The sequence below is a fragment of the Anas acuta genome, chromosome 2, assembly GCF_963932015.1.
Source record: "Anas acuta chromosome 2, bAnaAcu1.1, whole genome shotgun sequence".
Taxonomy (NCBI): domain Eukaryota; kingdom Metazoa; phylum Chordata; class Aves; order Anseriformes; family Anatidae; genus Anas; species Anas acuta.
Genome location: NC_088980.1, coordinates 34,277,581 through 34,399,476, shown reverse-complemented (window position 1 = coordinate 34,399,476; position 121,896 = coordinate 34,277,581). Strand labels below are relative to the sequence as shown.

The following is a 121,896-nucleotide window of genomic DNA, read 5'->3' as shown; positions in this document are numbered from 1 at the left end:
CACAGGATAAGGAGAAGGGCTGCAAGAAATGCAGCTTTTATAGTGGGCAGGAATCTTCTGTTCTGTGAAATCCAGCTGTTTTGATAGCATATTGGGCTTTTAACTTTAAAACTTATCATGATGTCATTGGGAATCACTTCATTACTGATTAATTTCAGAGATTTAATCTGCTCTAAGTGGTACCTGAAGCAGCTAACATTTAGTTCACTGGAAAAAAAAAAAAGCAGTTTACACAAGTAGTGAATATTTTTTTCATAACTGTAAAAGGGAGAGAAAGATGGCAAGGGATCCTTGATATTGGTGCCCTGGTCATGAACACCGAGGGCAATAGGAACTTTTCTCACAGAGAAATGGATATGGGGTGAATTTATCATGATTTACCCTGGAGCTAATATTATGCCAAGTTCCCACCTTGCAGTTAGTGCTAAGATAAAATATGCTCTCTACTCTATAGAAGTACAAGGTGAATGTGGCTCGTGCAGACCTTGCATCCAATTTGTGTTTAATCTCAGTTGTCTGTTCATTTACAGTAATCTCTATTTTAAAGTCAGTGCTTACTGCAAAATGATTCAAACCACCATAGCGTGAGGAAAAACATTGACAGCTGAGCAAAGCTTGCTCTGCTTAGTAACTGTCACATCTTGGCTTCTTCCTTTTTTCAGTGCCTCTGTTACATTTCTTTCATCTTGCAAGCAATGCTCTCCATGCTCAGATTGTTGATTTTTAGCTTAGATACCCCTTCTAGTGCAGCAGATGCATAACAAGTTGTAGGGTTAGTCTAGGTGTTTTTTGTTTGTTTGTTTGTTTGTTTTTTTAAGGGGCTAAAAGCTGTCCAGATATGAGTTTCTTCTCTCTACTTACAAATTTGTATATTTGCTTGCTTTATACCAAGGGATATATTTCAACTTGCTATATGTAAGCCCTCGTTTGAAGTAAATCAACATTGCTCTACTGAGCTGAGTTAACTGAGGCTAAAGTTAACTTAGAATTTGACTCAGTGGATTCATTGATGTAAGTTTTTATAGGCTCTTGGAACAATAATAAATTCCTGGAAGACGAGATGTTGTGTATGAATGCATGAGCTGAGGTTCCTGTCTCTAATTTCATAGACTTAGGAAATTACTTGGCTTTCTCTGTTAGGACACTATTTCTCTTTTAGGATTTTGTTTGAGCTATGTTTCAATTGCTATTTTAGCAAGACCAGATGTTAGATTGAAAATATAATTTTCTGCATAGTTAACATTGTTTTCCTTTATAAAGTATTTATTTAATAAAAACTTGACTTCCTAAATTACAGATTTCTTTTTTTTTTCTTTTCTTTACACATGTAAAAGAAAAGATGCCTTGATGAAGGCTGCAGTAAAACTACTTTGAATTATTGCAGTACAAACCTTGAGAAATCTTTTCCTTCTGAGGTTTTATGAGGGTATGTCTGCAATGCCTTGATTGCTGCCTAGAGCAAGGAAGATTATGTAGATTTATCAATAGATGAGAACCTGTCTAAAAACTGAGAGAGATTTACTGTTTTGTTTACTCTAATGTTTGCTATCATCTCAGCCACTGTCAAACTGAAGATGGAGTGAAGTCAAGAGATCATCCTACTTGTATCACTGTTTGCTACTTGCACTTCAGTCTGTGAAACAAATCTTGTGAAAACAACTAGAGCCATACAATAGCTAAACAGGTTAGGGGGATGGGAAAACCAATTTTCATAGGAAGTTCAAAAATAGTGCACCAAACTCTGAAGTCCTGTTGTAGGAGAAATATCTACTGAGAACTTTGCCTGAAAAAGAGCACTGACAGTAGGTTAGTTAGGATAAGCTTGACTTTTTTGGAGTTCTCTAGGTACTAAAAGTTGGTGAGCCTAGCCCATCCTTAACCTGTTCCCTTTCCTTGTTTTGGGGAGAATAATACTTCAGACAAAGTTGGTGGAGGGTAGAGAACTCAGTGATACTACATTCTTACCTTTTGTGGATACCAGAAACTGGAAAAGATATTCAGATGTGCTGCATCACAAAAAAAAAACTACAGTAGGAGCTCCACTGTATTTTATCTAGCCACAGAGCTTCCTAAACTGATGCTCATGTGAATGTTTTCTTCTCTAATGCTGGCTCCAATGCAGATAACAACAGGAATTGTTTTGTTTGAAATGATGGGGAGAAGGAATGAGAGGGAAGAGTACATACTGTTGAAATAAGCTTCTCGGTATTAAAGTTTGCAGTCATGAGGTCCTAGGGAAAAGAATGAGAGCAGCTCACATGTTGCCAGCACTGTTTGCTCATGGTTTCCTTTTGTACTCACACTTCCTTGCAGGATACAGCTGGTCTTCCTTCTCTCTTTCAAGTCGCATTGCTCACACTGTGGTATATTGGTGCTGGTGAGGCTGGAGAGTAACTCTGGAAGAACCAAGTAAAACCTAAGTGACTACAAACAATTTTGTAACAAGAAGAGCATTCCTGCCTCCCAGCTGCAAAGAGGAAGGCTCTGAGAATAAGAAAGTCATCCACCCCAGGTTACTTGCACCACCCCTTACAGATGCTATCACCGAAAGCGATGTGTCACTCAGACAAACAGGGGCAGCACAAGGAGCAAGGACAAAGGTCTCAGTCCCATGGCAGAGCACAAAAAAAAAAAATATTTTCAATTGTGAGAGAACAGGCCGGCACATTGTCTTGTAGGTGATTTTTTTTTCCAGCATAATGACTACCTGGTCTATACATGTAATTGTGATATAACAAATAGCATCAATATCCACACAACTAGCAGCCCACACATTTTGGAGCTGCTTGCCAGCCCTTGTTCCTTGTTTTGAAAAGAACTGTTTTCTTCTCGCCCTGCTTCATTTTAGAGCAGGAAAATGAGTATGTTCTTCGCCTACTGTCTGAATTATCATCCCTGTGCAAAACAGGGTGTGTTTTTTTTTTCCTTTGGTCCTCCCTTGCCATGTGCATTTCTACAGCAGATGATGCAGATGGTCCCTGGCAGCTCCTGCCCCAGATGATCTGGGGAGCATGGCCTCACAGCTCCTCTGGACATTCTGGTTTCTTTGCCATTTGCAGTCATCTCCTCAGTGCATCTGCTTCTTGTGCAAGCCATGGCCTGCTTCAGAGCTCTCAAAACCAATTTCTCTGTTTCCATCTCTGTAAGTACTGAAAAAAAATGCACTTACTTTATTCTTCTGGAAAGACTCCTTTCAATTTGCGCCGGAACAGGAATTCCAGTCATAGTTCAGTTCTGAAAGAGAGACTGAGCTGACAACACATAGTGAGAATGGAGGTCACAGAGCTGTAAAATAATTGGGAAATACAACAAAGGAACCTCAAAAACCAAAAGGGAGACACAAAAATTTGTTTTAAATCACAATGAAGCTATTGCTAGAAATGTTGCAGGAGATGAAAACACCCATCTGGTGTTATTCGATGAAATATTAATGTTAGCTTCGGAACATTTTGCAAGGTTTGACTACGGCTGTTCTCCAGTTCTGTATCAATGGAACACAAACACCAGCCGGCCTGCTGTCTTGGGAGGAACTGCAGTCCTCTGCGGGTTCTTTGGAAAACTGTGCAAATAATTTGCTCCCATAGTTGGATAACTGTGAAGGTGTTTGTGCACACACACATATCCTTTCAGAGCATGTAAGAGCACTCGTGTCAACCAGGAGAAAAGCTGGGAGTTGATCAAGGATATTTCCCTGTTACAGACAACTGCAGTCATAGACTCTTCCCTGTGGATTCCTTAGCTCCTCTTGGTTTGCCAATGTTGTCCTACACTGTCCGTGTTTCCTTTAGACATGCATTCCTTAGTTCCTCCACCCCCTGTAGCCTGTAGTTTGCCTGTAAGTAACAAAATCAATATGAACTGCATTAATTTTAGGATCATATTTTTATTGATCTGAAAATGTACCAGTAGGACAATGAGTTGAGATATAATTTATTAAATCAATTTTATATTATGCAATCACTTACAGTCAGCTGTACCTAGCTGCCATTCCTACTAGGTGCTGTGCAACTGTCCTTTAAATACTGCGATGTGCTGTACAGTTGCATGTCAAAGAACCCTGCCAAAGTGCTTACACTCTGCAAGGTCTATGTGCAGCGATAAAAAGATGTAGGGCTTCATGTTCTGTAGGCTCAATGACAGATGTCCTCTACTTGCAACATTTTTAAGAAGGAATCCTAATATTTCTTACTTTAATACAATCGGTCATTTAACTTTAAAGGTCCTTTTCCAACAGCTCAAAAGCCAAAGCTGTAAAAAAGGAAGAAAGTTAAGAAACAAAGAGATAATTTTAAGATTAATCAAATTAAAGAGCAATAAAATATTTTTAGATTTAATTTCTCATGTCTTTCTTAGACTTTTCTAGATTAATGTAGAATAATATGCTTTTAAAAGAACTGTGTTTACATAGGACTTACATAAAAGTTTGGGGCTTTTACACAACAGTTCAGTAGCCATTCCTTTTGGTTAGTTTATGATGAAGTTCTGCTGCTGAATAGCTTGAACAATACCACAGCCAGATGGTCTTCGATAAAACATTAATGAGGCCAGATGGTTCATAATAAACTATTATGGAAAAAGAATCCTGAGACACGCAAAAAAATGTTATCTATCCCTATGTCTTCATTTACCATTATCATAAAAGAAACAAAGTTCCATGGCTGCCATCTAATCTACATTTTAAAGTTAGGAGCATTTAGTTTGTGCAGCTTCATGCAAACTGCCTTCCATGTTATTGTTGGAGGCATCATTAGATGATTCCTTTGGTAACCACAATATGTTAGACGTGATCCTAGCCTAACTTTTCTAACCATTTCCTAAAATTATGGGAAAATCATCAGATGATCACAAGGTTTTCACTGGATGATCTTTGTACAGTTACAGCCACCCTAAAATACAGTCATAGCAGAGAAGGTTTTTTTTTCAGTGACAGAGGTGAGTCCTGTGCCAGATATTTTCTATGGAAAGGTAAACGTAGCACCATTTCTCTCTATGCTGATAATGCTCCAGACATCGAGAGCTGAGTTACACTGAACATGTCTGTCTGCCTGACTCTCTGTGTGTCTCTGTGTGGCACTCTCCAGTTGCTCCTTTCATGGCACTACAAGATCCACTACTGAACCCCTTTTTTCCTCATACTGTTCCATAAAAGCAGCAGAGATGCACACGACAATGAAATAGATCACCTCTAAATTGTGGCCAAACTCATCTCCTGGACAAAATCTTCAAATGTTTAAAGATGCTGCCTTCCCACTGCCTTCCTGAAGAACTTAATGGGCAGAAGCTCACATAAAGGGGTGGAGAAATGCAGCAGAAAGGCTTTCTGGCTACTCTGAGCTCTCATGGTCCCTTCTGGCTTTCTGTGCCCTCCCACAGGTCTCCACTAAGCAGGATTCAGTAACTTACTGTTAAGCCTGTCACTGAGTGCTGGTGCTTTGGAAGGTGCTGATGACAGCCGAACCAGTGGGACAGCGAGAAGGCTGATGTTTGCAGCAAGAAATGTCTCTCAGCACTGAATGTGAAATGTGAATGTGAATGAAGGTGAAAACTGGAGAACATCCCACCAAAACAGCAGATGAGTCATAATGTAAAATACAAATGAGGCTGGTTAGTTAATTTGAAACAAACAAACAAACCTGTTCAGATTTTTATTCCTGCAAAAGGAAATGAACAGGAAAAAAAAAGAGTTCATTCTTTTCATGGTGATTTGGCATATGATGCTGGACACCTTTAAAAAGATTTGCATCACCAAGTGTCCTTGTTTGTTTTTTTTTTTTTGTTGTAAATAATTTCACACTTCCTTTTCTGCATTTTCTCCACAGAACTGAAGCCAACAGGCCCTTCTGTAGCCAGTACGAGGGGTTAAATAAAGTCTGGCATGCAACAACAGAGAGCTCTGGACAACCTCCTGACATTTCAATAGGATGAATTTTAGTATGCAATCTCTTGCTGCTGCAGCCTAAAACGACTCCATGATGGCTACAAGGACCATTAGATGGACAATATACCATTAGTATGGCTCTTAATGCCAACCCTGTGAAAGCATTTTAAAAAGTTTTTAAGCTGAAGAGACAAAAACCAACTATTTAAGAAAATCCCCTTTGCAGACAATTTTAGACTTACACCCTATGCTAATGTCAATGACTGGAAAATATAAGAACCCATTATGCCATTACACACACACTGAAAAAAGTAAATCTAATAAATAGTGCTTAAAGGGTGCAGACTTCTGTAACTGGTAGGAATAACCATTTTGCAATGCTGACACCTGGTGGTGCTCAATGATTTCTTAGTCTCATGTCTGAGGAATTTCACAGAGATATTTAAAGAGCATGCAGCTATTCTGCTTTTTTCCTTTCAGCCTACTAGCTGCTGTGTCATACGGGTGGATGACTACTTACAGGTGTTATATATAGAGTGGTAATTCGTGTCGAGAAGATGGTTGATATTAGTAAAGAAGGGGGAGATGTGGGAGTGTGGCCATGGGGGTCAGAAAGCCCCGTGGTTGATGGTAACATCAGACTTAACGATGAGGCCATCAGGAATATAAAAGAGTTTAGAGGGAACAAAGAAGGGTGATTCAGGAGACTCCATGCAGTCTCGTGTTGCTTGTTCTCCAGTCGTTAAGGCATGGGAGTTTCTGGGTGTTTGCTGTTATTTGCAAAGTTGTCTGACCAATGAAAAGTTGTTTTGAAAAGAACTGCTGTGGGCAGAAGGGTATAAGAGGGGAGCCTGCCCTCAAGATAAAAAAAGGCAACACGATGAAGTTATGTCATCAATAAAGAAGCAGAAAGAAGGAATGAATAGGGACAGGCTAGCATAACAGAGACGAGGACGGGAGCATGCACTTTGATTGCCTCATGAAGATAGGTTCGGCCAAACTCAGCAAACTGCTCAGAGAAGCTCGCACAGAAAGTCGCTGGAAATGGGCGCACCGGAGCTGGGAAGAAGCTCGAGCTGAGAGAAGCGGAGCCGTGCATATAACTGCCCCTCGCTGGTAAGCAGCTGCGCGTTATGGGGAATCATACGTCCTTAGGAACAAAGACTGTCCTGGTAACCTTACAGCTTATTCTCCTTATTAACAATTGGACAGTTTATGAGCCTGAAATACGGGATCAAATTGAGGTCAAGGTGTGGGACCCTGCAACTAAAAACGACAAGGTTGCAGTGGGATTGCTCGGCACCTGGCGAGCAATCTCAGAGGCCTTAAAGAGCCCTGTCGGACCACAGAAACGTGTGGTTTGCCAGGCAGTGAGGGAGCTGCGGGCTCCTTTACTGATCCGACTGCTACGCCATCGGCCCCCCGAACGCTACAGCCATTGAAGGCATTTGCTGTTCCGCCCCCTGCTGACCTGGACGTGCCTTTTGACCCAGGCCCTATTGGCCTTGAAAAGGATACGGATATGTTTTTCTTCGATTCGGGAAGAACGGGATACATAAGGCCCAAAGACCGAGTTTCTTGACAACTTAAAGCGAGACATATTGTTCAAAAGGAATGGAAAATGGAGACTGTTAAGTCATGGAACTTACAGGATTGTTTGTTACCTTTTATGATGTATAGGCGTACTCGGGTTCAGTATGTAAAGCAATGTTTTGTATATTTAGGATGTTTGATGTTCGTGTGTGCGTGTTGGTGGAGCATAGACTTCCCGCACACCCAGAGTTGTTTACTTGCCTTTTATACCTTTTATAAATATTCTTTTATAAATATTACTAAATTCAGATTGAGTTGAGACTTCATTTATAACACAGGTGATGTGTATTATTCATTTTTTAAGTTATGGCTGTGAAGTTCTTGTGTAATTTTTCTGTCCCACTTTACTTACTTAACTAAGATAGCCAAATCTTGCCTGTTTCCAAAGGCAGTTTGTCACACAGGCAAAACTTTCTGGTTTTCTCCTGCATGTTCTACAAGAGGATCTTCTAAAGCAAAAGGACCTAATGCAGAAGTGATGCACTTCATGTTTTGGCTCCACAGATTCACATCTGTGTGGCAGACAGATCCCAGTGCAGACTATACTTCATGTATTTCTCTGATATTACATTCTCCCCGCTGACTTCCCAGTTAGTCATGAAACTACTGTGTGCTGCAAGTTTTGGCTGTGCAGTATACCTGAAGAGCATTTTCATGAAGCCTGAGGGTTCAAGGCATGTGTTCAATTCTAAATATGTCCCATTTGTAGCCAGTTTTGATATCAGCCTTTGAAACTTTTAGGTTAACTGCTGCCTGGCCCCAAAAGTGTATGTTAATGCCCAGATCAGGTTCTGTCTCTTCTAATTAATGTGAAGCATCTTAAAACTATCTTATGCTGGCTTGTGTCTATCTTGAAAAGATGGAAATTTCCTTGGTGCAGGCACCCCTTACTTGGTGCACACCAAACCACCAGTAACATCCTTAAACTGACTGGCAAGTTTCACTGTTTTCGTCTCCTCCCTCCCCAGAGAACATTTCCATGGCAATGTGGTTCAGTGCCACTTCCTGGCGTGATTTCTCAAAATCTGCTTTAGCAGGCAATTGCATTGGAAATGAATGACACATTGCCACTCCACGGGTAAGCACGTGATTACTGATGAAATGTGCTGCTACTAGCCACCGCAGGAGATTATGACTGGAGCTAGTGATCCTGCAACTTGGTGCTGATCCTAGAAAGAGATCTCCTGAGGACTTGAAGGTACTTTTTCTCATGATGAGGCTCTAAGAGTGGGTTTATTTTTATTTCTATTAGCCCATAGAAGCCTAAGAAGAAAAATCTATTTATCATTGATTTACTGAGGGTGTCACTTAGGAGAAACAGAAAGGGATGACAGACTAATATCTGCTAAAATTAACTGAAAATTTTGGATGATTTATGTAGTTATCAGAATGGATAACTACTTGTACAATATACATTAACTCTTACCTCTCGCTTAGGACTGTTAATTTAAGGGCATCCAGCTTTCAACTTTTCTTCCATAGGCCAGGCTTTACTCCATTAAGATATGGTGATTCAACATGTGTGACTATCCCCCCTAGTCACAAATGCTCTCTCTTTGACCTAAAAGCGAAGGACCTGGCTTGTGGCACGGTTCACTTGAAAAATATTTCCTTAATGCTCAGTAAATATCTTGAAGAACTACTCCTTATGTTTCCATCAATTTCTTCCTGGGCCAGTCCTATCATAAGCACCCAAGTTCTATTATTCTGGTGTTGCCTTGCTTTCAGAGAGGTGAGCTATAGTCACAGAGCTCACTGTATTACACTACACTTCATAAACCTGTCTACCACACTCCATTGACCGCATTTCTCATTTTGCAGTGCTGTTCAAGGCCTGAACCAGACTGAGAAGAAGAAAACTTGTCTTGGGAACTCCCATTTGGACTGGGGCTTTGACTGGACTCCAGCCATGCCTACAGCATTGACCTCAACGTTGCAAATCTGCAGCTGCACACGGCAGGGGCATTGCCTCCAGCAGATTTCATATAGAAGCTGCTGATCCTCTGACTGTCAGTGATCCCAGTCAGCTTTGAGAGGACATCTCAGGAATTTTGTATGTAATTATGTCATAAAATGCCATCATCTGGCAGTTCTCAGGGAAAAGCTGCCTTTGTTATGTGACTGGAAGTAACCCAGCAAAATGAACTGTCGCCTCCTGTGGCTGAGCTGACAGGAAAATCCAACCAAATCCACCTCAGCCCCTGTCAGGGCCATGCCACCACACGGGGGTCCCTGCTGCACGGACACCCCCAGCACCAGGGCTCAGCAGGCAGAGCCCACCATGACCAGCAGCCCAGACGCCAGCGCAGCTGCCCTTCAACCCCTGAGGAAGGTGAGGGGCACAGACATCCAGGAGGAAGGCGATGGAGCCAGGGACTCTGTGGAAGCCGCTTTGGGGCTTCACTGGCGAACAGCAGCCCCCTCAGGGTGCCAGACCCCGCAGCCGTGTGCTGGGCGGCGGCCGCTGAGCCATAAAATGGCGGCGGCGCTCGGTCCCGCCTCACCCCCGCGTCCCGGGGCGCGGGCACCCGGGCGGGGCTTTGCTCCCCCTCGCCTTGCCTCACCCCGCCGCGGTGCCGCCCGTGCTCGCCCTTGCTTGCGGTGCCTCAGAGCTGACCAGAAGCCCCTCTGCTCCCGGTGCTGCCCCAGGCTCCCCTCGGGGCATTGCCCTCTGCGCCTCGCATCGCATTGGGGCGCGGCGCGGTGCATCCCCAGGGTGCGGCGGCAGGGATCAGCGGGGCAGCTGTGAGTACCGGGGTGGGCCCAGGGAGGTGGAGGGGCCGGCGGTGCCAGCAGTGTCCCTACTGAGCCCCCTTCTCCCCCCCAGGGGGCTGGGGGAGTGGGGCTGTAGTGGGGTCCACAGCCTGCGTCCAAGCCCTGCTGCCCCATATGCACGGGGCTGCCCCTGTCAGCACCGCTGTGGCGGCCTTGGGGAGAAGCCAGGGTCTGGCTTCCCTTTCGTGCCTGCCTGTGTGCCACCCGACTGCTTTAAGGAAGGAAAAAAAACCCAAAGCCCAAACCGCAAACCCTAGAGGTTGAATCAGTGCAAATCATGCATGGTGCGTGAGCGTCGGAGGGGAAGCGCAGCCCTTGGGTGCCCGCTGCAGCTGCCTCAGTGCCAGGCTTGGTGAGGGCGGCACGTGGCTGTGTGCCCACACGAAGCGCCTCATCCCTCAGGGCCGGCATCCCCAGGTGTGCAGCTGTGGGGTGCTGTGAGATGGGACTCCCCAAAATGGGACCTCATGGGATGGTGGCATCTGTCCCTGGGGTGAGGGCACCATGGTCCTTGTGGCTGGACATGTTAAATCCAGGGTGGGTTGTGTGGCACCAAGTCATCATAGGCACGTGCTGGAAGATCTTCAAGGCTCGGAAGAGAGAGCTTGTGAGCTTTTGTGGCTTTTTGTTTAAATATAACTTGCCTAGAAAGCAGGCAAAAATAAGGCTTTGTAATAAAATACACGTACTACTTGTCATCTCTTGCTGACTTCAGGAGCCGTTCAGGACAAGCTCTGACTTGGTTAGAATTCAGAGGGTGACACATGGTAAAGTTAAAGTCTGGCAGCTCTTCTGACTGCATGCCTACTGCTTGGGCCTCTTCGGTCTGTGAGAGTTGTTCTTAGCATGCCTTTATGACAAAAGGTGACCTGTTTGGTAGTCCACTCGCTTCCCAGGTTGCCTGTGGACTGTGCCTGGTGTTCTGGGTAATCTTACATTGGATGGAAAACAGGTGTTGTTTTGGGGGTTTTATTGGTATGTTTTGTAAAGTGCATGTGTATACAGAATGTCAGAAATATTGGGCAGCTGTTCAGAACTTGCTCTTCTGTGCTGAGAAAGGTAAAATCTGATTATTCATTAAATGTGTTTTCAGATTTAATGATCTACTATATCGAGTTACGGAGCTGTGATAAATGAAAGAAGCAGGGTAAGGTTTGTTTCTTTAAATAATTGGTAAAGTTGCTATAAATATCATGTAAATATCTTTACATGATCTTATCCTGTTCATTGAATAATCTGCCCATAGCCCAGGTTCAGGCTAATTTAAAATTTTTTGGTAGGCGAGGAAGCTACTCCTCCATCCTTTTCTGCTTTCACACCTAACGATCAATCTGCAAGAGTGAATTCACTTTGACAGGCTTTTCCTACCAGCTTTGATACCATCCTTTGTAATTCTGACAAACCAAGCATGGTTCTAACAAAGCTTTTCAGAGCAAGAAACAGCAAAAGGAGAGTTTTCTTAATGCTGTGTCTGTAACCACTCTGTGAGCATTTGGTCAGGATGCCCTCGATCCTGGTAGTTGCATTAACTCCCAGTACTCTGTCTTTTTGTGAACAAGTGAAACAAGATACTTGGGTGCATTTTATAATGAACATTAAAAGCACAATACCCAAAGAGATGTAATTTGGATAGAATATTATTATGGTACTACTGCACCAGCAAATACATTCCCAATGCAATGAAGTGTAGGAGATGTTGATATTTTCATCCTGATTGTAAAGACAACACCAGGTATCCTACCTCGTAAGTTTCTACAGTTTTCATATGCACTCTGTGGTCTTTCTCAGATATTCTTTTTACCCATCAAAAGCCTGGTAACTGTTTGCAAAGTCAAACCACCATGAATCATAAAGGAGTTTTATAGAATGGTGTCATTGGTTCTTCTCATGAGATTTAGTGAGTGTGGAACAGAAAGACAAATCACAGCAACTTTTTTTTTTTTTTTTTTTTTTTTCCAATATCTCTTCTCATAAGCTCCTTAGAATTAGGGGGCCTTTTCCATTTAAGACAGTACACCCACGTGAGTCCATTGTGTAGAAATGGGATCAGAGTGAATGAGCAATCAATCATATAAAGCACAGAAATGCTTGAAGAAAGGGAACAGCAGCTAATGCAGGGCAAATTGTGATGATGGTCCCCTTCATTACAAATCAGTCATCTGGTTAGTTGTGAAATATAAAGTCATATAAAAGAAGTCCCCAAACCCTCAACCCTTGCTGTTTTCTTTATCTTTTTTTTTTTAATTTTATTTTTTCTCTGCTGCAGTAGAGCTACGTTGCTTAGTAAAACTACATTACACTGAGATTAAAATGGGGGAAATTTATGGAGAATAAATATAAAAATGCAAAAATCAAACTTGGTTTAGAGCCTAGGAAAAGGTAAGGGAAAAAGAAAGTCAGTGGAAATACTCCTAGTGTGTATAGCTGGGACTGTGCTGTGAGTTTGTTGCAGCCTCAGTTTATAATGAAAGCCACAGAAGACTTGAGTAAAATGTTAGGAGACTTTGACATTGTTCCAGTCCTTTCCCTCAAAATGTTATTGAGAAATGCCCTTTATTTGTTTATGTGGAGAACTAAGAGTGGGCAATGGGGATTTCATAGGAAACTTAACATGAATTGGTAAATACTGTGTGAAATATTATCTGAAATGGGATTTGGGGAAAGCTAAGCTTCCATCTGCAAAGGGGTTTTTTTCTTCTCTCCTCCAACTGATACTAAAACATGACGCCTGTATTCCAACTGCTAGTATATTGGTTTGCCATTTTCCCTCAGTTGTGAATGGTCACTGCAATATCTTTTTGGTTGTTTGAAATCTGTCTTAGCTAATTCTGGCCTGTGTTTGTAATGGACAAGTCTAATTAATCTCTTTGGAGCAGGACAGGTGATTAATTAATGAAAAACATGTGGGTAACCTATTTTAAAGAAACAAAATGGGCAGCTAGGACATCTTAGGCTCATAGTTGAACTTTACAGTGTCAGCTGGAGGATCCAAAGGAATGCTGCCAACTGGAAAAAATAAATAAATAAAAAGTAAAAATACCAAGTAAAATGGCTGGAAAAAAATCTGATTAGACTAAAAAAAGTTTTTTAGATTTGCATGTTTAGCACTTCTGAATGGTCATTTTTACCATTTTTTCTGTGAGTTAAGTCAACTTTCTTGTTAATACAGCAAAATGCAGTGCTTCGGGTAAGGGAAACGTTATGAAAGAAGAGATGCCAGTATTTTTAATTTTAAGACAAATTTAAGAGCTAGAATAAGTAGCTGTTTAGCAGATATGAATAACAGTTGCAAGCAACATTTCATTTAGCTGTAGTTACTCTAATGGGAACCAGAAAATTGGAAAACACTGGAGGTAAAAGGTTCAGAAGGGAAAGAAAGGAAACAGGACTTTCCAGGGGCAGAATCCAGAAAGAAAACTTAGTCACAAAGCTGCCAGTATAAAAAGCAATATTTGTTGCTTTTTATAAAGGAATTTTTACTATCCCTATATGTGTTAACACACTTAAAGCAATCAAGATAATCTGTATGAATAATATCCAATTACCTTCTATGGAATAAGACAATGTTATGTTAGGTAATAAACGAAGGAATCGGTGGAGAGGCAGGAATCCTCTGCCACTTCACCTGTGTTCTTCTGATCCTCAGAAGTCTCCTCAGGGTGTTCATTACTGGATACTTTTTCTTAGAACTTCAGGTAGGTTATGTAAGGGTTTTTTTGTTTGTTTGTTTTCCTCCGTAACAAATGAATTATCCATGGGTGTTCTTTGAAGGATTGTTCAGCTGTAGATTTTAATATTTCCTTTCTCATATATCTTGCTGTCTTCATTATCCATGTGCTCATGAATTTCATGATTATTGTAATGTTTAAGCCTTCCATATAATGTTTGCAGTGCATTGTTCTTATTCACTGTTGCTTATTTAAAATTAAAACTAAAATTGTTTCATCTGTTACTGTGAAAACTTTTTTACTTTGAGGGAAGTTGCTTGAAGTGTCATGATTCCCAGCTCAGAGTGGCAAAGATGGGGTGAAAACACTAGCTGTTCCTATATTAATACTGTGCAGAACTTCTTAAAGTGAAAATGTAAATATTTGTACTTTCCTGTTGTAGTTCTGAAAAATAAATTTATTCTTGCAGGCTCTAAACGATTCTCCAAGATGTTTGCAAAAGCAACAAAGAATTTTGTGAGAGAAACAGACAGTGGAGGTGACTTAATCCCTGTCTCTCACTTGAACGCCTCAGACAAGCTGCAGCTTCTCAGCTTGGTTACAAAGAGGAAGACATTCTGGTGCTGGCAGAAGCCCAAGTATCATTTCTTGACAGTCTCCTTGAGTGATGTTCTTACAGAAGACAAACCTATAAAACCAGGTAAAGCCCTACTCAGGCAGTACTGTTATTGTACACAAAAAGCGTGTGAAGCTGAATCTTCTTTTTGTTATTCTCAGTCACGTTACCAGGGGGCTCTTTTCAGAGGAATGCTCTGAAGTGTTTTCAATCCTTAGAAATGAGATGGCTGCATCTTTTTCTCACTTGACTGTTCATTTAGCTAGAATAATACTAGGAAACGTTTAAAAAAAATGTTTAGATGGACCACTGCAACTGAGTGCTGATAGCTGTCAAGCCACACAGTGCTGCTGTGCTGTGCTGTGTGCGGCCTCAGGAGCTCCACTAGAGGATTTTGGGGAGTTTTCAGTATGTGATAGTAGCTGAAACTGTGCAGTGCTCCAGGTAAAAAAGCACCGAACCAACTGTTCTGCTGGTGGTAGCAGACCAGGGAATGCTTGCAGGTGTTACCACGACTTCCTTTCTTCTTGCACAGACAGTTAAAAAATACTTATCCTTGTATTTATTTCTCCATCCAGTGCTAAACAGGTAATGGTCTGGAATCCTGTATTTCTGGGCATGACATAATTCTGAATATAGATAAACAGATAAGTACTTATGCATAGATTTTAATTGTAGCTAGCTCAGAAAATAAGCTGATTCTGAGTCTGTTCTCTCGTTTATTGACATAAGAGATTGAGAGTTTGATTTAAGCCAATTAGATGTTTCCACTGGTTTTCAGTGAGCTTTGGGACAGGGTTATGATGAGATATGTCAAGATAATGACAAAATATTAAACCTATTATAGGCAGATCTACTTCATAGTTCTCCCTTGTTGCTGAAGTAAATTTCTGTCATGCTTCTTAAGTCTTCCGTAGCATCTGAGCTCAGCATTTCACTCACCAGATGTTTTCCTAAAACGGCAAAATGTAGACGATAGCTGAGCAAAGGCGATAAAAATATGGAGGAAGCAAAAGTTGCAGAGCTGTGAACTTCCCTATTTACCTGTTAAGTACAGTTTTTGCCTTCATTAACATCAACTGTTTGTGTTTTCTGTTAGTTCTTGTTTTTCTAATGACTTCAGGGCTGTTTCAGCATTTGTCTTCATGGGTAGAAATTACTTTTATTCTTTTCCTAGTGATTGTGGAGTCTGACTTCGCAAAATACATGGGGAAATTTGAAGACTTTGTTCAAGGAAGTATTGAAACTTCATTTGGAAAGATCAGCCTGGGAGCTGGAGGGAAGGGCTACGTGGAAAGCCAGTCCTCCTTTGGAAACCTGAGGAAGCAGGAAATTGACTTGCAGCAGCTTATGAAAGATGTCAAGGACAGGTATGCTTCAAACGTGGGCGTTGCAATGGCCAAGAAAGATTTAGTCTGGAATAAATAAGTGAACCAGACCTGCAAAATCTATGTGCATCTAGTGTCAAAAAAAAATAACATCAGTCAAGGTTTACAATCTTGTTTCTAAGACCAGATAGGGTGCTACAGAAGAATATGCTAGAATAACTTCTATTTAGAACAATGAGCTTTCACTTGGTTTTCTGGAGTGTGACCTGTTCTGTTCAAATAAATAATCATCCTGTAGCAAATCAGATTTACCTCAACATATTTGGGGGTTATAATCCTGAATGCAACTGAATACTTACAATTATTTTCTACGCTCAGAAGAAGATTATCTAAGTATATATAACTGTAAATATGTTGCTTGCTGAAATACATTTTTCTGGTGTAAGGACCTGAAAGGTGCCGCTGAATTGCTCACATGCTAGACTAGGAAACAGGCTGAGATGCTGACATCTGATGAAGAAGATATTCATATACACAGTCCCACAGGACTGTTAAGTGGGTCTGGCAGTGATATAGTCCAGTTTAATGTGTGTGTGTGTGCTGTTATGCAAGGAGCTAGTTTTTGGTTCATGGAGTAGATGCTCAGAGCTTATTTAAAGCTTGTGACGCAAATGGTGTAATTGATAGAGAGTGAGTGGCTTTTGTTGGGTCACTGAAAGTGATGAGGCTAGCAGAATTTTAATTTTATTATTTTTTCTTCAGCATAATTCTGAGGCTTACTGGAAATTGTGGCAGTTCCTTACAAATAAAATGCTAGTTACTAATTCATAAATATTCTATGATTTGTGAGAGAAGTCATCCATGGGTTCTAGCTTTCGTCTCCTTCACAGAGCATCATGGAGAACTCAGACATTCAGCACACAGGAGCGTTGTTGCCTAGAAGTTAGTGATTTGGGATGCAAAGTGTTACGGTACTAAGAGGATGTTTACTGGTCAGTCCTTTTGGGATGAGGGTCAGCTAAGTGCTCTTGATTTCATCTAATTACATACGTTGCTTGTGCTTGTTATAGAAATAATAAAACCATAATTGCTCTAAATCAAATTGCAATTGAAAGTGTTCTTATACTGGGCTGTTAAATTAAAGTTAGAGATAAATAACAGAAAGCACACCCAAAAATGTCTAAGCTGATACATGTTGTGTACTGTCGTGTGAGTCTTCAGGGTTCAGGAAGCTGGAAGTGCTGAGTGGCAGCAAATTGGTTTCTTGTCAGTTCTCAGGTGAACCTTAAAAAGGATAATCCTGCTGATCCTTAATTAGATTCCAGATGCTGCATTGGCTCTCCTTTTCAGAAAAGGGACGACAGCTGAAGGATGTAGGATGAGATCCCTCCTGATTTGCAAAAGCAGTGTCACTTTGCATACAGAACACACTTATTAACATAATATGCAACAGAAAAATAAATGGTCCCTCTAGGTTTATGAGCTTCACATATTTTATGACACATTATTCTTGCTTTTTGTATTATTTTGTGCCTGCTAGTTCATAGTACTGAGAAATACTGATTTTAGGGCAGAGTCCTATGCTTTAAACTAGTGGTTTATCTAGTGAGTGGCATCCCTACCCACAGCAGGGGGCAGGAGTTCCATGATTTTTAAGGACCCTTCCAACCCGAGCCATTCTGTGGTTCCTGTTTTCAATGTCTTGGCCATTCTTCAAGTCTCACTCCGATGCAGATGTTTTATTTATTCTTTATAACAACTTAAGCTTTTATGAGTATGATGAGACAAACATTCATCATTTTTCTACCAAATGTGCCACGTGAGCAATACAAAGTCACAGCATGTTGGGAGACAGCATTAAGTAAAATCAATTGTGCGTCTGTGATTTAAAACATCAGGAGGATGCTGAATAGAAAATAGAGAAGCTGTCTGTCACTTGCACTCTCACAAGTCTTTGGTATTCTTGAGGAAGTTGTTCTATAAAGTAATTGCCAGGTTGTTCTGTGGGGAAAATTGTGAAATGCCATCAATAAGCTGACTGTAGCAGATACTTTGTTCTGGCACGACAGTAAAAAGTGGGTCAGAGAGGTTACATTTGAAACAGGTTAACAACAGAAGTGCTTCTTGTGCAGTGCCTGAGTGAGGGCTGATAAATTGTACTGTTTTAGAGGTCTTTATTTGAGAAGGGACAAAGCTGGGTAAAGGCCAATGCCATGCAATAAGCAGCGTTTGGCTGGGAGACATCAGCCTACTGTCGCATGTTACAAATGAAGTGGAGAAGACTGAACAAGCAGAGGATTTCTTGAAAAGCAGTTGAGAGATGTTTTGAAGGCGGGCTTGTGGATATTGGGGAAGGAGTTGTGTTTGGAGGTTTGAGAGCAGGCCACCCATGTCTGGGCAGCTGGGTGGGGAGGTGTGTTGAGCTGGCATGGCCCTGTGCAGGACAGAAAAGGTTCTTCACTCACATGGATAGCTTGGACTGGGAGGGTTTGAGCAGGCAGGCAACAGAGCTGACTGCACTGTGATGACAGCACCCACAGCTGAAACAGTTCCTGTAGGCAGCTGTAGTGAATCGGTCAGCGCGTTGCTGTGAGGGTTGTGGGACACGGTACTGAGAAGCCCGGGCAGGGTTTGTTGGCAGGACAGTCCTGGCCTCACTCTGCTGTGAATAGTCTGGCCAGAGACCTGCCCTGCAGGGAAGACCCTCAGTCTTGGCTGTGGGTTTTAGAAGAACGAGCATTAAGCGGTGACAGCCAGGTGTTGTCTGTACTTCTCTTGCCTTCCGTTGGTTTCTCCCTTTCTTCTTTTTTTCCTGCTTCTGATCTGCAGAAAATTGCCTTTGTGCCTGTTTCTTCTCCACTCCTTTCCTCATGCAAGAAGAAGAAGTTTGATCAATAGTGATGGAAGCCTTTGCATCGTAGGGTAGTGGAAGCGTTAAATCCAATCAGATGTAAAGAGTGAGAGGAGAACTCAGATTCTTTTCTGCTCGTGTTTGACCTGTGGAGCTTCCAGCATAGCAAATCATTGGCCACAGGAAGGTTGTTTAAGAAGAACAAGCTATCAAATGGAAAACCATCATTCTTATCTTTTAATTGATCTATATTTATCCAGTTTTATACTGTGTGCATTGATAATAGCAAACCAACATCTCATTTTACTTGATAGTGTTTTCTTCTGTGTACTTCAGCTTCTCAAGTGGGGAGAGAGTGTAGTAACAGCACAGATCACACCGGGCTGCTGAGCGCTCCTGCACAATAGATGGTGAAAGATGGGAAGAGTGAGGGTTGCAGAGCAGAAATAATAGCTTTGAAAAGTGACCTGCTTAAAGAAAATTTGCTTCCATGTGCCTGCATGCCTGTGTTCTCAGGGGTTTAACTCAGCCATCTCGCTCATCTTGCTGTGCTTGATACTGAGAGAGCTGTGGTGGCAGATGAGTTCAGTCCTTGCAGAAGTACACCCGTAGATTCAGCAGCCATTGCCCTGCAATATTTTAGGCTTAGCTTCGACTGTCAAAATTTAACCCTGTGGCATTTTGTCCTTGATGCCTCTTTTCAAGGATAATTTAGATAAGCCAGGTATTTGTTTTACCTCGTTTTGCCTCCTGTTTGAGTCACTCTCTTGTGCTTTCTGTCAAGAAGTGCAGAGCATTTTTTTCCGTCGGCTGTGCTGTGACACCCGTGATGTGCCCACGCACAAAACACCAGGGCCCAAGGCCCTTCAGGACAGAAAGCTCAGTGCCAGAAGTCTGGAGGAGAGCATTTAAAGAAAAGGCTAACTGTTCATAAGGGTGTGTGGCTTTAAACTCTCCATCCTGTACTCCCTAAACCCAGTGGGGAGAGGCATTTCTGCTGAACTTCAGAGCCAGGAGCATGAGGGGATCTGAGCCAGTCCCACCTCAGACAGAATGCTGTAGAAGGAAATGGAAGAGAAAGTCTCTGAATTATTGTGGTCATTCATTTGGATAGGATTAAATCAGGCTTTGATATCCCTCTTATGTTAATGTACATTCAGAAACCGCAAACCTGCTTAATCTGTGGCTTTCTGCCCTTGTTTTGTTTCTTTTGCTCTTACTCACAAGTTTGTCACCTTCTAAAGCAGGCAAAAAAATATGGCATAGGAAAGCAACTGACAAATTGCTTTTGTACTTCTTCATTATATTTCTTCACTTGTGGCTTCTTGGGTCGTATGTTAGAACTTCAAGTTGTCCGTGCCTTAATTTATATTTTTGGGGTGCTCAGCCCACCTCTTCAGAATCATAAATAAATACCGTGAAGGATATGATAGGCTTGGTGGTCTTCTATAAGATGCGCTGATAATTAATAGCTCCAGTTTGGCAGACACTTCTGAGAGCAGCAGTGTTTGTGATAGCCTGACATTTCTTCAATTTTTCTTAATCCAAAGATTCATTGCTTTCCAAGCATAAAGCATGGCTTTGCACCACACGAAAAGAAAAGTTGTATTAATAATCTCAGGAATGTTTGGGGGTGATTTTCTAGTGGCTGCTGCATTGCTTCAGAGGTATTTTCTTTCCCTTGTTTAAACAATCAACTTTAAGGTTTCCAGACAGTTCATTCCAACTGATTGAACTTTCATATAAGCATGTAACTCTCCAGAGATCAAAAATTGCCTGAGGATATTTTTAATTTAATAAAGAGCCAAGCTGACTTCAGACTTATACAGACTGCATAAATCCAAAACTCCAGAATCTAATAAATCTAAACCCTTTTAATTAAAAGTGGAGATATCTTGATTTAAATAAAGTAGAATCAGAACACGTCTTTCCATCGTATTTTTGGGGAATTGCCATTTAGCCCCATGAAAAGCCATTTACAGTAAAATAGAGAAGAAAAGACTTCAGCCAGGGATAGCAATCTTTTAATCTTCCAGATGTCTTGCAAGAGATACCCATTCTTAGGAAACACGACATCCAATGTGAGGACCTCTCCAGTGGGTATATTGCAAAAGTATAACATAATTGACACATTTTAATCAGTCAAATACAGTTAAGTTGCTGTAACTTATCAGAAAGGCTGTTAACACCACAGAAGACAGGGTAGTAAATTTTGTTTTCTGTTCTTAGAAAATAATTTTCTCTTATAGTTTCTGGGACATGTTTTCTTTCTTCTGCTTATTCTAAAAAATACCTTATTGGAGAACAACTTCAGCAACATTTACAGAAATGCTGAATTATGTTATGGAGCAGGGATGATTTTGTCCCTCCCAAAGTTATTTTTTTCTTTTGACTGTGACAGTCCTGGTCATTAATTTTAAATCATGAGGTCACGCAGTTAATTATCACAGGAGTTCATAGTGGGTGGTGTATTTTTAGGAATCTTTTTCAGTCCCCACATCTATGAAATCTTCTGTCTCCCACCTCTGAAGTATGTGGTCAATGCTGATCCTCTCAACCAGGTTAGGGTTTAAGTGAAGACCAGAACAGGCCTGTAGCAAACTGTGAGGGCTGGCTTCAAGCTGTCTCTCTCAGCCTTCATCCCTCAAGTTAAAACTGGTGACTCAGAATTTGGAGCAAGAATCTTCTTGTATGTTATGTGCTTGCATGTTTTTTTGTGTGTGTGTGGTAAGGATTTTGACTGATTTTTTTTTTTTTCTGAGTAAGAATTGCAGGTTAAAAGTGTTTTCAAACAGTTACGAATATGTCTTTTCTATGTCCTAGCAGTTTTGTTAATGGTGTCTCTTCTTGTTTCAGAATGATAAATATGAACAGTAGTTTACTGCAACAAGTAATAGAAAGAAAACGTGAAGTACTGTGCATCTTGAGAGAGAAGATAGTAACAACTCAAAAGTGCACGATAGCTGAACATATCCAGACAGAAGAAAAAATCAGTGGTCTGCTGGGATGCAGTACAAAAACCATAAAGGTAAAAGATACTAAAAGATCTGTACGGAATAGAATATTTGTATAGTTAAACCTGCAGTTTATCTGTGAAGAAACTCTGATTTCTCTGTGCCAAATAGACTTCAGAGTATTTTTCGTTTTTCCTTAACATGTTAAACTCTCAATTGTAAGAAATCACCATGTTACTTCATTGTGAAACTTCAGAAATACAAACTGCCTTTCCTGTTGCTGCACTGGCAAAAGGTGTCATCTTTTAGTGTGAGCCTGGAATGGGATTCAATATTGTAGCATTATGATTCAGTTCCTCTAGATTCCTGCCTACAGCAGACCATAAACCACCAATTCAGTGAAAGTTGAAGAGCAGAAAGCATTCGATGAAGCAAATTCAGTTGAAAAGCCAATCATTTATCAAAAATGTTTGCAGTGAGTTTTAATGCTTCTTGAGAAGCTGCTTGTTTTCTATCATGGGAGTAGAGATTAACTGCGTAGTGAGGACATCTGAAAAATTGCTAGTGAATTGAGAGGGAATTACCAAAGTCAAAACATGTGCTCATCCTGCATAATTTTTTTCAAAGCTTCAGATGAATCACTTTTGTGTACAGGGAGTCTCCAGTGGCAGACACCTGGAGTTCAACAATTGTCTCTGCAAGTGCCATCGTCCTGGTACCAGTCCCCAGTTGGGCAAAAAGGGTGTCAGGATAGAAGAGGGTAGGGCAGGATACTGAAGTGGGTGCCACTTTCGTAGCAACACAGTTTCTGATTCACATGCCAAAAGCTGCACCTGAGGGTCAACTTTGTATTTGAACAGGGTAGCTGAGAGTTTGGGAGCTGCTCTCGGCACTTCAGTGCTTTTACCTCACTGCTTGTTTTGTGCTTCTTTCAGATGTTAGATATTAGATGTGCTTTAGTTAGACATAATGGAGTAAAGTATGTTCTTTCTCGGTGTTTTTTTTCCCTTACTCAATTTTATGTTTAAGCTACACAACAGCTAAATCGAATAAACAGTGAATAAATGTCTCCTAGGTTTCAGTGAGTGACAGTGGAAGCACAGTGAAGGATTCTAGTGTGATCCTTGAGATTCCTCCTGCAACCACCATTGCCTATGGTGTGATTGAACTCTTCATAAAGTGCAATGGCCAGTTTGGTAAGTACAAAGCTCATTTTCTGTGACACACCATTCAGGTGTGAAAAGAATTGTTGTGCAATGGTTTTTCATTCCCCTCCATGAACGAAGGTGTTGATGTCGTATAGTCTCTATTGCCTTGATAGTTATTTGTGTTGTGAAATGTAGCACTTCTGAGGTAGTAATGCTTTTTCATCTGTGTGCATAAGTTATAGGCTCATAGAATAATTGAGGTTTCAGGAGATCACAAGAGGTCATCTGACCCCCGGCAGGGCCAATTTTCAAAGTCTGATCCAAGTTCAATGTTAGATCAACTTGTTTGCAATCCGTGTCTGTTCAAGTTTGGAATGCCTCCAGAGATGGAGATTCCATAACCCCTCTGGGTAGCCTGTTCTTATGTTTGACCACTATCACGATGATTTTTTTTTTCTCCTTAATCTTTAATGGGATTTTTCCTTTGTTTAAGTTCTCTTTTGCCTGTTCATCCTGTCATCGTACAGAATAGCCTGGCTCTTCCTGCTGCAGGTAGCCATAAGGTCCTCCCTTAGCTGTATTTTCTTGAGGCTGAACAAACCCAGCCTCTGAGCCTCTTCTCATACATGACATTCTCCATCCCGCAGCAGTCTTGGTGGCTCTTTGCCTTCTACTGGCCATTCTCCCAAATGCCAAAACGAAAAATGACTTTCGTCAATCTCCTAGCTATGTTCTTGCTAGTACAGCTCAGTACGCAACGAACCTCAAGCAGCAAGAGCACTCAGGTGATCCTCACGAATCTGTTGTCCAGGTCTTTTTCTGCAATTTTACTTCTACCTAGTGACCCTTGGCCTGTGCTGTTCTCTTCACTGTACGTATTAGCAGGGACAGTGAACTGGATCCAAATGTACAGTCAACTAGGGATGTTTTGGCAGCAGGTATGCTAAGAAAAGAATTACTCATAGAGCATAGGACTAGAATTTAAATCTTTTGTCTCATTTACACTTTCTTGTATAGATTTTTCTCTGAATGGTTGCAGAAATGTCCTTACTGTGTTTTCTGGTTGTGGCTTTGCTTTATTTCAGGTCAAATACTTTCAGATGTCAATTTTAAAAATACATTGAAATGGGCTTGGGGAGGAGAAAAGGTAGTAACTCTCCTCTGCAATATCACCTGTTTTTTCTTTCTTCCCTGTCCTCAGATAAACTCCCTAACTTAAAGAAGGTTTCAGGGGATGTTATGCAAGAATGCAGGGAAATCAGATGGGCTGCGTAGGGCTGGAAGTCAGAAAAGCGTGACATAGAAAGAAACAAGATACAATTGAAGTACATTTGGGATTTGAACCCAGGATGTGCTTGATTTGGCTAAGAAATACAGAAAACAATCTCCATCAATCTATGTCAATTGACTTCTGATATTAAGGAAGCATACAGGTTCAGGAAAATACATAAATACCACATAACCTGAAAAAAAATAAATCTAAAATGTGAACACACTTCACATGTACAGTGAACACAGAGATACACTAGAGGGCATTGACTTCTTGGTCATAACAGAGCTGTAATTCAGGGAAATCAGGTGCAATTAAAGCTATTTGACTGTGTAGGCGTGTAGCTGATAGCCTGCTTGCATGATTTCTAGATGGAAATTCCTATGTCTTGCTAGCTGATAATAAACACATGGTTGTTGTTAATGTTCTGTATTTTTCTGCTCTTTTTTCATTTGTTTCTTTTTCTACTTCTTTTCATATTTCGTGTTACATCTTTTAAGCTTCAGAAACAACATGACTTGTTTCATGTTTAGTCTCAAACAATGCATGTCTTGCCTCATTTTTTCAATTTATACTATCTTCCTTTAACTCAGTGCCATTGACAAGGTTAAGTGGAGGAAATAGCATCAAAGATAAGGACTTTCCAGCAAGAATAAGAACGGTGGAGCCTAGCTTTCAACTTCTTAATGTCTGAGCAATGGTAGATGTCTGTTTATGGAAGTAAAAATAGCCTTTTAAGTTAAAGCTGGAGACCAATGTAGTCCTTTCTCATAGGACTGACAGTGGCCAATAGCAGGTGTAACATAACAGGATTCTCGACACAGATAATTATGGAATAAGGTGCATGTACATTTTCTTGTTCCTTTTTCTTTGCTGCTGGCAGTCAGAGCTAGAGTTACTTGGTAAGGAAGAATGGTACGTAAACCTTCTCAAAAATGTCCTGGCTAATGTGACTGCACATTCTTGGACATAAAGTCGGATCTTACTCCAATTTCTTTACCACATTTTCCTATAATCATTCTGTGAGTATGTGATTTCTACAGGCTAATTTTCCACTACATGTAAAAGCTGTTCCCATTAAAGGCTTTGTAGTTTTACCTCTCTTCATTTCACTGCAAATCCCCTCCTTCCTTTATAAAACAGGATGCATATAGTAGCACTGGGCTGACCTGCTTTGTTCTGTTCACTGCATGTGTGACATGCTTCCTCCTAAACACCTATAAATTAAACAGCCCTCATCTTTACAGTGTCTCAGTGCAAAGGAATATCGTTGTCTCTGACCATTTCTGATTGTTTTTATTGATCATTTCTGTATTTCTTCCATTTTTGTTAATGTTTCTGAGTAACTGACAGGATCTGACTGCGCTAGTGGAGGTTTGTCATGGATGAATGTAAGAGAATTCAATAGAAAAAATACTACAGGAGTTTGTATGTTCTTTCATTCGTTTATTTTCCCTCCTAAGAGCCTGATAAAATTAATCTTACAAGAGATATTAACAGTCCTGTAAATGCAGAACTTTTCAGAGTCCTACATTTTCCTCTGAGCTGAGTCCTGTTACGAGCTTTCACAGCAGGGTCTGTATACTTCTCTCATGATGCTGTGTATTGATTTCCCTTATAATCATCACTCTGCCTTTGGAGGGCAGGTAGTTTATTAGCACTATCTTCCCCCTTCGGGATTCATGTGAAAGCCTTGTCATTATCCACGAAAGTTACGCGAGCATGGTGGCATAGTGGTGCCTTTGCTGCTGTCCTGAGTTGTGTTGCTTTAGGAAGTTCTTTAATTTGGGCTAATCGCTTTCTGCTCCTCTGTAGCTTGCTCTTCTCTCTGAAGGGTTATGCAGGCATAAAGGTCTCTTTCTTTCTCTGTGGCAGAGATTTCTTTGTCTGCTCTCCCTTTGAAAAAGCTTTTTGCTGATGGAGTGCTCTCCATGCTTTCTCATCTGCTTTGAATGTCCTTAATTTGGTGAGACAGACTGTAACAACTGCACGAAGGTTATATTTAGGTTTTGTGCCTGGTACATGTGAGTACTGTGCTTGATTAGTTATATTTTTTCCCCTTTGCTGTCAGGTATTACTTTAAAATTGGCTTTCTCTTGTTAGCCTGCCTGTGTTCTTCTGCTTGCAACTGCTGCAGAGTGCCAGAGATACAGTTTCAAGTCTTGTGTTTGAGTTGCTAACAGGTGATCCAAATAATGCAGAGGACTTTGATTATTTTGTGCCCCAAAAATGCAGAAAATCTGACACACGAGCACGGTAGTGGATGCTCCAGGTTTCTCAGCATAACTCTTAAGGCTTGCTGTGAGCCATATAGAGGTCCGATAGCCACATGAAGCTGGGGGAAGGGAGAACAAATCAGTGGCCGGACATAAGCAATTCTCTTGTGGTAAAGTAGACGAGGGCTTGTGGTTTAAACAGAACGTATTAAAGATGAACCAGAAGGGGCAATCCAGACACAGTGTGTTATTTTGGTTATTTTTCTGTTTGTGTAAAACTGAGAAACAACTTAGCACCAGGGAAGGTGGAAATTTCTGCTCTGAGCCTTTTTCTCAGTCGGGACAGGACACCTTTGTGGCTGCTCCCGTCCCCACCACTTCCCATTGCCAGGACAACTCCTCACCCCCAAATGACTTCTCACCCCCACGTCTCCCTCGGGGACCCGCCACCCGCAGCCGCTCCCCATCACGAGCAGACATCCCCAACCCAACTCATGGCGGGGGCAGCGGGAGAGGGCTGCGTTCAGCCCCCGCTGCCGAGCGATGCAGGAAGAAGTGCAGGCAGAGGCTTTGCAGGGTGGAAGCGTGATCATTTATTACTCCTGGGGTCATTGTGGCTGCCACCCCCAGCCCGGCCCCAGCTGAGGCCCGGCCGCCTGCTCAGGCGGGGGGCCCGGCCTGGCGGCCCGCGTGCTCCCCGGCCCCCGGCGCTTCCTGCCGCACCCTGTGCAGCCAGGACGTGTCCCCGACTTCGTCGTCCTGCGGGGAGCGTGGCAGTCTGCGCCCGACCTGCCCCGCGTGCCAGGAGAAGCTCCTCTCAAGTCTGCGCCCCGTGGAGGGGCTGCGCGCCCTGCGCCGGGGCGAGACGCTGCGGGAGCGGTAGTTGGAGGGGCTCCTCCCCCGCTGCCCCCGCTGCTGCTGCTGCTGCTGCTGCTGCCGCCCCAGCCACGCGTTGCGCTGGAATCTGCCGCGGGGTCTTCGGGCCAGGCGAACAACTGCAACGATGGGCCCACGGCACAGCGGGCAGGTGTCATTTTCCGCAGCCCAGAGCTGGATGCACTCCTGACAGAAGGAGTGCCTGCAGGGCTCGATGCGGGCTGCGCTGGACAGCGGGCCCAGGCAGATGGGGCACGGCTCGTCCCCGGGGTTCTCCTCGCGCTGCTCCTGCTCTGGCCGCCGGCTCATAGTGCCTGCGGCCGCCGCAACCTGGAGCCGGTCGTCCTCTGGGGGAGGCTGCCTTGGTGCTGGGCGCTCAGCAGCAGCCCGGGGGCTTCAGCACCTCGACGCCTCGGGGGTCGCCTGCAGCACCTCCCTCGCCTCGTGTGTCGCTGGATGGATCTCGACACCAGCAGGACGACTGCAGAAAGAACCAGAAAGAAAACCTTCTAGCAGCAAGAAGACATTGGCTCTCTGGGTTCAACCAATTGGCTGGGCTAATACAGCAGCAGCTGTTCCGTGGACGGGTTGCAAACATGGCCGTTAGAATGGCAAATCGGCCTGTGGTAGCTCCTTCTGGGCAGGGCCAGCTTAGGCCAGATGAGGCCCGTGCATGTCTGTAGGTGTGAGAGCATTACCCAAGGGCCTCGATGGCTCGCGTGCAACAAGAATGGCTTCGCGTGTGCCTCGCGCAACACCTCCGCCCGTCTCTCTCTCCTTCCAGCCGTAGCACCTCGAGCTCTCGAGCACCACCAGCTGGACTGGCCGCAGGCGCCCCGCGCAGGGCATTTGGAGGCAGCCGCCTTCTGTGATGCCAGAGCTGATATCAGCAGGCTCTGGGGGCGTCCCTGAGGGCAGCACTGACAGAGGGCATCTGACTGAAGCAAGTCAATGCCGTTGTGAGAATGGTGCCCAAAGTAGAGCTTAAAACAATTAAGTTGGCTGAGTTTGTAAAAGATCAAAAGTGCTGAACCAGTTAAACCATGATTGAGCACGTGCAAATGCAAAGAAGTACAAGATGACGAAAACTATGAGCCTTCTTCAGAAAGTCCCCAAAGTGTGACCACCAGAGGTTACTGCGCCTGCGAGAGCAGGAGGGACGATATGATAATTACATCTGAGAAACCAATAAGTCCCGTCCTGTGAACTGCAGGAACATGGATGTCACCGTACTGTAAATAAGTAGTCTTTGTCTTGCTTAGATGTCCATGTTGGGTGGAATTATCCTCCCTCTGCCCTGCGCTGTTAATAAAGAATTCCTGCTTTCTAATTCTCCCAAACGGGTCTTCTAAAGTTACACTGCTTTTTGCGTTCCACCATTCATAATGACACAACAAGAAGCTGAGGAACAACTTATCCCCTGGGAAGGTGGAAATTGGCCAGAGACAGTGGGAACGTGCATAAGCAACGTGGTGTTGTTTAGAGAAAATGAGGAACATCGCCACCTCTTGGCTGTCTCAGGATGACAGAAATGAGCAGCGCCACACTGGCTACTTGAAGTGGTGACGTCCTATGCCATCTTGTGTGTTAGTGGTCTAAAAAGGGCCTGTTTTTAACCCAGGAGGAAGCTCCCAGAGGGCTTGGGGATGGAAGGGACCTCTGGAGGTCATCTGCTCCAGCCCCCCTGCTCAGGCAGGTCCACCTAGAGCTGTATGGCTGCTGGGCACCGCTGACAAGAGCCTGGCTCCGTCTTCTTTGCATCCTCCCTCTGGAGATGTTCAGACACTGCTATGATCCCGCCGAGCCTTCTCTCCTCCAGGATGAATGCATGGTGACACACAGCGCAATCACTCGCTACCCACCGAGTGATGATGCCCGCAGACCCCGCGCGGTGGCAGCCACGCTGCGGACAACCCGCTCAGTCCCAGCCTTCAGCACGACCCCATAGGGTATGGGACATGGCTCTGGCCAGTTTGGGGAAGCTGTCCTGGCTGCATCCCCTCCCAGGTCCTGGTGCACCCGCAGCCTCCTCACTGGTTGTGCGATGTGGGCAGCCGGAACGTCCTTGACTGTGTGAGTGGTGCTCTGCAACAACTCAAAGATTGGTGTGCTATCAGCATCACTGTCTTCCGAAATCCAGAAGCCAGCTCCGTAGCAGCTGCTGCGAAGGCAATGAACTCTGTCTCAGCTGAAACCAGGACAGCCTCGTGCACCTCCCAGCATTCTTCTACCATCTCCTCAAAAGCATCCCCGAGTGCGCGTTTTACAGAATCCTGCTTCTGACAACAGTGATGTTCATGCCCTGCCCTTCCGAAGGGCTGAGCCCTGCAGGAACAGGCCTGGCCTGTGACTGCAGAGAGATGGCAAGTGGGAGTCGGTAGGACGCTGCAATACCCAAGGGCACGGAGGCTTTCTTTGCTGAAAAGTTCTCTTTATTACAGATGGCCACAACCCCCCACTAGGCAACATGCTGTGATTCAAGGCAGGCGTGGAGAGAGGTGTTGGGCTAATTTAGGAAAGCCATCTCAGAAGAGACCGAACCCAGGAGTGGGCCCCAAGGAATCAAAACCAAAGTGTCACTGCAAAGATGTGAGGCTCCCATCACAGAGTTCGGAGTCAGCCACGCACCCCCAGCAAAGGTTCAATGGGTTTCATGTCATGTCAGCAAGAACAATTTGTGCAGCACGGGAAGCTCTGAGGGAGAGAGGCGCTCCATTTCGGGTAGAAAAGGAGTCCTATTTCTATTGAGAGAGACAGAAGAGGGCATAGCACACCTCCTTAGAGCAGCCAAAAGCCGCTGCTAACTTCTGTGTTTCACCTGAGACAGCCGACAGACACCGCTGCTTCCTAGGCTCTGAGGATGGCACCCTTCCCAGAGCTGTTCCTCCTCCTGAGACAGCCCGGTGTTGTTGTAGTTCCCTGCCTTTGCCCTTGGTGGTGGTACCTGCAGGCAGCCTCTGCTTCTTAGGTACCCATAGGCTGCACTTGCAGGAGCCCAGCAGCGCCTTCCAGGGATGCTGCAGGATGCCAGGCATTGTTCCGCAGCTGGCAGGCCTTCTCTACTGGCAGGCTTTTCGAAGACCTTTGCTGTCAGCCCTTTTGCCAGTCAGGCCAGGTCACCTTTGTGGCTGCTCCCGTCCCCACCACTTCCCATTGCCAGTACGACTCCTCACCCCCACGTCTCCCTCGGGGACCCGCCACCCGCAGCCGCTCCCCATCACGAGCAGACATCCCCAACCCAACTCATGGCGGGGGCAGCGGGAGAGGGCTGCGTTCAGCCCCCGCTGCCGAGCGATGCAGGAAGAAGTGCAGGCAGAGGCTTTGCAGGGTGGAACAGTGATCATTTATTACTCCTGGGGTCATCGTGGCTGCCACCCCCAGCCCGGCCCCAGCTGAGGCCCGGCCGCCTGCTCAGGCGGGGGGCCCGGCCTGGTGGCCCGCGTGCTCCCCGGCCCCCGGCGCTTCCTGCCGCACCCTGTGCAGCCAGGACGTGTCCCCGACTTCGTCGTCCTGCGGGGAGCGTGGCAGTCTGCGCCCGACCTGCCCCGCGTGCCAGGAGAAGCTCCTCTCAAGTCTGCGCCCCGTGGAGGGGCTGCGCGCCCTGCGCCGGGGCGAGACGCTGCGGGAGCGGTAGTTGGAGGGGCTCCTCCCCCGCTGCCCCCGCTGCTGCTGCTGCTGCCGCCGCCCCAGCCGCGCGTTGCGCTGGACTCTGCCGCGGGGTCTTCGGGCCAGGCGAACAACTGCAACGATGGGCCCACGGCACAGCGGGCAGGTGTCATTTTCCGCAGCCCAGAGCTGGATGCACTCCTGACAGAAGGAGTGCCTGCAGGGCTCGATGCGGGCTGCGCTGGACAGCGGGCCCAGGCAGATGGGGCACGGCTCGTCCCCGGGGTTCTCCTCGCGCTGCTCCTGCTCTGGCCGCCGGCTCATAGTGCCTGCGGCCGCCGCAACCTGGAGCCGGTCGTCCTCTGGGGGAGGCTGCCTTGGTGCTGGGCGCTCAGCAGCAGCCCGGGGGCTTCAGCACCTCGACACCTCGGGGGTCGCCTGCAGCACCTCCCTCGCCTCGTGTGTCGCTGGATGGATCTCGACACCAGCAGGACGACTGCAGAAAGAACCAGAAAGAAAACCTTCTAGCAGCAAGAAGACATTGGCTCTCTGGGTTCAACCAAATGGCTGGGCTAATACAGCAGCAGCTGTTCTGGGGACGGGTTGCAAACATGGCCGTTAGAATGGCAAATCGGCCTGTGGTAGCTCCTTCTGGGCAGGGCCAGCTTAGGCCAGATGAGGCCCGTGCACGTCTCTAGGTGTGAGAGCATTACCCAAGGGCCTCGATGGCTCGCGTGCAACAAGAATGGCTTCGCGTGTGCCTTGCGCAACACCTCCGCCCGTCTCTCTCTCCTTCCAGCCGTAGCACCTCGAGCTCTCGAGCACCACCAGCTGGACTGGCCGCAGGCGCCCCGCGCAGGGCATTTGGAGGCAGCCGCCTTCTGTGATGCCAGAGCTGACATCAGCAGGGTCTGGGGGCGTCCCTACTGGACGCAGTGTTTTAGTGGGAGTCTCACGTATTGGAAGTGACAATTTAATCTTGCTAAATTAGGCCCCACTCTATGCCCACTGCTGGGTTTGGCCTCTTCTGAGATGGCTTTTATCAGTTTCCCTGATACCAGTCTCCATGCTTGGCTTCTGTCAGCGTGGAGCAGCCATCTTACAACATCTTACAGCCATCTTACAACAGCATGGACTTCCTTCGGTCAGGTGACCTCCCTCTGTCAGCTCTGCCCTCCCCAGAGCCTGCGGATGTCAGCTCTGGCGTCACAGAAGGCGGCTGCCTACAAATGCCCTGCGCGGGGCGCCTGCGGCCAGTCCAGCTGGTGGTGCTCGAGAGCTCGAGGTGCTACGGCTGGAAGGAGAGAGAGACGGGCGGAGGTGTTGCGCAAGGCACACGCGAAGCCATTCTTGTTGCACGCGAGCCATCGAGGCCCTTGGGTAATGCTCTCACACCTAGAGACGTGCACGGGCCTCATCTGGCCTAAGCTGGCCCTGCCCAGAAGGAGCTACCACAGGCCGATTTGCCATTCTAACGGCCATGTTTGCAACCCGTCCCCAGAACAGCTGCTGCTGTATTAGCCCAGCCATTTGGTTGAACCCAGAGAGCCAATGTCTTCTTGCTGCTAGAAGGTTTTCTTTCTGGTTCTTTCTGCAGTCGTCCTGCTGGTGTCGAGATCCATCCAGCGACACACGAGGCGAGGGAGGTGCTGCAGGCGACCCCCGAGGTGTCGAGGTGCTGAAGCCCCCGGGCTGCTGCTGAGCGCCCAGCACCAAGGCAGCCTCCCCCAGAGGACGACCGGCTCCAGGTTGCGGCGGCCGCAGGCACTATGAGCCGGCGGCCAGAGCAGGAGCAGCGCGAGGAGAACCCCGGGGACGAGCCGTGCCCCATCTGCCTGGGCCCGCTGTCCAGCGCAGCCCGCATCGAGCCCTGCAGGCACTCCTTCTGTCAGGAGTGCATCCAGCTCTGGGCTGCGGAAAATGACACCTGCCCGCTGTGCCGTGGGCCCATCGTTGCAGTTGTTCGCCTGGCCCGAAGACCCCGCGGCAGATTCCAGCGCAACGCGTGGCTGGGGCGGCAGCAGCAGCAGCAGCAGCAGCAGCGGGGGCAGCGGGGGAGGAGCCCCTCCAACTACCGCTCCCGCAGCGTCTCGCCCCGGCGCAGGGCGCGCAGCCCCTCCACGGGGCGCAGACTTGAGAGGAGCTTCTCCTGGCACGCGGGGCAGGTCGGGCGCAGACTGCCACGCTCCCCGCAGGACGACGAAGTCGGGGACACGTCCTGGCTGCACAGGGTGCGGCAGGAAGCGCCGGGGGCCGGGGAGCACGCGGGCCGCCAGGCCGGGCCCCCCGCCTGAGCAGGCGGCCGGGCCTCAGCTGGGGCCGGGCTGGGGGTGGCAGCCACAATGACCCCAGGAGTAATAAATGATCACTGTTCCACCCTGCAAAGCCTCTGCCTGCACTTCTTCCTGCATCGCTCGGCTGCGGGGGCTGAACGCAGCCCTCTCTGACTGCCCCCGCCATGAGTTGGGTTGGGGATGTCTGCTCCTGATGGGGAGTGGCTGCGGGTGGGGGGTCCCCAAGGGAGACGTGGGGGTGAGAAGTCATTTGGGGGTGAGGAGTCGTACTGGCAATGGGAAGTGGTGGGGACGGGAGCAGCCACAAAGTTTTATACTGCTCAATTGTTTTATCGGCGTCGTGTGATAAGGAGACTCTGCTCTATCTCCAAAATCCAGCGTGAAGAAGGAATACAGAGTCCAAAGTAGCGCTTAAAACAATTAAGTTGGCCGAATTTGCAAAAGATCAATAGTTCTGAAACAGTTAAATAATGACTGAGCACGTGCAAATGGAAAGAAGTACAAGATGATGAAAACTATGAGCCTTCTTCAGAAAGTCCCCAAAGTGTGACCACCAGAGGTTACTGCGCCTGCAATAGTAGGAGGGACAATACAATTATTAGGTCTGAGAAACCATTAGCATAAGTCCTGTCCTTTCCTGTGAACTGCAGGAACATGGATATCACCGTACCATACATAAGTAGTCTTTGTCTTGCTTAGGTGTCCATGTTGGGTGGAATTATCCTCCCTATGCCCTGCGCTGTTAATAAAACATTCCTGCTTTCTATTTATCCCATATGGGTCATGTAAAGTTACGTTGCTTTTTGCGTTGCACCATTGATAAGGACACAACAAGAAGCTGAGGAACAACTTACCTGGGAATTTCCACCTGGGAAGGTGGAAATTGGCCAGAGACAGTGCGAACATGCATGACAAACCTGGTGTTGTTTAGAAACAATCAGGAAGTCGTGCTGTGGATGGGCTGAGCTCCCTGCGGCTGGGCGAGACGCTGTGGGGCCAGTATCTGGCAGGGCACCTCTGCTCTTGCACAGCAACCCCAAGAAGAGCTACAGGCTGGGAGGGAAAAACCTGGGAGTATTGGTTGATAGTCAGCTGAATATGAGCCGGCAGTCCAAGAAGGCCAGCAACATCCTGGCTTGTATCAGAAACAGTGTGACCAGCAGGGCTAGGAAGGTGATCGTCCCCCTGTACTCGGCTTTGGTGAGGCCGCACCTCGAGTACTGTGTTCAGTTTTTGGCCCCTCGCTACAAGAAGGACATCGAGGTGCTTGAGTGGGTCCAGAGAAGGGCGACGAAGCTGGTGAAGGGTCTGGAGAACAAGTCCTGTGAGGGGCAGCTGAGGAGCTGAGCCTGGAGAAGAGGAGCCTCATGAGTGATCTTTTCACACTCTACAGGTGACTTAAAGGAGGCTGTAGCAAGATGGGGGTTGGCCTGTTCTCCCATGTGCCTGGTGACAGGACAAGGGGGAATGGGCTAAAGTTGCTCCAGGGGAGGTTTAGGTTGGATGTTAGGAAGAACTTCTTTACTGAAAGGGTTGTGAGGCATTGGAATGGGCTGCCAAGGGAAGTGGTTCAGTCACCATCTCCAGAAGTATTTAAAAGACGTTTAGATGCGGAGCTTAGTGATTTGGTTTAGTGGTGCACTTGTTAGTGTTAGGCCAGAGGTTGGACTAGACGGTCTTGGAGGTCTCTTCCAACCTAGATGATTCTGTGATTTTCTCTGTGAAGTCTTTGCAAAAAGGCCAGTATATAGAAAAGTCAGTGAACATGATTGGGTGCAGTCCCAATTGGGTAGAGATCCTGAAAAGCCCACTGTTGTTCACTCATCTGGAGAACTTGAGGATGGACTTGTGGCTTGAGTCAGAGAGAGGTTTCTGTCAATGCCATGACCAGAAGAAGCTCTGTGAGGGACGCTCAGGAGTTTTTATCAATCTCAGAAAGTGCTTTCATGTGTCTCCATTTTCAGTGGATTCTGCTGCTCCTGTTGCAGTGCACCTCCTAAGTGGTAGAAAATACAACAAAACAAAACAACAAACTCATGTCTGCATCTCCTGTACGCAGCATTCAGGTTTGCAGTGTCTGGGGGAAGTTTTCAGTTTTCGTGTTACTTGCTAGCTCTGTTAATTAAATTCATGGAAGCTGGTGGCACATTCTGTAGCTGGTAGCTGCAGCACAGACCTGTGTTGGTGCACACCGCATCAGACATGAAGGCTGCAGTAATAGCATACAGATAGCAACCACTGGTATTATCTTCATCTAGAAGAGATGAGGTAGGAAGAAATCACATGCGAGAACACTAGATAACGTAAGCTAGCATCTCATTCAGTAACTGCTTGCATATTTCATGATTTTTTTCAATTGTGTTTCTAATTACAGAGTTCTGTCTGCTGGATGAACAACAAGGAGGTTTTGAAAGAGAAAGCACAGAAGGCTCAACTTATCCCCACTCAGCACCGTTCAGAGATGCTTTGTTTCTGTATCAGCCAGATGCTGTTGATAATGGGATGTACTCTGGGGCTAGGAACCTCATTCCCAGTGATGCTTCTTTAAGTGTATTGAAACAAGGTATTACCAGAAATGCTTTATGTGATTACATTACAGAGAGTTAAGCAACAAGATAGAAGGAAATAATCTGGTGTGATAGTACATAAGAAATTGTTGGTTCATTTTCATAGCTCTTATCAGGAACTCCTGGGAGAATGCACTGAAAGAATAGAAAGATTTACTTCTGCAATGGGTACATGCAGAGGACTGTTCCCTAGGAACATACTGAATCCCTTTGCCATTAATATGATCTTAAAATATAACAGAACTGACATAAAAACCTATTACTCTGGGTAAGCTGTGTAAAATTAGTGATGATTTATGCATTCATACAGAAAGGGTCACTGAATGTTCTCGGTAAAGCTCCTTAGTTAAAGGTTATTTTAAGTCTCAAAAGCTACAGAGGCATACCCCACTCCTCTTCCACTTACCCTCATTATTCTCTGAGAAGCTTGAGAGAGATGCTTGGTAGCAGCTAAGGCTGATGAAATTAAAATATGACTTAAGCGGAAGTTTGCAAATTGGTATAGTGGGCCAGGCACAACTTGCTTTTTATAGGGATGAAGGAGGGGCAGGATTATCACAAGAGAAATGAGAAAGGGGAAAACAAATCATGGCCTCGGAACACACTTTACTTTTCATCAGTTCTGGGTAGGGTTCTTACAGCTGTTTCTGGTGATGAACATTACTTTTGTTACCTCTAAATTTCACCCCTTTTTCATGGCTGTTCAGTAGACTAACTGTGACCGAAACAGATATCTGTTGTCCTGAAATAAGTTCTCTGATTATCTAATGTAGTCATGTCTGAGAGGAATGACTATCTCTGTGTGTAGTTTTAAAAAGCAAAACAAAACTTTTTTTTTTTTTGTGAAAGAATAAGCCACTGTATCAGTTTTTGGTTTAGCTTGACATATCTTTGTGCCTTTTTTGCTTAAAAGACTTTTAATTAAAGGTTTTCTTTAATTAAAGGTTCCATTTAATTAACGTGCACTTGCTTAGAGAAAAAAATAAAGGATTTTTTTCTCCTAAAGCAATTTAAAGTAGGTTTCCTGTTCTGTTATTTGGACAGTCATACCATTGCATCAGATACCCTCAAAAAAATCTGCCTGTGGGTGAGCTTTTTTTTTTGTAAAGTAACTTGTAGATACAAAAGGCATCTTTAAAAGAGAATATATCACTGGAGTGACATAAAGGGAAGTGTCTTTGCTCCTCTTAAAACAAGGTTAAGAAAGTTTTAATTCCCCTTATTTTTTGAAATGTGGAAAAATACGTTCCAACCTTCCAGTTGACATCACTGACTTGAAAACTTACTTTCTTTTACATAAATGGCAGTTTGATGTCATAAAATTCTTTATTGTAGTGTCATAACCGAATTGTGGAAAAAAATGCAGTGATCTCTCATTTGCTTCTGTTATCTATGCTGTAATGAATTCGGTGTTTGAATCAAGAAAATCTATTTGTCATGAAGTGCAGTAGATATTTTTAGGTTAGGGCTGAAAGGGTGTAATTCTTGGATCTGTTTGATAAAATATGAGGACCTTGACAATTTATCGTCACAACAGGACCTTCTGATTGTGTGTGTACTCACACCAATGCCTTGGTAATTCGTATTAACCCTCAGATTTAAAAAATTGGGTTATGAGCAGAACACTTAATTCTGCCTTATAAATGAACGTCCTCTGGAGATGACCATCCAGGCAAGCCACTTAGCATATGGTTAATTCAGCAAACATTAAAATACCGACTTCTAAATACTAAAAATACTGAATGCTGAACATTGATCCTTAGTGGCGGTATTTTTGTATTTCAGTATTTTCACTGATGTTTCAGTGATCCATTAGGGAAATGCATTCGGATGTGTTCCAGCCTTTCATAATGACTCACGCTGATGGAAATGGGGATGTCAAGATGCAGCGATACACCAGCTTATGAAATGCACAGCAAAAATGCTAACTGTTCTTACTGGCATTTGTGTAGCACTGCTTACTTTTACTTTTTACTGCTTTCTTGGAAAAGATCTATCATGGTTGAAGGCTCAGTTCCAGCCCTTTGCAAAGCTCCCAGAAGAAAAGCAAAGAGCTTTATATAAAAGCCTGTGTGAACTCCTGCTCCGTGAAGAAATGGTAACTGCCCTGGAGGATGTGGTAAGATAAAGAAACTTCTGCTTGCTTCCTAAAAGTAATTTCTGAGTAGAGCTAGCACTAGATTTTGCTCAAACTTCTGTGTTTTCAAGAAGTTTTACTTTTTCTTTTGCTTCCAGTTAGATGATATCTGCACAGGAGACAAGCCAGATCTGAAGGAGCTAAAACCTGCACAACAGCAAGACCTGGTTGACTTCTTGCAGCTCTTAGGGTGCAGTAATGAGGTATTGTTGCAGAATTGTCAGCTTCAGGATGAGGAATTGGTCTCAGCTGCTCACCTCCTCATCAGTGCTCTCTCTGGTATGTTGTGCATGAAGAGAAAAGCCTTTTATTATGATTTTTTTCCCCTTTTAAATGCTCCCTCAGTGTAAAACATTTATGGCTCTTTTTGTTGAGCAGTTGGTGAGTTTACTGAGTGTAATATGTTGTGTTCCTTTTCCTGCGATTTGTATACTCTGCTAGCCATTCCTGGCTATGAACTAAACTCAGCCCTTGATCTCTGACAGATTTTGCTTGTAAATACACTTTCCCCCAAGATAGCTCTACTCCAATTTCTGCTGAATGTGGCCATTTCCAGTTTGACAAGCTAATTTCTGTTCTTGATGCTTGCCAGAGTTCTTCTTGCCTAAATGCTGAGAATTACAAATTGGGTGTTGTCTTCTCTGGAGCAGCATATATTGTTGAGGTCCAAACTATATTTAGCAAAAATGAATTTAACGTAGAGACACTGCAATTAGAGGGTTGTTTTGCTGCTACTGAAAAAGCAGATAAAACACAAATGTCAAACAAATGCCATCCTCACAATCTAGTTGGCCCCACAGTGTTAATTAAAAGTCACCTGCAAAATCCGAGATAGAGGAGAAAAAGCCAGGAAAGAATCTATCTCATACATAAAGTTTCCTGACATTAAGATAACGAAGGGAAGGCAGGTGTGGTATTAGGGAGACATGGCATTGTGCAGCAAATGTCACTGTGCATCCACGTGTGAGCAGTACCCAGGTAGGGAAGCTTAACTCATTTGCAGACACACAAAAGAAATGGAAAACAGAGGCCCGCTGATGTGATAATACTTGTCAGATGCTATTAACAGCGGGGTGCAGTTAATTGAGTGTGTTGCATTATCACCTGGCTTCAGACATGATGGCTACTGCTAACGTCCAGGCCGAACTGTAGCTGGATCGAGAATCAAAAGCTGTTTCCTGCCTGTTGCTTCTATTAGAAATTACAGCCTTGGAGTTACAGAGTTTAAGGGCAGGGCAGGGATCATTTATTCCCTCTCCCTGCCCCACAGCAGAGCCAGCTCTGTCTTTCCTCTCAAATTGAGGTTTTGCTGAAGTCAGCATCTCATACAGATTTTGAGAACGGCAGATCTTGTTTTGTTCAAGGCCTAAATCATTCAGCCAGCCTGCAGGCTCAGGCTGAAACAGTGGGGAGGTGCCTGGGGAGGAGAAGAGAACATTGGGGAGGAGATCCCCTTTCCTACAAGCTGCCTTTCTGTCAAGGGCAGGGATAGTCAGCGTGGGGTTTGCTTGTACCCATTGCCCATTCCACTTTATTCTGCGGTCTGGGAAGCAGACGAAGGGCTGGATCAGCCCCTTCCAAATGCCCAGAAGAGCACTTGTCACAGCTGCCCACGCTGTAGAATCACTTTGGTCTGCAGCGTCCATTTCCACAAAGTTCTGTACCTGCGGGTGGCCTCACAAATGCAGCTCGCCCATCGCTGCTCAGCAGGAGAGCCCCACAGCAGAGCTCACTGTTAAGAACGTCCCATCTCCAGCAGCCAGCCTTGCGCTGCATTCACTGGAAACAATCTTTCCCTGTTAATGTCTCCTTCACAGAGCTGTCTGATTACACTCTTGTCCTGCTGCGTGCCTGCTGTGATCTACAGGTTGTTCCGGCATTGTGTTGCTTGGTGAGTAATCAGAAAGTGGCGCGTGGGCACCAGCAGCAGCAGTGGCCCAGCTCTGCCTCCTTGTGCTTCTCACCCAGTAAAGGTGTCAGGCTCTGGGGCAGATCTCAGCTGTGGGCACTGCTCAGGCAAGCTCAGAGCCTGATGGTGGCAAACAAAGCAGGGAATTGTTTGCAGGTGGGTACCTGGCCTCTGAAGTGCTTCTGCATGTAGGAGATTCCGTGAGCAACAGGAAATTGTAATTTTAGCTTGAATTTTAATTTGCTAACGGTATCCCTAACCCATTCTTAAATCTCAGTAACAACACTCACCTGCCCTTGGGAAGCAGAAATTCCCTTTGATAGCAGCAGTGCTTGGGCCTTGGCAGATTTGGAGTGGCAAATCTATGAGGCCATTCATTAAAAACAGCTGAAGGGATGGGGCAGGGCTGGCATTTGCTCTGAATTTCTTAAGCCCAATGACAAAAATTGCAGTAAAAACCTTCAGATGTGTAGGGACAAGGTGATGCTGCCGTTGGCTCAGAATGAGAGTGAGGTAAGTGTAATCTGCAGCAAGAGAGGTTGGACTGGGGAAAAAGCAGAGGGAGAGATGTTTCTCCTTAAAGGGTGCTGCAGAGCAGGTCTGAGGGCTGGGTGTGAGGGCAGTACTCACGCTGGGTGTGAGAGAAGCAGCGCTCCCTGCTCCTCTTTCCAGCTGCCAGCGCAGTGGCTGTCATGACGGAGCACTGTGAAACATGGCTGTGGGGAGGTGAGCTTTGATGAGTACAGTGGTGCTCATCCAGCTCCAAAGGTAGAGGGAATCTTGCCCTTCTACCACTGCCGTGTAATTCTCCGGTGGTTTTGTGAGAAAGATCCGAGCTCTGTGATGCGAACAGTGCTGCTTGAAAAGCCTTTCTAATGCCTCTGTTTCTGTCTCTTTCTCTCTCGTAAATACAGCCTAATATCGCTTCAGCTGACGGCACCTTGGCACTGAGCAGTCCGTTGGTGGCTACTCTGACTGACAGAGGAAGATTCAATGTCGTGCAAAGGCTTTTTGCCTCATCAAGCATTAATTTAGAAATGACAGAGTCTTCTGTGAAAGTTGTCACTGCGAGAGAACCTCGCTTCTTCCCCCTCCTCCTTTATGTTGCACTGTACGGACTTCATAGCTTAGGTGGGACTGCGTAGGAGCTTTGCTGTATAGGAGCACTGTCCCAGCCTGTTTTTCTCTAGCTGTGCAGTAGCCCTGATGTGTGTGAGCTGGCAATAGAGCAGCTGAATACTGGGGGTCTGCGGGGGCGAGGCAGGTGGCAGTGAGCCCTCTGCTGCTGTAGGAAGGTGAGCTGCTGCTCTGCAATTTCACTAAGGTAACATCTGCAGTGGGAAATACATAAATAAGTAAATAAGGAATGCAGGGGAGGAAGGGGGAGAAAAAAAAAACACACAAGCCTGGAACAGAAATTGAACGTAGCTGTTCTGATAGTTGTCAGATCTGCAGAGCGGTAGAAACCTGATTGCTCGCATTAATATGCGTGGGAGAAAACTGCAAAGTACAAACTGCTTTTTGTAAGCAGGCTGTGGAAATCCAGGGTTCTGCAGCACAGTGTATGTTTTGCTCATTTGAGACCTGAGGTGCAGAATGCCTTCAGTCTGGAGGAGGCGAAGTGGAGGGCTCTGGAAGAGGTACTTAATTAGGTGTTCATTTATTAAGTGTAGTTTGGCATCAAGCCATGTGAACTGCAAGCTGCAGGAAATAATAAACTCTTTTTTTTTTTTTTTCAAAAAACTAAGACCACCTTAGGGATTTATGCTTCTGTTTTCAACCAAGTTTTTGCTAAGCGTAGCAAGTTTCAGCTGTTCAAATTACATTTTGAACTTTCTCTTTGAGGTATTGTGATGCCTTCTGGTACACGCGTACGAAATGTCCCTGCAGCACTCCACCACAGCAATGGTTTCATCCATGTGACATTTTCAGCACGGGTGTTTTGCTTATGTCTTTGACTAATGGTAGGGAGTTAGCAAAGCACTTTGTGCTTTGAGCTGTTTTGTCTTTTTTTTTTTATCATATTTTTCTGTGATTGTGTGAATGGGACAGAAGCACAGCGGAGCTCACTGTAAATATGGGCTGGAGAAGATGATGTTCCAGATAAGTGGAATATCTGTGCTTTCAGGTAAGACTGAGATGGCTGACAAGGAAGCAAGCAGGCATCTGTAGGGAGGGCTGGTTAGTGCACAGGCCCTGCAACTTACAGATTGGGTAGGAATTCTGGCTTCAGTTTTCTTCTCTGTTCCTAGATGGTCTTGAGCCCAAGAGGTCTTCAAAAGCTCATGTCAGTTAAGCTTTCCCTGAGAAAATTGACTTTGCAAAAAAAGCACCTTGGTACCTTTCCATACCTGAGAGCGCAAGATACGTTTGCAGACTGAAGTGTTGGTGTTTCTGTGTAAAAGGAAGCACACGGTGTTGCCCAAACGTCGCACTGGTGGATATGGAAATGTCCTTTTGGGGGGTGGAAGCTCCTGCTTGTGGGAATTGTGTGTTTGTAAGTGGGAAGATTTTTCTCCTGCCAACCACTGCTCAAAAGTTGCCTCTGTAACTAATTTATCAAAAATATGTATTAAATGTCATAGCAAAACAATAGAATGACTTAAAACTTAATGTATGTGATTTCTGCTTATCCTTTTTTGATTCCTGTCATTCCCTTGGCTTTGAAAGTTGGTGCACACAGGCGGTAGGAGGCTATGTGTGAATCCATGTAGTGCTGCCCTTCGTGTGTCCTGGGCTTCAGAGTCTTGATGGAAGCCTTATGCGTGCTGTGTTGTGTAACTGCTTTCAGGATGGGTGGGCTGTCCTGGATATGTAGGAGACTCTATTTTGGTTAAAAAGGCCCCAAGGGGTTCTGCCCCTTCTGCCTCCACTTGCTAGTCTTTTTTTGCTCAGGTCTGTTGGCTCCTCACCACATCTGCCTGCCCTGCTTTTAGCACTGATCTCCTTCCCTGCAGAGGCCAGTGGTTGCCACCAGCCTTGGCTCTGTCCTTTACGTGTTTCCTTTCCTCTGGGATCACAGAAGCACCTCTAGACCAACAGATAGCCTGGAGCGCTTTTTGGAAAACAGAGTAGCACAGGTGGGTAAGAACGAGCTGCTAAGGCAATTTATATGTTCATGTCTCCAGTTCTTTCTTGCACACTCCTGAAAGCAGGATCTTGTGCATATAAATATTCAAAATAACATGGGCTGGGGTTGTGAAGACCCAAGGCAGCAGCTGAGGCAACGTGTCTGTCTGTGTACTTTTTGTCCTGCCTTTCCCTAAGCTGGATGAGGATAACCTCTGCATGCACCCAGCCTAAGCTGCACTGATCCAAATGAGTTCAGAATCTGCTCGCTGCATCCTTGATGAAGCTGATTCCTTGTGACAGGCTGGCCTCACGCAGGAACTGCTTCCTCGAGGTTAGGTGGGGTTTCCCTAGAAAACAGAGGTGGTAAAAGGGCACTGCAGAGCAGGCTGGCGCTTGCCTCATAAAAGGCTTTGTTGCACTCCCAGCCTGCCCTCCCCAAAACCTTGCTTCCCTCTGATACAATTTTGGTTCCACACCAGGAACGGGGAAGAAGCCTCACCTTTGTGATTTGGGATCAGATCAGCCTGAGGGAAGCTGAGGTCAGTGGCCGCTTTTTAAAGTATGTGCTGTCTCCTGCAGCCTGCAGGCTCAGCCTTGTTTCAGTAACCAGCACTAGGACAGGCTGCAGGCCTGAGCCGCTTGGGCTTTCGTGCATGCCTTAATTACAAGAGATGGATGCCCGTAATGCTGGAGTACTTAGGAAATAAGGAAGAAACCCAGCTTCAGCAAAGGCATTTGTAGGATGGCTGGAGAGGCCCAAGGGGCTCCACACTGAATGGGGAAAGGGTTCTGGTGCATTCAAAATCTTAAGAAATAAAACTACTTTTTTTTTTAACTGGCAAACATGCATGTGGAATGCCTCACTGCTGCAGCTGAGGTGCAGCCAGGAGCAGAATCTGAGCCAGGCAAGGAGAGTTGGAGTAGAAAGCTGGGTGCTTACACCCATCTCAGGCAGGAACAAACCCTAAGGTGGCAGGGTGGCACCTCGAAGCAGAGCTGCCGCGTGGGCTCCAGGGTCTGTTTGTTGCCTTTGTGGCAGCTGCCGTGGTGTGGTTCAGAGCCTGTGCTGAGACATGTGTTTTCAAGGGATTTCAGACAGCCCCTTTCTTGGCAGGAAATTACATGATTTCAGAGCAAAGGACACAATATGGAAAAATGAAAAAGCTTTTTAGTTTTCCTTCCTTGGCCTGCTGTCTCAAGAGATGACCCTAAGCACACAGTAAGTGCAAAGTCAAGATTTTTGTCATGTTTTAAAGAACGCAAGAATTTCTTCCAAGCGTACAGAATTTAGCCTCCCCAGCCTCACTGCAAAGACCAACCTTTGCAGGTGAGCTGGTCAGTGGAGGGTTTGGTACTAGCACCCTAACAGCACTGTAGCAGGAAATACTTGATGTCGAACCGGTTCACAGCAGTGAAAGATAAAAGGCAGATGTGCTCAGATTGCCCGTTGAGAGCATCTTGAGCATCTTTACTTAGCTAGAATTCACTGTATGACAAAAAAAAAAAAAAAAAAAGAAAAAGAAAAAGAGAAGTTAATTGCAGTTTTTCAATATTAAATCTTTATTATATACAAAAATATTTTGTTGGGAATTAACAGAATTTCACAATTTTGTACATTAATATTTTATGCTTGGCTGTGTTTATTGTGAAAATATTAGCTGTGAAAAAGACAATGGGGGCTTTAAAAAAACAAGTTACAATTTAAAAATGTCCTACGTATTAGCTGACTTTTTAACATCAAGTCAGAATGCTAACAAGTCCCATCTAGGCCTGCTCTATAGCATTGTATTCAAACAATTAGGTACTAAATCATCTTCAGCTTCACATTAGAAATAGTTAAGATTTTCTTTTGCATGATGTTTTCAGCTAGTAAAAAGTATTATTTTTTTTTTTACAGGAGAGCAGTTCTTAAAGTTTTAAAAGTGTCAAATCCAGTTTAGTATTCTGTAGAAGGAAAAAAAAACCAACATGCAAAGCTTCCAATAGGGAAAAAATAAAACAAAACACTTTTGTGAGAACAAGCAAGGTAAAGAAATGCACAGTGACAGACTTCCAATACACATTTAAAGCAATACACTTACTTAAACAAGACTTTATAGTTCTTAGCCCAGTTTGGGGTGAGAAGGAGGCAAACTTTCTGTATTTTAAAACCTAAGGAGGAGGTTCCCCCTTCTATCAGAATACTCAAGTGTTACAAACAGGTAATGTGTAATGCAGGACTTGGGGGGAAGGAAAGCTCAACATGCATTTTTAAAGGGGGAGAAATCCTTTCCAGCAGTTCTCTCTGTACATGTGTGTACAAGACCTAAACCAACAAAAATCAGCCAAAAAAAAAAATAGCCTAATTTTGGCAGCTGACCGTTTTGCTGCCACTCCCGGAACTGCACAAAGCACTATCATTAGATTTGCTCTATACTATATTTTGTATAAGACATCAAATATTTGAGAATTTATTTGGGTTTTTGGAAGAGATTTCACTATATTCTAGGTAAAGGTTAGCTACTTACAGAGCGATGACTTGGATCAGCTGTGAAGACAGCCAGACTTGCATGGACAAGCATTAGTGTGGAGCTGATGACATCAAAAGGAAAAGAGTAAGTGGGAGAAAGTGTCTCCAAGCCTACTTTAACCATCTTAGCCTTGCAGCTTGGTCATATTCCACATCCAACCACTGCATTAGCAGCAAAAGCAAATCTATACCCAACTAGCAGGAGAAAAAGTTAAAAAATATTGAAAACAAAATTCACATTTACTTTAAATGCAATGTATCCTATAAACTATAAATATTACTGAAGCTCTCCTTAAAGGAAAAAAAAGTTTGGATGTGAAACTGCTTAACAGCCTTCACCAAGCTGGAATTTTTGCTTGTTAGTCTGTGCAGGTAAATTCCAGCTTCAGTACCAGTAAATGAACTAAGAATTCAACAGTTCAACAAGTGACAGTCTGTGGAATAGTATCCCACTGTGGTCCAAAATGAAGAGTTCAAGTAAATTAGCAGACAGTTTTGAATTTCTTGCAGTATATTAACCCTAATTTATCTATCTACATAGCTCTACTTGTGTGTGAGTGCACTTTGAAACTATTTAGAAGCCAAAGCTGCCTCTTAATACTCGTTACAAGTGTTCTCAATGTATTAGATTGTTTCTTTAGTATTGGGACTGCAAACACCATTCTTAAATACTGGTGTCTGTATTGAATGCTATTACCTCTACAAGATAAGCTGGAATCCCGAACAATTCACATCAGTAAGGTTCTTTAAAATGTGAAAACTGAAGGGTGGGGTTGGGTGTTGTTTGGGGAAAGGGGCCAGGACTTCATTTCACCACCTTTGCTAATGACAGTCTGCCAGAGAAAGCAAATGAAAGTACCTTAACTAAAGAAATCCCAAGATTACTGACAGCTAGAGAGAGATTTAAGGCAAGAAGTCTAGCAGACTAAAAGTCTTCACATCAACTAACCACTACTTAAACAGGGATAAATTGATCCCTAACACTGTTGCAGAAGTAGTATCATTAAGTTTGGCAATAACGACACAGTGCTTTAGCGCTTCAGAACTTGGGTGAGGCAAGAAACCCTGTGTGAAGTAAATAATCCTTCTCCGTTTGCATGGTAGATGTGACAGACTTCCACCTGTAACTGGTCTCACAGCTGTACCTGCAGGCACAACGAGCGGCTGGGAAGCTGTCGCAGTAGGCACTATAGATGCTTTGAGAAGTGGCATCTGCCTCGGCCTTCAATTGGAACGAAAACGATAGATGAAGACTGGATGGAAAACCAAGGGAACAGGTAAAGGAAGTTTGAATTTGTTCTTGTACACAGTAGCAGTTTGTGTAAAAACAGCAATAACCCAGATCTCCCAATTTCTGGAGTTGTGATCTACTTGGTCACTCTATACTGGTCCTTACTTAAGCACAGCAGAGAGGCAAACTTGGCTCCATAGGGTCCCTAGCTAGCAATTTTTTGTGTTTAAGAGAAAAAAAGTTTCCTATTTATTATCTGAATCACCCTTTAAAACCAACAAACCAACCACAGACAACTTCCTTAACACTGAGCTGCAGTCAACTCGTACAGCAAACCACTTAGGTATGATTTTAGAAGATGCAATGAATTAGAGGATCAGCAAAATAAAATTGTTCCATTTTGAGCCTGTCACAGATGTGACAGTTTGTGTAAACACAAATTCCAGAGTTCAGAGATGATCTGCTGTCCAGCTCCAGAAAGCTTTTTTGTATGACCAAGTGCACAGAGCTGCCCTGACCTGAGGACTGTGCACAAATGAGGAACACTGCACTGGGTAAAAATTTATTTCCCATGCCTGGGTCAGTACGTGATTTTACCTTCATTGGATATCTGCAGGTCATTTGTAAAGCCCTTGGTAAGTCCATGCAAGGTGACATTGTCGAACTGAACTTAATTGCCTACAGCTTGCACATGATGTGGAACCTCAAGTAGGCCTGCCAGTGTAACCTAAGAGACAGCAAGGTAATCAATCACTTGGGTATACACACACCAAAGTATTTACAGTAAAGTTGAGGTTGGTGTATACTTACAGGAATTTTTGGTGCGCTCAAGGAAATAACTTAGGGGTCTTGGTGTACTGGCTGTATTTTTATGTATAACTTTTCATACACAGGGCAACTACAGTGTTTCTTTTATAAGTCTCTCTATATGTACAGAATTTTACAGCACCTCATGCACTGTTTAAAACATAGAAATTACAGATAAATATAGAATTTTTAGATTGAAATATCTGTATATTTAGAAAAATATACATTAGTAAACACAATAAACCAGGTAGAGAAGTGTACCAGTTCTAAAGTCTCACATGCAGGTACATTTCTGGATTAAGTCATGGTAGATAGTAATGTGGTAGCAGACATGAGCATTTGTTGTTTTACCATCCACATACATACATATACACAGACAACTATTTGATAATTCACTTTTCTAAACTACTTAAATAATTATCTTGTGATACATACCACATATCTTAAACATTTAGCAGCATCTTCACCTTGCTCAGACACGCCTATTGTTATTAACAGTCAATGTAAAAACTTTTCCTGTCAACATCTGGAAAATGAATGTTTCATACAGAATGATACGTGAAATCCTCGTTATTTGAAATCCCCCAGGAATACTTCACACAGCTGCAATATGAAAAGTTTTCACTTGCTCAAAACCAGCCTTTCAAAGCATCTTTCCCCTAATTGCACAATGTGCAGGTCCCTATCTAACTTCTGATCTCCTGTAAAGAACAGGTAGAGTCTATCCCCACTGTGTATATGACTGCAATGGCACCTTTGTTCTGAGAACCTACCAAATGTATCATTTTGTTTTAATAAAAGTAACTGTTATTCTAGAAATCCTACCAGGTAGTGACAAACTAAACAGAGTATCTGATGAAAATCTTATTTCACTTTAAAAAAAATCCAAAATGTTATAAACCTGCCAATCTGGACTCCCAATTTGCATGATTTAACAAACAGATGCAAGGAATGTTTCTTTTTTCTTTTTTTTAAACACTTGCACGTGACCATCCAATTAAAACCTGCAGTCACTTTGATAATGATCCTTGACTGCAGCCTAAGCAACCGATCTCTTACTGCTTCAGAATCGTACTTCTCATTAGCATCGACATGAACAGCACCGGGTCAGCTGCTAGGCTCTGCTGTGCTAACTTAAATGTGCTAGATTTTAAAACACTATGTGGAGCTTAAGCACAAGCTGAAGTTTTAGCCTTTAGCAAATGCATGGCTACTTGGAGACTGCTCACTAGGTAGGCATTCTGACAGTGTGATCTCTGAGATGGAAATAGAAGGAGCACGGTTTTCCTTACTAAACCTTGGTGCCCACGTTTCATGTGATTCATTTGGCTAAGTGTATGAAAAAAAAACAGATGAAAACGAGTGATATTTGCAATAGAAACAATATCGGAATTGAAGAATCTTCTCATTCCGTTATTTGAGGAAGAGTGAGCTCAGCCCACTTTTGGCATCACAAATAGAGCATTTTCTAACTTACAATGAAAAGGCATCGTATCTGTCCAGTTAGCACGTCTTATTTACAGCATATGTAGGTCTTCTATTACACAGCATACAAACACAGTTCAGTCACGTTCAGCTTGTAGTGCCAAGAGTAAGTCATCAAAATAGTCAAGCAATGGCTCTGCTATCTTTTCTGCTACATAAAACATTTGATCCATTTCTCAAAGCAGCCTCTGAGCGACAGGATCACAGAACATGTCTCCTGGGAAAGGCAAATAAAGGTCTTGTGCTGCTGCCATGCTTAAAAGCTCTGCCAAACTTAAACAAAACCAGAGCAAACACATCCTGAAAACTGTAACAATAAAGCAAAGTAGTGGTACAAATTTTCTTAGAAAATTTCAGATTCCCTCTAAAAGACTGAAATCTCAGTGTTAACAGCTGCACCGACGACCTGTGCTTACACACATTTTTGACTCATATTTTCCAAATACACTGGGATCTCACATTGCTCCCCACCTTCCCCGTTCACCAAACAACCAACTTTATAGGTGTTTTAAATATCATCTGTAGTATACAGGTGGGGTGTTTTTGATTTTGTTTTGTTTCAGATTTACACTTTTCCTATAGTACAAATCAACAGTTTCCCTCGTGCACATAGCAGTATTTAAGAGCCCCGAAAACAACACTGATTTCCAGTGTAGAAGCTTCTTTTCCTTCAGAAACAGTTCTGAGGACGTTGCCTTTTTGACAGCATTCTGTGTCACGCTTTGGTGTTGAAAAAGAATTCAGAAGCCAGGTGCCTGTCACCAGGTGGAAGCGCAATTAAGCAAATAGATGACTTGTGTTTAGACACCTAACCTGATAATTGATGGTGTATGTTACTATATACAACAGCTAAGATGGTAATATAAAATGTGAGCACAAAAAGAGCTAGTCTTAGTGACAAGCTATATTTTCATTTTGTTCTTGTCAAGCAGAAATTTACATTAGCATAAGTTTTGATGAATGAACTTAAAGCTAATATGAGCTGCACTAATGAGCCTACTAAGGGGAGAATTGTCACTAAACCTAAACGAAAATGTTGTAAAACAAAAACAGTATAAACAACATCGCTTTTTAGCAGTAAGCTTCCAATTCACAAGCTATTGGATGAAAAAATCAATTAAAAACACAATGCAACAAAGAGCACAGAAATTCCATTATACCACACTCAAAAATACAACAGTTTATCACACAAATATCCCAAAAGATAATAGAGAACTCAGCTAAATATCACAGGAAATTAAGCCACAGATCACTATATAAATATCAAACAATGTCCTAAGAAAAGAAAATACTGTTTTTTTTCCTTTTTTTTTTTTTAAGCAATGTGTTTTCACAAATGTGAAAAAACAGTGCTAAACATTAAGCTTCACTCTACAAGGCTCCACTTTATCAGGTTCTCTCTAGGCTACTTCACCATCGTACTGAAATACCTTGCATTCAGGCTTTCTAACGTAGGTACTTCACCCATAACAGGCTAACAGGTTAGCTCCCAAGAACTAACCAAGCTTGCAAGGTATTGCTTTATGTTATTTTAAGAGACACGTATAAGGGAACCTACAGAACAGTACAGTTGTCTAAATTAAGAGACATCAGGAAGTTGTGAAACATCAAGAATGCATCAACATTAAGCAGAAAGAAGCTGGAGCAATGGAGTTGTGTGTTGGTTGTTGCTTTTAGTATTTAGAGTTTTGCTCCCATTACATTATTACTTTTTAAGGAAAAAAACAAGAAAAGAAATTAGTGTTCTTTCCTAATAAAAGCTACAGACTCTTGACCAGTTAAACACTGACATTAACAAATTTTACAAAAATTGTTTCAAGTATCCTCTTTTTAATCACAGTGAAAATGTAAGACCAAGATGTAAATGTTAAAGTGAATGACTGAAAGTTTCTCAGATGAAAAAGGCAAAGGTACTAAATCAAAACATACAAAATGCTTAAACGCATTTCCTTCATGTGATATGAATAGAAAGGTTATCTGTAAAAAGTTAGAAAAATTAAAATAAATTACATATTTAAGTACACTTTCCCTTCAACATTTTTTTTATAAAAAGTCAGAATAGTGTACTTCTGAATATACACAGAGTAAAAACGCACAGGTGCCGCAGGTTATCGTTGGTATCTACACAACATCTTGTCACATTAGTTTATTTGCTGCAGTTGATTTTATTTGTTACTTATGCTCATCTTCAGCAAGCTCAATAGACCCAGCTAATTGGGACCCACTGTGGTTCCAGCCTCAGTTTCTCTATAGCAGTCTGTAGCTTCTCAAAGGCTTTGTCTAGGTTGTCATTTACAATGGTCAGATCAAAATAGTGGTTGTACGCTCGCTGGATCCGGGCACTTTCATCCACTGTTTTTTTCAAATCAGTGTCCTGTTGAAGGCATTTTAGAAATTACTTAGAGCACAAGACTTGGCAAATCCTTATAAATGAAGTACATTTCATGACGCAGTACAACTGACTGTTTAAAGCTCTGTATTGTATATATTGAAAAAATAAGAAAAGGTCTCATTTATAGCAAATCCACACAAAATTCAAGTTAAAATGCAGTGACTGGGCTGAAAATGTTGTACAGTGCTAACAGTGTTGATTATGGCAACCAAATGTTGCAAATGTTGTGATTTTTAAGAAAGCCAATAAAAGCACATGAACTGGGGCCTGTATGCACAACAGGCAGCTAACCATCTCGTGTGTGCAACTGACAATTCAATTAAAACTAAATGAATGCTTTAGGAATAATTGGGTCAATCAGTTATGTAAATATATTTATACCTCCTCTCCCCAAAAAAAGGCACCAAAACGTCAAAGAAATATTACCACCATTAAATGAAAGACAATGAAAGTCGCATTTCTAGAAAGATCCTCTGGAATACCCTATTAGTTTTAGAGACTACATTTCAGGTTTCCTACTCACACGACATCATTTCTTCATTCCTAAACTGCTGCATTGTTTTATTTCTGACATCAGTTGCAAAATGTTCAGGAAATTTTTATTCCTACACTATGAAGCCTTATTGAAGTACTGCCAATCAGCATTTTTTCATGTTTCATTAGTCCTGCATTCTTAGAAGATTCCTCTCCACTTTTACACAAACACAATTTTCTGTAAGCAGTTATGAGATTTGTTACCCTGCCAATATTCATTTGAATGTTTTGAGGTCCCAATGCAATTGTAAATACAAAAGTCAAAATTAAAACTTTGAAAATAGCCTTTCCTTCAGAGTAAACGAAGGAGGCAAGCAAACAAACATACCATCACAAGCCTCAAAATTTTTTGCTCTGGCCTAGGAAGCTACAAATAATTTTGACAGACCCACTAGACAGCAGGACATATGCAATAATTCAAAGGTACATTGCTTTTTCATTTGTTCAGGAAGTACAAGATGAAGCAATGAGAAGTCATGCTCTATATACATGTCCACAGATTTGATGTAGAATCTGTACAGATACATAAAAGGATGTCCCTTAGGGAATCATATATTAGGAAGTGCAGGAAATTATTCTTATACTTGTCTAGACAGTTTTAATGTTGCCTTCTTGTATATGCAAGGCAGAAGTCAGTGTTTGTTTGGGGGAGGGAGGAAACACAAGAGCACACCCAGAGGTACCGGAATCCCTAACAACCAGAGACCACAACTGTGACTGGACAGTCTGTCCTGCGGTTAGCAGAAAGGAATCTCACAGGTTTAAAAAAAAAAAAAAATCAGTGTAAATTGATTCACTGCCCATTTTATTGCTCTGAATGCCCCATCAGCATCATACAAGATATCACTACTATCTAAACTATAGCACTACAGTTGTAAGCTGTCAGCATGCCATGGCTTTTCTTGGATGGGAAAGATGTACTGCTGAGCACAGAGAATGATTTCGTTAACTGTTCAATCTGGCTTTTTTTTTTTTTTTTACTTTGGTCCTGCAGCTGGGAAAGCCCATGTCCATACAGAACAGTTATAATTTGCTGTGTTGAAGGACACATGTCTCATTTGCTTCTGCTGTGTCTCAGAAAAGGAGACAGGATCTAATGAATAAAATGTGCCACATCACTTTACATGACAAATCCAAGGAACTTCAGGGGAGGAAAACCTATTCAACACTTCTTTCTCTGACAGTCCCCAGCCATTTTCAGTGCAGCATGTGCTGCTGCAGCAGTGGAAATGAAGCCTAGTCGGATTCAGGTTGGGCTGTTTTTGTTGTTTTGTTTTGTTGTTTTGTTTTTGCCTTTTAAGACAGTCTGCAGTATCTTTCCTAAAGATTACAGATTCCATTTTTAAAGCACACCTATACTATTAGAAGAACCTGAACAAAACTTTTGGGGGGAGAGATGGGGAAGTGAAGGAAAGGCACTTACATAAAAGAATAACTCCTACCGTCAAGTATCTACAATTTGCTGCAAATAATCAAAGGTAGCACTTCCCAAAGAATACATTACAAGTAATTCTTGTAATCAACACTTATCTGTAAGAGGTCTATTTTTAAGAAAGAAGCAATCTGCCTTATACATAGTATTTGATTAACTTCTTAAGTAATCAGCAAAAATCTTGCCTAACTTTTCTTGAAGACTTTAATTTCGGAAAAAAAAAATCCATCTAAAATGAAAGTTAAAAAAAGTCTAAACATCCTGTTCAAAGCAAACTAAATATAAAACAATCTGCTTACAGTGAGAAGTTTGGTTGTAATTCCAGCATCTACCACAGCCTTATGCATAGCACGCAAAGTCTCCAGCTCCGGAGCAGCAATAAACACTACATAGGGCATGAATTCTGAAGTCCTCAGTATTTTCAGGGCCTAGAAGCAATGAAAATGAAAATGAAAAAAAAGTATGAGAATAAATCACAAGTTCCCATTACCTAAGGGGCACTGCAAAACTAGTCTGCTACAATGAGCAGAAGTACATGATAGGTGAAGATTCTTCTATTTCAGAAATTCCTGCATTGCCTTTTGAAATGCTCAACATCATTTATTTCCTTGCCTAAAAAGATCTACTGCTGCTCTGCAAGGCTCTCATTTCCACGCAGAATCATTTTTTTCCCCAGTCTTTCTAAGTTATTCCAACTAAGTGCCATAAATGCAGAAATCCAGTTGGCAATTCAATCTTTAAACCAGGTAAGAAGCCTTCAGATTTAAAAGCATAGCTCTTCTACATTATACTCCTACTTTTTGAGTGTCACATAAATGATATACCTGTGGATTCACATCCAAGATGCAGGTCCTTCCTGTCTGAACAACTTCAAGGATAGAATCAATTTTAGTGCCATAAAGATTTCCTTCATATTCTCCATGCTCTAGGTATCTGCCAGCTTTAATATCCATCTCCATTTCAGCTCGTGACACAAATCTGTATGCTTGCCCATCCTTTTCATCATCCCTTGGCTTTCGTGAAGTAACTGAACAAAAAATATAAAATATAAGCTGAATTATCTTTTTGTACTTGGAATACATGCAAATGACTGGACTGCTATTAAATCAGGGAAATTATAATACGGAATAATATGTAATTATAATTGTTCCATATACAGATTCATCAGTTATTCTAGTTTACATTCCAGAACTAAGCACAGCCTTTCCCATTCTCTTTATTCTTTCCTATATGTTGTTTATCTCCAATTCTTTATTTCCTTTGCATTACTCCTTCAGACCATATACAATATTCATTCATGCCATTTTTTTAATTATTCACTGAAAATAATTCTTTAAGTAACTTTGAAATCAAATGGAACTTTAACTCTCAAAAGCCAAATTTACTTCCGAAAAATCAACTGTGTACCCTTCAGTATACTCCTCTCGCCAAAAACACCATCACATCCTTCATTCACTCTTCAGGGCAGAATTACCTGAACTAGCTATAAAGAAAAGTTAGTTCATATACCAGAAGAAGCCCAGCCACAGTGGCAAGAAACATAGTAGAGGCCAGCTGATGCTACTTTCCAGGACAACCTATCCTTTAAAGTGAAGAAAATTCATTGCAGAGAAATTGAAGCCCACACTTAAATATAACATTAGCAGCTAGCTTGGATGTTGGCATGCAGTGTGCAGCACAGATATTATTTAAGTAAGAAAGTGAAAATTAAATTATATAATAAAGTATCAGATTATTACCTACTTTGCTGCCCTATCATTGTATTACTTGCCCACTATCTGCATTTAATTAGATTTCACTTCAGAATACGGATCCCTTTGGCAATACTGTGATACAAGTAGGAAACATTCTCCCATCTCCAGGAATTCCTATCCACTTCATCATTATAGAAAACTCAAGCCCCAAAAGCAACGATCTTCTGAAACTGTTAATAATAAAAGTTTTACTAGAACACCTAATCTTAGACAAGATGCTACAGATTGGCTGGAAGTATAATGATTAATATAATACTTAAAAAAAAATCAGCTTGAAATATACTTTAGAGAATAAGCTATAACAGCTGACAGCCAGATGACCTGACAGTTCAGCTATGCACCCTGTAGAAAAAAAACACAGCCACATTTGCTGGATCAGAACTCAACACCAAGGCCACACATGCAGGTATCTCAGGCATTTTCCAACAAACACATGTAAGAAAACATCTTTTGTGAATAACCAGAAGTTTTCCTAATCAAAGAAACTGAGGCCAATTAAAATCACTTATTAACCTACTTAAAATCTTAGTATCATGTACAGAGATGCCATATACAACAAACTATGCACTTCATGACGTGCATGATGAGACTGTCGGATGGCTGGCTTGAGAAAGTTAATTCATATGACTTTATGACTTTAAAGGGCATTCAAAAGCTCTAAATACAAGCATTTTAACATTGTGTTACATTACTTATTTGCAGCCATAGCCTTGTAGAGAAATCAGTGATTCTAAGGGCTTTTTAAATGGGAACAAAAAGTTTAAAAAGTAACATACAGTTTCTTGCTACTTTGGCAATAAAAATAATGGGATTCCCAAGGAAAGGTTTCCTTTAAAGAAATAACACTGCAAAATCAACCTTGTTATTAGTCACAAATTTCAGCTCTTAGCACACTGGCCAGTTTTAATGTTTAGAAACTGAGCAAATTAGGAAGGGAAACAAACAGAAGGGAACAGATTGTTTTTGAAATTCTGAAGGGCACCTGGCAGAAGGAGAACTGTAATGTAGCTAGGGTTGTCTGGTCAGAGGTCAAACAGAAGGGGGATGGTTTAGGAAAATAAGATCTAAGTGAGCAAAAGCAACTATGTGACTGGAATGAAGGCAAGAAAACAACTGAATATTTCAGTTAAGTGAGAAGGTTCTTTTTCTGAAGTAGAAAAAGTTCTTTTTCTTTTTAGAAAAAAAAGATGATCGGCTTGGGTCTAGATAGAAAAAACTTCAGATTATCATACAGACCTTAAAGATCACAAATGCTTCTATTTTATTGGAAGTTTACTTGTTTCCTTTCCCTAAATTTCTAATGCTGAAGTAACAATGTATAATGCCCAAGGTGCTTCTACAGATGGAAAACTAAACAGCAGACCTGAGAAGCTCCACTGGCTGTTGATCACAGAGACTTCTAGCAACTTCCAAAATCCCCTCAAGTGTGACTGAGTGGTGACTGACACTGAGTGAACCTAGCAGATGGGCAGATACTTAATGACTGGCAGATGCACACACAAAAATTGGTTTTCTGCAGCCTCAGTAATGGTTAATTGGGAGTTGCAAATATTTTCACTGTAGTCATATGATAGTCCAGTTGTATGAGAAGATGAAGAATGTTTTGTCCTTTTGTTTCCCCACTCCCTGTTTTTATACACCGAGAAAATTACTTCTACCATGAATCAATGGGATAAACTTTAGGCATTTACCAGATAATAAGAAACTTAACACATGACATTACAATAGGATTGCTGACAACTCACATGGCACCGTAGTTCCAAACCTAGTAGGATTCAGTACTATAAACCTGTTCTTCAAGCTTCTTCGCCCCACTCCTTGGGCGCCAATTAAGACCAGTGTTTTCCTCTGAAAAGGAGGCATTTTGGCTACTTCCTCATATATCTGGATTTCATGACGATCGAATTCTACATTGAGAAGCATACAAAAAATAGTTAACAGTCAGAACTTTAAGAAAGAAAAAAAAACAATAAGGACTTCTGCTATATCTGAACAGACCTTTTGTGAATATAAATAGGAGTCAAAGGGCTTTAAGTCTGATATAAGCTTTCTTGCTTTAAATTGGTATGGAGATAGAACTTATTCATGGAAAACGTAAGGTCAGATTATTGTCTTTACTACCAGGGAGAAATTTCTAAATGGACCAGAATGGGAAAACTGTGATTAACAATTCAAGAGATGCCAAGGAATTTCAGATTGGTTGAGGTTGGAAGGGACCTCTGGAGGTCACCTCGTCCAATGTCCCTGCTCAGGCAGGACCACTTACAGCCACTTACCCTGTCCAGATGGCTTTTGAATCTCCCTTTCCAAGGAGGGAGATTCAACAACCACTCTGAGCATTCTCTCTTGACCTAGGCAGCCCAGAACTGGACGCAGGACTCCAGGTGCAGCTTCACCCATGCTTAGCAGAGGGGAAGGATCACTTCCCTCAGCCTGCTGTCAACAAAGCTTTATTTTTTTTTCTCTTTGTTAAAAGTTCTTCTCTGACTTCTACCTACTGCAATCTGTATTTAGCACCATCATACCTTCACTGGTTACAACTACTTTTAAACCAAAAAACCTACCTGACTTACTGAATGTATAATCAAATATTTTACTGCAAATCTTTCTGCTTTGGATACACCAGGCCATCTGCAAGTTTAGAAGCATACAGAACTTCAATTCATACATAATATTAAGAGATACCTGCATTTCTTGTAGTGAGATACATCATCTTTTTCTTTTTTTTGCTGCTTATTGTTCCACAGAAAGGCCCTAAAAATAAGAATTGAGACAAACTCACCATTTTTATTATTTTTTTTTTCTAGACATTTACATTTCTGATTTACATGAACTTGTGCAAGCTTAGATTAATTATGCTTACAAGGACTATTTTCAAGAAAATACCTTTCTTTTTTAAACCTCTATATATTCTAGGGAAGGAGTTTACAGCTATTTTCATACACATTACACAGTGTAGTAAGAACGGAACAGAGGAAAAAAGTAGTTTTCCAGGGAAATTTTCTAAAAAAACACTAGAAAAATACTTCAAAAACATTGAATTTATTAACTTTCAGTGTATACTGTAAGAACATATCTGGAAAAAAGTGCTAATTCTTATCACTTTCCCATCTCATTTAGCTTTTCATCAGCAGGTGGTAAAACTGATTTATGTATCTAGGAAGATGCATATACTCTAGACTTTGTCCTTTAGTCAAAGCCCAAACCATACATATATAACAATCAGCATTTAGCATTATTTTAAGTATTCTCATACAGCAGTTTTCTGCTATCTGTGAATGTAGGAAAACCATAACAAATGGAGTCAGAGCAAAACATATTCCTGAAATTCCTTAAATCTCACCTGAGTTGTCCCAGTCCCTCCTAACAAAAGCCTTTCTCTTCTCTTCCAGGAACTGGCTAGGAATAAGCCCCGCGCTTCCTCCTTCTTTGACATGACTAGCCTGGAAAAGAATAAAATCAAGGGTAACTTGTGAGAAGCATTTTTCTCATGTCATGTTAATGACCGATTTTCACACTGCCAGAGTTTCTTAGTGGTGAGTACTGATACATTTATTACTGTGACACACAAAATCAAAGTCAGACATGGATGTTAAAGATCTGTCTTACAGTAACAGTGGTTTGTCACTGAAGTATTAAAACCTTAGGAAACAAATCAGATACAAGTTTTCCCATTCTATTAGTCTGCTTTTAGCCTGCATTAGTCAGCCATAAACTTTTGGCATAAAAATCCTATGTAGAATTCAATAGCTCCAGCTCTCAAGTGATAAACCCCAAGACTTTGTAGTACACAGTACACTTATTTTGTATTCTTGATCTGCTCCAAACATCTTCAAGTGCAGCTTATTAACTGTCACTTTATATACTGGGAATGCCATGAACACACATCTAATCATGCCTTTTGTAATACTTAGCTACATATTTAAATGAGCATTCTTCAGTATTCTTAGTAACAGAAGTTTGGCTAAGATTCTCTGTAAACTCATTTCAAGGCAGGCCAAATTCTCAGCAAGCTTAATGCATACAAACACACCGTTATGAAACGTTACACTTTTCTTCCCCATAACCAGTCAGCCTTGTCACTTGCTTACAGGAGCTGTTTGCTTTTCAAGTTGTACACTTCTACTTATTAGTGACTAATTGATTTTTCACAGCTAGTGAATTCCCAGTAAGATTCTTGGGCACTCTAGCGTTTCCAGAATGCCCAAGGAAAAAAGAAGTTTTTCCCCAGCAGCATAATCTGCACAGTATTACCTGCAACACATTATATTGCCTTAATGCATTTAATTTTTGCCATTCATCGAGGGCATTTATGAGCATTTCTAATTTATTTCTCCTGGATTCCCACAAGTGGCAAGCTGAAGAAATTTGAAAAATAATATAGAAGACAGCATGTAAGCTAAATGTCAAACTACTCTAGAGTTTTAGCGTTGAACTTCTGAAACAAATTAACTTGGCAGTAATAATTTTTCTGCGCTTCCTCACATTTTTATTCTCTTTTTTTTTCTGTTATTACCATCACTGACAAGCAACAGAATTCAGCAACAGTTGTTGATGTATATTCAAAACTTTTTGTCGCTCATAATGAGATGTATATATATTGCTCTCAAGTGACATTTGGCTCACTATTGCTTGTTATCTAGCAAAGGGTTTGAATTTTAGGGGTGGAAAGGGAAATTAGTAATGCTAAAATCTTAAGCCTAGCTTGCCACTGCCACTTGCAAAGTTGAGTATCTTGGCTGAGAAAAGTGTCTTAAAGGTTCACTTGTATTTTCAAGGGCACTGATCATGTTCAGCTGTGCAGATAGTATCTTGAAAAAATAAAGATAGCACAAGCATCCGATTTTGCTTCTACTGAAGGAATGAATGCAGAAACGCAATCTGAACAGTTAATATTTGAAACAGTGACATTTAGATTATAACATGCATGTTATAGCTTACAGACAGTGACCACTGTGAAAATAAAAGGTACATTTTCTCCAGAACAAATATTCTCACCCCTCCTCAGATCCATAAGGTTAATTTCCCTCTCTCCCCTCAACTCTGGGCTCATAAGGGGTCCACTTCTTCCCCAGTCACTGCCAGGGAGGGCTTACCACAATTTACATCGTCAATCTAAGACTTTATGCTAGAAATTACCCACTTATAACTGATTTTGGAAGATCTTATGACTTATGACACATGAACAAAGACATATAAATAGTAGTATCAGCAAAAACACAGTATTACACATAATTTATATATGATTTTTAATATTTTGACTTAAGATACTAATAGCTTGAAATTGGATTACACTAAATATTTGTTCTTGTATCTACTGTTAAAAAGAAGCAATTCATTTAAAGAGTTTATATTTGAAGTGTTTATTATTAAGGCCGTTAGTGAAGCTCTTTTTTTTTTTTCTTTTTAACTTATTTATTTACCAACCTGCCACCAATTTGGATCTTCACGGTTTACGATCTGAAGAATTTCTCCTTTAGAAAATTTCAAACCTGCTTCTTTGCATGGGATGAGGTTGTCATTATACGGATTATAATCAAAATGACACTTCACAAAAACCTGAAATGTAAAAAAATTTACAATACTTACATGTTACAAAATACATTCTTACTAATTTACCTGTCAAAGCTAAAAAGTGTCTTTATTTACAACATAAAAATTTTGACATGATCAGATTTTCATTTCACAAGTAAAATGCAAGCTATAGGAAAGAAAACTAGCAAAGTACAAGAGCTGAGAAAGGAGAAATAATCTGCAGTACAAACCTTGGCTGAAAGAGCTTCATGACAAAAATAAAAAGCCAACTGCTCAATTTGGGCAATGTATTCATGTTTGCACTTCAATGTGTCCAACTTTAGCATTCTGACTGTAAGTTACTTAAAAATATATACATTAGTCAGGGTGTGAGCACTGTCGTCAAGGTTTGTAGAATCCTAATAATTAATTTTGCCATGAACTCAGTATTTGAAGAGAAACAAAATACGTGACTACTTAAGACTCAGATTTGATGCAGGTGAAGGAACAGTGAGCTGCATTAGTAGATTGGAAACATCTTTGACTTTTTTCTGTCAGCTAGGAGAGCAAAGGAAGCAGCATACCTGCCTCAAATACAGCACAGCAGATAGCGTTTGCTCAGTGCAAGCATAGTCTATTATAATCATGGGCATTAAGACTGTCTGAAGGAGTCCCACAAGATGTTTCAAATGCACTAATTAAAAGCAATAAATCACTCCTGCAGTGGAGAAACTGACAGTCTACAGCAACAACAAAATAGTAAGTAATAGCCACCATACAAGTTCCTTCCTAAAAAGTCACAGAATTCAAGCTCCTCTGTTGAATTCAGTGTGTTTCTGAATTCCACAAAACATTACCTGGACGTTGGTCATGTTATAAGCACATGCACTTCAGTGCAGTTTAGTGTGGTTGTGGCTAGGTCATCAGAGGTCACTGGATGTCACAGAAACATGCTTGGAAGCATACAGACACTTAATCTTAGATACTAACAATTTTTTAAGCAGACTGATGTGAGGTGTCAACTTATTCAGAAAACTTATTCAGAAAATACCAAATAGAAGTTCTTTTGACATAATTGTTAGAAATGTGCTACTGACCTGTTGAGGAATAACAGTGTCTCTGTAGCTGGGGAGAATCTTCAGAGTGACACTGCCACTAATATTTTTCAGCAGTTCCTGCAGTTCCTTTGGATTGTTTCCAACTTCATGGCCATTCACCTCTTTAATAATATCACCTACGTGCAGAAGACCTTGTCGATCTATCATTCCACCATGGAGAATTCGTGCTATTACCAGATCATTGTTCTCAACTCTGAACGTAACACCCTGAAAGAGGTACGTGACACATAGTTTACCATTGTTTGTATTTCAATTTCATTTTACCTTCACCTCACGCAAAATTACATAGCTTTGGGATACTCTTATCTCCCCCAGTGATAGCAGACAATAATAGTTACTATGATATAACAGTTTATAATACATAGGTAAGTATCAAGTGACGCAAAAGTGCCTTCAGACAAGGTTTTCATATGACTGAACAATGACTGTATTGTTCTTGATTGCACACAGTCCTGTCATTTTGTATCAAGACCAAACAGATGTTGTGTTAGTCAGTTATGCTAGCAAGTAATTCTACCTAATGACTGCCTGTTCACTAAGGCATAACTTTTTTGAGAGAACAGGATGGAGAGCACACAAATACCTTCCTGTTTCAACCTCTCAATACCCATCCAATCTCCCATTAAAGTACACAACATAATAAGGGTAAGAATGAAAACTTAATGCAAGAAATTAAGCACACACAAATACTTTCACTCACATTTTAAATTAAAGACATCTTCAGTTACTTACCAGTGGTTCTCCTGCTCTTTTGTGAATTCCAAGAATACGAATAGCATCTACTGGAACAATTTGGTTGTTCACTGAAGAATTATTGACTTCTGGGCTAGAAGGGGGGGAATCGTAACATTTTGAAGCCACAATATCATGTGCTTCCAAGAGTGACTGCAAGGGAAAAGAAAAAGCCTTTTTTAAAAATCATGAAATAACCATTTGTAAAAGGGCTTAGTGCTGGAAAACCACTGAAACTATCCTTTGAGATCAGATCCTGAAACTATTATTTCATAAGGAATACAGCAAAAATCAATTTTCACATTTGTATGAAATATAAGTAACTCACATGACCTGCTAACCCTACTGGCTTGGCAAATCTGCTCTCTTTTTGTAAATGTAAGTGCTTCTTCTTAAGAAAGCGTAAGAGAAATGTAGTGAATTTGGGAGGAATGTGTGAACTTTAGGGAAGAAGATGGAAAGAGGATGTGTCTACAACAGTGGAGGATGTACCTACAACAGTGTTTCACCTAATGCAACAGTATCCAAGCAAATGTTTAAGTAAGCAAACATCCCACTGCAAAAAGATGAAGATAACTCATCATTAGGTACTTGTGTTTAATGTAATAAAGTTTTCCTCCACAGTAATTTGGAAGTAACTCTAAATTAAAGATAATTACAGGTATGTAAGGATTTCTAGCAATCTGCAGAATGAGTGCTTTCTGCTTGCATAAAACCAAGGCAGAATTCTAGCACCAAATGAATCCAAGTTGAAAGAATTCACATTTAGAAAGCAAGAGTTCAGACTTTATACTTATAGTTAATAGTGTTGTTACCAGTGCATGTATGTAAATACAGACCAAACGGAGGAGATCCAAATAAATATCATCATCTCTGGAAGACAAGGAAATTTAGACTTGATTTTCTGGTAAAAAAGGAACTCGAAGATTTAAAGAAAAGATCTCTAAGGTAATATGCACAGGTAGAACAACATAAAACTTGTAAATTAGAGAGCAGAAGCTTTCAGTCCTAAGGAGGAAAAGGGACACCCTACAGCCACCACATATAAATGCTCAAGATAAAGCGCCTGTGACGCACAGTCTCTCTGACAGAGAGAGGAAGAGGAAAACAAGCAAGTAGGAGAGATGTCTGTTAGGCCCATCTTACCTCAAATAACATAGATGGCTTTGTTTCAAACACTGACCTGAGGAGGTATGGTCATGTTCGATTACTGACTGGTGTCAAATAAACAGCTAAAGAGAAGTCACATAGAACAGGACGTCATAGGGCCTATAATGACATGCTCATGCCAAAGGAAAGCAGGAAACAGTACTAGAAAATGGAGTAGGTGGACAGGCCTATGAATTTAACAATTTTGCTGCACGGTCTGCTCCATCCTTCTGTAAGTCACCTCTAACCTCACAGTTGTGCGACCACGTTAGCATAGTGCTAAGCTCAACACGCAAACCTCCAAGTGTCATTTCTGAACAGTCATTTTAGACTGCCTACCACGTAATGACCCTACTGATACTTCAACTTGAGATTAGAAGGAGCTACTAATTCATGGATTCTGCTCCTGCCATTAAGACTGTAAAGACAGCTGCTTATTGTGGCTGCTCTGATACTGTGGACATAAACCAAATCAAATGGAATAGGAAAAACAATCATTTATTTAAATCAAGCAGCTGTCAGATGGTAGCAATTTCTAATTCTTCATCATACAAGGCACATGCAATCCAGAAAACACAGATACTCATTTGCCAATGTTTTCAAGCATCATTTTTGGATCTTTCTACATTTCCAAAATGAAGCCAACTAGTATTAACTATGTTTTCTGACACATTACCACAGTCAGAACAAGTAGATGTACCTGTACGACACTTTGTTTTCTCTTTTGGTCACGCGCTAGTAAAAAACTGTTCCCAAAACTCCTGACCACAAACTACTTAATTTCTTGTGTAGCCTCACACATGAGCATACTTCCACAGCTTGCTGCCCTTAACTGTTATATAATTTATGGATTATAATCTGATTCACAGCCAAAAAAAGTACTAAGCAAACAGTCTGTGCCATCCTCTTCAAATTAACATGCTCCATAACACTTTTCAGTTCTTAAAAGCCTCATCCCATCACTCGCATTCTATTTATTCACTCAGTTTCATGGATAAGCATGAATTCATTCAACTGCTGCTTAACCATCTCTTGATCACAAAATCTTTTTCCTGCTATTTCCATGATGGCTGAGTCACAAGGGGACTATCAGGGACTGTAAACTGCTGCCCATAATTATAAAATTATTTCTTTGAGACGAGCAATACCATTAATTTGGAAAACATAGAATCAGCCTGTAAAACAGCTACGCAGTAGTAACCATGAAATTTTAAGAGATCTAAGTTCTTCATGGTGGCTTGCTGTACGCCTTTCCTGAAGTGGAGACAGGAGGCAAATTACATTTTGTGTAATTACAAGTCACACGGAATTTTTTCTTTCTTCCTTACAGATCCCTTCTTGCAGAATTTGGAACATGTCTCCCTGGAACAAATGAGGCAGAAAGGATAGCAATTCTGTAGTAATTAGTTATTTTTCTATTTCCTCATTAGAGAGGGAGACATAGAGTCTCCCCAAGACTCAAGAAGAGAATTGTATCCACATCCTGGACTGCAAATTTTCTTAGAAGTTCTTCTAGAGTGGTCTTTATTATGATATCAGTTAAATAAAAACCCTTGAAATTATGCAACTTTGTCCTTAATTGGTCTTAATGCCTGCCTCCAGATGGGGAACAGCAACACAAAATTAGGGGCCAAAAAGTACACTCTAATTTTAGGCTTCCAAACTGAGTTACATCAGATCTATTTTTACAAAATTAGTAGCTAGCTGCTTTTTGGCTGTATGCAGCAGCCCAAACCGCTCATTGTTTCTGCAAATGAGACTAAATGTCTCATAACAAGCACTTGGAAAATAAAAAATACAAGATTAAGCAGCTTCAGACTTATTTTTAAGTGAACTCAGTAATTCTAACAGAGTGAAGGGTAGTTTAATTCTCAAAGGCAGCATTTACCTGTCTTAGCCATTAAGTAGACTTTTTTCTTTAGCTTCCTACCTGACTCTTTGTGTACTATCCAGGTGTTGCAACAAATGAAGTAGGGAGCCCTAGAAATAGCTTATTTCTCTTACATACCCATGACTCACCCGATGGTACAGTGAAAGGAGCTGGCAACCTTGTTGAGAGTATGTAATAAACATGACATGAATTTTTAAAATAGGTTCCAAAAGAGAATCAAAGAGCGTAACAGTAAGTCTGATATTGATACTAAACTAATTAGAAGATCATGTAAACAAACACACAGAGAATGACCAAAGTATTTTTGCATTGTTATTACCAGTTCCTCCAAACTCATCCTCTCCCTGTCCAGTCCCAATTTCTACTAAGGGGATCTGCGTGAGATCGAAGACTGATTTGAAGGTTCATTCAACAGTAAGTCTCCAAATCATAGTCTTAGTCATGATGCCATTTTGGACAAATAAGAATGCAAGGGAGGCCAACATACTGTTCTCCAGAGCAGGCAGAGGAACTACCACCAATCACAACAGCTACTACATTAAAGGCTGAGGTGTTAAAGCGTTCCCTATTTCCATCATGCCTGTGTTAAATGGAAATGCACCTATAACATAAAATTGAAAACTTCAAAAAAAAAAAAAAAAGCCATATTTTTTTAACTTGTAACACCCAAAAATGTTTTTATGACTCTATACATGTCCGCCAAAAGAAGCACATTTATACTTTGACAAAAGGTTTGCTTATGTTCTTATATAGGAAAGAGGTGATACCAAAGACTAAAACAATGCTCATGCTTAACCTCATGACTAGTTCTTTACCATGCATTCAGAGTAAAATCCTACATTAAAATTGGCTACAGGTCAGTTTAATTATTAAACTTAGATTTGTATGTGTACAGTGATAGAGTGGGTAATATAAACAGGTGGCACCTGAAAATGAGGCTCCTTCAGTATTCCAACCAATTCTGCAATGTTCTCATCTTTATTTATTAAGGGACTGATGTCTTCAAGAATTTCATTCACCAGCTCCAGATTGTTGTCACTGACAGCCTCAAGTTTAGAATCTTCTAGTCGCTCATGAGCCTGTAAGATAAAATAAATATGCACCCTTCAACAGGAAAGCAGCAACAGTTATATATAGCCCAATAAATACATTTTGTTTTTATAAATGCTGAAGGATTTTACATCCTTAACTACTGGACACAACAAAAATTACAAACAGCACCTGTCAGATATGCTTGCCTGTCCATACTTACTATAACCTCCATGCTATCTACATACATCAAACAGTCCTCTCTGAACAGTAGCATGCCTCACATCTTTTCTGCTTCAGAACCTAGTACTTGTGTACCTTCTAGAAGGACAAAAAAGAAATACAGGATCTGCTAAAAAAATATAGTCTGCATTTGAGAAACATTTATCTGAACCTCCTCCTACTCAGACACATTTGAATGACAAATTTGACAGGAAAACCTGCATAACTAAGGGAATTCTGAACAAGGTCTGCAGCAAAGAAGAATAACAGTATGTTGGGCTGGAAGGGTAAGAGCGTTGGCTGCATGCTGAGGAAGGTGATCCTTCCCCTTTGCTCAGCACTGGTGAGGCTGTACCTGGAGTCCAGTGTCTGTTTCTGGGCCACCCAGGTCAAGAGAGACATGGGCATGCTGGAGAGAGTCCAGTGAAGGGCCACTATAATGACAAAGAGACTGAAGCATCTCTCCTGTGAAGAAAGGCCGAGAGAGCTGGGAATGTTTAGCCTGGAGAAGGGAAGGAGCCTCACACATGTGCAGAAATACCTGAAGGGTGGGTGCAAAGAAGACAGAGACAGGCTCTTTCCATTGGTGCTCACTGGTAGAACGAGGCAAGAGGGACAAACTGACACACAGGAGGATTTGAGTATCAGGAAATACTTTTTTTTAATGTGAGGTTTACTGAGCACTGGCACGGGCTGTTCAGAATGGTGGTGGAGTCTCCTGCCTTGGAGATACCTGAAAGACGTCAGGACACGATCCTGGACAAGCAGCTCTAGGTGGTCCTGTTAGGGTTAGGGTTAGCAGGGGCATTAGACAAGACGGTCTCCAGAGGTCCCTTCCAACCTCAAGCGTTCTGTGATTCTGGGACTACTTTTTCATCTTTCTAGAGCTATTGCTGCAGATACAACCCTTTCCTAAACATTGCAGGCACTTAAATTCAAGAAAAGGTAGGAGATTTGAGCTGCAAGAGAAAACACCTCATAAATTGAAATGCTTTGCTTATTTATTATAGGCAGCACTTTATCAAAAATTAGGGACTAAGAGGAGGCCAAAAATAGCTAAGACTCTCAACACGTTCTGAATTAAGAGTTATTTACAACACTGTAGAAACAAGAAGTTAACAATTGCTGTGGCAGGTAAAAGCACAAAAAAATATCAGACCAATTTAAGACTCCTCCATATATACTTCTATATATTTGTAATTTGTATGTGCATGCATCTACTTGCTTATCAGTGCTTTAAAACAGATGTTAACATAAAATTTTGCTAAATCCAATAAGCTTTGTTCCCTGAAATCAACTGGGTATTGAATTTTACTTCGCATCTATAAAATGCCATTTCTGGAGAAACAATGGTCACTGGAAAGGCTAACTTAACACACAGAAAGGCATTTCAGACATTCCCAAACACCCTCAAACCAAATGACCATGATTACAACATTCATACAGCTTGGCACCTACACACATCCTCCTTAGTAAAGGAATGCTATTTTGTACATAACATGTACAGTAAACAGTATTGTCTTTTAGAAGTTCCCTTCTTTTACAGCAAGTAGACACCCAAATCTATTGACTTTTAAACGCACTCCAACTTTTACAGAATTAGAGAATTTGGGTTACCTCCTTTGCTATTTTTCTTTAAAATGTTACCACTAACAAGATGCTTAATATAAATACAAATATCCTCACCCTTCACCCCAAAGTCAAGGCCATCAATATACAGCAGAACAGAAAGTTTGTTTGTCAACAACCTCTTACCCTGTACTATGCTGGGGAGTAGCAGAATATGGAATGGTATGAATATTTAAAATAAAAAGGAATAGCAAACTTAGAGACTATATTTTAGTTCAGTTCATAATTTCAGCAATGCTAAATCAAGTATTTAAATTCATTAAATGTTCAGGTAATAAGGATTTTGCCTTTAACAATCTGAAATCCTAAATACTGGACACCATCTGTTTATAGATTAGATTAGATATACATTACATGAAAATGCATTTTACAGTGATTTCACTTACTTTCCCTTTCCCCTCAAAAGCCCCTTGAAATATATTTACTTAGGGACATGGTTTAGTGGACATGGTTTAGTGGTTAATATTGGTGGCACGGGCATGGCTGGACCAGATGATTTTGGAGTTTTTTTCCAACCTTAATGATTCTACGGTTTTATTCTATATGTCAACTGGAAAAAAGTTAATAGGTAAACACAAACTTCAACACAAAAAAAACTACCAACCGCTGAAGAATGGAAAGATACAGTAAGTGAACCCTCTCCCAAAAAAAAGAACTCTAATATCCACCTTAATACCTTCATTCTAGACAGGAGAAGAGTGAAATTACCTTAATGCAACTTGAAAGGATTAGCCAAACTTGGCATTGCAAAATATTATAAGCATATACTACCCTTATTAATTGCCTTAATATTTTAAGGACTGAAAAGAAAAAGGTTTTGTTTTTTTGTTTGGTTGTTTTTGTCCTATTTGACTACAATATAATGATTGATCTTAATAGCAGACTAACAAGGTGTAAGTTTTAAACTAAAAAGGGTAGGTTTAAATTAGGTATTTGGAAGAAATATGGTGGTGGGGCACGGGAACAAGCTGCACAGAGAGGCTGTGGATGCCCCATCCCTGGAACTGTGGAAGGCCAGGCTGGATGGGGCTTTGGGCAGCCTGGTCATAGTGGCAGGTGTCCCTGCCCATGGCAGGGGGTTGGAATTACGTCTTTAAGGTTCCCTCCAGTCCCAACCATTCTGTGATGCTATCATTCTAATCAAGAAAACTGAAAAGTCTTTTATATTTCTCTCCCTGTCTGAAATGAACGTGCACAACTGATCTGACCATCTCAGGGTCAGGCCAGAATTCACTATTCTGATAAAACTAGCTCTTCTAATAGAAAAACAAGGTTGATACATTTTCAGAGTCAAACGTGTATGTACAAACCACATACACTTCATGAAATACGTTATCGTTTTCATTCTTGTCCTTATTTAGCTCTGCTGGTTAGGAGTGGGGTTTAGGGTTCAATTCCGAAATAATTACAAAAGAAAAAAATGAGTGTGGTCATGCCATATGGACACAGTTAAATCTTTCAGCGTTCTAGATAAAGCAGGTTTATAGCTAAGATCTTGTCTGTTTCCTTTACAAGCACTTTTTTTTTTTTTAAACATCTGCTAGTCGTTAAATTCCCCATAATTGCAATTGGCGATTAATGTACAAATTCTTTGTAAGAATAAATGCTTTGCAATGAAAATTTTCTTCATGATAAAATTTAAAGATGAAGTATATAGCAGACACTGAAGCTGGAAACAACCATAAGCAAGAAAGTGTTTTAACTTACTCCAGTAAATTTAGTACACAAATTTTCCCCTCTGCAGTCATCTCACCAGCAGATGAGACACTTCCAGTATTTGTAAGTTTATTGCTATGCAACTTTTTCCACTTGTAACCCATGGTTTTGAACAGTTAAAGAGAAATGAATTCTTCTATGAATTCTTATGAGATGTTTTCTTTTCCAGATATTTTACTGAGCAAAATCCATGCACAACAATTCTTTAGCTTTACAGAGTATTTCATGGGAGCCTAGAGGGCATCCCTTCAGATGTCTGTTCATATTAAAGTGATAGCTATATTTAAGTTAACTGTTTTTTCTCATGTAAGGAACTTATTTTTATGAAAAATAAGAAAGAATGTAAGGGCTGTATAATACTAACTGCATCTCCTTATGATAAGCTACATTTTAATTTCAGAAACCGAATATTTTTTGTAAACATTATCTTACGTAATTAGTAACACTACCATCTAAGAATAAAATATTTGCTTAATTCAAGACCACAACTAAGAATAGTCCACATCTGAGCGCTGCTAATCAAAGGTCCCAGTATTACTCTGAGATCTAGGAAAGGGCCTGGAGAGAATACTCACTGGGTTGACCAGAAAGCCATTTTGAGCCAAAGACAGGACCTGTTTACGCCACGGGGGAAAGAAGGTTATTGCTCTCGCTTTTCATCGTTAGCAAAAATGCTAGAAGAGGGAAGGCATATGGGTTTTGCACACAACGGTGGTCACAAGACTATATTAATACCAACTACTTCTAATTCCAAACATTTTGATGTTTTCTTCATAAATAATTTTAACACATTATTTCTGGAGTCTCTGAATTTTTCTTTTTCCTCTAGATCTTCCATGTAAAGATCTTACTCTTCCAATAAATCACTGTATGCAGCAGTTAGATTATACCAAATACGCTACATCTGCTTTCAAGAACTCTTTCAAGTCCTTTAACAACACATACCAAACATAAAAGCCACTGCTGATACCTCAGATCCATACTCAATGTTCACACAGTAGTAACAATTGTAATATTCCCAGATTCTACTCAGAGCAGCGATTTGAAATACCTTAGCAAGTGATCTTACAATAGGGTTTTCCATAATTCCTTTGAGAAAAATCAGGTCTATTTCTTCAGCGCCTGTTGAAGTCGGCAGATCAGTAAGGTTATCCAGTACCTGCTGCATGGCTGCTGGTAAGAGGGAAAAAGAAAAAAATTAAGTAAGTAACAACCAAAATAGCCTTGGATAAATAGCAAAAACTCTGAAAAATACCACAATATTAAAATTAGAAATTTTAAGTAGCCAACTGCATACTGAGAGCAGTGGAAAGAATGGAAAACTACTTTCTTATTATAATTAGAAAGATGGAGGGGAGGTATCTATCCAAATCCTTATCACAAGCAACTTAAATCCAGAAGCAGCACATTCCTTTTAACGTTCACTACTACTTAAAGGCTGAGGAAAAATCATCAAGTATAAACTATGTATATGATATGCATAATATTGCAAATACAATAAAAGCAACTCATTCATGTCTGGTTTTGTCTAATCTCACTTTCAGATAAAGTTTTCAGCCCTTATGCACACCAAACACCTACAAGTTTTAAAATGCTTCGTCTTTTCCAACCTAAATGATTCTTGTTTCTATCCCCAACAGTCACAACCTCCAGTTCTGACTTCCTGCACTCTGTGTAAGTGGTGCAGATGCTAACACCAACCAGGCACCACTGCATGCTGCATTGGGAAATATATCCTAGAACTTGAAATATATTTTACCTGCTCAGTGGAGGATTTCCTGGCTATCTACAAACTCACAGAGAGAACTACAGCAACTTGGGTTGACGGTGAGCAACGGTGCCAACGGAAAAGCCAGTAAACCCTACCATCCCAGCTGTCTTGTCCCACAACGTATTTATGATGTGAATGATGAGAATTTATTGTATAACTGTGTCCTTCAACCCTTTTATTTAAGATGAAGTCAAATAAAATAGATGTTTTTATGTTAGGCAGCAGGTCCAATATGTCCAAGTACTGCAGAATTCTTGTGCGTTTGGGCACGTAGCCCTTAGCCATTTGTGCAGTAGCCCTTAGCAGGAACTTCCCAGGCTAGTTCCAAGATTACAGAGATGAGCATGTGTAAGCTTTGGCTATGCACAAAAGGAGGCAGCACTGAAGAAAGTTATGATGTCCTTCACAAGGCAAACGGACATTTTTTCCATCTTTTCCAACATACAATTAAACATTCTCTTCTTGTTAGTATTATCTTAGTAGTGAATAACCTATACTCTTCTTGTTTTTAACAGTATTCTTTCAAACTCCCGCAGAGTTATGTTGCATGCTCAGACAGACACATACACAGGCCCACTAAAAATTTTCTGCCAAGATCTTCAAGAAGCTAAAAGTATTAGAAAAACCACTGTGTACTGCAGTGCTCCACATGCTGCACAGCAGTATACATCAAGACAATCAGAAAGCCTATATGCCCCTTCTCCCACACAAGAATTTACCCTTAACTTTCCTCGTGGCTTTATAATGAAAGCTATTATGAAACACAGCAAAGTAAGAGCACAAACAGCATTTCTCAACACCTACTTTCTAATTTGAATGCTTCCTAGAAAATTCCATTTCAAGGAAATATTTTCTGGCTGTGCTTGTTCCCAAGTGGAACTGACTTTTCAGCAATCAAATAATCTTATATACCACATTTTAACCACAGCACTGAATGTCAGAAGACTTCATTTTTTAATAATTTTAACCATACTTCTCGCTTCCAGAAAGCGAGTCCTCTGTGAAACCATGAGTAGGAAGGAAAATGACACTTACATTATGCTTTCAGACTTTGAGGCAATACTGTTTCTACTTTTTTAATAGACAAAGTGCTGTTAGCGATCACACATTGCATAAAGTCACCAAACCAAACAGCTGAATAAAATATAATACCACTAAGTATCTTTTTTTTTTTTTTTTGTTAAACCAGCTTTAAGGTAAAGCTATCACTTGCTGTGTGAGAAAAATTTTAAGAAGCTTCAAAAGAGATTATGCAGCTGTTACCTGGTACAGTAACAGAACAATGTTTATATGGTTAACTTCACTGCTTTATATTCACGTGGAAAAAAAATATATTTTTTTTTTATTATTAAAAAAATCTGACCACAACCAAATTTTGTTTTGCCAAAAGTCATCAAAAAGCATCTTCGAACAGGAATTGTGTTATTTTTTATTTTTTTTTTTAAAAAAAAGAAAAGAAAAGGCAATAACACATGGAGAAGCAGACAAGCTTTTTGTGATGGACTAGACTAAGCACTTTAATCTCACTTTTGAATTTACTATGCAAGTCATGGACCAACTTCAAATGCAGTTTCCAGTCAATGTGAAATGCTAATATTTGCTCACATGTAAAAATAGCTTTGAAAGTTTAAGCAATATATTTACCTACATATGCCTTTGATCTTCATACATGTATTTTCAAGCAATTTGATTTCCCCACAGACAGTTTAACCGGGGAAAGGAGAGGAAAGGGAAATACACTTTGATAAACGTGATAGATCCAACAGTCCCTTGTTTATTCATTTCTAGGAAAAAGTCTTCCTAAACTACCACCAGCAGGAGATGCATTGTCTCCAGGTTTAATTATAAAGCTCTTTCAGAGCAATGTAAATATACACAGAATTTCAAGTAGCGGTATTAACTGATACTTGAGTTCTTTCAGAAAAGTATCCTCTCTTTGGAGCAGCAGGGATGAAAGCTGAAGATGTAAATACTCACAAAGGGAAGTTTCACTTAAAAGATCAGGTCCCACTCAGAAAGAAATGGAACTAAGGAGTTTAGAGATCATCATACCTAAGTATCCTCTCAAACACTGCCTTTTGAGCCTCCCATCTCTTCTCATCTGGTAAATCTGCCCTTGAAATGTTGCTAGAGGTTTCTTGCTGGCGGAGGCAGAGGGAAAAAGATGAGCAGAACTTAAATGTAAGTCAGGCATGTGAGAACTAAGAACTACAGCGAACAAACACATAGCCTGGTAAACCACCAAATTGCATAAGCCTGGTTCTTGGGAGTGCTTTGGTGCCCAACAGAAAGGAATTGTCTGCTTTTCCTTCAGGGGAATTACCCACTGGGTGTCTCGCCTCTCTCATCCCAGCTTTTAGAAGAAAACTGGTGAGAACAGCCTAACTTTGAGAGCTCTACAATTTACCACATTCTCCCTCCAAAGACGAGCTTTTATCTATATCTGTATCTATTCCAAGATATATCTATATATATTCCTAGACCCATCTGGGTAAAACTTCAAATTCTCATCACAACAAAGGATTTGTTTTTGCAAGGACAACAGGTACTAAGTATGGTTAACAAAACCAACTAGGAATACAGACATTACAAGAAACACACCTTGACAACAGCCTCCAGACAGAGCAGTCAGAACTGAGCAGCAGAAACGGGCTTTCAGCTGAGACAAGGTGGTGAAATAAAGGGACTCTTAGGGAAAAGTGACAACAGAACCGATTTTGAGATAGGACTCCTATGAGGAAATGAGATTACACTCTCCTCTCCAAGCCCCTGGCTTGGTAACAGGGAACACACCCACGCATACAACTGATTTCCACAGTCAATTTTCACAGAGCATCTTCATAACCATAGAAGGATGAAAGCCCCGAGCAAGACTCAGCAGGAAAGTACTACTCTGCTGTGTACACGCGCTGAACGATTTAATCCTGCTACACATTCGACTCCACACTCAGAGCAGCCAGGTTGCCATTTGAACCCCGTATCAGAAAGGGAAAGGCAGATGTGGGGGGAAGGCATGCTAATTGATCTTCGGAGCAATCACTGGGCATCCTGAGGCGTAACACTACAAAAATCCCACTTAGGAATGTGAAATTTACTAACCAGAATTAACTCCTCCTAAATTCACATATAGCTCTTCAGATAGCAAAGAATTCTGCTGCAAAGGTTTAATCTATATACTTTACCTTACAGTGGTGAATTCAGATCAAACAGAGGTAAAATATGCTATGACAGACTCTTCCCTTCCAGTGCTTGGAGGAAAGGCAGGTTTTCAACAAGCTCTCAACTATGATTCTTCCATCAAATTTGATATTTTTTTCAGCGCCTAATTCTTGTCTAGATTAATTCTATGTAGAGGGAAGACGAAGCATACATTTAAATAAATTTTCCAGATTTGCAGACAGAAGACAAACGTCTCACTCACGGAGGAAAATGAAAGCTTTCTAGAGTGAATATTTTGCACATATTTTTTAGCTCAATTGCATTTTATTATTCTCCAAGCTTACAAACCAACAGGGAACTAAAAGCAAATTATGTATAATATACTGAAATAAATGTATGCATATTTATTTTCACAACCTACTGGTTCTTGCAGGGAGGTATGGTGAATACCTCCAGGACCATTTGTGAGGCTGCTGCTTCACACAAAATCTAGAAAGCTAGATTGAAGTCTTGTCTCATACACAAACTTTGGGACCGAGTATCTTATGTGAGTGAAAGCCTTTTTGAGATGGAAATATCCAAAAGAAAAGTTTCACAAGACACCCAACATGCACAGACAAAAGAAAAATTGATTTGGCTAGCCTTTGGTTAAAGGCTCATACAGCCTTTAACCAGTGACAGCTGTTTCCATTTCTTCTGTTGGTACTCGTGGTTTTAAAGAAATGGATTTCTGCTTTAACACACTGAAGAAGAAAAAAAACAAAAAAGTTATTTCGAATTGGCCACTTCTCACCCCAGTTACAAATCCAAACATTTTTTGCAGCCTACGCTTGAGAAAAGGAATACCTATGAACAAATTACCATTTGGATCTAGTACAAACAAGTTCATTCACTACCAGACTACTCACTAAGAATACATGAAACACTGACAAAGCTCTCCATTTCCAGATAAAGTTTCAGAAGCCAGGATAAAGTAAAAATCTCTGGGAAAGCACTGTGTAGTAAGCACATACAGCATTGTGGTTGCATTGCCACAGCCAGCTGAGTTCACCAAGCAGAGGCCACATTTACAAGTGCCTCCAGACGAGCTACACAAATGCTGTAGGACTGCAGTTTGGTTCTTCTGCCATGCCCAGATCAGTTGCATAATCCCACACAAAGTATGTCTGTGTTGCTTGCTGGAGTCAGGTACAGTGATCCTTGAGCTCTCGAGCACCCATGAACCGTGCACCTGCATCACCAGGAGGCTCCGTCCAGGCTTGCTGACAGAAAACTGCCAAGCAGGGAGCGCTGGGCTGGGGCAGCTACAGTCCTATTAAAAACCAGCTGAAGTATTTCTGGGCTGCACTCACTCCACTGCAACATCCTGGAGGCACCTTTTCTAAACAGGACCCTGTTCTCATTCAGAAACTAGAGTGGGTCTACTCTAGAAACACAGTCAGGTCGCTTCATGAAGGAAGCTGCTGGCTGCAGCGTGCGTACCTCATCCCTCACTGCCACATCAGAGAAATGAAGAGCATGCATGGCTGTGAATTAGGAAAGAAAGAACAGTCTAAACTGCGAAGACCCAATGCTCCTCTGGAAATTCAAATTCTGCTCACTGAATTTTTGCATGTTGAAAAGAAATGACAAATTATTAAAATGATTTTTCTTTACTTCATTTTCTCCACATCTTCTGACAAGCTGAGATCGAGCTATTTTAGCATAACTATAAATAGACACTCAAGCAGCCCATACCCTTATCAAACCCAGCCCAAGTACATCTTACTTGCTCATTTTTTTGTCATGACTCTTAAGGTCACCAATCTTACCAGGGAAAAGCAAACACTTCCCCATCCTAAATACTACAGCCCTACTTCTTTCAGGTTATTCGGTTTATCTACAAAATCAAGAAGTGCACATTTTGTGATGAACAGATGGACCTCACAGCTGCATCTTTTGGATAGAAAAGGACTGTTTAAAAAAATTTATTTCAGTAAAGATAAAAAGGGAACAAAGAATCACACTTCCAAAAAGAGCTGAATTAAAATATTATTTTTTATTTGCAGAGAAATAACATGACCAACAAGAAGACCTTGCCAACAGATACACAGAAATCCAGTATTGAGGAAACTATCAGAAAATGTAAAGAAACAATCTCAATAGTAAAGTACAAAGGCAAATGGCTTAACCTGAAGCTCACTAAGGTTGACGTTTAGATGACAAGCCCGTACAGGTGTTTAAAATGAGCAAACTTTGGTAATATTTGTTAGAGAAAGGCTGTTGCAAGCTTCAGGCACAGATGAACTTGGGTTAGATAATTTGGGTTAGAAACTGGCTGGATAGCCGGGCCCAAAGAGTTGTGGTGAATGGAGTCAAATTCAGCTGGAGGCCAGTCACTAGTGGCGTTCCCCAGGGTTCAGTACTGGGGCCAGTCCCCTTTAATATCTTTATTGATGATCTGGGTGAGGGGATCGAGTGCACCCTCAGTAAGTTTGCAGATGACACCAAGTTAGGTGCGTGTGTCGATCTGCTCGAGGGTAGGAAGGCTCTGCAGGAGGATCTGGATAGGCTGCACCGATGGGCTGAGGTCAACTGCATGAAGTTCAACAAGGCCAAGTGCCGGGTCCTGCACCTGGGGCACAATAACCCCAAGCAGAGCTACAGGCTGGGAGAGGAGTGGTTGGAGAGCTGCCAGACAGAGAATCACCTGGGAGTATTGGTGGACAGTCGGCTGAATATGAGCCAGCAGTGTGCTCAGGTGGCCAAGAAGGCCAACGGCATCCTGACTTGCATAAGAAGCAGTGTGGCCAGCAGGGCTAGGGAGGTGATCGTCCCCCTGTACTCGGCTCTGGTGAGGCCGCACCTCGAGTACTGTGTTCAGTTTTGGGCCCCTCGCTACAAGAAGGACATTGAGGTGCTCGAGCGAGTCCAGAGAAGGGCAACAAAGCTGGTGAGGGGACTGGAGAACAAGTCCTACGAGGAGCGGCTGAGGGAGCTGGGCTTGTCCAGCCTGGAGAAAAGGAGGCTCAGGGGTGACCTTATCGCTCTCTACAGGTACCTTAAAGGAGGCTGTAGAGAGGTGGGGGTTGGCCTGTTCTCCCACGTGCCTGGTGACAGGACGAGGGCAAACAGGCTAAAGTTGCACCAGGGGAGTTTTAGGCTGGATATTAGGAAGAACTTCTTTACTGAACGGGTTGTTAGACACTGGAACAGGCTGCCCAGGGAGGTGGTGGAGTCACTATCCCTGGAGGTCTTTAAAAGACGTTTAGATGCAGAGCTTAGTGATATGGTTTAGTGGAGGACTTGTTAGTGTTAGGTCAGAGGTTGGACTCGATGATCTTGAGGTCTCTTCCAATCTAGAAATTCTGTGATTCTGTGATGATGAGGGACTGGGGAGGCACATACGCGTACATACACACATACATGCTGAGTAAGTCCTTCCTGACAGATAAAAGCATCTCATACAGTGGTTTGTATCGTACAGGTGTAACCCTACAGCTGAAGGTCCTCTGCAGCAAATAAACACTAGGAAGTCAGAAACCCACATGGTGATTCCTTTATTATCAGCTGAGCCAGCTAATGACTGTGCTGCTTCATGATGGCATGTGTGCCACACTGGAAGAGGCAGGAGGGCTTAGGATGCATTCTGAAAGGTGCAGGAGATCCAATTATATAAAAGGAGAATTCACTTTTCCATTTTTCTGCTTAAGTAGCTTTCAAGCTCCACTACAAGAAGCAGTATTTTCTAGTGAATCACAGCATACACAACTGGTTGAGAATAATCAGTTAATGATAACTAAAAAGCAAATTAACCAATTAACCACTGCCTTCTAAGACAAATGCCTAACCAGCTCTTTTCCCACCTGGCTGTCCATACAGACTACAATATCTGTATGTATACATGAGGATTTTGTGAAGGCTGTCTTGAAAGCCTTGCTAAAATCAAGATAAATGTTTGCCCCTTGTCCACAAATCCAGTTGTTTTATGTTGTAAGTTGCTATAGAACAATTAACTAGATCATAATGCCCAGCTTTTATTTTCCAGTGCAAATTTACTATTTGGCAGCAGGAATTGTGATAAAAGTAACAAGCAAAGCTGCATGCTACCATCAAGCAAAATACAACTCATTCTTATCAATCCAGAAACCATACATCATCTGCTGCACATATTACACACAGTAGCACGAATTCTTATCGGAGACAAATCACGTGGGTCGTACCCCAGAGATCAATTTACCGTCTTCATTAAGGACTGGGATGTTGGGGCAGAGTGCATCCTCAGCAAGTTCGCAGATGACACAAAACTAGAACGAGTGGTTGATGTACCAAAGCGTTGTGCTGACATTCAGACGGACCTCAGCAGGGTGGAGAAATGGGCTGAGGGAAACCTCGTGAAGATCAACAAGGGGAAATGCAAAGCCCTGCACCTGAAGAAGGAGGAGCCCCAGACCCTGGTACACTTCAGAGCTGCACAGCTGGAAAGCAGCTCTGCCAAGAAGGACCTGTGGATGCATGCAGGTGGGACAGCACAACGAAGATGTGCCAGCAAAGTGTCATTGCAGCAAAGAAGATTAACAGTATTCAGGGCTGCATTAGTGAGGGTGTTGCCAGCAGGCTGAGGGAGGTGATCCTTCCCCTTGGCTCAGCAGTGGTGAGGCCACACCTGGAGTGCTATGTCCAGTTCTGGGCTGCCCTGTACAAGAAGGGCATGGGCACACTGGAGAGAGTCCAGTGAAGGGCCATGAAGGTGATGAAGGGGCTGGAGCATCTCTCCTGTGACAAAAGACTAAGCTGGGACTCTTCAGCCTAAAGAGAAGGCTCAGGGGGAATCTTAATCCAGCTGGATTCAGTCCTGGACAGCTGCTGGAGCAGGGGGTTAGACCAGGCCCTCCCAGCTTCAACAGTTCCCTAATTTTGTAATTACTTTCTGTTATTCTTCACCCAGATGGAAAGCTATGCCACGTAAATATTACCTTTAAATAAATACTGGTAGCCCTTATTGTTAACTATACTGAAATGGAAATCTCTGCTCTTTCTGCGATACGCAAAGGCCCAAGTTTAAACCCACGAACACAGCTCATTTACAGATGCCTGCGTTTCTCGAGGGCATCTCAGGTGACACTGAAAAAGCTATGCTGTCACCGGCGGGTTTACGCTGAATATAAGAATTTTCACAACATTAAAGTAAACAACAAAATAAAAAAACAGACCTATGCCACCACGTGACTAATTAATGAAATACTAAATTGCTAATATGCTATTTCACAGCTTCTAAATACTGTAAATAAATTACTTCTTTTCTGAGAATTTCTGAGAAGGTTATATGTTGCTATGAATATATAAAGCTTTTGCTGTAGCTGAATATTCATGACTATTTGTGTTAATCTTCCCATGGGGTACTACTAAGAAAGTAGGCAAGTTTTGAAATTGCTTCCATTTCCCCTCTAAATTTTATATTATATTCTACAACTACAAGAAGGCATAGTTTAAAGGAAACCACTAAAAAAAAGTAATCCAGAAATCTAAATGTGTTTGAGGCAGTGGAGGAACAGGAGCTATTCCATACCTCTGAAAGCCTCTACCTATAGTCCAGACAAGTAGGACAACATATATAAAAGCTTCCACTGCAGGAAAAAAATTAAGCATTCCAGTATGCCAGAAGCTAAAACCTCTGTCTTGTGCCTCAAATTATAGTTGTATTTGAAATAAAATGCAGAAAAAAATGAATGCAAAAGCTTCAGTCACCATACAGCACAATCTACAGTGGGTAAAAGCAAGTCAACTGAAAGTTTTAACATAAAAAATGAAATAATTTATTTCAGCCTTTTAAGTGTTCTTACTTGGCAGCTGCAGATTTTAGGAAGGTATGTATTGATGTCACACGAGCCTAGTGTGATCTAAATGAAAACTAGCATATGTCCAAGAACAGAGTTTGGTTTTGGTGATCAAAGAATGTATTCCCTTCATGCTTTAACTACTTTAGTACCTCAGATGGTAAGGAATATTTTTAGCTGATATTTTTAAAGGAAGACAAAAAGGTGGATATGCAGTCTAAGATACAACCTTGTACCCAAAGCTCCAGTACAAATTCAACAAATTCCAGACAGGCATCCTGCACTCCACTCTTAGCTGATACAACAAGCTGAACATATTCCACCACACCAATCATCGTCCCTGGTATTTTGCAAGAAGCAGCTGGATGAAGAAATGTGTATTCTCTGCAGTCACATCCACAGGCAGCTAATGCCAGTATTTATAGTTCAAAATGCCAGCATACCAGATGCAGCAAAATAGCACATCTTTTGCAGTATGCTTTTCTTTTGTATTTTAACTTTTCAGCTCTAACACGTACCCTTTCTGAATCAAAGCTTCCTGCCTCTGTATTTCTGTCACAGAACTGACTGACAGAATACTAACACCACAAGTACACCACAAGTAAAAGCTAGTCATATACCCAGGAGCAGGTTATGCGTAACAAAAAATAAACGATTCAGTTTATTGTGCTATTTTTCTCAGTGGAAAAGTTAAGCTGAAGACACGCAGAACCATCTATCACGTTGACATCCTAGCTTTATCCCAATTCTGACTGGGAATTGGGAATCAGTGAAGAGACCTTCCTAAATCAGATTCCTTCTTCATGCAAATATTAAATTTAGTCCTGAAGAAAAACAGTGAATGGTCTTCCAAAGGGAAAGGAGAACTCCACTTTGGATGTGTTACACACCCTTAACCTTGACTGGAGACCAGTCAGCACTGTCACAGTGGGTGAAGGTGAGCTGTGAGCTGCAAGTTCTGCCCCACTTCTAAGAGCAGACAGACCAGCAACAACAGAACAGGCAGCTCAAGTTTTGTTATGAACACACATAAGAAGCATTTACATTTTCATCTAGGCACACTATGTAGGCATATTTCTAAAGGAGGAAGCTAAAACTCACACGGACTGTAAGGTGCTCTATTGACGATGTGAATGTCGAGGCTTAGAACAATACCTATGGCATGTGCTAGTTTGTAGCACGCTTTGGGTGGTTCTGCAAACAAGACAAGGTATCTTCTAGAATATAAAATTAGGTACTCTATTCACAGCAAAGTAACAGCCTTGTGTACAACTAGCAGCACTCTTCCACTCCCAGCACCTCCAGAGGATCCCATGAGGAACCCAATCACTGGAGATCCCACTGGCTTCCCTGGAGGCTGCATCTCAGGGGTCCTTGGGTGCTTCTGCCTGAAGGCACCTGAGCACTCCCATCACCTAACAGGGCATTTCCTTAATCTTGGTCAATATGAAATTTAGCTTAAACTGTTCTGCTTCCTATTCTTAAGGTTTTTTATAGCTAGGAAATAATGCTTCAGCTTTCATTCCCCTAACATAAATAAGGAATTTTCTCCTCTTCTGTGTCATAAGGAAAGAAGCAAGCCTTGCATAATTCCTCTGTACCCGTTCCAGCCTGCACCTTCTTCCAACATAGACAGTCCAAATTGTGCAAAGTACACCAGACAGGAGTCTCAGGATTGCCTTGCACAACACCATTAGTATTTCCTTCCCTAGTGATACAGATTGATGATGTGATCTATGGTTTTACTTACAGTTACCTTATGCTGTCAGCTCAATCCACTGGTCTGACACACAATAACACAAAAGATCTCTTTGAATCTCTGTCTCCTCCAAACCTTAATTTGTAGCTGAACTGCCCTTTTCCTTAAGTGCAAAACACTGTATATCTGTCCCACTACTATTACTCTAGGCTTCAAATCAGTTTATTCACACTTTTTTTTGGATCTTCTCTTGCTCCAGTGCCAGCTCTAAGACAAGGAACTCCACCAGAAACCGTCTTTCATCCAGACACTGCTGCTGCTTTTAACGCTGCCAGCTGCTACAGGTTGAAGCTGAAGCAGGACACACTAAGGCAAGCTAATGATCAAGAATTTTATGGCAAAAGGCTTTGATATTCAGTGACATAAAACTGTATTAACACATTCTCAGACTTATTTCATAGCAACAGCAGAATGTTATTGAATGTAAAAATACAGCACTTCCAAAAACTGATTGTCCCATCACAATGCAGCCACTCCAAAATCTACCCCATGCCCTTTCAATACATCACACCCATATATTGACACTTCATGCATGCCCTTGCTGCAGCTTTATATTGTTGTGAAGCATTAGTTGAATTATCACTTCTAACCTAAAACACATTTTATGTTCTATTGCAGATGCTGGTAAAGCATTTGGAAATTGCTCAGATTAAAAAAAAAAAAAAAAAAAAAAAAAAAGAATACAGTCAGGAACAAGCATAAAATAAAGGCCCTTTAGAAAGGAGTCGGACCATCTCAGTACATTTTTTTTGATCAAAAAATGAAGTGACTCGAATTTGAAATAGAGAATATATTTGGTTATTATATGCTTCCTACTCCCTTTTTCTAGAAGGAATAAAGACCCATCATGCAAGATTGTTTATGGAGGAGTTCACAGTTAATTCAGAGGGCCATGAGGATGATTAAAAAGCTGGAGCACCTCTGCTATGAAGACAGGCTGAGGGAGTTGGGGTTGTTCAGCCTGGAGAAGAGAAGGCTCCAAGGAGACCTTATAGCAGCCTCCCAGTACCAAAAGGGGGCTACAGGAAAGCTGGGGAGGGACTCTGTCATGGGATGCAGGGATAGGACAAGGGGTAATGGCTTTAAACTAAGAGGGGACATTTAGATTAGATATTCTGAAGAAATTCTTTACTCTGAGGGTGGAACAGGTTGCCCAGAGAAGCTGTGGGTGCCCCGCCCCTGGAGGTGTTCAAGGCCAGGCTGGATGGGGCTTTGGGCAACCTGGTCTGGTGGGAAGTGTCCCTGCCCATGGCAGGGGGTTGGAACTGGGTGGTCTTTAAGGTCCCTTCCAACCCAAACCATTATGTAATTCTATAAGCCCACTTAATTTCACTTCAAGTTTCTGCCTGTAAAGCAATGTGTGAGTGAAAAAAATAAGACAGGAGTGAAACTGTAAAAACTAAAATTTACATAGTCTCTGGACCAGGATCTCAGTTTTAGAGCACCACCTTGTACGTTTTCCAGAAGTTTCATCTGCAGTTCATTCCTAGCTTCTAACACTTCTGCTAAAATAACCCCTCTACGCAAGCATTTGCCATCTCTGCTCAAACAAACTTGTTAAGAAGCTGCAAAAGCAAGTGGCTAAATTAACAGTTTTATAGTTCGGGATGACTTGCAACAGAAAAATAAATGTTTTATTTACTACCCTTGTTATATGGCGACAGTTCCTGTTTACCCTAGGTAAAGCCTTACCTACAAACACTAACAAACGCACAGAAGTTTCCAGAACATACTTCTAAAGAGTTCTAAAAATATTAGTGATGTTTTGAATAGAAAATGGCTTTTCCAAATCTGTTTGCAGAACAACATTGCTGACATTTTTTTTTTTAAATGGTGAAAAACACCATGTAAAACCTTTTGCACCTTAATACAGAAATGGCAAAACACGATGGCATGCTAAATGCTTACTGGACCTGCATTAGTGCCCGTAACACACCCGTCATTTGAAAAACACACTTCCTCAGTAAGCCTGTGCAAAACTTTTCTTTTAATTAAATGCAGTCATGACTTGCACAATTACCTATTCATTATTCTCAACAGTTATCTTCCTTCAGTCCTATGAAGTGTGTGTTCAAGAACCCTGCAGAAGGAATAAAAAGATCACCTTGACACTCAGGGAACTGAATAATTCCATGGATTAAGTCACACTGCATTTAGTTCTGTGTTTCATCTCCCAGACTACTTCCCCACAGTACACTGCCAGAATTTATTTAGGATCACAAATGCTTAATTAAAAGGGTGAAATTCAATTTCCATTTCAGAATATCTGTGTGCCACAATGAGGGAAAAGGTTATTTTTAGTGGTCTGTGGACAGCTTACATTAAGAACCACGTTTTTAAGAAAGTTACTACTTTGAATGTTCACCACCTTCACTTTTAAGTCATTTTGTAACTTACTGCTGTGAGCACTGAAAGGCAATTTTCTGTATGTTACAGGGTAGATGCAGACACAGGAGCTGCAAAAGGTACCTTCAAAACAGCGTTACACACTTGTACCTGTGATGCATACTGACAAGTATGAGATTTTCCACTCTATTTCCTCAGAATACTAAGTTTGGTTTCATCAAGTTTTGCACATGAACTTCTGGATTTTCAGCCATGTACTTGGTCATCCTAACTGATGCAAAAAAGAGAAAACTTTTAAGCGAAGGCTTACAGTGAATAACTTGTGATTGAATAGTTTGCAGTTTTCTAATTACACAATGAGTTTTAAATGCCTTTCCATGCACCTCTTCCTTTCGAAATGGGGATACTAGATGACAGAAGCTTGAGGACATAACTGACGCGTCAGAGTAGTAGAAGGGTTGCAGTAAATGACAGGGAAATAAAGTATATTTCATGCTCAGAAACATAATAATCAGCTTTCTATATAAACAAAACTCTTGCTTCCAGCAACTATTGATGGCTTCATTCTCAATGCCCAAAGAATGTACTTAAATTAAGTATGAAGTACTTACTTTCAGCTTACTTTCAAGTTTACTACCAGAAGATTGAGAAGTTAGAAGCACGTTATATGCCCAGATGTAATCTGCTGCTATCGTACCAAGCCCACATCATTTGACATGAAAGTATACAGAGCCTAATAAGTCCTGCAGTGGAAGGCAGTCACCTCACTTCAGTTTCTTCCTCTTCTTTGATAGCAGTAACCATTCAAGTACTTGCTTCCAGCCACCCACATTACAGAAATCACTCCCTCAATTACTGTAGCACGAGCCAAGTGCTGCACATCTTCAGTTCATTTACTTTCCTCTTTCAAAGTAAGTTCTGGCAAATGAAGTGAGAGCTGAACTTTCCTTCTTGGACAGTTCACACCACTGCAAAACTTAATCAAAGAGCAGTCTATTTAAGGTACTTTCCTAGATGGGTAAATAACTAATACCTGAAAGTAGAAATGTTTAAAACTACAGCTTTTACTTATATCTCTTTTTGTAACATGCATTTTGTAAAAATGAGGCCACGATCAAAGTTGTTTTTCTGAGTTTATGTGAAACATAAGAAAGCCTACAGAGGGGAAAAATAATAAAAAAGGAACTTTAGGATCATTTATTTCTAGACTCCAAGCTGCAGTTGTCGTTTCTTATAAGCAGTTCATACATATCCTCCTTGCATGCTAACTCTCTTCAATCCCATTCACAGTGAACTAGTAAAAGCCACAGACTCTTGGCTGTGACCCAAGTCCTTTGTTCACTTCTTCCCATTTCTTAGGGGTCTCACAGAAGGAGGGTAGAAAGAGAGACGAGAGGAAGATGTTGGTGCGAGCAGTACCTCACTGAGGGATGAACCTCACTCATTTTTTGACACTGGAATCTCTCAGATTTGCCCAAGTTTCTAGGCCCAGTGACTTGGGTATCAGCAGTCAAAATTACTTCAAATATAACTCCACCAACAGAAAAGTGGAGAGGACTCTCAAAATAGCCTATTAAAGTCCTCCCAAGTAAAATCAGCAACAGCAGGTTAGGAACTGTGATTCTTCTGCATCCCCAACCTTGGAATCCCACTGCAACAGATAAATAATTTCATGTTTGGGCTTTTCCACAAGAAGGTTTTATGAAGTCAGGGTCTTGACCTGGAAAAGAGTAATTGCTTTGCCAGTGTCTTCAGCACAGCAGTTAAGAGGACTGTCTCATCACACTAAATGACTTCTCAGGGCAGTCAGTCCCATCCACAGTAGTTGCTGCTTATTATACTCCCCATTAAATTCCTCTTTACCAGAAGTGTATTGGGCCTGAGAGATATATAAAAAGAGAGCGATGTACCCTCCTATGGATAAATTGGTTCCTTGGACAGAACTGGCTTTAAGACTGTGGAATAATTTAACATGAAGTTATCCTCAAGTTCCCGAATGAACTTAAAAGGGCAATGATATCTTCTTCCATAATGCTAAGATACCCAACATTTTCTGGGTGTTACAAGGTCAAGAAAACACTCATAACTTTCATAGCTACTGGCAACAGAGAAAATAAATACTATATCAGCCATCAGGTCACACGGCACATACAAGGTAGTAAGAATCAAATAGATGAAGTACTCATCGGCTCGTGCAAGCTCAGCATTGAAGCTAAACACCCACGTTCTTTCCCATCATTTTGAAAGGTCTAAAATAAAACCTAGCCTGAGATAATCCATTTTCAGAAAATGAAATTTCCTATTTGGTTGCTTTTGTTTGTTGTTTGTTTTTTTTTTTGGACATCTTCCCCTAGCCCCAAGTAATCAGCTATATTTCTTTGATTTTTCACTACATAAGGTCCTGGACACAAACCCAGAATCCAAATGGTTCTGCTTTGACTTTTAGGGTGCCCTGTCTTGTTAGCATCCCCCCCAGCATACCTGCACCCATATCACTGCCCACGCAGTGCAGGAACAAGGCTCACATTCAGGACAGCAACTGGTTGGCTGCCCCTCCTCAAAAAGCAGCCTGAGCTTGCTCTTCTCTTAACTACCAGGTCGGGATAGCTCAGCTACGAGCATATTACACAGCAGCTACGTGCACGTGCAAAGCTCTAAGGAAGCACGCTGGACCTTAGCTTGCTTTTTGGCCCAGCTGCGAGGGGGAAAATAGCTTGAGGAAACAGATGTAAAATAACCTACGTGCAGATGGACTGCCAGAACACCTGTCCCTGGACAGATCCAATGGTGAAGTCACAAAAGCACAAGCCCAGGCACCCATTCATGCCTGGAACCACTCACTGGACTTACTGGTCCACGTAGCCGCACCAGTCTGCACAGAGGGATCCATCAGAAGTGTCGGATCATCATGCTGAAACTCCTTTTGGAATATTCAGTTTAGAGGAATATCTAGCAGTAATTTAGCACAGTACACTGCTTGGGATTTTTTTTCCATTAATATTATTTTCATAAAGCAAGCTTACTGATGGCATCAAGGATTTCTCCAGAGAAACTAGCCATTGTAGTAAAAAGCATCGACACTTGATTCCACAAGAAGGAATCTGTGTTCAATGACTAAAGCAGCTGAAACATGAAAGAAGCTTTCTCAACTGCAGAAATGCTGGCAGAGTGTCTGTATTTCTAAACGTGCTGTCAGGATTTAAACACCACATCACTTCTCTGCGTAAGTTTTCAGGCCCAGAGAAGCCAACTTTCACGCAGAAGAATCAACATTTTCCTTTTAACAGTACAGAGACTGGTCTGAAAAGACCTCCCGTCAGCAGTTGTCCAAAAATAAGCCAAGTCTCTGTATTTAAAACTTAATTTCTCAAATTCATTAGTAGCTTCCTGTCCAGCACAATGGACATCAAAGGCTATGAAGGAAAAAGATACAATCAAGCATGCATCACATCAGCTAGACACAGGATTAAATTATGGCTGAAAGGGCTGAGAATTAAAAAGTCTAGAGGATATTTTTAACAGATTGTAATTACTTGTAACTTACAAATTCAATTACTTAAATTTCACATATGCTCAGAATTGTGATTTTTTTTGTGCGCACGCTAAATAGAATCACGGAATCATACATAAAGGTTGGAAAAGACCTCCAAGATCATCTGGTCCAACCATTCATTGCATACTGAACAAGTTGAAGCAGAGTACACCAAGGTGCACTGTAATTCCCTGCATCATGTGCCTGTTACACCATTTTTGCTGTGACAGTACCAGTAAACGCATACTGGGGCTCCATATAACTGCTCTTGACCTATGTTACACACATACGCTGGACTACAAGAATAGAAAGAAGTGTAAGAAGCAAATGGACATGCAGACATCCAAAGGTAAGACTGGGCACTTCAAATTTTCAGATTTTCACTCTAAGCGATAAATGGAGTTTGATACCAATGGATTTTGCACCTCATTAAACACATGAGGTGTCAGTCTTCTCTGATCCTACAGGTAGCGAGTTCAAGTAAAATTAAGCATTATCGAATCCACTGACTGCCTCAGGACAAACAACATCCCTGAATTACCTACGGTTGAATCTAGAATGCTAACAGCAAAACTAACGCAGCACAGTGTCCTATAATCTTTGAGGAAGGGAAACAGATTCCAGGGAAGACACATACTAAAATAAAAGCACCCAAATCAAATTTTAGAGATCCATTACTTCTGACACCTAGTACAAAGATGCTTCTAACAGAAAGGCTGGCTGAATTTCATCTTTTGAAGGTTTTGTTGGATAATACTTTGGGGAGGGGTGGGAAACACATCAATTCAGGATCATCTTAGTGTCATTTCTGTACGCAGCCTAGGACTGAAAGAGTGCTTCCAATGTGCTGGAAGGGGCGGTGCTCAGATGGGACTGCTGCCTGCTCCACCTGTCACGTATACAGCCTGGCACTTCGGTCTGAAAGATGACATTATGCTGGCTGCTCAGGTCCCCAAGAGCTGAGCAGGTTCAACTTGCCACTCATTGTACTGTCATTTCACACTACTGCCTCAAAAAGTTCTTTCTTTTTGTAGATAAAAAGTAGACAGTATTACAGGGAAGTGGGATTCACGTCGGAGGCATGTATTCTTGCTGAAGTATTACTGAAAAGATTGTACATTCAGCTGCAAGCAAGTCAACAGTCCCAACGACTTCAAAATTAAGGTATCCACTAAAGTTGTTTTGGGGAATTACTGCAGAGAAAAAGAGCAAAAAGGAAGGAAGTGACATACTTGAATGAAAGATTCATTCTGAGGCTTATAATCAGATACCCTGCAAAGTAGCTGACAAGAGGTATTTGCATATGTTTAACTACAAAGCGTGAAATGTCACATAGTATAACTCTTGACTAACCCTCTGTGAACAAAGGTCATTCTTTCTCATAACATGCCCAATAAAATGTTTTCAACTATCCTTCCATTCACTGCCTTTTTCTGTTCACCCAAGAAAACACTGCTCCTGTTTTCTAAGTATACCCAAATGTTTAAAAAAAAGAGTGGAAACTAAAATCAAAATGGCTTCTTAGCTGCATTAAAAGGATGAGTAGTTTGATTCAAACAATCTGTGCTATAGACATTTAGAGATCGGCCCAACACGTTTAAATTCTGCTTTAAAAGATGGCCAGAGTCTACAGTCCTGATGACTCTTCACTTCTGTTGCCTCTCTTCACCCAGTTAACTCACTCAGAAGCTGCCAATGAACTCTAAAAACTGTGCAATAAAAGCTTTAGCAGAACTCTTAATTTTGATCAGAGATAACCAAGTATAGTAACTCCAGATTATACAACCTGAATTTTATTATGCATTCAACATCTTCAAATGCATGAGAGTGGTTTTGGGCATCATTTGAAGAGACAGTATTCAATCTACAGCTAGCAAGAATTTTTACTACTTCCCCTGCCCCATTTCTATACAAGTACATGCACGCTACACTTTATCTCAATTTTCTTCCCAGAGATTTGCTACTTCACCAAGAGAAAAAGACACCTCTAGTCAGTCCTTACTTTCAAGATAACAGAAGATCAAACTATAGCTATTTTTGAGAATGGAAGTTAGATGTAACATTGTCACTTCTGTCAGCAAAAAATAGCAATAGTTAGGGGAAGACCTGCCCTCCTGGTGCAACTTGGGATAAAAAAAAAAAAAGTTGCCCTACTTTTTTCTGAGCTCAGCTGTTGCATTACTTCTAAAACAAAACAAAAAAAAGACTATTTGCTTTTCCCAACACAATCAAAATCCCAAAGAGAATCTCAAGAAGCCTAACAAGTTCTTGATAATGTAACTACTCCTACATTTATACACTCATCAACTTATGTCAAGGCTGAGAACTTGTACGTTCCACTTATCCCAAACCAGGGGTTTGCCAGTGACTATACTTCTTGTTCAAAGTTAATAAAGTCACCTTGAAAAAAAAATTAATATTTTTAATCATTTATTGGGGCACTGCTTCTTTATTGCCCCTCGAACTGACTGATGAAGGGATCAAACACAAGAACCTTGACTTCTGCCAACAAGTGTGGAAAGATGAAACACTGAAAAGCAAAGAGGAAAAAGCCCTTTACATCTCCCTGGATCACTGTCATCACATTTCCCACAGGTAGCACAAACTATTTCTACAGCACTGCGCCTCTGTTCTGTGCAGCAACCACTGCTTGAGTTCCAAGATCTTGTATCAAGCTGACCTCACGGACCAAAATACACTTCCTACTCGCCTTTAACACAAGATAGTCTAAAGACCCAACTCCATCCTTCTCATCTGCATCGGAGGGCTAAACCAAGAACCTAGCAATAATGTATTTCCTGGTATTTTAAGAGTCACTCTGTATTACCATAAACATGGATGTGTTTTCCAAATAATAGTGATTATAGAAAACTCGAGGAATGACTGAAGTGAGTGAAAGATGAGCCAGTTGCTACAGTTTGCTGCTAGTTCTGATTCTAGATACTAGACGATGTAAAGAAGGAAAAATGATTTTAATTTAAAACTTAGCACTGTTTCCTTATAATCTCCACATTTCAACAGATTGGTTGAAAATCCGTTTCCAAGCACAGTACTGTCAGTCTGACTTGAAGGAGTATTTCTGTTGCTAATCTAGCAGTCTCCCTTCAGCTTCAGATGTCCACCCATTATTAGCACAGTGGCTCACAGGATTCTCTGATCAACCAACCCCAAACCCAAACTATTAAAATGTTCATTTAACCCCATCCCATCACATTGCATCGTTTGTGTCTACTAGAACCCCACACTGATGGCACAGGAGAGCCTTTAAAGCCACACCGAGATGTTAGCCAGGGCTAGGTCACCTTACACAGGATGCCTGTGTGGAAGATGGGATCAGAAGAAAGATGTCCCACAGCAACAGACAAATTTCTGGAGAGCAGGTAAGTATGCAAACAGGCACGTAGTCTCCAGCACTTGAAGGCTAAACTTCTTTCTCCTCTTCCATCTGGACACACCGTTAGGCAGAATGCAGCAATGGACAACAAAAATAAGTAAATAAATCTGTGAAGCATCCTGGTTAGTCTGACACGTTTCCTAAACTACGCATATGGGTAATCATTAATCTGCAAACTCACCTCTAGCTCTACTGTCAAAACAGGAGCCAGCACTGGCTCAATCCTCATAGCAGGCTACAAAGATACACGTATCACATCTCACTTATCAAGCACTCCAGAGAAAATCCATATCAATTATTTAAACAAACTAAAGAGTAATCCAGTCCAAGGATAAGAGTTTCTCATGTTTAGTCAAACAGATCTCCAGTGCACAAAGGCAGTTTACATGTGTATATCAGTCCGTGAAGTTGAGACTAGTTTTGAAATGGAAGCATCACGTAAAAGTACACAACATGAATCACATGAACAATCCATAAACTTCATCTAGTTCAGAAGGGTTTCAATTTAAACATTATCTGGACTCTAGGAGATTACTTGGGGAAAATATCATATATGCTTACTTTGTTTTTTCATTCTCCTAGACAGCTAACGGATGCGAGGCTTTTTGTTTATACACAAACATTCTGTTTTTATACACACATACGTGTATACACACATTCTTAACATATAAATACTAGACTTCATAAAAAAATCCCTCCGTATATGCACACAGAGTTTTATATGTACATAGGCACACACACACAAATCAAAAATACACATTTTTAAAGAGCATTAATGGACTGTCTGCCTGTCCAACCTGTTAAATAGCACAGCCCCCTTCAGTTCAGAGGGGTAACATCTCAACATTGAGCAGCATCACATTAAACAGGAGAAAGGTCTCAGGGTTTCTCAGGGTCTGTCTTGAGTGTAATAATAAGGATTAGGAATCTTTTTCTCACAGGCAGCCATACCCACAGCTGCTTACCCGTGGGTGGTATTTTCAGTCATCCTCTTGCCTTTACACTTGCTACTCAGTAACTTAAGAAAACATACAGAAAGAATGAATGGCAAAATGTGATTTCTTTTTTGTCCACTAGGTGGACTTTCTCCCTGGAAACTTTCAGTCTTGTGCCTTTAGGATTATCAGTCTTTCTGCTTTCTTAGTTTTCAATCCCCTCCATGAAACAATCAGATTTGAAAGCTGTTCATGTGCAGGTCCAGGACAATTACAAAAGATGTTATCTGAGTTGTGAACCATGATATGCTTCTTTATCTGGAAGCTGAATTTCAGGCTATCCAGACACCACATGCTCTGGTCCCAGCTCCTTCTTATCAAGAGATATGGACATCCAGAATAAATGTGCTGTGGCTTCTCTTCTATCTTCTTGAAAATCTACTCAGAAATAATGTTAGTATGAGCTCCTGGTAGACTCTGAATGCTTTCAGAGGTTGCACTGCATATTGGAAATAGGATATGGAGACCTTTTGACCTGATCCAGTGAAAGCTCTTATCACTTGAAAACCTTACCTTATTAAGGGAGTACCCAAATACTTTCAGGTTTGTAACAGAATCAAGTGTTACATAGCTTGGCTGCAAGACTTCATTGACAGAGCACACATAACCAGTTTTATCCATTGATGTTGCGTTTAACAATTTTTTTTTTGCATTAGCATTTAATGCTCCTGCGCTGTGAGACCAGATGCCAGCTACAGAATTAAGACAAACTGCCTCTGCATCTATTCAACAGACAGGAAGTCACGTCCTTAGACCTGAGGACACCAAAGATTTCCTCCTCCCCATTTCAAAACAGCGCTGTATTCTCAAACAAGGAGGTTCGCTTACATATTCATTTTTGTAGATTTCTCTGATCTAGTGGTTAAGTGCATAGCTACTTTTGAAACCAATTAAAATCCAATAGAAATGGGCCATTTACGTAAAAGCATTGGACTTCAGAATCAGTGTCCCATCACGGTTCACAATCATCTATCCAGAGAATTGCCCTCCTTGCTGAAGTTCATGAAGAAATATGGGAAAAACGTTTTCTTGACTGTAGTATTTCCTAAGACTTACTCTGTTTATTAAGTAAATGTTTCCAGTATTTGCAAATTAAGAAACACTACTGCTGAGTCTGAATATAACACAAGCTCCAGAAGCAGTCAAAATATCTAAAGGGGGGAAAAGTTACAGGTTAAAAAACAAACAAACAAACAAAAAAACAAATGTAAACGTAGCCTTTAAAATGCAAGTATCCTTAGTTATACCACTCTAGTAATAAGAAACAGTGGAAAGCATCAAAAGTGATCTGAATTTTGAAGTAATTACAGAAAAATAAAACTCAATGTATTAACTCACCCTGAAGGAAAAAAAAAAAAAAAAAAAAGTAATCTAATTCAAACTAGTCTATGGCTGTCCAGAGAGATTACCTTCTGGAAGTACAGTAATTACATTTGTAAAGTAAAATCACTTACGCCTGGGGTGGGGAGGCCCAAGGGATTTTTTTTAAATTTGAAATGTCTGAAAGTTTCATAATGATTTGAAGACTGAGAGAATAATTTTGTATACGAGAGTACACATTCTGAGTAATGGCCCCTTTTGGTGGTGGTAATCAGATCTGTGTAACTGGCAAGGCTGCAGAAAACCAGATGTCAAGTAGCAATGGCCACACAGTCCCACTTACCCACAGAGTCACTGGGCATTCTAAGCTAAGGAGCAGTGTTTAGGGAACTTCTCACAAAAGCACTTCTTGCCAAATTTGTAATTAGACTAATCCTTACAATTCCAAAGAAAACCTCCTACTGGTTTCACTGAAAGTTTCTCTACAGGGTTTTGTCAGTACCTTACAAATGAGATTACTTTAAAACAAATAAAAGCAGTATATTCTTATGAGCTCTAGCTTGCCTAATAGGCCGCATAAAGCATTTTAACCCAACGACATATCCAGTTATAGCAAGACCAAATAACACCATTCCAACAGTCCCACTGTGACACAGAACTGTCCCAAACTGTTCCTGACCTGCAGTAGCACAGAGCCTGACTGAGGACTGCACAGGGAGCTAGGTAAGAGCTAGATACTTGCTGTGCTGCTGTATAGTTAGGCGGTGCTGCTTCCAGAGCTATTTGCCAAGATTTGGCAGTTAAACGTGCACCCTTCAATTCAGAGCTGATAAATTCCCTTCAACAGTAAGCTCGCGTGCTTCCAGGAAACGGCAAAACAAAAAAAGGTTCCAGCAAACGGACCGCAGTGACTTCCCGAGCAACTGACTGTGCGGATGGGAGACTCCTTTTATGATGCGTTTATGAGGCCGGGACTTTGCGCAGTCCAAATGCTGGCTCCAGCAGGATTTTTCAGTGCACGCAGCTCGCTCCCAGGGCCGGGAGCCCCGCACAGCCGCTAGAGGGAGCGGGCTCGCCGCGTTTCCAGCCGCAAACCGGAGCGGCTCTGCTCCCTGCTCCCTGCTCTCGTGCTTCATGCTGAGAACTTTAAATAAGCCAACCACCACCCTGCCGGACCTCTCAGCACCCCAAACCTCTCGCCTTCACACCGGTGAATGCACGTCCAGTTGCTCTCCCGTTCCAGTAGCTCGGGCTGCTAAAGGTGCCTTGATCCCTAAGACCTGTAACTTGGGAGGATCTTTTGCCTATGTAATTAGGTGCAAACATTAAGAGGCAATACAGCAGCCAGTCCAGTGCTGTCCAGCCCCTTTCCTGATGTTTTTTCTAGTGCATTCACTGCTTGTCCTCGAAACTGCCCAGCCATTCCTCCCTCTCTGCAAGGGCAACAAGGAACAGACGCGATCCCTGCAGCAGGGTGAGGCGCTCACCCATCAGTCAGAGCAGCTCAAGTACAATCATGATCTCTGTCTGACCAGAACAGATGCTACAGAAGTGCTGAGTGAAACACACTAATGCTGGCTACCAGTTTATCTTGCGTCCCAAAAGACAGCGCCTCCAATTTCATCCATCTTACCACCGCTGAGCCAAGACACCTATGAGATGATCACAGAGCTAACGTCAGAAAAATTAGGTGGACAACTTCTCACACAACAGCTTCATGCCAAGTTTAAATCTCTGCAGCAAATATCCCCCCCTGGAGAAAGCTAGGAAAGAATGAAAGAAAAAGCACAAATCAAGCACTGCTCACCCCAGGCTGCTCTGCCTTACCAAATCTAGCATAAGCAGCAAAACTGTACCAGTAGATCGGCAAAGAGCACTAAGTATCTGCATGATTTGCAGTCAGATGACTGCCTTCCAGTCACTCTATAAACATTAAGTTTCAATTAACAGTTTCTCCCGGCCAGCCTGTTCTTTACCAATGAATGCATAAATTGAACTTTCAATTGTTAATTACACATCTCACTCCCGCACTTCTACTGACACCAAGAAATGCAAGTGTAGATGTAAGAAGCAGTGACTACAGTTAACAGCAGCCAAGTAATTTCTGTCCAGCAACGCTATACTTTGCTACAGCACAGCAGTTTGCAATGCTGTAAGCCAGAATTGCTCAGAAAGGTGAAAGAAACTTTTCACCCATTTCATTCACTCGACTGCAGCTTGTCTTCCCAGCTTTAGAACTTCTGCTGTATAAGCACTTGCATCTTGCCAAAAAGACTTCTGTAAACTTCAACAGTGGATCAGGAAAGGCATGGGGAGGAATTTTAATAAGGAGATATGTGAAGGCTGACTTACCAATTGGCCACTGACTTGTGAAAAAAAATAAAGCAATGTCATATACGAAGTTGTTGAGATGTTTGAAATACAGCATATATGAAACCTCTCACATCATAGTTACATAGGCATCTCCAAAAATAACATTGGTAACAAACATGGAATCATTTAAAAACAAACAAACAAACAATGGAAGGAAGAAAGCAATAACATAGTTAGAATGGCTGACACATTTTTCTTTCATTCCCCTAGAGACTTATTTGAGTGCTCTCCCATACTGTGTTATTAGCCCTAAGAAAAACCTTTACCCTCTCTGTTTACCTCGGTCTATTTACCCTCAATCTACTTTCCTGTATCCTGTTTAGGTATTTAAAGCAGTATCACTTTAACTTTTCATTAATGCACATTTGACCAGTGGGTGGAGATAAAGCTTTAATTAGAAAGCTAAAAACAAACTATTTCAGTAGCTGCTCTTACTATAGAAGCAATACTTGAATGCCAACGCTATCTCAGCAAAGAGGCTTAAATGAACTGATCTGAAAAGGAAAAGTAAAGCATTTTTTTTACTTCCTAATTTTCATTATTTTAACAGTATTTTGACAAAACATTTGGACTCAAAAAGTGAAGGCTGAAGTTGTTTGAAATCAACAGTTGTGTCTCCACCTACTGGAAAAGTGAATTTAGCTGAAATACTGATCCTTTAATTTGGATATGCGAAGACTAGAAGAGTAATGTGTTAGTGCAATACGCAAAGAACTGGTTCCTTCTTTTTTCCCCCAAGAGTTTGTGAAAATTACTGACTTTCCCCACCGTCAGCATGGATTTTTGAGGTTCCTATTCTCAAATGGTTGCTTGTCAGCAGGCAAAACTAGTCAATACATTTAAAATAGCAGAACCAAGTAATTTCTTAAATAACATTTATTGCCAATAAATCTGAAAAGCCATCCAATTTTAATACCTTACTAATTTCCACCATGCTTTCATGAGACCTAGACACTGGAATGAGTTCTTTAGATAACCAACACGGGTAAACCCACCGAATGGTTGCTAATGTCAAGTATTCTCAAAATGTAACACCTGTTTGTTTTGTTGGATTTTGTTTATAAGCCAAAGAGTTCTTGGAAATAATAAAACATGAAGTAAAGGTAGAGAAGGTTCCATTTACAAATTTTTCTTATTTAATACAAGTTGTAAATTTACTCACTATCATTTTAAAGACACTAATCAACCCAAAATAGGAATTTAAATGCTTTGATAAGGAAAAGCACCTCTTCCAACCTCTCTTTTTTTGCCTCCATTATTCTTGTAAGAATGGCATCAGACATAATTAAATAATTCAAGCTAGCTTTATTCTGAAAAAAGGCAATTTTTAAGCCAGAAAATAGCATATTCACATCACTATGCCTCATTAATCCCCCTGCAAAGGACAACAGTTTGCTCTAGTATAACCTGAGCGTAACTGCAGATGGTTAGTAATAATGACCAGGAAATCAAAGCCAATCTTAAACACGATCTAAACTTCTCCCCCTACATCTGAACCTGAACCATCATTCTGACATTCTGCTGAACTCAGACTGTAAAGACTTTATTCACAGCTGTACGGAGCCGGCCAAAACCACCTACTGGTCCAGCTATTTGACACTGCCTTCTCCTAGCTAGCGCATGCACAACTGAAATCTTAGATCAGTTGTGAGCTCTGAAACAATCATTGTCTACTACTCGTCCTGTGACAGAAAAGTCACGCTGACACCTCCATGCCCACGAAAACAAACCGTTACATTCCTCTTAGTGTTTGTGGCCCGCACTTCTGTACTTCTAGCTGCCTCTCACATGCAAGCCTGAAGGAAACTCACATTTTGCCCTGTACCCTTTGCGAGTTTCTTCTGTTGCAGAGGACGCTAAAACCACTTTCCCCTAACACCCTCGCTCTTAATCCCATGATCGTATTCTACATGCTTCCACACAAATGACCCCAACATCATCCGTGCTGCTCCAGTTGTAGGATATTTCTAAGAAGCCTGTTTTTTTTTAACCACATTTACAAGGCCAAACCCATTCCAGTTTGCCATAGCGCTGAGTTTATAGATTACATACTGTGTGCTGCATCCCGCTACAGTAACCTGTTTTGCCTGTTAAGAAAGGCTTCTCCCCACACCTCACCTCCTCTGTTGGCTCCCCCTTCCACAAAAGATAAATATGACCATCTCATTCAAGGCCAACTGTCCACCCTATCGTATGCCTTCTGCAACAAATGCTCGCTCCCCATCTAGTAGCATGATCAGTCAATTCCCTCAAACCCGGATGAGTCAATTTTTATCCATCTTCACCTTAAACACAGAGCACAAGAGACAATATCATTTAGACCCGTGTGAATTTGTTGTTAGCCTTTGGATCTTAGGACAGCTTAACTTACTCCACATCTAAATGGAGACTGCAACACCTAAAGCCCTACTATAGGCATTACCATGACCCTAAACACATACCTGCCTCATAAGTAGAAAGAAATCCCCCCCTTTTCAACAACATGAAGAAAGCTTCACTGGTGTACAGATCAGTGTCCTGCACAGCGTACCAGAGGGCACTCACAAGAGCCTGCAATGGTCATCAAGTCAGCACTTGGACTCGCTTAGAGCTGCAGCACGAAGCATGGTTTTGAAGGGCACAAAACTTTTTCTAAAACTGCACTGAAACTGTAAGTAATTTCTACAAATAAACACATTTAGAAAAACAGTGTGATTCAGGGACTGAGTCACTGTATGAGTAGACTCATACTGAAGGCTCTTTTGCCTGTCATTATGGCACTACAAAGTTTTCCCCATATCACTGACCCTTCTTTCCACACATAGAAATACCCAACACAAGGACCCAATCTCAAGCTGGAGCTTGGTTCTGATGGAAGAAGCTGAGTTTTTGAGGACAATGCTCAATCACACCCTTGAAAGCTCAAAATAAAGCCTGCCAAATTATTTGGTAGGTTATTTGCTTTTCCTGCTTTTACTGTGGTTAAACATCAACTAAGATTGCCAAAAGTATTAAGTTAGATTGTCTAGATTTCTGTTCCTTTTTATCTCCCCGAGGTGTACGCTTTAAAAAAGAACCATCCTAAAAATTGTGTGTGTCTTTTTGTTTGGTTTTGGAGATTCATCCTCTCTGTCAGACCTCTTTTGTATCGGCGAGGAACACTTTCACTACTTTCTCCATTATTTCTATTTTACGTAAAAAATCCATATGTGATTACAGCATGATTTAAGTGCACAGCTTCCATTATTTGTTTAAAGAGAGAAAAGCAATGAGAGGTAGTTCAAGAAAGGTCCAATTGCACATATGTTGCAACAGCTTTTCAATCATTTTGGAGACTTCTGGCATGCACAGTTAGCCCACTAATATAGCAGCAGAACAGACACCATTCCACATAGCTGCGATGGTATATCTGTCAATAATTTCCATATTAAGTAGCTCTTGACAAGCCAGGCTGAAGCAGCAGTGATCCATAGGATCTCAAACGCACGCAAGCACACAGAATTCAGAGAAGCTGAATATACGCAGTTTGGGGTCGGATGCTGAAGGTTCCATAAAAAATAATAATGAGGAGGGTAGGAAAGTGTCTCACATAGGCAAGAGATGGAAATAAAAGCCTAACGATGGTAGCAGCCTTAGGATGACACCATGCCTCGGTACTGCAGATTTCCCAAAGCAATATGGATCTCAGGTAATCTATATAGTGCAATCCTTCAAGAACAAAATCAGGAGAGCGAGATCATCAAGTCCAAACATTTCAAGGGAGGAAAGAGGAAATTAAAGATTTTTTTCTGAAGAGTCGTTTAAAAATCACACTGCGATTAGCTCGAACCAGGCTCCAATTGTCAGCATTTTGGTTAAATGTGAATTTACTGCCCTTTCGAGAGGAATTTCGTGACAAACGTTGCACGGACCAGCCACATCGCAAAGTGTTCAGAGCCAACCACCTCAGCAGAAATAAAGGGAAACATTATGATGCTGCTGTCAACTCAACCAGCTTAACAGACACTAGCTGTTCAGAAGCAGTATGCTAAGATTTGTTCAAAGCCTCCTTTAGTCCGACAGCTATTTATAGCCGCCTAGCCTCTCTACAATTTCTCACAGTCCCTCCTCCTCCCAAAGCCAAGTCGGGGAAGTTTAATGGATGTAATCCCGGGCCTTGTGCCGCAGGATGGTCAGGAGCTCTGCAACTCTCCTCCGGCGATCCCCTGTGCAGCAAGACCAGGAATAACAACGAGAGCATGGTCTAACCTACGCGGGTGCCACATAGGCGAGATAAACCTTATCTCCGCTCCTTCACAACGAACTCATTTTTCCCCTGCCAGCACGGTGACAGTAACGAACCACATAAGCCTCGGAGATGATGAGAAAGGTGCCTTCCTCCTGGCCACAGCCAAGACCCTAAAACAACTGCCCTGAAAGCCAGCAGCGAGGCTGCCCAAACCAGCCCCCCCCCCCATCCCCTCCACGCAGAGCACTCGCACCCAGGCGGGGGGCAAACTCCTCCCGACCACGTTTTCTCCCCTCTCCCAGCTGGGAGGCAGACGGAAGGGGAGGGATGACTTCCTCGGGAGGGGAACGGCCGGGGAAAGGCCGGGGCAGAGATCAAGAGGGGAGGAATCAGCCCCGGGCAGCGGGGATCATCCCCGAGGGGGGGGGGGGCACGGCGGGGCTGGGGGGGGGGGGGGGAAATAATCCCACAAAGGGGAGGGAGGGAGGGGAGGTAATCCCCGGGGGGAGATAATCCGGGGAGGGGGGGGAGATAATCCCACGAGGAGGGGGCTGGATAATCCCGGGGAGGGGGAGAGGGGAGGGGGACCCGATAATCTCCAAGGGGGGGGGGGGGAGAAAATACGGGCAGGGGGTGGGGAAGGGGGGATGAGGAGCGGGTCTCCCGGGGAGGAGGAGGAGGAGGAGGAGGAGGAAGGAGGGGGGGGGTCAATCCTCGCCCCGGGGGCACCGAGCCCTCTCCCTCTCCCCCGGCCCCGCCGCTGCCATGTTCGCTGCCCTGCAGGCCCGCCCGCTGCCGGTACCTGCGGGAGGGAGGCAGGGAGGGGAGGGCAGGGCAGGGGGGGGGCGGCTGTGCCCGCCTCACACCACACACAGACACACACACACACACACACACACACACACACACACACACACACACGCGGGGCTCCCCCCTCACACCGCACGCCCCCCGCTGCACGCCACTCACCGGCTCCCGCTCCCCTCCCGCTCCTCCTCAGCGGCCGCCGCTACAGCCCCATGGGCGGGCCCGGCCGCGCGAGGCGCCGCTTGGCGAGGGCACGGCGCGACCGCGAGCGCGACCCCGAGGAGCCCGACCCCGAGCTGCGGCCGCCACCGGCCCCGTCCCCGCCGCTCTGCGCCCGCCTCGGCGCGCGCCGCCGGCCTGCCAGCAGCACGCGCTCCCGCTCCTCCTCCCCCGCCCCCTTCGCCTCCGCGGCGCGCGCCACCCGGCCTCCGCGGCGGCAACGGCGGCGGCGCGCGAGCACCTCCCACAGCCCCCCCCCCGCCCTGCTTCCCGCCCAGCCGTGTGTGTGTGGTGCTGGGGGGGGTGTGGGGGGGGTGTGTGTGGTGGGGGGGGGGTGTGTGGCACCGTGTCTGACGCCCTGAGTGTGAGAGAGGGGGTGTGGGAGAGCAACTCGAGGTGTGGCAGGGTGGGTGTGTGACGGGTGTGTGCCCCGCGGGGGTGTGTGTGTGTGTGTGTGTGTGTGTGTGTGTGTGAGGGGGGACTCTGTGAGTGTGGGGATGTGGCAGGGTCACAGTTCCCCTGACACCAGCCGTGTCCACAAGCACCACCACGATGCAAACAGCACGGGAACGCTGATTTCCCTGCGCTTCTGGGCACTGTTGGCTTTTGGGCAGCGGTTATAGACCGGCTGTCACTTTCTGCCTCTGCTCGATTTCGCGGAGACTTTCACCTTTGGATATTCTTGGATTTAATGCAATTTGAGTTGCAAATAGTGAGGCGCTCCTGCATGCACAATCCTGGTGGAAGCTGGAGCGTGCATCTCAGGATAGAGTTTGCCCCAGAAAAGCAGGCGTTCACATACAAAGCAGCGCTCCATTCCCCAGCCTGTTTTCATTCTCTTTCTCCTTCTCTTAACAACATTCCAATTTTTTTTTTTTCAATCCAAGTGTGCAGTTCAGCTGTAATCTGCTTAATTGTGCTGTTTTAAGAAGACGTGATAGCCTGCTGTAACATATGGTAACCCTTAATAATAGCTGTCTGCAATTCACACTGGCTTTTGCTTCGCAAGCCGTTGGGGAGAAGGAAAAGCTAGAACTACGTGGGGGCTGAGTGCATTCGAACAGAAACTCCACCAGGTATCGATTCACGTTTTAACAGGTTCAGGTTGTGCCTTCCTAGCAGATAGCAAATAAGCTGATTTTTAGGCAACCAAAGATGTCCAAAAAAGCAGCATATATGGGATGGGCATAATTAAAGACATGGTGGAACAGCAGCCAGCAAGTGACCGATAACAGACTGACCGATAAAGATGCATCAAGTAAATAAGATCTTGTCCTTATGTAAAAATCCAGCACGTAGAATTCCCTTATGAATTATTTTTATTTACTCTTCAAAGTACAGTAGCTACCAAAGGCTCTACCCTGAGAAGTTACTGCACTGAGAGTTTAACAAAGATGTGCAATTATGTATCTCAGGGTCCAAAAAGCTTACAGCCCTCTTTCAGTCTCTCAGTAAAATGTCTAAATTGAACATAGTTTTGATAATTTTCTTCACAAGCAGTTATCTTTCCCCTATTAAACTGAAAGGGAATTTAACATGTCGTGAGGGGTTCTCAGCTAAGTAAAGACCTGCCATTCTGCTGGTGCTCAAACCCCTGCAGCCAGAGTGGAAAAACTGACAGGAGCAGAAAATCCTCATGCCCCAAAAAATAACTCCACATCTTTCTCTCTTCTTTGTCCCTCATTTATTTATTTGTTTGTTTGTTTATTTATTTGGTGATGTTCCGTTGGAAAACCTTTTGAACCAGAGCCACAAAATGCTTAACTGTCACCTCATTCTGCATTTCACAGCTCAATATCTTCTTCTCCTACAGTCCCTGCATTTGAGGAGGCTGAACATTTTTTCTAGTAAGGAGAAAGGGTTGTAGCATTTCATGCTGGCGTCTTTATCCTGACTTTATCCTTCATGGCCAAAGAAAGAAAATCACTTTACTGCAAAACTCAGAGGTTCCTTATTACAGTTCAACACAAAGCTTGAATCCAAACCTGTGAAATGTGATAGCCCATTTTTGGCTGTAGCAGAAATATCTAAACGCGAAGCACTTTGACTGCTCTGGAGCTTTTTGAATGTCTTCCATTCTGGCCTCCACAGCTGCGATTTGGCTATTAAAGCCCCTTTGGGAATGTGCCCCAAATGCTTGCACACCGCTTCTTGCCCAATATTTAATCCATTTGACCCATTAGGGTCAAGAAAGAAACAGAGATGTATTGTTTTAGAAGAGAACTTAGAAATTGACTTTTACCCTCTGGTCCGAATGATCATATCTTTTTGGTTTTTTATAGCTTACATTCACATGCCACTCATAACAGAAATCCCCCATTCAAGGATGGTTGATAGGATCCTGATGGCGCAGTTCAATCTGATAGTTCTGCATCGTTCCCGAAGCACAAAATGACTAAGTCTCTCTTACCCATTTAACAGGCAATTACTGCACTTCAGCCAAGCCTCATCCTGTTCCCATTTTAGGGAAGAGAAGAAGGGGACCTGGCCAGGGCTGACTTACACCCCAGCAATTTCTGGCTAGTGGTCATGGGCAGCCAGGCATAAATTAGAATAGTGCCAAAGCCGAGCTGCTTTATGCCAGGGATTATTTCAGTCTATGTCTAGCTACAGGATTCAGGGACCATAAAAGAGGTAGGTCAGCCCCAGCCCTCGTACTTTGGGGTTGATCAGTTAGTATTTAATTGAACTGGAATTTATGACTCTACAGAGCTTTGTACTCTGCCTTTGAATCTCTGATGGCATGGATCTCACTCAGTTAAGCGGTTTCTCTGAAGCCTGATGCTCCTCTCAGTACAACTGCAGGGATCAGGTTTGCTAATATTGTGATAGTTCCCTGCTGGTGCTACCAGTTGCATGGTAGAGGTGCATCTCCAGAGCAGAGCCTTTTAGTTTTGTTAGGTCTCCTGTCTGGATGTTGAAGGGGTAGAGGAGCAGTCACTCCAGTGTACAAAATGAGGGGATGGGAATGACGTGGTTTTCAGTCCCGTCACAGTCCTGGGTGTACAAATGGAAAACAACTAACAAACAAAAATGCCTATTCCCCACCACCACCGCATTTGCTTATTACTGAAGGAATGATCTGATGCCAAGTACACCAACTTTTGCTTTGTCTTATGGTCTGCACAATCCTTTGTCTGATTTCTGAGCATTTCTGTTACTGTTCTGATGACTAGTTTAATGACAAAAGGAACAGATGTACCCACAGAAGAGCTTCTTTGATTTAGGTTCCCATGTCACATTTAATTGTTGTGGAGAATTGTTGTTGAGTACTTTGAGCAAAAGACCTGGAGACAGTACATTTTATAAATGTTGGTTTAAGCTGATTGCTGGCATACTCTGCAAGTCCAATGTTCTGTGTGCTTTAGTTTACCTATGTCTAACAGGGATAATCAGTTATGATCTGTCTTCAGACATCTGTTTTTATCGCCATTATCACCAATCTCATGATGATAATTTGTTTATGCATCCGCTGGCGTACTATCCAAGATCATCATTATCAAAGCAGTGAGACTTTGTGAAGTTCTTTGTGCCAAAGAAATGAGCTAGAGTTTTGGTGGTGTTTTGTTGTAGTAGTTTGGTTGTATGTGTGTTTTTTTGTTTTGTTTTCTGTGTGTGTGTTTTGTGTTTTTTTTTTTGGGGGGGGTGGGGAGGGTATAATGGTATATGGTATAATGGTATATGGTATAATTACATATCTGTGCAGAAAACATCATTCAAGACTAAACATTGTTCAAGTTTTAATCTTTGAAAAGATTCAACAAACATCACAAAATCTGTAAACTACATTTCATGAGTAATTGCATGATTTTCCAAGCTATCCCAGAGGAACTAATTAAAGGATCACGTGGATGATTACAAATATTGAAGGTAAAATAGAAACAGTTTTCTTTTAGGGAGTTGATCAAAACCACAACAATTAGGAGAATGTTGATGTACTCGGAAAGGCAGTTTGAAAGAATAAAAGGAGACTATACCTTCAGAGTTAAATGTCTATGCATCTAATTCCTATGCTATTTCCATCACTGAGGTCTGTTTGCATGTGGAATTCAGCTGCACAGGAGGAGATAATCAAGACAAATAGTATGGCTTTATTTTTAAAAGGGGTGGATAATTTCATGGCAGCTTACAACGTTAGTAACTGGGCAAGCTAAGATAATAAGGCTAATCAAATCTCACGCTCCACAGCACTAGTTCCCTGCGGGGTCAGGAAAAATTTTTCCACTATATACAACACTATACAATTAGCAAGGTTATTATTGGGGAGCAGAGGTACAGCCTTCTAAAGCAACAAGCTCTCACCATTATCAGAGAACAGAGGCTGCACTTGGCCAGATAGGGAAAATAGCATTATTTTCTTGTGCCACTTTTGCTCCTCTTTCCTGTCAGGTCCATATTTTTAGAATTACAATACTCAGGTTTGCTAAAAATATATAAAAATAAAAAAAAATCCCCCCTAAACAATTACCTAAGTGCATTACTGCCTGAAATCTGTCAAAAGCTTTCCCACCTGTGACTGGTAGCCCAGTTCAAAACCAACAGGTACTGACTGGACACAGCAATGGTATTAAGTTGTTACAGGTTAAAAGCTCGTTACCTTCTGGTTAGGTCAGTACAGTTACAGAGTTTGCTTTTCAGTAGAGGCTTGGGCAGAAAGACATAGTCCCAAACAACAATTAGCTCTTAGCTAGAAGCTGCAACGACATGTGTTTTGAGTATTTGGTTTTAGAAGTTCTGTTCATTTTCTTTAATTGCCTGAACATATTGTTGTAGGTGTTCTGTCTGTATACTTGAATTTTATTTTCCTTCAGTGTGTGCATCAGAGAAACGATATTAGCTGCAATTGAAAATATTTTGCTATTTTTTCTGCAAAATATATGTTCTGTATGTGAATGTGATACTCTTTACAAGGTTTTTTGTTGTTTTTGTTATTTTTTTTTAATTATTCCTTACAAGGCAGAGGAAGCACAATAATAGAACGGCATCTTTCTAAGAGAAAGAACTTTTTCTATGAGGTATGCATCAGACACAATGAGTAGGCATTTCCTTAACCCCTACCTCAAAGATATTTATTTAAATGTAGCGATTGTTCTAATTGTACTTAAATGACCTTTTACATACATAAACATAAATAAAACAAAATGAAATATTATATATAAAATATAATATATTTAATTAAAAATAAAATATAATATATTTAATTAAAATATAATATTATATAATATTATAATATTATATATAATATTTATATAATATTTATAATATTTTATAATATTATAAAATATAATATATTTAATTAAAAATAAAAATTAAAAATATTTAAATATAAAAAATTAAACATAAATAAAACAATAAAAAAAAATAAAATTTGTCTTTACTTTTTGGGTCTCAGGAACAGATTCAGTAAAGAATCTACTGTCCACAGACTAAAATTCTGAATACAGAACTGGGCACAAAAGATCCACAGGACTGAAGAATGGAAATGCGGGTCTGTTGCTGAATAGGGCAGGTGATGTAGCTGCAACAGACACAGCTAAGTTTGGGGTACTCAGTGCATTCTTTCCCTCACATTCTTCACCAACGAGGTCTCCAAGGCTTCTGTGCAAGGAGAAGTACAGGAAGCAGATGAAGATGATGACAGGAATTATTGTGAGAACTCAGCTTGTACAGCTCCATGGGGCCAGATAGGCCACATCTGGGAGAGCTGAGAAGGCTGGCGGATATCCTTACAAGGCTGCTCTCTACTGCCTTTGAAAAGCTGTAGAGACCAGGGGAGGACCCTGACAAAGGAAAAAGGCAGATATTGCACCCGACTTCAGAAAAGGCCAGCCGGATCATTTGGGCATGTCAAGACCTAAGCAAGACATAAAAGCTTAAAGGACTTCATCAAGGTTTTTGGCTCTGTCTCCCACAATATCCCTTCACCCAGGTTTATACATTTCAGTCTGGATGAGTGGACAACCAGATGGATTGGATGGTCAGACACAAAGGGCAATGATTAATGTGTTGCACTGTAACAAGAGTCCAGTAGCAAAAGTAATAAAAGTGGAGCGCTACAGGCCTGTGCTGTGGGACTCGTCCTGTTTAATGTCCTTAGCAATGGCCCAGGGTAAGTGACAGAGAGCTGGCTGCTCAACACCTTTGCAGATGACACCAGCTTGGGGGTGCAGCTGACATGATGGAGGGGCTGCCATCCAGAGAGACCTGGACGTGCCGGGGGAACGGGCCGAAGGGAATGTCACAGAAGTCATCCAGGACAAAGGCCGAGCCCCTCACCTGAGGCCGGCTGACCCCTGGCCGGTACTGCTCCAGGCTGTTGATAAGTAAAACCTAAGTCACTGTTAGTAAGCCGTGGAAGCAGTTGCCAAGAGAAGTTGTGCAGTCTCCATCCTGGGAGGTTTTCCAGACTCATCTGGATAAAGCCCTGAGCAACCTGGTGCACTCTCGTAGCTATCCCTTTGAGCATGACTGGAGGCCTTGAGGGGTCCCTTCACACCTGAGTAACAAAATGATCCAATGACTCGATAAGTCCACCATGGATAAAACTAGCTGTGTCTGCAGAAGGAGAAGACCATTCTGGCACACACGGTTTATCCAGTGGAGTGATAAATATTACATTATACTGAGAGCAGGGATGAGAATCCAGGCTAGAACTGCTCATATGTGCTGTGTAATAAATTGGCTGTAGTTTCATACTCCCCCTTGCTTGCTCTCCTTTTGGCCTCAACAACCTTATATTCTTGGCTGCACAGCTTCAGGAAGAAGGCTTGCGTATTTTGAAGTTCTTCATGGACACCAGCAATTTTCTTATTTTTTTCTGTTTCCGTAGCCTCCTTCCCACAGAAGGAGGTCCACAGAGTGAAAGAGCAGCCACAGCAAAATTCTGGAAATAATGCTTGCTAGATCTCTTGGCAAGTGTTACTGGCATCTGAAAATAACTTCTTTTAAAAATGCAGAAATTCCCCTAGCTCGCAATCCTGTCTTCAGTCCAGACACACAAAGATGAAATTCCATAAAAAAGAAAATGCAGGCATTCTCATTGTCCCCAAGGTTTCCTTTACATTGTTAAAGTGATATTAACACCCACTTCAAAAATCTTTTACATTACATGATGGCTCTAAAGAGTCCTTAATTTAAACAAAAATCAAGTGCCAAGAAATCTTTGTCACATTCAATAAAATTGGAGTATCAAAGCACAGAATTTTAATTAAAAACCTCAAATAAACTTAAGGGAATAAAATCATTTGTGAACCTAAGCATACCAGAAAAAAAAAAACACATGGCTTTGTGGCCTACATGAGTAGACGTGACTTACTTCCCAGCAGTATTCTCCACTTTATAAAAAGTATTGCCAGAGAGACCGTGTACCCTCATACTTCAAGACAGAATTAATACATGTAGTTAGCTCTGGTCAGGAAGAACTACCCTGTACAGCAGAAAAAAGAGAGGTATCAGCAGCTTCAGACTGCGAGGCCCTCTTCCCTAAGCTCCTTTCTCAAAGTATTTTCCTGCATATCTTTTCAAGACGAAGTACCTTGCTGTTCGTGTCTCCAGCTCAATGGGATACCAGCAAAAAATTGCGTCTCCAGAGAAAATCTAGTAGAAGATGATCAGTGTCAGTAGCAAGTATTACTGTCTGCATCCTGCTATCTGCCATGGCAAATTCATTGAAAGAAACCAACAAGTCAGCCTGGCAAGGCTGACAGTAGCATCAGAGGATGCTTTTCTGCCTGATGAGGATATAAAGAAAAAATAGTGAAGATAAAACATATGATCATTGTAAAAAGTAGAGAGATTGGAAAGGGGAACAAAAGGAGTAATAATTGCTGATTAGGTATTAGTTTTTAGAAATGACTTATTTTACTTACAACAACATTTAGGGATCGAATTATTGTTTTAGACATGTATAATGTCATGGGAAGAGTAATTAAGGAATTATTCTACCAACATTGATCTTATATAACTCTCTGGTTCCTCTTATTTTTAATATTCATACGTTTTTAAGACAGTAATATGTAATCTTAAAATTTGAGTCCATTTGTACTAAAAGTATTTGAAAGAAATCCAATTATGGCCAGTACTGCAAAACAAGCTTTAAAAAAAAAAAAAAATCAAAAATTGATTGTAGGCACATGTAATACAACATTTCCATTTAAAGTCTAATTACTTACACTGCATGGCTTAAAGAAACCCCCAAACTGTACTTTCTGTTCCTGCAGTTAATTTCCTTCACAAAATTACGTATCATTGAAGAAAAGCTGGCTCATAGGACTAATGGTATCCTTTTGTTCTGAGTTTTATGTCCAGATAAAACACCACTGTTGCTGTGAAGTGCATTTTGGAACATCAGAGAAGAACTGGGCCTCCTGCACCCATTTGTGCAATTTTTTTTCTGGGGCAAAGGGCTGGTTACCAAGCAGACGTACAGAGCTGTATAGTTCATCTGTGGGAGCTATAGATGAAAGTCTCAATTCCGTGCTTCAGACAAATTTCTGGTAGGGAAGGTAACTGAGGACAAAGCTGACTAAACACAGAACATCACCTGCCAAAGGGGAGGTACAAACCAGTCACTTTATGCTTCTCACAGTACAAAGGCTGTTTCATGGATGAATTTCTGGTTATTGGTTAAACTCTGTCATGCAAGATACTATTTTTTTACATTACCTAGGAAAAATGATGGAATTGCCACCACCAGCAGCCTTCAAGAACTGTCAGAGTATCACAGGCATAGCCCACCCTGCTTTGGGACAGGGATATGGACTATGTGACTTGTGAAATCCTTTGCATTCCTAATTTTCAGTCCTTTATAGAGAATACTTTATAAACCAAACAGAAATTATATTTATTCAATGCTTTACATTGCACTGGATTCTTAACATATCATCTAGGACCTTTTACAAAAAGTAATTATATATTTTTAAAAAGCTGCAACTTACAAAAAAATCTATCCTTCTTAATGATATTTATAAACCAAATACCCTTTTCCTTATCACTTTTCAGCCTTGTTTATTTACATTTAAGCTCCATAAGGCAAGGATTATCTTCGTTCTGAGTCTTAACAGTGCCTACTCTGTTAAAACTCCACTTCTTGTTGGTCCCTAGGCACTCCTATAAATAAAACTACTAAAACTAGTAAATTATGTCTCTTTGTTTTTAGCAACACTACATAATGGTCCTTTGTTTGTTTGTTTGTTTGTTTTGATTTTAGCAGACCCTCTTTTTGGTGTTTTAATGCATTTTTATGCCTTTCAAAAGCCATGTACCCACCACTGTGCTTCTCTTCGACACTTCAAAATTTTACTAAAAATCGAATGGTGTAAAGCTAAGGAGTTTTTTAACGAAAAAGATAGAAGAAGAAAAAGTTAGAAGAAATCTGAAATCCGCAGCATAGTTAATGCTGTCAGACAAAGGTGAAAATATTTTCACTTTTTTAACGGTCTGCCAGTGACTTTTAATATTGCTTCCTTCCTACCCGGATTTTCATTTCGTATTAAAGAAATATCCAAGAAATTAAATACTCCTTCAATCAGAAGTAGAAGTTGAGAGCAGTAGTCTCCCAGGCATCAGACTACTCAAAGCATAGCCAGATAAGGGTGGTAACTACCTACAGCCTTGTAGTGCATTGGACTTCAGCCTAAGAGAGACCAAATTATTTTATAAACTCACACACATGTTATGCAGAGATACTATTTAGTCTACCAGTCAAATACTGGAATCTGGAGGGGGGAAGGGAGAAGGAAAGAGGACATGCCATTGATATTTAACAGTGCACAGCTGTTTCAGGAAAAAAAAAAAATACAACAAGTGAAGATAGTATTCAGCTGCAGGTTGGATTTATGAAGGTGGGGCACAAGATTTGGCCAGTCATGAGGCCATGTGATTTCTTCTAATCACAACCATGGATCAGGTTTCAGATTTTATGTCTTATCTAAATTCCTATCCATGTCTGAAGAATGCAAAACACATCTCAAAGGCAGGGGAAAAGTGACTTACTGCAAGGCCAGGTGCAACCATGCTTTAGATGCACAGGCTTACACAGCCATGTGCCGTATGCAATGTCAAAAGCATGCCATATCCACTGGTACTATTGCAGAGGCTACAGTTGTGCTGCTTCTGGTTACCTACACTGACTTAGCAGCTGTTTTATCGGGTACAACCGCTCTCATCTCAGTGCAGGACTAAGTACTGGGTGCAGGCTTCTGGACTGGACTTTGCGGACACTGCTGCTTCTGGGGAAAATGCATTCACTCAGTACTGTTGCTCGCAAGAACTGATCTTTCCAGGTGTGCCCCATGTCTCTGCTGGTAAGGCTAGCAGTTGAGGTTGTGTGACAGCTAATAGACTCCTTCCTCAAGATGGAAATGAATTGGCATCCTCCAAATTCAAAGCCTCCAGTGTCAAAATCAGGGTTCAAATGCCAAACATTGTATTCCAGCATCAGCTACTTAAATAGCTTGAAATTTATGATTATGAGTTAGGTTATGAGTTAGAACCCAAGGTTCCCATTCTTTCCCCAGTGGTAAAGGCTGACCTCTGCCACTTCCAGCAAACACAGCCCTTCACAGGGAGGAAATCCAGTGTTGTTCATAACAGCAGTCCCAGGAGTAAGGCATACTTTAGAAAGAAAGGGATGTTGAATCATCATTGGGAGGTATGGCATAAAGTGGTCCTTCCAGGGATGAAGATTTGTATCTGTGTTGCACTGAAAGCCAATGATTGCCCTGGCAAGCCCTACTGTGGATCCATCCTGTTGCTGGGATGTGCAGCTGTCTGCTCTCTTCCACGCACAGAAACAGAAGGGAACATATGGTTTGGTGTATCTATCTTCTGTGTCATGACCTTCTTTCCCCTGTGTAAGGGAAGAGGAGTGTTAAAAAATCTTACCTTTTTAGTGGTGTATATAACACCGATTACAAATTCATGACCTAAACACTCAAGTTTGATTTTTATTCAAAAGAAATCTTAGCCCAACAGACGTGATTTGTGATTATCACTTACATTTCCAGTGTGCTGGAGTAAAATGGCATGTTTAAAAAATCATTACCAAGTGCACTAGGAGCTCTTTTCTTCCTTGTTACAATCTATTTTTCCCTAAATAAGAATATGAATTCATTGAAATATATTTCATTAAAATGGATGCTTATTGATAAATACTAGAGAACTACATTATTATAGGAATAACACACAATAAGGCATGTATTAATTGACCATTCATACAGTTCTTGAGTAGATGAAGTTACTCAACCTTGAGCTTCTGGAGGGACATGAAGTGCATTTTAATAGACCATTAAAACATGTCATGTTGTGTCTTATTGCTGAAGCAATACATTATGGGGCGAAACAGGCTGCAGTTCACTGAGAACATATTGACTGCTCGTAGCCTGAAAAATGAATGAGAACACTGTGTTCCATACATGTTGGGAGAACCAGAAAATTGTTGCTTTTCTCCTCAATGATACAGAACTTGATGGAAAGATTTGAGTCATACTGGGTAGGAATCTGTTGCCTAAACTAAGGCATTTTTGACACAGCAGGCAGCCTGCATGGTGTCCAGCTGTCTTTCCAGAAGGTGCCAGTCTCTTGTAGGCCTCTCTTCGCACTCACTGTCATTTCCATGAAGATGTCTTACATACTTTATGCCATATGAAGAACTTTAAACGCCTGCTTCTCAGCACTTGAATGACTACCCTTGCAATATCTGGCTCCCATAATAAACCTGCTAGATCAGTATGTAAGTGCTTCAGCCATGAGCTATGGATGGGCAGCCATATGGGTAGACAGATGAATACGTAAGCTCTCTGCAGCATGATTTTCCAGACTTTCCACAGAGCTTTGTTGTTGATGCGTTCTGGTTCTTCCACGGCTATAGGAAGCAGACAACAGAGCTGGTGTCAACGCAATTGTCTCAGCTGTCACTATGCATTTCTGGTGAGAGCTTTTACTACTCACAGGCTAGCTACTGCTAGGCCTTCTCCATGAGCTCTTAGCTCTTCCTCAGAAGGAGAGGAGCTAAGCAAAACTAAACAAACACCTCATGAAGCTTCTCAAGCATCCGCGTCCTGTCTGTGGGTATCTGACAAAGACAATTAAAATTGTCATGGCTGGTTGCATATTTCTTCTCCCTGCACAATTCAGACAGCATGACCAAAGCTCACAGTTAGTTACCACCACTACTGCAGACAGTAGAAAAGAAGGGAAAAAAGCTCTTAGACCAGAACAGAACAATTTCAAAATTGTCTAAATTTACTTCCTGCTCTAGGGGTCTCAGTACATTTTTTCTTCTATGCCTTTTTGTGTGTAAACTTTTACAGTAGAGAGTAGTCTTTACACTTGTGCCTAGTATTTTATCTTATCTTAATAAAAAGATAAGAATAAATAATCCTAAACTGTTATGCTATGATATCTTACAAACAGTGCGATGGTTTTACATTTTCCAGTGCATTAAGAAAAGACTACATTAGTGCTTCAAAAACAGAGTTAGGTAAATAAGCTATGACAGGATAAAGAAAGATTGGAGAGAATGGAATCAAGTTAGGAAAAAAGCTTCTGTGTTTATTCAGAACAGAGTTTGATGTGTTAGCTATTAAACATTAACATATTATCTTGATGGATTTTGTACCTAAACGCTTTAAGATCACGGACAAAAAAGATTTGAAAATAGACTTTTTTTGTAATATGTGTTTCAGTTATTAACAATGTATGGACAAAATAGATTGCATTTTTCATCCTTTTAGCATTCTTGTCTTTGTTCTCACAGTGCAAATCACAAATTCTCTTTTGAAGCTGAAAACGAATTGCAGTTGTCGTTAAATGTGGGTGTTTACTGATGTTACTAATTGAGAAAATAGTACACTTCTCAACAAGAGAATGCTTCATTTATACTCTAGACAGCTGAAAGCTACCCTAGAAGGAGAGAAGAGCACTTAGAAGCTTTTGAGACACGAAGAACACGGAACATGAAGAACATTCTCTCTGACATGCTTTTTTTTTTTTATTAATATATCCTCAAATAGTCTTTAGTGAGTTGCAAATTTATTTTATCAGATGTCACCAATAACTCTGGCAGGCAAAATAGGGATCTAGTCCTTCTGTGTTTTGAATAGCTCTCACACTGAAAGAAATGAAAACAGATGATGTCCAAGGTAAAGTATGAAAAAAACAGCACCCAAAAACTTCTCAGTCTACTGTCTCCCCTCTAGTCCCACCGGTGGCTGAATCCCACCAGCTTCCAATGATTTCAGTAGGAGCTTCAAACTCCATTGGTCTCTCAGGATCAGGAACTTTATTTCCTGTGGATATATTTTACTCATGCATTCCTTTAAAATAAATAAATAAATGAATCCTATTTTGAAAAGTATTTTAATCCAGATTTTTTATTTGAACTGCTTTATATACATGGAAATCAGAAGCAGCGCTTGTAAGTTGTGATGGGAAACTGAAGGCAGGATTGGCCTGTAATTATCTTGTTCATTCCAAAATAATCTGAATTTTAAAAACATACAATTGAGTCTTCTCTTTCAGGAATCAAAATATAGGCTATTAAGACAGATGTTCCATTAAAGCAGTATGTGTGTAGATTTTGGCATGTAACAGAGAATGAACAAAGTACACAATGAACAATTTCTATACTTAATTTTGAAATTAGCGTGTTGGAGGTTTTCAAAATGTTTCTATTGTTTCGATAGGAAAATAGAGGCTCCTTTGTGGTCAAAACATTATCTTTTATTTTTCTAGGGTGGTATCTTAAACTAGCATATTGGAGTAGTAACAGTATTTATCATTTGTACATTTCAGTAGCACAAAATGAAGTGTTGCTATGACTAGCATATGTACCAATATGTCTTCTTCTTTTTTATCCTAATACGTGGTTTTCTACGTCTCTTACTACTTTTCAGAAGGCAAATATAAAGGCAGAAAGCGGTCCATTTACAAACAACCAAATAAGTAAAAAACCAACACCGCACAATAAGATGCGTAGCCCAAATCCACACAGCTTCATATCCTGCAGAGACACTTTCCAGCATTGCAGTGCCTTATAAATATGTGTGTGACAGCTCACTAACAAAGTGTATTCCCAATTTGGATGGACCATTGCAGTTCTGTAGGATGTTGGTTCATTGTGAGCTTGTCCAGCTGGCAAGTTAATTAATGTCAATCACCCCGAAGAATTCTAAATATCCTCATCCACCACACTCTTCTTTCTGCTTCTTTCAGCCCTATTATGCACAGTGGTTTTGACCTGGGCATGATCACTAGGTTACCTTGAACTGTGTCTTGCTTAAGATGATCATTTACACAGTCAGCCCTTGCTTGCCATGGCTGCTCATTACTGAGGGGTATCTCAGCACAATCCTTTGTGGCTCAGCAGGGGCTTGCAGGCAGATGGTGACTGCTTCAGTGCTTGAAATCGCTTGAAAAATCATGTAACAAAATTGTTTAAATGAGTATCCCACCCTCGCCACATCAATTTTTTGCCAAGATTCTTCAACTGTGATTCCCAAACTGGGGGTCTGATGAACTTTGTCAGGAAAAGGCTCTACTGGGCTTAAAAATACTGGAAAAAATGTGATTGAACCAAATCAGCTGTTCTCAGATGAGATGGCAGCAGCTCCATGCCTGTAGGGCTGGAAAGGGAGAAGCGGCTGTAATCACGTTTATGCAGCAGCATGGCAAATGCCCTTTATTTGCATTTAACAGCTCAAAGGTCTCTGGTCCATACAGGCGCCAGTACATAAGCGATGTGTACAGCAGCTCCAGTTCTGTGCCCCCCAGGGACTGGGTACCAGCTGGCAGCTCGAGAGCTGCACTCCAAGCTCAGCCAAGCCTGGGTTTAAACTCAGTGAATTTTCAGCCAAAAGCATCCATACAAGTCTTCCCGTGACCTGTATGAAAACTCAAGCCACTTCTCTTGTTTTAATGGGAAATACTGAGCACCACTCGTGTCCCTGTATAAAACATCTAGAGACACCAGGGCAAAGGATACAAGCGTGTGTTGTGAAAGCCCAAAGAGCGCTCCTCATCAGCTAGTCCCTGGTGCTGCCCACTCTGCAAGGCCCCTCGGAGCAAGCCCTCTGCCCCCATGCTGTGCTCAGGACCTCGGGCACTTACTGCATCATCCCCCATCACTCTCTCTGGGCCAAATTCAGGATAGACAGGCATTTCAGTGCCACAGTTTAATTGCCCATGTTATTTATTGGCTCCCACCCCTTCTCATTGACTGTGTGTCAGAGCCTCATTTAACAGCAGCGGAGTGATGGGGAACAGAGAGCACCCAGGAGCTTAAGGCATTTGCATTGTTTCCCTAAAATATCCTCAATCAAACTTTTTTTTTTTCTTTTTACAGAATGGGAGAACATACATTAAAATCAGGAATACACATTTTGACACACAAAGTCAAGGAGAGTTTTGCCATCAGCTGCAGCGGAGCATGATTAAACTGTAGCTGACCAGCTGCTAACAAGGGGAAAATATGCTCATATGTTAATACATTTCCATGATGGCCAGATGCGTACATCTACAAGCATGGGAAAGGGCAGGTTTGCTAATGTGAATTACAGGGTGTCTTTCCTAAATTGACAGAAGTGCTACCCTTGCTGCTACTCCTTAATACAGAGCAGATCCTGTCACCTGCCGTGGGACATCTATTCTCTGTGTTGCACTGGATATTTGAGGTATTTATGTAGTGTAATAAGTCAAGAAGAGTTTTGCCAATAAAAAACAAACAAACAACAACAAAACCATAATAAACAGAAACAGGCAAGTCTAAAGATGCATGTTCTAGGGGAAAGCCTAGATTTCCTATGAATAGAGCTTCACAGAACAGCTGAAGTCAAATTATTGTAAATATGAATGAATAAGGAATGCTCTCACTAAACTAGAGAGTACTCTGGTCATGCAATGGAGCACAGGGTGCGCAACCCTCCCACTGGAGAAAAAACAGATTTTTTCATGTCCCAAAATTAAGATTCTTTTACTTGTGTGTAAACTGTTCTATCAATTTCATGGTGCCTTACAGGAAGGTGAGTCATTACAGGAAACTTGAACGTGGAGAAGGCTTGGCAGTCCAGGCTGGGAAAAACAGGAATATTGAAAGTAATGAATATGGGTGAAGAGATGGGAGGAGAAGGCAGAAAAGATGAATAGAGCATTGATATTGCCTGTGACTGACAGCCTCACAAAAACTAATTGGGGCTGAGAAAGCTGATGAATTTCATATGAGAAAATGGAGTTTGAATATTAATAGGTATTGTCCCATTATTGTCCAATTTTAAATCCATTAAATTTGAAGGGCCTTAAAGTTTGGAAAATAAATTCTCTCCCTCTGGTGACAAGATGAATAATGCAAGGATTAGGAGATACTACTTTTTGAAAGGCGCCAGACCCATGTGTGTACAACAGAAGTTCCACTTAAATATTTTGTTTCTTGAAGGTTTCCATGAAACTTAGATGGTGAACTGGACCCTGTTTCTGCATAAGCTTGGCAATGTTGCTTAGCATTTGCCTTCAGACAGGGAAAAAGTGTTGCACAGTGTATTTTCCATTCGTTTGCTGCTATGGTGTTTTAAGAATAATGATTCGCCATTGCTTGGGTCTGTGATTCATTTGATTGTTTTCCCTCATTTCAAGATGAATCTTGGTTTTTAATCCATTTGCTGTCATCTCTCATTTCACTGAAGCACACAGAGTGCTCATATTGCCATGCAAATAGGTGCTATATAAATAAAACATATTATTATGATCATTAAAGTAAAAGAACCCGGAGCCATCCATTACACAGCAGCATGGTTTTGGCCAGCCTCGGTGCTTGCACTCGCAGCCCGTCTCTCCGCCTCTGCTGGCAGTGCTCTGGGGCAGTGCTGCTCCCAGGCACGCCGACAGAGAAGCACCAAGGCAAAAGGGTAAGTGGAAGTAATGTGGCAAATTTATCACCAACACTTCCAGAGAATTACAGCTCGCTCACCTCTGGCAGGAAACGGTAATAAGAACACACCTGTGAGTTTGGAGCTCGTCATACCTTAGGGAAATGAAGGCAGAAGGTCAGCACTGGGGTGGGAAGCCTCGCAGGAGTGCCTGCTGCCAGTGTCTGACATCTGGATTCCCGTGGGTCTCCCCGACACTTACCTGCTCGATGCTCTCCTGACGCAGTCGCCTCCCAGAGGAGAGCACACGAGTGCAGAAGCACAGCAAAGCATCTGTTCTGGGCTCATCTTTCCTTTGGTCAGGCAGCATGTGGTGGAGCACGCATGGGGAAATGGTTCGAGGGTGGTATCGCTTGAAAGGACTTATAGTCCTCTATAGGGCCTCTAATCTTAGTGACAATTCTGCCTTAACGCAGTGAGGGATTTTGTTTGGGAATTTGGATTATACACCGAGCTCCTGGGGAGAGAAACGTGGCAGACAGCCGTCTCTTGCTTTGCTCACAGCTGAGAAAGGATGGGGATGCCTGACATGTTCCCTCCAGAATGACATCTGCTCAGGGATAAGGAACCTCCAGGAACGCATTTTGGAGTGCTGTCTGCATGTGTGTGTCGGAGGGGAGGGCAGGAGGAAGAGATCTTATTCACATTCTATTAATTAAGTTGTTTGCTATAAAATAGGTTATATATAGTGCTAAATTAGGCCCCTATTGCAATGTGTTCTTATTGCAAGCCAAGACTAGCCACATTTTACAATGTTCCCAGGGGAAATAAAATAAAATAAAATAAAATAAAATAAAATAAAATAAAATAAAATAAAATAAAATAAAATAAAATAAAATAAAATAAAATAAAATAAAATAAAATAAAATAAAATAAAATAAAATATAAAATAATAATCAACCTGTTGAAGCCGAATGCTCTCTCACTTCTTGGAGGTTTTCTTACCATTCATCCCAGCCACCAGCATAGTTATGGTGTGATCAGCTTCCCCTGCACTTTTGCTGAGCATCCTGAGGGCACCTGGAGGCAGGGTCACACCATGGAGGTTGCACAAATGTTCACAGATGTTACGGGGGTGGCTCAGAGAGGGAAGAAAAACCCAGCTTGGTGTGGGACAGAGAGAAGAGGCCAGAGTGAGTAGAACCTTATGACAGGGAAATGTTATGTTAAGGGTCAGGACAGGATATGCAGAGCATTTCAAAGCCTGGCATATATTTTACTGGGCAGGTGAGCATGAAAGGGGGGGTAGCTGCTTAAGGAGACTTCATAGGTTACAATGGCAGGAGAACAGCTGGTTCTGAAAGAGAAATTAGGAACAGCAGGAGCATGAAATGGTTCAGCTGTCTGGAAAGAAGCAATGCTTGAGAGCAAGGAGGCCTAGAGGCTACAACGTATGTGTGTGATGCTCTTTAACATGAACCTTTACAATCATATATGTGTCAACCACAGAGTCTCCTGGCCTTGTAGGACCCTAACTGCTGGTAGTGGCACAATTAGACTGGGAAGAACAGCACCCTGAGTGCTGGCTATGCTCCAGCTCCCTGCTGTGCCGTCACACATCACGTCAGCAATGGTGGTAACATGGAGGACACCTCACTTGGGAGCACTAGAGCCTGACGAGAAGTGCATGGTGCAGATGAGTCAGCAGACAAATGCCCTCTTGTACCTTTGTGCAAAGTCCAAAGGGGCACAGGAATCTGGGGAGCTTAAGCGGCCATGTGGGCACGCCTGATGTGGGCAGAAGCAAGCTCAGCTCCGTGCATGGCGGTGTGGAAACAAGTGGATGGAACCAGCAGTACGGTGAATTTCAGCCCTAATGATCACTGCTCCAAGTGGTGGGGCCAAGTCAGGAAATGGTGCTACTGCCTCAGTCCATCCTAACACCACAGCAGCTTGGGAATGAGAAATTACCAGAGACCCACCTTGGACTAAAAGTTGCAGCTTCCCTCACCATGACAAGAAACATTTTCATCATAAGGAAAAGACCGCTACCAGTTTTGGTGAGGCTTCTAAATACAGCCAGGCAGCATTTGATGCAAATCTATCTATGAGAAACTATCAGAGAACAGTAAAAATGGCTCTGGATGTATTGCTGATCTAGACAAACTGCTGCTGACTCATTGCCAACTCACATGGAATGCAATCACAAAAATTTACAAATAATTTTAGCTGTATGCCAGTTAAGTACAAAGGCTGAAGGAGCTTTACAAGTCCACTGAAGTGTGGTGTAGAGTGTCGAGGGACAGATCAGTGCAGCTCCCAGCTGCTGAGCACATGCAAGGCATTTAGGATGGCCTGAAATAACACTTCAAGTCTCAGGAAAACCATCTTACACTCCGCAGGAATTGTCAGGGGACTCTCTTTCTGAGGTTTGACTTATTTAGAAATTCAGATGGTTTCATTTTGGTTATCAAGGAATTGAAACAAACAACACCAACAAGCGATATCGAGGTAGTCTTAGAAACAGCCTGCAAGAACGAAAGCTGAACTAGGAGGATTTGTGGTAAAAGGGCAGAAGTTATCTGATACAGGCAAAGCAAATACCCCTGCAAATGGCTCTGCCGCTTCAGAGCTGAGTCTCTAGAGCCAAGTGGCTCTGCCCTGGTGGATCTGTACGGACTGTGAAGGCCAAACTCTGAACTGAAAAACAGGGCAGGAGGGTCTTCCTCTGTCTCTTCACACCATCCTTCGTTCTCTGTCCTTCCTCTTGATGGAAGTGGTTGTCTGACGGTGTGTTAAGTCCCTCTCAAAATTTCCATTCATAACAAGTAATCATCAAGGTGGTTGAAGATCCTTTCTTGTCAACAAATGTGAAAGAAAAAGAGGAAAATTTATCTGAAGTTGTTCAGCTTTTACTCACCATTGAATCTTAAATGCAGCTTCAAAGCTCCATGTTCTGACTTCATGACAACTTGCTCAAGAGCAAGGATATCTATTGTGAAAGAGATGCTCAGCAAAAATCCTTCTGCAGAACTTCAGCTGCTTCAGCTGAGCAATTCAGACTATCTATATCTCAGTAACATCTGGTATATGTGTTTGTTGCTCAGCTTTGGTTTGTAAATATGTTTGCTCTTAGCACCATGTGTTAATATAATTTTCCTTGTATGGGTGGATTATTTTCCACCGTGTGGCACAGTTAAGAATATCCCATTTATAACAACATAACTTAGGAGTTTTGTCAAAACATATACAATTGTTGAAAGCTGATAGGTAACTGGTATGAAAGTGTGTTGAGTGTTGGTATGTTTGGGATTTAAGTAATCCTGAGTAGAGGCTATTGATTTTACTGAGCAATGAATGCTCTGCACTTCTGAGACCCGGCTCCGTAAAGTGTTGTTATTTTTATAACTGTCCAAACTAATAGTCTTAATGCCTAA

At 41.8% G+C, this 121,896-nt stretch overlaps 2 protein-coding genes and 1 long non-coding RNA gene across 13 annotated transcripts; 2 read left to right on the top strand and 1 right to left on the bottom strand.

The window, feature by feature from the left end:
- The first annotated feature begins 8,520 nt into the window (after positions 1–8,520).
- On the top strand, positions 8,521–42,299 carry GSDME (gasdermin E). 6 transcript variants are annotated; one of them, XM_068674209.1, is made up of 12 exons: positions 8,522–8,669; positions 9,293–9,803; positions 11,340–11,393; positions 14,384–14,614; positions 15,708–15,900; positions 21,566–21,737; positions 22,739–22,859; positions 35,448–35,636; positions 37,632–37,759; positions 37,876–38,056; positions 39,595–39,668; positions 40,601–42,299. In XM_068674209.1, exons 4-12 carry the CDS (start codon positions 14,404–14,406, stop codon positions 40,829–40,831), a joined length of 1,500 nt encoding a protein of 499 aa, XP_068530310.1. In that variant the 5' UTR covers positions 8,522–8,669; positions 9,293–9,803; positions 11,340–11,393; positions 14,384–14,403; the 3' UTR covers positions 40,832–42,299. The 6 variants fall into 6 exon arrangements, with proteins under 6 accessions (XP_068530311.1, XP_068530310.1, XP_068530314.1 ...); XM_068674210.1 differs by lacking the exon at positions 11,340–11,393 and having other exon boundaries at positions 8,521–8,669; XM_068674207.1 differs by lacking the exons at positions 8,522–8,669; positions 9,293–9,803 and adding an exon at positions 9,844–10,216.
- Positions 42,300–44,637: 2,338 nt separating this feature from the next.
- On the bottom strand, positions 44,638–101,774 carry PALS2 (protein associated with LIN7 2, MAGUK p55 family member). 6 transcript variants are annotated; one of them, XM_068674205.1, is made up of 12 exons: positions 101,544–101,774; positions 70,972–71,075; positions 66,233–66,385; positions 62,267–62,419; positions 61,514–61,741; positions 60,330–60,461; positions 58,246–58,345; positions 57,588–57,656; positions 56,648–56,809; positions 53,973–54,175; positions 53,448–53,576; positions 44,638–51,164 (listed from the first exon to the last, which is right to left on the bottom strand). In XM_068674205.1, exons 2-12 carry the CDS (start codon positions 71,068–71,070, stop codon positions 50,988–50,990), a joined length of 1,605 nt encoding a protein of 534 aa, XP_068530306.1. In that variant the 5' UTR covers positions 71,071–71,075; positions 101,544–101,774; the 3' UTR covers positions 44,638–50,987. The 6 variants fall into 6 exon arrangements, with proteins under 6 accessions (XP_068530306.1, XP_068530307.1, XP_068530304.1 ...); XM_068674206.1 differs by having other exon boundaries at positions 70,972–71,072; XM_068674203.1 differs by having other exon boundaries at positions 70,954–71,075; positions 101,544–101,773.
- On the top strand, positions 61,614–64,977 carry LOC137852456 (uncharacterized). Its single transcript, XR_011093847.1, has 2 exons — positions 61,614–61,750; positions 64,746–64,977. It is a non-coding gene; the product is annotated as an uncharacterized lncRNA (long non-coding RNA).
- Positions 101,775–121,896: the final 20,122 nt, after the last annotated feature.

What these genes read in the sequence shown, in the direction of transcription:
- PALS2 (XM_068674201.1), bottom strand. Translation starts at nt 73,774, where the DNA reads ATGAGAAGAGATGGGAGGCTCAAAAGGCAGTGTTTGAGAGGATACTTA. An exon ending in GAGGGACTGGGACAACTCAG is followed by an intron (nt 57,657 to 58,245) that starts GTGAGATTTAAG and finishes TCTTATTTTTAG; the next exon opens with GGCCTTTCTGTGGAACAATA. An exon ending in GTTTGGAACTACGGTGCCAT is followed by an intron (nt 54,176 to 56,647) that starts GTGAGTTGTCAG and finishes TTTTTTGTTCAG; the next exon opens with TTACTTCACGAAAGCCAAGG.
- GSDME (XM_068674210.1), top strand. Translation starts at nt 14,404, where the DNA reads ATGTTTGCAAAAGCAACAAAGAATTTTGTGAGAGAAACAGACAGTGGA. An exon ending in AGACAAACCTATAAAACCAG is followed by an intron (nt 14,615 to 15,707) that starts GTAAAGCCCTAC and finishes TTCTTTTCCTAG; the next exon opens with TGATTGTGGAGTCTGACTTC. An exon ending in ATGAAAGATGTCAAGGACAG is followed by an intron (nt 15,901 to 21,565) that starts GTATGCTTCAAA and finishes TTCTTGTTTCAG; the next exon opens with AATGATAAATATGAACAGTA.